General features: G+C 45.7%; 1 protein-coding gene across 4 annotated transcripts; it reads right to left on the bottom strand.

The window, feature by feature from the left end:
* Positions 1-32,646: 32,646 nt before the first annotated feature.
* On the bottom strand, positions 32,647-130,713 carry MVB12B (multivesicular body subunit 12B). Of its 4 annotated transcripts, none has more exons than XM_044992792.1 (10): positions 130,629-130,713; positions 115,979-116,101; positions 107,723-107,830; positions 104,442-104,538; positions 100,928-101,057; positions 100,488-100,610; positions 84,241-84,338; positions 47,293-47,348; positions 44,880-44,939; positions 32,647-34,951 (listed from the first exon to the last, which is right to left on the bottom strand). In XM_044992792.1, the coding sequence occupies exons 2-10, from the start codon at positions 116,087-116,089 to the stop codon at positions 34,865-34,867; spliced, it is 870 nt and encodes a 289-aa protein (XP_044848727.1). In that variant the 5' UTR covers positions 116,090-116,101; positions 130,629-130,713; the 3' UTR covers positions 32,647-34,864. The 4 variants fall into 4 exon arrangements, with proteins under 4 accessions (XP_044848727.1, XP_044848729.1, XP_044848725.1 ...); XM_044992794.1 differs by lacking the exon at positions 130,629-130,713 and adding an exon at positions 130,238-130,353; XM_044992790.1 differs by lacking the exon at positions 130,629-130,713 and adding an exon at positions 130,003-130,104.
* Between the last annotated feature and the right edge of the window lie 13,466 nt (positions 130,714-144,179).

Raw genomic sequence — 144,179 nt, 5'->3', positions numbered from 1 at the left:
AAATATGCATCCCTAGGGAGGAACTGTTAATTTCCTTAAGGCCTCACACATGTAATAGGTTTTTATTGCATGCAGGTGCTTTGTGAAATTGCATTGACTTGTAATAAATGTCCAGTAAAGAGCAGGTAGCACCTACAAGGGGGAAGTGTTTGTGCACCTGTCTGAAGAGAGACTTAACACACCCTAATCCTCCATGGGCTTCTTCTCAGCTCAGCATACGAACCTCATTGAGTCTCACCTTAAGGGTGTCTGCTGCACCTAGTCACAACAAGGTAAATGCTTGAATATTTATAATTATATTTAACCAGCTTAACAAGTGAATGCTTGATGAATTTAACATATCTTTAAATATACTTATAACCGTACAAGCTAAGTTATGGCATAAAATCCAATTATAAAATGCCTTAAAGCATTGGGAAAAATGCATGATTCTTTCCTCCTTATTACAAAATAAAAAATAAGTGTGAACTTATAAGAATGTTCATGGAATTAATGTATGTTTTATAAATAATTATTTTTCCTAACCTTAAATGTTTCCTATTCATTTATTCAATTAAGTTAAATTTAATAGACATAAATGTTAAAGTTTACTTTAAATAATGATCAGCCTCATAGTACAAACGACAGTTTTAAAGGCAGTAGATTTCTTTTAAAACTTCCTCATTTTGAAAGTTTTTGCTATATAGCAGAGTTTTGTAATTATTTATACAAAGAAGAACAATTCTGTATGGTTTTCTCTCAAAAGTTTGTTTTAAAAGGAGGTGCTCTCTGGCTCATCATTGTAATTGGAGGAATAAGAACACTGCATGTCAGTAGAATTCCAACCTAGAGACAGAATTAATTATATGTGCATATATTAAAACTCTCTCATTGTTGCTCCACAATCCCTTTATTGGTGTCTCCTTAATCTACTGCTACTGGAATGTTAACAATGTCAAGAAGCAGAGAATTATACCCACTAGGTATGGGAAAGTGGGAGATGTTTCCAGGGGGAAATGTTTCTAAAGATTAGCTAGTTAATATTAACCATTGCTGTCCAGCAAACCCTGAGGCAGACAAGTTAGTCTGCAAAATTAAATATTCTATATATTTTACCTGAACATGAAAGTCCAGCTGTTTGGGGACAGACAGTTGTAATGACAGTTCTATCATCAAGACTCATTCTTTTCCCCATGAATATTTGTTTACTAGGCTACACAAACTATGGACAAAAGGGCAGTGTTACAGGTGGAATTCAGATACAAGCCTGGGGATTTTTGGTAGCTCACACAGAAATTTTTCAAGAAGAGACCACATGAAATTCCTTCATCAAAAATCCATCAGCAGCCCATTTAGTATCCGGCACCAAATACAGTTTGTGAAAAGCAGGCAAATGAAGCAATTGGACGTGTCCTTCAATAAGACGTAGGCTAAATGTTTTAAAACGCACTGAGTCTTCGCAGCGTGTGCAGGGCATTGTGGAAAATTTTACCCAGATACAAAACAAGGACCGTAGAATGTTCTGATTGTTCCATGAAAAGTGACATAGGCTTCTTAATGAAAATTTCATTTGAAATCCCTCTGGCCATGTCTTGGTTGGACAGAAGGCGGCCTCGATTCAGGAAAGCATTTAGGCACGTTTAACTTTAAGGAGACACTTGAATTCTTTTGATGCTCTACTGAATTGGGCCAATATGTGGGATAGTGCAACATGAAGTTAAAAAGTCAACATTGCTGAAACTGAAAGCTTTGCAAAGAAAAGAAGAATAGCAAACAGACATACCAACAGATGCAGAGCTTCGGAAGAGCAGAAGCTGAATAATTAATCACTGATTAAATGGAAAAATATATTCAGTGCTATGGAGAAAACCACTCCCAAACTGAGAATAATGAAACAAGACAAATTTGAAGTCTTGCCTGAATAAATAACAAATGTTAGAGAAAAGATTGAACACCAGCCACTATGTGTCTGTGCAAAGAGCTGAGGCCAAGGGTAAGATGGAAAATAGGGAGAAGAATGCTGGATTCCTAAAGCAAACACCAACTGAAATGAGTAAAAGAGAAAATGAAAGGGAAACAATAGTTAACTTTAATGCTGTGCAAAGAATGGAAAAATAATTGTTAGGGTAAAGATAATTAAGTCTCCATTCCAGCAATACAACTAAGCACATGCTTTACTTGAGCTCATGATTAATCCTATTGAAGGCAAAAGGAATTAGGCACATGCTAAAGTGCTTTACTGAACCAGGGCCTAAGAGCCTGGGAGACTGTGGTAATTGGACTCACCTGTGGCATTCCACTCTCCTGGAATGAGACTAAGATGCATTGTCGTTTGCAAGGCATCTCTGAAGGACCAGCTGAAAAAGTTGCACAGGCCACCAGGATCAGGAAGAGGCTCAGAGTAGGAGTAGGAGCTAAGCTAGTTACATGAGATGATGAAGAACAGCAGCAGCCCAGAAAACAAATGGCCGAGATGTGACTATAATGAAGAGCGGTCCCAGGCAGTTGGGACATTGGTATTCACACGTATAAGGGGAAACGTGGAAGACAGCAGGCCTGCTGTCTGTGTTTTACAATAGCTTGAGTTCAGACAATAGGGACGACTTATGGTTAGTTGAAGTTCTGAAGAGGCAGGAAGCAATTCCTAATTCAAGGGTCACCTACACACAATGAATCAGGTTCTGGAGAAGGCTGCTTGGGATAACAGTGTGTTGGACAATGTAAAGCAGGGGCAATTGGCTTTGTGTAGCTATTTGGTGCCATAAGGACTCAGAGTGATATGAGCACCAATCACAGGAGGGCTATATCCACTGCCTGGTACATGTGAGTACTAAGTATATGTACTAGTGGTATGGAAACTGCCAGCACCTGACATCCAGAAGAACAAAAAGCAGCCACCCGTCCTGCCACCCTTTGAGCAGTCAGGATGGACACATGTGGAGCGGCAGAACCCAAAATAACCAAAAAGAGAGAGCGAGAGAGCGTGCTCCTCTCACTGCTTTATGACAGCTAATGCACTGAATAGGGTGATATTATTATGCCACTATGTGATGTCATCACATATTGATGTGACCCCAGGACGCAGCCATGGCAATCCAATTGCAGACACTTACACCATAATTATTTCTGGGGGGCCGTGAAACTCCTTGACAGCAGTTGAGCACTGCTGATAAAAGGCTTGGGGCGAAGAGGCGGTGGAAGTGATCTGGGGAAAGACAAAATGATGATAGTGGGTGGGAAGTTGTGTCTTCATGGACCATTCAAACCGGAGAAGTAGAAGGAAGAGAACATAGCATGAGGCTAGACTGAGGCCCTTGGACTAAAGAAATTATTACAAATAGCAAACGTCCTCGCTTCTCAGGGAGGACTCCATGCCCGATGGATACAGCTCCAGGGCAGCGCTCACAGGCCAATCAGGACATGAATCTTGGGCTTTTACCAGGGCCAAAGTAGATTGAAACAGGAAGGGGAACTCTCACTGCACCAGCCAACAAGGGAGGGGAGCTGCTTCTTCCTGCCGGGGGGCTGGGGAAATCTTCCTATGCTCTGAGTAGAGGCAGGCGAGATGCACTTCTCCTTGCTCCCTCTAACTTTAACACCTGGCCCCTACCAAAAAGCAAACAACAACAATGAAAAAACTGGAGCTGAAGGCTGGACAGCATTGCATGGCAAGTTAGCTACACGGCATCACAGGATAGACAACACCACAACATTCTTATAGGATATCAAAGTGCAATCATCTGCCCCTATGAGCAGCGGGGAATGACACTACTGCTGCAGTCATGTGATGCTCTAAGCATCAGTAATGTGATAACTCCATGGAATCACTGGTTCCAATATCAGTAGAGTCAGCTCAGCCCTGGTTCTTACCCAGAGCTCCATGTCGGTTGCCATGTGGAGGTCTTTCAGGTGAAACCTCAGAATCAGTCTGTTGCGTGAAGAGGACATTAGAAATCCCATGGATTTATTTATTTGCATGTGAGTCAATGTCAGAAGCCACTACAAATTGTAGAGCAAAAACATCACGTCAGGGCAAAAGACTCTGATGTTCTGTGGGATGAAAGATGTGACGGAAAAGTGAATGATCACCACAGTCACTGTGTACCATGTCCTCATGAAGACAGAGTTTGCAGTCAGTTAGGAATGTCTGATTCAGCCAGACCAAGGGAAGCAGCAACATGTGTAGCAATGCACTGAATCCCTCCAGGGTGGATTGAAGGTGATTTAAAACACCAATTTTAATCGTGATTTAAATCAGCAACAGGAAACCTTGATTTAAATGATGGATTTTAATCTTCTTTTGCATTTGTACTTTTTAGTTATTTTCCTAAAGAAAGGTAGATTCTCATTGCTTGGTAACCATTAAAACAGGTTATTTAGCAACTAGATACAGCCTTTCCACTACATTTGGTACTACTCTTTGGTAACCGGGAGGATATGTGATACCAGTGCACATTTATTTAAGCAGTTATGTACCATAACTTAAATTTATTCAGATTCTTAATTTTTACATTTGTAGTATGTTAGAAAATGGTGAATAATGCTTTTCTTATTTACTAGATGCTGATTAATTTTACTCATCATTTGTGTCAAGCTACATTTAGATAGAAATTGAAATTTAATTAAAAAGCAAAAAACCAGCATTCTAAAATTGTTTATTGGTTAAATAAAACTTCCTCAAATGTGCTGGATATAATAAAGGACAAAAGAAAGTTTATCAAAATATATTTTGCATTTAAAATTAACCAGCTTATTAACAAAGGAAGTAAATGTAAACTATGTAAATATAGTTAGAGAATTATTGTGATTGTTTCTGGTCACTGTATCCTTCAAAATTTTAGAAGTAATAGATCTCATCCTCACACCTCATTTTTACTCAGAGATTAGAAGAGGAAAACATGCTTTCCTGCTTTTTCAAATTCCTATCGGTTTCTCAACTCTGAATGAACTAGTCATTGAACTAAACTACTTGAATAAACTGAAATGAAAATATTATCTCTGAGCTACTGTTGTCAAAAGCTGGGTTAATTCTTGAACAAACTCTGGTTCCAGATGCCTACTCAAGGATTTCCAGCAGTTCAGTGGTCTTTCTTTCAAACTTGGGCAGCAAACATGTACTGCTTGGATATTGTTTTTAAAAAATAATTTAAATTACTTTAATAGATTATTGTAAGTTTAGGCCTTATATTAGTTGTCATTCTTTCAAACTTAATATTAAATAGTTTTATTGTTTTAAAAGGAAAACATCATTTAAATAGAAAAACAATTTAAACTATAAAATCTAATGTTTTTAATTAAAAAAATCCTTGATTTTTGTCCACCCTGGCCCCCTCTCAGAGGGAAGCTGGAGAATATAAACTGTGACAGGAGATATTCTTGCCTTTCCCAGATATTTCAGTAAAATCCATTCAATTTTTAGTTTGTCTCTAAATTGGATGAGATCTTGTTGGTGAGAAGTACTGTGAAATCATGAATCCACCATTAGGACTGGCTACTAGAAGAGGTGGGGATTATTTTAAACTTGTCAGTAAGCAGTAGCAGGTTGCTTTTTTCTTGGAAAACAGATAAATAGCCACAGGATTATTAATGTGTAAAACAGCCATTTCTCCAGATCCCAGCCAGGGCCCCTTTGCACCAGACACTGTACAGACCTGAAGTAAAGAGACAGTTCCTGCACCAAAGAGCTTACGGCCTTGGTAATGACAAGGTGCCACAGGCAGACGAGATTTCTCTCCTGCCCCTGGTGCAGCATAGTACGTGTTAGTGGTGGGGGGAAGGAATGGCTGCACGTACAAATGCACAGTCTGTCAGTGCTTCGGGATCCCAAATGGACAAAGCCCAGTCCCCGAGATCTCCATTCCTGCACGGAGATGCCACCAGAGCTGAATTTTACCCTAGCAAGAGAGTCAGGTGGTCTAAATAAAAGCCAAGATATAAACGACTGGTGATTTTCAATGTTCAACTTCAGACCCCTTAGAAGGGCCTGACTCTCAGAAAGTGCGGAGTGCCAGCACCTGAGAATCAGGCCCCTCGTAGGGGTTTCAGGGTAGACCCCAAAATCACCAGTCACTTTTGGAAATCTAGGCCAATAGTAATAATGGGCTGCCATTATTCGCAGTTTTCTGTCACATCTTACGGCGCAGACTCCTAGGAGTGCTGCTTCACTAGATGCAAGAAGGGTCTGCCTCAGCCTTGCCAGCAGGTAATTTTTCTCAAGATTTCTGAAAAATATTCACCCTGGAGCACATTCTATCTGCTACCAAGAGAAATGTTTGTTATGCCAAAGCGTACTCACCCTCCAGGGGAAAAGAAACATTAATTCCATTTTTGTTTTCCATGGAGGGACCAATCCTGCCAGTCCTCTATGTGCCGAATGCCTGCTAACACCAGTTAATAATTCTAGGGCCTGGAGGATCATGTCCAAACAGAGTAATTTGTATTTCCTGTCAGTTTAAGTCAGTAGCATTTTAAAGAGGTTAAATAGTAGGAATTATAATCTTCAAATAAAGGGAAGATATTAACAGTCTCTTTCAGGTTTCTGGAGCTGCCAGAAAGGAGAAAATCTTAAATAAACTCACTTATTGTATCTACGCATTAGCTTCATTTTCCACTGTTTTGTGGGCACTTGTGATTTCTGAATTATATTGACTGTTTTTCCAAATATTCTCTCAAAAAGGCCGGGCATGGTGTTTTTATGTTTCATGTTAAAAGACTTTTAGTAGAAGGGAAAAAATATTGAGACGGGAATCATAAAGGCAAATGTAATTAGGAAACATATGAGAAGATTCAAAAAAGTTCAAAAGAATATGAGAAAGGAAATGGATAAAAACTAAATAAAACACATTGTTTAAAAATGTTTCATATTAGACTTTTCCTATGAATGTTTTAGCTTTTTATTTTATAGATTTCATGCTATTCTAATCAAATTGATTTTTGTAACTTCACAACTGAAACTGCAAACCGTCCAGCCTGCTTTCACATTGCTGGGGTGGCCTGTCACGCTTTTATATCTCTCTTGCTGAGGAAAAATAAAGTCAGTGAAGTGAGCCAAAAAATTCTAATTCCAAATCTTTTATAGAAACTCAGGCACCACCTCATGGAAAGAGCATAACAATTGGGTCAGAACAATTCCAGCTCCCGGGCAAATCAAAGCCTGACTAGTTCACTCTTGTTCATGAAGAGTATGTAAACTTGTAAAAGGGAGTAATGAAAGTATAAACTCGTACTGAGGAAAAACAAATTGTTTCTGGAGAGGATTTGGGTATTAAAAATAAAGCAAACACTGTGTCAAAATAGTAGAATTAGAGTTGCCAGGGTAATCTAAAAAACAATTTAGAGATGCAAGGGTTTTGCTGGCCAGCCGTCATCTGGATGAAGGTCCAATATCATCTTTACAATCAAAGAGTTAACTGTGATGTCCCAGCACACAAGTAAGTAAATGTGGTATAATTAGGAAACAAATTCTGCAGACATCTTGAAAGGGGCTAAAGACCTTTGATCTTTATAGAAAAGAAAACATTACAATACAGGCTAGCTTTTGGGCTCTGTACACATTTTATACCAAGGCAGAGGATAGTATCTTTCTTAAAAATCAAGTAACACCTAATTCCATCATAGCCTAATTATCTTAACTGATTTCATATGTCTAAAGGTATTTTACCAAAAGATTAGAGTAGAAAGAGGGACTGACAAAATAATTAAATATGCAATTTGCCAACCTTGGGCAATATGGCTTTGAAATCACCTTTTCAGGAAGTTTTACAGCTTGTTCAGTGACATATATATTGCAGCCTTCAGATTCTTATTTAAGCTCTTTTGATTACTTTAATGGATTAATACCTGAGTACCATCAGCGTAAAGACTAATACTCAAGCCTGTTTCTAATTTGACAAAGACTGCACTAGCTCCCTTTTGGTGTTATGACAAAAACTATATATGGACTCCTGAATTTTTTTTAAAATCACAAAATTCCACTTTCCAGAATAGAACCTTGAATATAAAAACATGCCTCTATCTAGTGTTGTTTTCAGTTAGATGAAATGCTTTCATGCACTATAAGGTTTCCGTGACCTAACCAGCATGCACACAGCCAAATGCAATATGTGGCATGGTACGTTTTAACAGAATAGTGCAGAATTGCCACTTTAATCCTTCTGGATTTATTCTGGGTGGTGTCTTCTTAATGAATCCATAGCTTGAGTTTTGCAGCAAGTCACAGTTCTAAGGCGCATGCCAGTATGAAATTATACTGATTGTGCTGCAGTTTATCGATACTCTACTAAAAGAGAGAACGTGTCATCATATGGGAAATTGGTTCTGTTTTTGTCTGCAAAGGGACATCATTCAGACTTGGGTTACAAACAGGCTTATCTTTTGGGATTGAGGAGGCCAACCCACAGCTTCCCAAATCAGGCGTATTTTAATGTTTTGTATTAGGAAGTCTTTCCAAGTCTGTGTTTGCATTAGAGAAGGCTAGTCACAGTACACCCCTTGTATAGCTCAGAACAGTCCTGTGGGATGTACAGCCATATTTTGCCATGTGTTTTCAGTATATTCTGAGCTTTGGAACCTGAGAGATAAGTGGGAATGTGTAAAGTATCTTGGTTTCCTTGTCTGTGAGCTTCAGATGAGTGTTGCTCTGGAGATAGATGCTGCGATATGGCTATGGGTGCTTTGTGCCATATTAGCAGATTCTGGCCCTCAGCGGGTGTATACAGTTCTGAGATGATCACTTCAGTGTAACGGGGATCCTCCAGTGGCAAAGAACCATACACGGGCTCCTATGGTGTCCCCCACCCTGGTGCCAGCATAGCGGGCATGGCTGGAGGATGCTCCGATGTGCACCAAGCCCCTTGGGGCTGTTAGCCGCTGGTCTCAGTTAGATCAGCCTGAGGACTGCTCTAAACTGGCCGGGGGCTGGCCCTGTACACAACATATGCAGGACTGGGAGAGGGCACAGGGGAGCTACATGCCACCTTTCCACCCCAACATGCACTACACACGTCTCTGCTCTAGCCAAGGGTCTGGCACAAAGGTGCCTTCTGCCTCTTAGCTGTCTGGCAGAACCAGATTAAAAATAATAATTTCATTTTGTATAATGCATTCATTATATGAATAATATTTTGATAGTTCCTGTATTTGCATGCATGCTCCCTTTCCCTCCCACCACAAAATTATGTGCACGTTTCATTTATTCAATGTCCAGAAAACTGTTTTTTCCTGAAGGTTATATAACTATGTAAGAAAATGCTAAATGATAGAATCTGATAAGAGTGAATGTTTTCTTTTTTGTGAAAAGGATATTTAGAGATAAAGATGTTTTTATATTCTTTTAAAAATGAAACTAAAATATTTAGCTACTTATCCCCCCCCCACACACCATTTTTAGAGAGAATGAATTTGCCTGCATCCTTAGTTGTGACACTGCCAGGTTCCTCTCTAATGCTGAGCATCATCAGTTCCCACAAGCTGCCCAATTAGCCTGTCAGTTGTATGTGTGTGTAACTCCCAGGGATGTCCGAGGGGGCTGCACATGCACAACTGAGAGAATGAGGAGGCCCAAGGCATTTCCAGGTCCATTCCCCAGTCGAGCATAGAGAGAATGTCTGCAATGACAGGACATGGAGTTTCCCGAATATGTGGAAGCAGTAAGTGGTGGAAAAAACACTGCATTTCCGGTTTTTAAATTTTGTACCTTTTAATGGCACAACATTTGCAGAACAACAGCATCTTTCGCTCAAAGATCTCAAAGTGATTTGCTAACAGAAACTGCTCACACATCACAACACCTCTGTGAGGTGCAGCTGGTCAGTATTATTATTGCATAAAGGGCCACAGTTGGAGCTCATTTACCCAGGTGAAAATCAGGCCTAACTCTTCTGAAATTAACAGGGGACAACTAAGTGAGACTAAGCAAAACTCTCTACTGCACACACACTCTCCCCCCACCCCCCCAGGGAGATGATGAGAGACCAAACACGATACATGTGCTGGTCCCATCACTTAATGCATGACTACAGAATGCTCAGATACTACAGTGACAAGCCCAGTATAAGTAGAGCCCTGCGTGGATACAAAATTTGTATCCTCATCTAATCTGCAAACATGGGGCGTGGAGATAAAGCAGATTTGCAAGACTGTAGGTGTAAGAATCTCTACTGAATAGAATAGAATCATCCCTGTCCTGATCTCTACTGACATGAGAAGCCCCAAATGCTTTCACGCATCCCAGGACTGTTTTCTCAGGCAACTTACAAAGAAAAGAAAGAAAATGAAATCCTCTCCTCCCCTCACACGTCTCAGCCCCAGGAATGGCCAATGTCTGATTTAAACTTGTAAAAGGAAGGAAATGTGAAGGTAGGGCTGAACTGTAGCTCATCAGGTTGGGTTCCAGATGGAGCATTGGCTATCCAGATCCCAAGGAGCCATGCTATCTCAGGGAAAGCTGTGTGTTAGTGCTCAGTGCCAAATGATTTAACAAAGCAACCCCAAAGCTTCAGTGATATTTGTGGCAATGCATGTGGTGCCAGGAGCCGTACTGCTATGAGCACTGAACATCAGACACACTCAGAGAGAAACGGAATCTCTGTTCAACCTCTATTTTTGATCCTTTGCAGTTTTTCTTCTGATAAGCTGCCACTGAGCTGACAATGGCTCTCCTAGCACCATGAAAGATCCCTGGGGGACCTATACCCACCAGCCTTCAGCAGCACAGTACTTCACTAGTGATGGAGAACCTCAAGCAATCTAGAGGTTTGCCTGAAGTAAAGTATCCTGACTCTGTTAGATAAACCAGGCTGGACCTAAGGTACCACAGGGGTAAGCATGTTAGGAAAGCCATGGGTGGGTAGATCAGTAGCTCTTAAGGTCAGACTGCCACAGGGGTTTTGCAGTATGCCTTGCTTTCCATGCAGTGAGATTTCATGAGAGCCTCACTAGCTGTATTTCACTTTTTCTGCTTCCAGACCTGGCTGAAGCCAGAAGGGGCAGAGGCTGAGGAAACCGAGAAAAACAATGACACTTCTTAGAACTCTGACAAATATTTTGGGCTCTGTTTGGTTCTGAGTCACTAGGTACATTTAGTCAATGACACAGATTAGGATTAAAATGAAGGGCATGTCAGAAAGCCCTCTAGGAAGCAGCAATGAAGTAAATAAATTGCCGCCTTAAAAAATTACAAAACTAACACCCCACCCCCAAGTTATGGTGACACACAAACAGCCATTGCACCACTGCCCCAAGACCCAATCGTTTTACTCTTTAAAATCAGAAACAAACAATTCAGCTTAGGGTCAATTTATCACAAAATGCCCCCGCCTCACTGGTGCACACACAGACATATTTCTAGCAGTTACTACTTGTCAGCTGTTATAACTATAGCCATGCTCAAATACATCCACCCATGATTATACACCCAGGTGACACATGGCAGGAGGGAAGTGTTGCAGAGATGCTGGACTGCTGAATCCACAGCTAAATCCTTCTCATGGCCTTTGCTTAGGCTGCTGCCCTCCATTCCTCGGGGGGGGGGAGCTTTCGAATGGGTGCCTCTCTCCCCTGCCCAGCCTGTGCCAAGCTTAGTTCAGCTGGAGGCGGCTTTGGCTTTCCCTCTTTGAAAGTTGTGTAAGTGAGCGGGCAGGGAGAGCTGGGTAGTAAAACTTGCCCTCTGCGCACACCCCTTTCCCCTTGAATATTCCCCTTAAACTTTGTCTGGTCACATTTTGAGCATAAAGAACCAAACTTTACCAGGAAAGTTTTTCTCAGCTTACACTGGTTGGGTCTTGGATCTAAAAAACTCTTTTAATATTAACTGTAAAGCACTTAAAGAAATGCCCCACTGTCCTGTAGCGCTGCTACCTCTGCTCAAAATCTTACCTGTCATCCGTTTACTCTAATCGAACTGACAGTGCCTTCCAGTTTCTAAATATCCCTTCAACTGAAAGAACTAACCACATTCCACGCCCACGCTCCGGTGTGGTGGAATTTGAAGAATGGCTGTGTTCCTTCCCCTCCCCGCTCTTTATAGTAGGAGCAGGTTGCCAGCCAATCTCTAGGCATGGATGGGTCCCGACGTCAGGCTTGCCAGTGCGGCTGGAGCAAAGACAGAGAAGCGACCCAGGGACACTTTCTAACTTTCAAGGCCCCTTTATGGTGCCCACTTTTGCAAATTTTGGCTCCTGCCAGACTTGGAAAACACCTGAGGATGAAAGTATGTCAAATGGAGAATGAAAAACTGGGAGGGGGGGGGGAATAGGGTTCATTTTCACAATGTTAAAATAATGTTGGAAAGTGTTGAGATTCCTGGGAGCAGAGCTAATGCGAATCATCGTGAGATATATGGGTTTAAGGCTTAAAGAGACCATTTTGAATGAGTTTATTGTGAAGAGAAACCAAGTATTCAGCCGTTAGAAATGGCAGCAAATGCTTCAGAATTAGAGCTGCTGATTAAAGAACATTTTGCAACCTATAAACTTGGTGCAGTTTAAAAGATGTCTTTTAACCTTGGAGGTCTTATTTTCATTACTAAGAAGCTGGGAGACACCTTGCTTTCCACAGTCGGATCAGCTAATTAAGGAACTGACTATCTCAGGAGCTGCTGATACTCAATGCTTTTAATAGTAACATCTGCTTACTTCCTTCCGGCCCTTTTTAGAAGAAATTAGGTACAAGTTTGCATGCCAAGGAAACCAGGGATGTCATGAATCTGCACCCTGCTGGGAAATGCATACAGGCTGCAGAGCTATTTTTGCCAAGCACCACAGTTGTCTCTCATGAGAAGCCCTGGCAAGAGGAGGCAGATTTCATTCTAATACCTGTCTCCCCTTGTGAGGGAAACTAACCTGCAATCCCCATCCCTAAACAAACTCTTCATACTGTACTTGAAACAAAGTTTTGCATGTGTCCTACCAGTGATCTGGGGACCACAGAAAGATCCAGCAGGGGCTGGCCAGATGCTGTGAAGTTTTTCTACCATGTACTTTTTGGCTTTGGGCATTTGGCTTGTTGGTTGAGTGTCTGAGGGTGTTTTGTGGGCATGATAAACCAGTTCTAACCTACAGACATTATGGCCATCTCAGGCACCTTGTGTGCAGACAGTGACAGCCTAGCGCCCTCAGCTTCAGTGTATCTAGTACACAATCCAAGCATAGTGTTCCCGCAACATTGGGCCATGAAAAAGCACCTAGCACTCTGCTCTGAGACACGGACATTGTGACCTACTTAGTGAAGCCACCTGCACCAAAGGTGTCACAATTTAAGGTGAAAATGAAACTAACATGGGTGTATTTAGCCCCTCCTCCACCCCAAACTGATACAATTTAATTTGTCCAGTTCAGCAACAAAGGGAGTGTGTGGCCTGTGCCATACTGACTCCGATTATACTTTTGAAACAAAATGCTCTAACTGGCAGCTCCCAAGGAGCGCACAGCACCTCGCGTGCAAGGCACTAGTTAGCAGGGACACTGCTTGTGTGCCTGAGCAGGGTGTTGTGCACCTCTTGGAATGTCCTTGGTTGTTCCAGGGAGCAGCTGTCTGTGTGTTCATTGACCTTAACTAAGCTCCACACACACAAGTTAATTTTCCCACTGCTCTGTTGTCAGCCCCAGGCCTGCTCCCTCAGCCCAGGAAGCCCTGCCACCACACCCTGGCTCTGAGCAAGGCCCTTTGTCTCAGGGCCTCAGCTTTGTGTCTTCTGCATAAACCTGGTAACAAATCCTACATCAATCACCCCTGCCCCCAATCCAGGGTCTTCCCCAGGGGCCTATCTATGCCCTACAGCTCTCCACACTCCAGGCCCCCTGCCTGAGGGTCAGCCACAGACTCTGCTCTGCCCCCCACCCTGACCCAGGAGCTTCCTGGAAGCTCTTTTCCAATTCTCCTAGAGACCCTTTGCCTGGGAGTCACTCTGCTCCCAGCCCTGCCCCAGGCACAACTCCCCTTCCATCAAGCACCACTCTCCACCAGAACCCTTCCAGCCCCCAGCCCTGCTTGCTGGGTTTATAGCACCAGAGTCCTAGCTGATCTGCCTCAGCTGGGAGGCAGCTGATCCATCACAGGTGAGGCTGGGCTCAACTCCCTTAAAGGGCCAGCCACACGCTGACACCCATCTTTCACTCTTCAACCTGTGACATAGAATTTGAAAGGGGGAATTAATGAGTCATGTTGGATCTTTGGCTTTATTGCCCACACCCTGTGTGTATCTGACTCTGCTCGAAATGCGCACACACATTTTCCCACTGTAATTTCCAGCTCTTTCTCACATACAGTGAGTTGCTGAATGGTTTTTCATTGGCACCTATTACAATATTAGGGCCAGAATGTGCAAATATAATATGTCAGAGACTTGGCATGAAAAGTAGCAGATGTATGATGCATGCAGCAGAGGTTTTCTAGGGAGGAGACACAACAGCCATTAAATGTCATTGCCTGTCCTTCCCCTCAGTATTTCCCCTTTGGGGTTGTGCCAGTCCCTTAGGGATGTGAGTAAACCAGGTATATGTATGAAGTGCTCATTTCCAAAGGATACAGTACTGGGTTTCTAGACATACACACATTTGGTATTAAGCAGTAGAATTATGCTGCTTTTATTTGGCTACCATTGTTCTGAATTTTAACAAACACATGTAATGTAGCCTCCCCCACCAATATCATCTCATTCACCCTTGGAAGCGCTGGCTTCGCACATGTGCCTATGCCTAGGCAAACACAACTAGCTACCCCTAGCAAATGCATCAGGTGGCTACTGGACAGCCAGACTGAGCGCCATTGTCTGGCCAGGCATCTCCCCTTCAATTCTGGACCACAACTAAGTTAAAAAATAAAATATGAGCAAGTTGAGTAAGACCTTTTTTTATCAGTCTGCTATTCAATACTGAACCAGTAAGGCCTGTTTTCTTTCTTTCCTTTGTGCATGTGCGTTGATGTAATTTTCTCATGAAAAGTCCAGAACTCAGGCAGCCACAGAAAAGCGCAGGCCTCCTGCTGCAGAATCCAGAAGAAAATCCATTGGCAGCAGCATGATGGTCCCACAGTCCCCAGCAGGAAAGCTGCCAGCTCCACAAACTGCTACATCCCATTGCAATTAAAGACTTCAGTGGGAGAGGCTTATACGCCCACACAGAGAACTGCCTGCTTTCCTTAGCTTGTCTGATAGGACACTCTAGATGTCTAACGTGTAGACAGCAACAGGTTGTCCTTCACATAAGGTTCTGCACGAGCCATGGCCATTGTTTTGTGTGCAATAAATAGAACGTGTTGGAAACTAACTAACAATATGTTATTTTTTACAATTCAAGGTTTCTTTCTTTTTTCTTAAATCCTCTCTATGTTGTTAGTGGGCTCAGCAGTGCTTGCTGGAGACAGCATTCTGAAAGCCCAGAGACACTGGGATGGGTTAGTTTTAAACTTTAAATCACAGACAGTTGCTTTTAACAGTTGCTCTTACAGCCCACAACAGCAGGACTCAAATAAGTCTAGCAAAATAACGTTATAATATTCAAAATACCGTCTAAAGGCATTTCATCTTACCTAAGCCACACAGCAGCTCTTGCTTACACTGTGAGCTTTGACAAAGGTAAAGAGAAGATGACTCAAGAGTAAACAAAGCTGAAAATATAAAAGCTCAGTGTAATATGTGTAAGCAAAGCTCCAGGAAAGAGCAGAGCGCACAAGCAGTGACTCAGCCAGAACCCCTAGCACAGGACAATAACAGATACAGGAAAACATTGCCCCTTGCTTTTTGTGGCCTTCCTTTTTTTCAGGTTTTCATTTTTTAAATAAGAATCCCCCAAATAACTGAGGACAATGGAAATGTTTTCCTGAGAATTTCCAGTTAATCCAAAAGCCATTGTCTGTCAGAAACATGTCAGGGACTCCTTTGAGGGGCTGTAAGATCCTCTTGGGCAGGGCACAGAGGGTCACTGGATGAGGGAAATTCCACAGGCCTGACCTTTCTGAGCTTCCAGCTCATGATTTGCCCAGGTAGGAGGGATTTCTGTGAGGGGCTGGGAAGATGGGAATAGGGGAGTATGAAATGGAAGACTCCGGGCATCCACTGGGAAGGAGAGCTGCAGATCTGTCTTGGGTAACGCCTTCCTGAGCAGGACCTCTGGGCTTGTGGAAGTTGAAGTCCTAGTTATAACAGAGAGGGAGAGAAAAACTAAATAAGAAGGGTTTTGCATATGGGCTTATGTGCATCTTGTTACAGTCCCTTAATGACAATGGTAATTTCTAAGTGAGGTATTGTATCATCACTAACACACCATCAGTACAATCGCTTAGGCCTAATACCACATGCGCCAAAGTTATCTGGTACTACTTAATGTTAATGCAAGTTTCCCTGAAAGCCCTCTTTGCTTTCCCCTGATAACCGGACTGCTAATAGACATCAATAACTTTAGCTTCAGCTGCAGCAAAGCTGAAGCCTATAGATCACTTCATGGGTCCCAGCAAATCCTGTCTGATCTCTCACTGTTTAGAACCAAAGGAGGTCACATTAACAAACAGGTGGTCTACATAAAACGCATGTAGAGTGTGCTAGAAACAGGGAGCTTGTTTGTGAAATGGCCTATTAAGGGGCGGCTTTGTTTTAGTGAGAGTTTCCTGGGCTTATGGCGCTGAGCACCCACTCAGACCTTCCCACTAACAGCTCGAGCACCCTCTGCTCCCTGGACCAGGCTGCAAGAGCCTTTTGCAGAATTTCTGCTTGATGTATCATTGGGATTAATTAATCTGTCACAGTTCCATCATTTGCATTGCTACAGAGCGCATCAGCTGAGAAGTTTTACCCTTTTGTGCAACATAATGTTTTAAGTCTCTCCAAATGGTCATGATGGGGTTGGATTAAAATATGAGGGCCTGATCCAGAATCACATTAAAATCAATGGACATTGGATCAGGCCCCTGTAGTATAATCCTATAGTTCAAGGATATCAGCTTCACCCATTGCAGAACATCCAGCATTTAAAGTGGGCATGTCAAGAGAGTCATTAAAGAAAATTACCTTGGGTTTGTTTTTTAACCATCACTGCATCTCAGCAAAGTTTCCTGAGGAGGGAGAGAGGGAAATGGGAGAGTGTGTGTGTAACCTGCACCATGACCAGTTATTCAGCATGACAACAAGGACAACTACAATGCAGTGCAGACTCCACAGTGCAAGTTGCTGGGAAGTGTGTAAAATGACGTCTGGCAGAGCAGCTGGATGAATACTCATTTTAATTTAGATCCAACACTCATAAGTCAAACTACAAAGTGGTCCCATTTGGGGTATTCTCACAGTTTTTGGTTTAATCAAGCAAAATTCTAGAGGTCAAATTTCACCTTGGGAAGAAGTATGTCATTAGACTTCCAAGATTTCTGGTGGAAAAAAATATAACTTGAACCTGTGTTCTCTAGAGAATTACACCATGATTTGATTAGACTTTTTTCCCTGACATCTAGCCCATTTTATTAACTTCTGCTTTGCTTTTAAAGGAGGCATCTACTGTTATGCTTCTCTGAAGAAGCTCATCATGTTATAATTCAAGTGTCAGGACAGATTAGGTTAAACGTACTGTTTAATTCCCAAAGGAAAACAAGCTTCAAAACATACTCTATTTGCCTTGTAACATGTCATGGATTGCATTAGAGTTGAACGTGTAATTCTGTCGCCTAATGTGTTAAAGTTGGCATGGATTTTATTCTGTATGCAAGGTGAGAAATTACTTAGCTAACAAAACATTTCGTTTCCCCCTCTTTGCGTTCTTTCTTTATGAGATTCTGAATGTGACATTTTCACAAAAAAACCCTGCACTTATTTGTGAAAAATGTATATTAAAACCAAAACACATCAAATGGAAAGAAATCACAGATGGTTTTATTCACAACCAGTAGAATTAATGGCCTTCTCTACTCTTTATAAATATTGGAAGCAGATGAGTTCATTACTATTTCACTCTAATAAAGAAAACCTGCTTTATTTTGAAAAAGACATCTACTTATCTAGTGTTTCTATTAAATAATAAATCTATTTTCTTTGAAAAATAAGAGAAAGGCTGTGAATAAACAAAAATCTACCTGGATGATTTGTCAACTAAATTAAAAAAATTATCTTTGTTTCTGAAAATGGAATTCAAGGGATTTTGAAAATGTCACTAATTTTCAAAATAGAAAGTTTTGAAATGTTTACTTTGTGGTTGTCTTAAATTTTTACATCTTTCAACAAAGCAAGCAGAAAAGTGAAAACATCTGAAAAGGCTTTTGAAAAGAAAAGAGTCAGCAATAGCCGGATAAAGCTGTGGGCTCCTTTATCTTTAAGAAATCTGCACACATGGAGTAGAGTTTAAAAGTATTTTTTTTTTGTCTGTGCATTCAAACATTTCCGAGTTTTGAACACAAGTTATATTGAGTTTGTCAGACCTTCAAAGTAGTGTTGGCAGCCTCTCTTGCAATGGAATAAAACATCTTACCCTAGGGAGGCAAAAGCTGAGTCATTTGTAACCCCAAACAACATTCACTGATGTGGTCATCTTGTTAGTCATGGAAATCCTGTGTTATTTCTATTTATGCTTCTTTCAACACTTATTAACTGAGAAGTGAGAGGGTTTTATATTAAACTGCAAAAGATGTTTCCCTCTCCAGGGCCATGACAATCAGTTAGGTGGCTTATCAATCATTTCAGAGAGATGTGCTAAAAAGGCAAATATCTGAAAAAAATTCCCAATGCAAGTTAATTTTCAATACTGTAGGAAAAACAAACCATAGTGAAAACCAAAACCAACCAATCAAATCCCCAAAGTGTGTGTCCAGGCCTCCAGAGTCCTTCAGCTGGCTTTCTCTCTAACTCTCATGCATGTAGTTCCTTGTTTTTTACAAAACAAAGAGTGTTTGGGGGTTAAAATTTGGGCGGCAGTGACATTTTTTAAGACAAATTGCAGCTCTCAGTGGTTTGAGTATCAAACAGAGCAGAAGTCGGCCTTCAATGTTCAAATTCATTTATTCCATTTCCTTAGAAAACAAACCGCAGAACCAGAGACAAGTCTGACTTTGCTACACTTGCACCGGGTACAGGTCTGTGCAAGGAGACCGCAAACAAGTATTTGTAAATACTGGTGGTACGTGGAAGATAACTAGTTCATTTGAATGCAATCCTCAGTTCATTATCTCTATTGATTATAGAAACTCAGAGCATTTCAGTTTTGTGCCGTTAAGTGCATAGCAAGTTGTGGTATTTTGTATGCGTGCCTGGGTTTTTTTTTCCTGGCAGCTAGTATGAGGATTGCCAAGTTCCAGATCCATCAGGAGTGGAATGTGAACTGAGTTCAGCCAGCCATTTCCCTCCTGTCCAACCCCCTTAAGCAGCCACAGACTGAAATCTTCCCTGATAGTTCAGGGGGAAATCATGTCTCTGACCCAAGCAACTGAGCTCTGTATTCTGCTCCAATAAATCCCTCAGGGTGGAGGTTTAAAGTCTGTAGTTTGTCTCAGAAGGAAGGAATTGAGGAGGAGTAATTGAAACATCAAACAGAGAATAGCACTTCAGCTGAAGGGGAGAAGATGATTCAATGAGCAGAGGTTTATGGAGCAAACTGGCTTAGGTTTTTATAACAAAAGACAATTTCATTCAGAATTCTGTATGTTTGCTGCTGGCAGGGAGCAGCATGGCAGGCAGGGATCTGCAGCCCTTGCACTTGGTTTTATCATCTCCGGCAGGTTATGTTTTGCAGCAGACAGGAAAGTACCTTCCTTCCCCAAAATCCCATCACTATGGGAAGTGTGTGAGCTCATATCAGAACATGCCCAGTGAAAGCTTTTCTACCACCTCACTCTGCCAAGCAACGGACGAAGGTAGCACCATCCTCCCAAGGTGATCCGCTGAGGCAGTTAAAAGCCTAGAGGGTTTCTCCTGCTCCCACACAACAGATGTGCAGTTCCTAACCGTGGGGTGTTAATTTCCACTGTAGCTACCTGTCCCCCAGCGATGAACCTAGTGACAACAGTAATTTCAGAACAGAGCCTCGGGGCTGAAACTGTTTCAGGGGGAAGTATTGGGAATCAATTACTTGGGAAAGACAGACTGTTTTGGGTTGAAAAATACTTCCCTTTTTTGGACGTTTCAACAAAAATGGCTCTATTGGGAAATGAAAAGAGCAGAGGGAGACTAGGAGAAGCCAGGAGAACAGAGATTTTGGTAAAGTCTAGGGCAGGGGTGGCCAACCTGTGGCTCCTTGTATAGGCACCAACTCCAGGGCTGGAGCTACAGGCGCCAACTTTCCCATGTGCCCGGGGGTGCTCACTGCTCAACCCCTGGCTCTGCCACAGGCCCTGCCCCCCTCCACCCCTTCCCGCCCCCACCCCTGAACCTGCCATGCCCTCACTCCTCCCCCTCCCCCTGCCGAGCCTCCTGCATGCCACGAAACAGCTGATCAGGAGGTGTGGGGAGGTGCTGATTGGTGGGGCTGGAAGGGATGGGAGGCTCTGGGAGCGGAGGGGGTTGCTGATGCGGGGGCTGCTGACGTATTACTGTGGCTCTTTGGCAATGTGCACTGGTAAATTCTGGCTCCTTCTCAGGCTCAGGTTGGCCACCTCTGGTCTAGGGTATTGCATCCTGTACGTGTGTGTGTGCAAACACAAAGAAGACTTTGAATGAAAGCGACTTGCGCCCTGGCCTTTGGAGACGTTACTGCATGGTTCTGGTGAGAACATTGCACTTCTGTTGCCCAGAACTGCAGCACCTCACACTTTGACGGCAGTACAGCCTGGCCATGTAAAGTAGCGAGAGATGCAGTGACGTTCGCAGGCATTACCGGAGCACAGCACTCTTCCTGAGAAAGGGCTCGTGGTTAAATGCATCATACGGACAGTAGGAGAAGAACTCAATCATAGAAGTGTGGGGTGGGCTAATTCTGCTTTACATCCTACGCACCCACCTCCTCTCACTGGCCTGCCCATTCAGCAGGTGCTAGGGAGGCGCTCACAGCAATTCTAAGATGAAGTTTCTTATTTTTTGGTGCGGGAAATGGTGCTGATTTGAAAAAGGAGGTTCTAAAATAAAATGCCTGAAGAGAATCTCAGAGTCAGGCATTCATCTGATTGAATTCAAAGATGATGCTAAATATCTGAGTTACCAAGAGGGAGTGGGGTGAAAGAAGAAGCCAAAGGTCACAATTTACTGGGTTGGGTTGGGTACAATTTAGAAGTAAATCTCCAGCACGAAAGACAAACCTCTTCATTGGGCATGTCTTGAATTCTGGGGCTGCCTGTCTCTCCAGTCCCCCGCGGTTGGAGTTTTGCTGCTGTCCATACACAGACACATGTTCCTATTATGGCCAATATAACTGATACCCCTCAGGTGGGCTGTAGCTGTTGACAGGAGCGGGATTAAGCCTGTGATGCGCACTCAGTTAATCTCTGCTGTCAGCCTCCTGGCTGTTCACCTACTCTGCAGCGGGGGGCTGCAGTGGCAGCGCAAGCTGTAAACATTTACTTCAGCGTAGAGCCCAGATGGAAACGGGCGGCCATAGCTTGACACCGGCAGGTCACCCTGCACCCGGCGAAACAGCCCTGGCACATCACCTAGGCTGGGTTCTGGAGTTCCCCACCCGCACGGTGACACGGGGAAGGTTGCACTTGTTCTGAGGATCCTGAGGACATTCATTATCCACTCACACCACCAGTCCCAACTCCCGACAATGCCTCTGCGCTGTCCCAGTGCTGGGTGAAAGGACACTCTGGAGAGCGATATGCCGCTAATGAGGGAGATCTGCTCCCAGGCCAGCGTATGGCTGTTAGTCCTTGTAGTGCACAACGAGACGATGCCCAGGCAGTGTCCTGCGCATAAAGCCCTCCACCATACGCAACTGGGCCACTCCCAGCTCCGGGAGATGTAGATGCCACCTGCAATTTGCACTGCTGAGCTGCTGGCACCAGAAGCACCTGGGGAGAGACCCTCTGGGCAGAGACGAGAAATTCCCCTGGAGACCCTGAGTCCACTGCAGCACCAAACATTTTGCTTCGGACTCCGCCTCATGGCAAACCTCCACCCTCCTCCTTGCACATCTGCCGCAGGAGTCTCTGGCGTGACATGGGGCTCTCCCTCCCTCTGGGCACGTCGTCTCTGCAGAACTCCCAGTTCCTCAGTGCCAGGGACCAGGCTTAAGCACCAAGTGCTGGGCAGGTATTACCATAGCTACTGCCTGTGCCCTGGTACTCTCACACCGGGGCGCTGGGACCCCTCTGGGGACAGGCTCCAGTGGCACCTGGCTGTGATGTGCCGGCCACATCCCCGCATCGTTCCCAGCTGTTCAGTCCAAACATCATGTGACCCCACAGTCGCCTTCCAGAGGGAGGTCAGTCGGGACCTGAAGTTCCTTCTCCAGCCATGGGGGACACGTCAGGCAGTAAAGTTACACTTGCCAGGCAGCGCAGCTGAGGAGCAGCTTACTCCATTATGCTTCCTAGGGAAAAAATAGGATGAAATCTGATCATCCCAATTTGAGATAAAAGAGCCATGTTACCACCCCTCTCTCCCTCCCTGCCCAAGCAAGGCAGTGCTGTTCCATACCAGGGATTTCTTTCAAGGCTTTGTTCCAACCATGGCTCAGCAATGAGGCCTCTTCCCACTCCCTTTAGGAGCCAACCATCGAACAGATCTCACCTTAGGACATGCTTTCTCCTGCTCAGTCCCCGTCTCTCTTTGCTCAGTGCCAGCCCCAGCAATATCCCTCTGGTGCAACTCAAATATTTTTCACCAGGGAGTCAACAAGCAAAGTGCAGCCCAGCTCTGTGCAGCGGACGCAGTGAACTGGAAGAGCCGGGCAGTGCCCCAGAACTCAGAGCGGGGCTGTAGTTCAGAGTTAATTATAAAACTCTGCAGAATTCCAGTTTACAACATTTGTAAAAAGGTTTTGGAACTCTGAGCGGATTAGTGCAGCTCTTGGCGTGGAGAGAGCTCTCAAGTTCTGGCAGGGCCCAACCTGGAGCCACAGCAGCCTGGATTCACGGTGTCTGTCCAGTTTCAAATAGGAAATGCTGGAACGGAGAGTGGCTCTGTGGGTGGCCATTTGGGTGAAGAAAAGCCACAGTGCTGCCAAGTCACTATGTGCTGGGAGGAAGCGGTGACCAGGGAACTGGAGGGAGGTTGAAAGTTTGGACTTAGCGAATTCTTGTTGACTGAGCTTTCTGGAATGGTGACAAGCGAGCCCACCCCAAGATGCACAGAGTGCTCCCTAGTCCTGTAATTTATGTTCCTATTGCACACGCTCCATACTGAGCAGGCTGCATCGTGCCACTTCGGCCAACAGAAATCCTTGGCACTGTGAGGCCGGAGCTTCCCCAATGCGACACGTCACTGTGAACGGCATTAGTGCTAATCCTGGAGCTCTTGATACAGCAAAGGGTTTTCAGTACAGGACTGAGGGACGCATCACACACACACACACACACCCACACACACACCCACACACAGTGACAGAGACCTTACGCTATAGGATTGTTTCCATTGCAAAGCCAAGCCCTGAAATGTTGGGAAAAGCCAGATTTATGGTTGCCTGTGCAACCTTGATTTGGCCCCCTTTTGGGGATGCTTTGTAATACCATTTTTAATTACAAGGACTCTGAGGTCGCTAAACTTTGTAATGAAGAGACAATGGACTGGAAGTATTCACCCAACACAGTCACAGCTAAATACCACTGGCACATGCTCAATGACAGGAAATATGTAGATGATTCATGTGATTCACTGTTTTTCCACAGAATCCCTAAATTCTGACTTTTCCAGCTTTTGAGTGTTTGATTTTTCAACTTTAACAGTTTTTTGGGGTGCAATTTCTAAGGTTTTAAAAAAAGCAAACTGAAGAAAACCTAGAAATTCCATCCTGCAGAACCATACTGACCCCACATAGGTCGTCAACAGGGTAGGGACCTTTAGATCCACAGCACAAGCCTGACATTGAGCTCACAGAGTAACTGGTAGTAGTTGTAGGCTGTTATCAATGTAGATCAACCAAAAGGGAGATGAGAGACACATTTTGCCAGTGAATTTCATAAACGTTTGCTAGATGTTGAGACTCAGGAATCCTGGGTAATGTTCCAAATTTTGGAGGGGAGTGTAGCTAGTGGTTACAGGCTCTTCTGCCCCTGTCTCCTCTACTCCTGTCCAGGCCTGTCTCCCTTCTGCTGCTTATCCCTCTGTGCTGCCTGAGTGCATCCAGTGCACAGAAGAGCTGCAGATGTGCTGAAGTATCCAGCTGCATGCATTCTCCAGCATAATAGCCACATCTGCAACCAGCCCATCAATGGACCAATCATGGTAGAGTTTCCTGCTCTCAGCTCTGGTGCCCATCTGCACAGCGACTCCCAGCAGAAAGGAGGGGCAATTCATAGATTCTAGGACTGGAAGGGACCTCGAGAGGTCATCGAGTCCAGTCCCCTGCCCTCATGGCAGGACCAAATACTGTCTAGATCATCCCTGATAGACATTTTTCTAACCTACTCTTAAATATCTCCAGAGATGGAGATTCCACAACCTCCCTAGGCAATTTATTCCAGTGTTTAACCGCCTTGACAGTTAGGAACTTTTTCCTAATGTCCAACCTAAACCTCCCTTGCTGCAGTTTAAGCCCGTTGCTTCTTGTTCTATCCTTAGAGGCTAAGGTGAACAAGTTTTCTCCCTTCTCCTTATGACACCCTTTTAGATACCTGAAAACTGCTATCATGTCCCCTCTCAGCCTTCTCTTTTCCAAACTAAACAAACCCAGTTCTTTCAGCCTTCCTTCACAGGTCATGTTCTCTAGACCTTTAATCATTCTTGTTGCTCTTCTCTGGACCCTCTCCAATTTCTCCACATCTTTCCTGAAATGCGGTGCCCAGAACTGGACACAATACTGCAGTTGAGGCCTAACCAGCGCAGAGTAGAGTGGAAGAATGACTTCTCGTGTCTTGCTCACAACACACCTGTTAATGCATCCCAGAATCACGTTTGCTTTTTTTGCAACAGCATCACACTGTTGACTCATATTTAGCTTGTGGTCCACTATAACCCCTAGATCCCTTTCTGCAGTACTCCTTCCTAGACAGTCTCTTCCCATTTTGTATGTGTGAAACTGTTTGTTCCTGCAGCCCCACACTGGAGCATCCTCATGCCACCTGTGGGGTTAAGCGTACTCTATACAGATGGACTGTTTAGCGAATTTGCTGCCAGCCTCTAACAAGCCTCTAATGAGCATATGCAAATGACAATTGTCAGAAGCTTGTAACTCACAGGGACAGAAAAAGGCACTTCTCTAACACCAGGGTGACACCCACCATCAAATTTCAAATTCCCGTTTCACAGCCTGGAGATAAACAAAATGGTTGTAAGACTTTAACATTAGCAAAACAATCCATCTCCCCTACTCTGGTTCTTAGAATCGGCTGAATCATTTTAGATGAAACTTTTCAAAAATGTCCAGCTTACGGCAGACACCCAGCATGGAAAATTGCAGCCTGAAAGATTAAAGTTTGGCAAAATTACAGGCAACTGGAAAGAGGGTTTTATAATGAAAGTGCCAGGCAACCTTAAATAGAGGCATTTCTGCTAGTTTTGCTGATGTGCGCACACACAAAATATTTATTAACTGCTGGAAATATTTATTGTTTTCTTCAGTTCATGAGTCTGAAATACTTAGCAGCAGGAGGAAATGGACAAGATAGAGAAAGTCTGCCATTGTTAAGAAAACACCTTTAACACCAAGATGTTCCTTCAGTAGAAACATTTAGTGTGTGATTGAATGAACTTTGCTGCTTTTGGCCTGAGCGGGCCAAGGATTTGTCATGTGATAGGTTGTTTCTGAACTTGGTGTTGCTCTGTTCCTTGATGGGCTGGTTACAAATATGGTTCCCACACTGGACAGCGCGCACAGCTTCTGAAGATAGCTGTAGATTCGCTAAAATATCCAGCTGTCTGCTCAGCAATAACTACATTTTGCACTGTGCTGTTAAGTGGGCAATTGCTCTGAGAATACAACTCACAGTGAATTTAGGGAGGCCGAATACATGGACCAGGGCTGGAATTTAGATACATTCTGATCTTTTGTAATCAAGTGGTCAGGATCTTGATTGCATGCCTCGCTCAGAAGAAAGCACCTTTAACAGCACAGTTTCCCTTAAGAGAATGCATGGGCATCTGTTCAGCTGTGAGTCAGGGAGAACAATATCTTTTACAAGCCTTCAGCACAGATTCCTGGATTTCCCCATGAGGTCTCCCATCCCGTCTGTATGGCCCTATGCTCTTTATTCCCAGATGTATGACCTTACATTTGACCTCCCTGAAATGCATGATGTTTGATTGTACCCATCCAGCCAAACGAACCAGATCACTCGGTGTTAGTGGCCTGTCCTCATCATTTACCACTCCCCCAATCTTCGGGACATCTGTTACCGTGCCTTTGTGGGCCACAACCGAGGATGCCAAATTCAGGACAAACTGCTGAGAAATAGAGCAAACACCCCCCCAAACTGATGGATATTCTTCCGTAAGATATACCAAACCAGAAACAAAAGTAAATGCCTGTTTCACCACAGTGGCTAACAAGAAGTCATAAAAGCAGTTTCCTTAGGCATTCCAGTTCTTATATCACCACCAAAACCACTGGATTTAGAGATGTGTGGTTATTAAAACCAATTTCATCAAATAAAAGGTTCTTCTGATCCCAAAGGACCAGCCATACATCCAGGTCCATATATAACTTAGATCTTACCCAAAAGTCACGCTGATGCCAATCCTTTAATATCTAAAATCTAAAGGCTTATTCATAAAAAGAAAGAAAGGTGAGAGTTACAATTGGTGAACAGAACCAAATACACCAATAATTGCAAAGTTCTTGGTTCAGGCTTGTAGCAGTGATGGAATAAATTGCTGTCTTAAGCCAAGTCTCTGGTTTCCAAATCACTGAGAGGTCCTCAGTTCCTGGCTTAGAATCCTTCCATTCATGTAAGTTCATAGTGCAGCGGCTGGAGCAGAAAAGGGGCAAAATGGAGGGGTTTTCAGGGTCTTTTATAGCTTCAGCCATGTGGAGGGAATCCCATTGTTCTCACTGTGGAAACTTATAGCAACAAGTCACATGTCCAGGCATTTCGCCTAATTACAGCAGGAAATTCTGTTAAGTGTAGATAGGCGTCTCCCATGGTCCATTGTCAGTTAAATTTTCTTTTGATGGGCCACTCAATTTGAATAGTCCCTCCAAGATGTGCTGGCTGGCTACCTTGTGGGTGTTACCCCAGGAGCAAACATTTGAAATCCAGGTATAGAGCCAATACTTACAACTTCAAATACAAAAATGATACATGCATACAGATAGCATAATCATAACCAGCAAATCATAGCCTTTGCATAGACACCTCACTTGACAACCTTTGTACAAGATTTGCTGCAAATATATAACAGTGGTTGCAATGATATTAAAATATGACCATATAGATCCAGATAATGTCACAACATCTGCAAACTCTTTTGGAAATGATTTTATGTTTTCTTCCAGGTTATGGATAAAAATATTAAATAGCATAAGGCCAGGGACTGATCCCTGCTGAACCCCACTAGTAATACCTGCTTGATGATGACTTCCCATTGACAATGACATTTTGAGATCTATAAGCCTCATTTATAATTAGGGCTCTACCAAGTTCACAGTCTATGTTGGTCTAGGTCATGGTCACAGGCTTTTCAAAATCGTCAATGTCATGATTTCAGATATTTAAATCTGAAATTTCCCAGTGTTGTAACTGTAGGGGTCCTGACCCAAAATCTGTGTGTGTGTGTGTAGGGGGTTTGCAGGGTTATGGTAGGGAGATCGCAGTATTGCCACCCTTACTTCTGTGCTGCTGCCTTCAGAGCTGGGCCCTCGGCCAGCAGCCGTCACTCTCCGGTGCCCAGCTCTGAAGGCAGGAGCACAGTAGGGGTGGCAATACTGCGATCTCCCTACCATAACCTTTGCAACCCCCCTGCAGCACCCTTTTGAGTCGGGACCCAGAGTTTGAGAAACGCTGGTCTCCCCCGTGAAATCTGTATAGTATAGGGTAAAAGCACACAAAAGACAAGATTTCACAGGGGGAGACCAGATTTCACGGTCTGTGACGTGTTTTTCATGGCCATGAATTTGGTAGGGCTCTACTGATAACGTGCCCTGTTGATTTGGTATAGTTCTGGTTTATCAAAATGTTGTGTGGTGTCAATGCCTTACAGAAGTATTTTACATCGACATACTGCCTTTATCAACCTTACTTGTAATCTCATCAAGAAATGATAAAGGCAACTCCATGGAGCAGTGCCAAGGAATTTACACAGTGGTTCAGTTCAGAATAAGTGTAAATTCACCTCACTGCTCTCCTTGGTTTCTCTCAACTATTTTCAGAGCATTCAGATCTGGACTCTGATGTGAAGAGCGATGAGACCGATGGGGTGGAGGCGGAGAAGAGGTTTGGCACAACCTGTCCACCTTGATAGTTAGAAGCGGCCAACTGCCAGCAGCTGCAGCACTAGGAGCCTCTCAGTTTTAGAGGCTTCCGACGAAGTGGGTATTCACCCACGAAAGCTCATGGTCCAAAACGTCTGTTAGTCTATAAGGTGCCACAGGACTCTTTGCTGCTTTCTCAGTTTTAGGGCACTGGCCCAAATGAACACAAATCATTTGTGACCTAAAGTCTTTATTATCTGATGGCTTTTTGGGGATGGAAAGAGGAGCTAAGTTCAGTTCAGATGGCCTAAGATGTCCTCATCACTGAAACCAACACCACCACAGATGGTTCTGTGTCCTACCTCCGCAGCAGGCTGACGACCACTGGATCTTCATGGAACTTGATGATGCCTTCTCACTTTTCCAGGCCAGAGTCGTGCCACACACACCTCTGTTCCTAAGGGTGTGTTAAGTTTCTTAAAATTCATATTTTAGAGAGAAAAAAAATCAGGGAGAGTGAACCAGTTAAAACAAACTTTTATTTAGCAAATTATATTAAGAATACAGACGACGTTATCACACAATGAAACTTCCCTTTGTAAAATACAGGAGGGTGATCTAAAATAAATATAAAAAGTCAGAACATTCATCAGGTTAATGCACAGTAAATTCACTTCCAATAGCCCAACAAAAATGCAGCATCTTAAAAACATTTCACAACTGCATAAAAGGTTTTTCTTTTCCATTTCTATGACACAACATTTAAAACTGCTGCTGTTAGGAATTTGTTTCACAACAAACAACCCAGAAAGATTCAACCAGTTTGGTTTCCCTGTACCAAATGAACAGATGAAATTGAGCAGCAGCACACTTCCCCTATTGACAACCGTGTCCGACTTTTATGGCTCAGAATTACCAGTGTTGAAGTGTGTCCTGTTATCCTCTCTCTTCATTGCCACAGAGAGAGCTTTACCTTAAAGTGGTTCTTCAAGGCTCAAAGGCTGAGGTAATAGTTAATACAATGATATGCACCCCCCCTCTGCGATGGGCAGAATTCAGCCCTATGCAGAGGATCCAGAGAAGACTTAGGCATCACTTATGTCCCACTTAAGCTATTTGGAGGACATGTTGGCCTGCTGCTGGCCCTCAGCACAGGGCTGATGCTTCCCTATATGCATGATGTGAAACTCATAACGGGGACCATAAATCCTGGAGGAGTCAGTGTCGGGGACAAGGCCTCTCTCCTCCCGTGGAAAGCTGGAGTTATTTTGCTCAGCTCCATGGAGTGAGAATCCACCAGCAAAGCTCCTCTCACTCCAAGGCAGTTGCTCATTTTTTTTTTAAAGGGGTAAAGCCTAGTGCAGGAGGCAGCCATCTTATGGAGCTGTTTGCACTCAGCTCTTGGGAGCTCAGGGAAAGGGGCCACAAATCCAGTTCTATTAGATTCAACAATGGCTTTGAAGTTATTAAAAAAACCATTTTAAATACCAAACCTCAGTGTTGTTCTTCAGGCGGTTTAACGCCCCCGTAGAGCAGCTTGGAGCTCTGCTCCACGCCATCTCTATCCCTAGCTCCCATGCATTATGTCACTTTCCAGCAAGATGGCTGCCCTTGGCCCAAGCTGAGCTCGCCAGTCAGGACCTTGCCGCTGAATGCTGGTGAGATGCATGCCCCAGCACTGAGGCGAGCAGATATCTGGGATGGACAAACCAGGCCACAGCGTGGGATCAGCAGAACATCCAGTTCCTTAAGCAATCTGTACAGAAATTTAATTCGCAAGAAGTGGAGTGTGAAGATGCAGCCAGGTGAGGCCTGGGAAAAAAGGAAAGGTGAGGGGAGCGTGGGCCAGAGGGGAGGAAGGGCAGAGGAAGACAAAGGTTGCTTGGGGGAGAGTGGCTGAGAAATGGCTTTTGCCAGCCACACCCAATCCTACCTCTCTCAGGCTAAACACCCCTTTGGAGATACAGGGGTGGGGGCGGGTCACGGGGTCTCCGAGGCGCCGCCAACAAGCCTACAAACTGTGAAGTGCTGTGCCCGAGGCCACTGAGACCAGCTCAGCCTCTTCTGTCTTTGATAGTTTTAGTTTTGAGAAATTAGAAGACTGGTGAAAAACCCAAATAAACTCAGCACCACAGAATACTGATCTCTAACTAGCACGGCAGGGTCACAACAGACTGTCCCTACAAAGCACCTGCTCAGAGCGAACTCCTGGCAAGGGACGCAGCAATGGAAGGAGGGTTAGGAGCAGTCTCATCCCACATGAATATGGCTATGTGATGAGGGAATGTATCAGCTAATTAACCACACGCATTTATCACAATGTTCACAGGCTACATCACTCTGGGAATAAATCCGTCCCTCTCTATTACTACTACATGGGATTTCACAATCTAGTTCCCTGGCTGGCCCAGGAGCTATCCGCATACATTGCTGCAGTTCTGCCCTTTGCTAGGGGAGCATCACCCTGGGAAATCCCAGGGCAGTGCATCACTGTTAATAATTCATCTGACTGTAAGCAAGCCACCACTTCCCCAGCACTGTCTCCTCAGCAGTGTCAGGAGATTTCATGATTATTTGGCAAAGTAATTTCTTCTTTTTCCAAGTGGAAGCTGCACACTCCTTAGCTTGCTCTGGGGAAAGACGTGGGCTGACCAAGACATACTTGTTACAGGTAGGAGGAATCAGCCCTTCTGTTTTACATCCACTCACCCCCACACCTTCTGTCAAGGAGGCCCGGTCATGACCCCTCTGCAGCCACTCCTATCTCAATCTCAGGGCTAGTGCAGAGCAGCGGACACACTCCCTCCTCTGGGACTGCACGGGCCAATGCTGGAGAACTCACACCTTGGGTGGGGAGTAAGACACGTAATGGGAAATCCACTTGGCAGTGGAAGGCAGTAACCACTAGGAACCAGGGCCAGCCCGGCATGGAGTTATTTTGAAGAAGAAAATTACAGTTCAGTAATTAAAACCTGCCTATTGAAATACTGATGTGATGCCTGCAAAGACGGGGGGGGGGGAGCACCCCATAGCTAATGAGTTCCAAAGGAAATCACTTGCACTATCGTCAATCTGCTGCATTGCACTCTCAGCCCTCTTGCCTAAGGAAATACTCACAGCCATCCAAGCAGGCCTGAGAGTGCACGAGAAGTTCTGACCAAGCATCCATGGATCCTGACCCAACACACCCCATTTGCCCTACACTCTTGTGCAGGCCAAGCCTATGGCACAGAAAATCTCAGACATGTCACTGGCAAACTGCACAAGCACAAATGTAAAGGTCAAATGTTCATTTTCAGCCTTTCTTTGCAGAGAAACAGCTTTGAAACAGCTCTGCAAGGGCTGGGAGAGGGAGGGGAGGAGGAAGCCTCCATTGAACAAATCCTTGTCCCAGTTAGACACTCTGTGAACACCTGGAGCGATCCAGAGTTTGGCATGTGTCGTGTGTGTATCGTCTCTCAGAAGGTGCTGAGGACAAATGCACTGTCACTGTTGCTAAGCTGCTTATAGCATCAACTCAAGTTTCTGAGAGCGAAGAGCTACTGATGCACTTTAACCTACTCCCACAAACAGGATGGCAAAGCTCCAGATCGGTTTTAAAAAGCAGTCCCAACATTTCAGCTTCACCAAAGCTGGGTGGTTTCCACAGCTCAGTCTGCTGAATCAAATGCTGCAGCCTCTGACAGAAATTCCTAAGGGTGCCAAGAAAATGCTCTGTGGCCCCAAGTATCGATAGGCGTTTGATAATCACAGATATTGGCTTAGCTCTGATTTAGAGCAGGAGTACCCAAGCTTTGTCCAACCAACGGGGCCATTGGCCTGTTCTTAGCAGCCTCTGCTGCCCACTGAAACGTGTCTACAATGGAGCAGCTGGGTCTGGCCTGCCCTGGAATGAGAAGAAACTGTCCATTGGGATGACAGCTCCCACAGGAGACGCTCCACCTTCATCTGGTAGACCTATATGGCAGAACTCCGGACCACACTAGCTATCCTGCTGTTAAATCTGAAGCTCCTAATTCTCCAGCTTCAGCGTATAGGGAGGGGCAGCTCTGTGACACTAACTATCATCCTTAGGCTAGGACCAACATTGCAGAAAACCTTGACCTACCTGTTACTATGTCCACAAAAACAACAAGGAGTCTGGTGGCACCTTAAAGACTAACAGATTTATTTGGGCATAAACTTTTGAGGGTAAAAAACCCCACTTCCTCAGATGCATCTGAAGAAGTGAGGTTTTTTACCTACAAAAGCTTATGCCCAAATAAATCTGTTAGTCTTTAAGGTGCCACCAGACTCGTTGTTTTGGTGGATACAGTCTAACACGCCTACTCACTGATACATCCACAAAGCTGCCCTCAGCCAAGGAGGGAGCTACAAATTGATCTACAATGAACTACAGGACAAGTTACAGACAGCTGAAAGGTCGGAAACACAAGAGATGGATGGGATGGACAAACGACTGCAGTATGGAGTGAGTTTGAACTTCAAGTGAACCTGAGCAGAATGACCAGGCTGACTGCGCTAGCTTCCGTGATATGTTCATTGGTTGATGTCAGCACCATCAATCTAGCCTCTGTGAAGCTTGGCAGTAAAGGCTGGCTTTGCTTTCCTGCAGCAGAAAATAAGAACTAAAAGCCACTTTGGAACCCTAAAGGAAAGGAGCACCTTCTGGGAGTCACCCAGGCCTACACAGCTGATGCCAAATATTACAGGCCTTAAATCTTGTGCTCAGACCTGACCCTTTTATAACCATATACGCCCATTCTTCCAACAACAGAGCTGGTCTCTAAGAGGCAGTCAGTAAAAGAGAGACTGGTCTGGAGAGTCAAAGCAGAGAACCTGAATCGGGTTCTACCCAGAATGCTATGGTGTTTTGCACTTATTTCGCCCCAGAAACATGGTACAGTGCTTTGAAACCAGAAATGGATCATTTGACAAGAAATATTTTACATATGTACAAATACAAAATACACAAACCAACAGTACAAAACCTACTATTAGTCAACATTCCATTAGACTAGAGAACTCAGGAAAGTCAAAAGCAGTGCAAAGCGGGTCCGAATAACCCAAACCCAGAGCTACAATACCAGTATTTGTTACTATGGCAATTGCATTTTAATAGGGTTAGACAATCTGTCTTTTACAATACAAAAAGTTGCACACTTTAACACTTACTTTTAAAAAATGCCATTTCGCTGCTGTAACGTAGTTTTGTCCACAGCAGACTTGAAAAGCAGCACAGAGCTCAGATGAATGCTTCTAAAGAACTTATTACAGCAACAGACTTCACCAAGACATGCATTTGACTCAGGAGTGAGCCAGGGACACCACTTGTGAGCATGCTGAGGTCAGGGTTTAATGCATCAGACACTTGCCCAGTGGAATTATCTCAGCCTTGTCCAACATGATCAGGCTTTAGCATTTCCCTCCCCGAGTGCAGCAGTGTGCAGGGACAGGGCGCACAAATCTCTTTCCTTTTAGCAGCCAGCAGGGGCAAATGTTTGAAAACTGCCAAAGTAACTGGCAGGTTCCAATGCGCACTTTATGGGCAGGTGCCATGGCAAAGCTTCCGGGTGGCTGGGAGAAGTCAGGATGGCATTGCAGAGGTCTGGCAGGCTTGCTCTCCATAGGCCAGAGAGAGCTACGCAACATTTGCCACGATCCTCTACTTCCAGGCAATGGACACGCAGCCTTTGTGCCAGGGAGAGGCGCCACTGAGATCCCTGTGCTCTTCGAGCTACTCCATTTTGCCAGTGACTTGGGAGAGAGCCCTAAGTGGAACTGAGCGAGTGACCCTGGCTACGTGAGCTGAAAGTAACAAAAACCATTAAGGTCTCAGGTGTATCCTGGCCACGAGCGAGCTGTTGGGCAGTCGACTTGGAGAGGCAGATGAAGGGTTTACCATTACTCAGGGTTAGCTTGCTAATCTAAGGGCTTGAACGGGCCCCGGACCGCTGACCCTGCACAAACCAGAGAACCTGCTGTACTGAGAGGGGCAGCTGGGGCAGTTCCCAGTCTAAGCTGGTGCATTTTGTGAGTTGTGGACTAACTGGCTATATTTTTAGCCTCATTTCCCAAAACACTCTATCCTAGCAGGGCTCACTGCTGGGAATCTCTCCAGATTCCCACAAGCCGGGGCTCATGGCTTGCAGCATTTCTCTCCAGATCAGCAGGTGCTATAAAGCAGTAAGAACGGAGGAAGCCATCTGTCAAGCTCTGACTAAGGGACTCCTGACAAGGAATTGCCCCAGCAGGGCTAAGGGGTGAGGGCGCCTGGCAGAAAGGGTTAACACAGTCCAAATCTCAGAAACAACATGTACAAAATGATGGGGGAAAGCGCAGGAAGGAAGGCAAGTCGTTAGAAAAGTGTCCCTCTGCCGAGAAGGGTTCCAGTAACACTGCTCATCAGGGCTCGCCTGCCATCAGTAGTATCTGTGCGCACGCGCCGCGTCTCCAGGGAGCCGGCCTTCCCTCGCTCCTCAGGACTGTGGCATCTGCTGACATCTAGTGGGGCTGGGGGGCAGCCGGGCAGCCGCACTTTGCTCTGTCCTGAAGCTGTAGTCATACTAGAGAGCAGAACAGAAAGAGAGAGTGACAACGCTGCAAGGGAGTGGGCTAAAGCTGCGGCACTAGCACTACGCGGAGCTCTGGGCTCAGACCCACCCTTCTCGCCATCCGGTGCAGGGTAAAATGGGACATGCCCTGCTCCCTGGTGCGGCACCCAGAGCTGTTTACACAGAGCGACACATTGTACCTGGGTGAGCACTGTGCCTCTCGGCTCCATGCACGCGCCCAAGCCCCTCTGTGTTCTGCCCAGAGCTCTCCCCAGCCTGCCCACAGCCCTGCTCCCACCAGCGCTGCCCAGTGCACTGGTCAGAGGAGGCCACTACAGGATGCAGCAAAGGGTCACACTTGCTGCCTCTTCCACTACAAACCGGCCCTTTCAGTCTGTAGCATTGCTATCTGCTGCCAGCTCAATACTCGGCACAACATTCATTGAGGGAAAGCAGGGGTGTGTCCCAAGCCCTGCTGATTCTTTCGCTTTTCCTCCAACAACTCAGTTTTGTTAAAAGTGTAAGATTATAATCCAGACCTGTGCTAGAGAATAAATGGAAAAGCAATTCTCAGTTAGTGGGAACAAATGCTCTTTAGCATTTCCAAGCACTGGTCCATAGCCAAGCTCCCAGAGTGATGCTGGTGTGGCCAGTGGAACCAGCAGGAGCACTATCAGTGGGGATGCAGGGAATTCCTTCCTCCAGGTTAAGTAGCTCCTTGTGCTGAGATAAATTGGAACATATTATCTATCACGTAAAGCAGCTGGGAGAAATATTTCTCCTCTCAGGGAGTGGGTACACAAACTTGCCCCAGTTTAATTAAACTAGTTTAGTTAGATGGTGCAATCCCGCAAGTAGACGCTTTTATTTCACCCCGAGTGGGACTTATTTCAGTTGAGCTTAAACTGGTTCCTAATTGATTTAAAATAAACAGAAATAAACTGGGTTTAAGCCAGAACAAAAGAGTGTCCATGTGGAAAATCAAACCTCATATGAAGCTAGCGCACTTCTGTGCAGGGGGCCCCTGGAGAGCTTTGCCATTGATTTCCCCCGAGAACAGGACCGACCCTGGCTGGGTGCGGCAGAACTCAGGGTACCCTGCAAAAAGCCACTTTCTAACGTCAGCTCCCGAGGCCTTTTCTGGGCAGTGATTCGCTCTGACACCCAGCGTGACTTTCAGCAGGATTCCGCCTGGCCGGCTGGCTCGTGACCAGAGCATTTGTCTCCAGAGATGCCCTGCCTGCACAAACCAAAGGACACAGCGCTTCCCTGCCAGAAATCCATCTTCCAACAGCAATAACAGCCACAGCCCAGGGCTTTTCCTGAGGATTTATGGCTGGCTGGGATCCCCCAATGAACCTCTGGCCATCAGCTCCTCCCAGGCAGCATTAATCCCCAGGAAATGCCCTGTGCCTGACCATTAGTGCTTAGAGGTTTCACTGAGAAGAGCTGTAAGTGCAGGGTAACACTGCCATCGTGTGGCAAATCGTGGCTCACACACTTCCAATACCAATCAACTGAGCACGTGCTCTTTCATCGAGACTGAAATATTTTGCTCTTCTGCGGCATCTTTCAGCCCAGGATTGCCAGATAATTGCAATTAGTTAAGTGGCATAAGAACGATCACGCCAGCTGGACACATGGGAAAAACGCAGCACACAGCGAATACGTGACGTACCCTAGTGGCAGTTAGGACTAGAACCAGGAGTCCTGACTCCCCTTCCCCTGGCCCTGGCCCTAGCTCTGGTCACTAGGGTCGGTCACACCCTCTCCTCCAAAGTAACCAAATAAGCAGATGCTGAAGAAGCCATTCCGGACCTCCTAGTCCAGAGCAAACGCCCCCTTTGCCCCGGGCACCTAGTTACACAGCTCAAGCAGTCCCTCTACTGCGGCCAAGGAGGAAATACGGAATCATTGAAACTGACCCGTCACTATCACTGCTCAGTAAATAACCTCGGCCCTGACTAGCACGCGTGACTGCCACAGGCGAAGCACACAGCTAGGTCCCCAGCACAGCCGCGAAAGCCATTCGCCACGGCCAGTAACAGCCTGGGAGCAGAGCCGAGGGCACTGACATGGGCGATTGGGGTCTGACAATTAAAGCAGGTTTTCCCCACTCATTAAAGCCTTCTCCCTGCTGTGACACTGGTGGGTGAGCTCAGCTGAGAAAGCCCCCCAGCCCCTTCCCTGCCCCAGGAAGCGCAGGGATAATGGTCACTGAAACCACCAAACTGCAGCTCGATTCCTCACACCTGGCTCTGGGCTACGTTTCCGGGTGGATCGTGCCTTTCACGCCCCCAGCTCACGACAGCAGGGAGCCTGCATGAACGGCGGCTCCCCGTTCCCTGAGACAGCCCCTCTGAACGACTCTGGGACGGCTGCCCCGGCGGCACCCCCCCATGGTCTATGGGCTGCTGGCCTCGCCGGCCCTCCCTCTGGCAAACGCAGATGTGGAACCAATGTGGGACATGCTGCTGAGGTGATGGGGCCTGGAACACATGATGGGCACAGCTCCTCAGGCGAATGAACCAGCCTCGTGACAGGCAGGATGCGCAGCTGAGGGCAGGAGACTCACAGCATGGTCCAACAGAGGAGCTAACCTTGGGAAAGGCCCTAAACCTTCATCCCACAAACCCCACTTCTCCCAGGCGTCTGGCTGCCAGCAGCACTCAGCCAGTGACCCACGGCGCGTGGGGCGAGCCGAACGATTTAGGCTCTTTGGTCGCACACTGTCAGCCAGTTTATGCTCACATGGGAATTTCCCCTCAGCCCAGGTATTTGCCAGGCACTGTCTGAAGCTAGTTCTTAGTCTGTATCTCGCGTGTGCGCGGCTCCTCCCTATGACATGACAGTGTCTCTTACTATGTGTCTGTACAGCCCCGAGCACAGCTTGGCCCTGGCCATGCCGGTCCTATCATGAGAAAACCCAACCAGGCAGTGTAGGGCTGTTTCCACAGGCACTCGAGCCAATCGACTCCTTCACTGGGATATCTGGAGGAAGCCAGCACTGATATGAAGCAAATTGAAATGTGTGTGGAAGCAGCTGTGCCTGGAAGCTGTGTGGAGATAGCTGCCCAGTTCTAACTACGGCCCTGCATCTACGTCGCTGTGGTGTCTGTGCAGTGGAGCCACTCACATTTACACACCCAATGGGTCATTTGTGAACATGAAGGCAGCAGGACGGCTCCATTTGGAAAAGCACCTACGCACAGGTTTCGCTCTCGACTGTGCTCGCCGGTTCTTCCTGACTGGGCTCTGTGGTTTGTTTATTCCACGGGCTCAGAGCTCAGCCATGCTGCTTATTGCAGTGTTGGTGGGGGTGTTCCCGGGTTCGTACAACTGGGCATGCCCAGCGCTGGGGGACTGGCCCAGCTCTACTGAACCCTCTGCATCAATCCCACGGGATGGCTCCACGCCCCTTCCTCTTGACCCTGACTCACGGGTCATAAAGGCAGATCTGCAGCCTGCTCCTCTCGGCAGAGACCCCATTGATGAGGAGTGCTCAGAACTGGGGCAACAGGCCACAAGTACCCCCCTCTCCAAGCTGCTGGGTGGGAGACCCCTCCTGGAGACCCTGGGGGGCTGCTAAGGGGGTGAAGGGGCAGGGAGGATCCATAGGTACCCAGACTCATTTCTAGCTGTACTTGTTGGAGTGGTGGATGTTCCTAGCATGGGGCAAGGGATGGAACAGGTGGGGCTATGGCTCCTTCCATCCAGAGCTACCAGCAGATGCACAGGGCCTGGTGCTAAAAGGACACTAGTCATGGCCCAAAAGGCAAGGGATACTTAAATCTCCTCCCCTGCTTGTCCGTGGCCTGCCCAATCTATGCACCAGTATGGGCCTGTGCTGCTGGAGAGGGGAGTCGTTAACATCCCCTTGGCAACGATGCCATCACCGGACCTGCCAATGAGCTAGCAGCTGGGCCAGCTCCAGCCAAGGACCAACATGGGCGGAGAATGCCTATGCGCAGGAGCGCTGAAGCTCCTCGCTGGGCTCTAGGGTTAGGCCAAGCCCAGGGGCCCAGCGGGTTGGAGCCTGGGATGTATGGGCCCATACGCTGGGGAGTGAGTTCTGTTAACACCTGAGAGCACGCAGCACGCAGCATGCAGCACAGAGCTCGGGAGCACCCTGCGGCTCCACTGGCCTAGGACCGGTGCTGGAGGGGTCTGAGTGCAAACAGCCATCCCCATGCTAAACCCACCTCTGAAGGCAGAACAGAATCATAGCACTGGGAGGGACCTCGAGAGGTCGTCTAGTCCAGTCCTCTGCACTCATGGCCGGACTAAGTATTATCTAGACCATCTCTGACAGGTGTTTGTCTAACCTGTGCTTAAAAATCTCCAATGCCAGAGATTCCACAACCTCCCTAGGCAATTTATTCCTGTGCATAACCACCCTGAGAGTTAGGAAGTTTTCCTAATGTCCAGCCTAAACCTCCCTTTCTGCAATTCAAGCCCATTGCTTCTTTTCCGATCCTCAGAGGTTAAGAAAAACAATTTTTCTCCCTCCTTGTAACAACCTTTTGTGAACTTAAAAACTGTTATGTCCCCTCTCAGTCTACTCTTCTCCAGACTAAACAAACCCAATTTTTTCACTCTTTCCTCATAGGTCATGTTTTCTAGACCTTTAGTCATTTTTGTTGCTCTTTTCTGGATTTTCTCCAATTTGTCCACATCTTTCCTGAAATACACAATACTCCAGTTGAGGCCTAATCAGTGCGGAGTAGAGTGGCAGAATTACTTCTCGTGTCTTGCTTACGGCACTCCTGCTGATAGATCCCAGAATGATGTTACCTTTTTTTGCAACCGTGTTACAATGTTGACTCATATTTAGCTTGTGGTCCACTAAGGGTCCCCATACCCTTTCCGCAGTGCTCCTTCCTAGGCAGTCATTTCCCATTTTGTACGTGTGCAACTGATTGTTCCTTCCTAGGTGGAGTACTTTGCATTTGTCCTTACTGAATTTCATCCTATTTACTTCAGACCATTTCTCCAGTTTGTCCAGATCATTTTGAATTTTAATCCTATCCTCCAAATCTCTTGCAACCCCTCCCAGCTTGGTATCATCCACAAACTTTATAAGTGTACTCTCTATGCCATTATCTAAATCATTGACGATGATACTGAACAGAACCGGACCCAGAACTGATCCCTGCGGGACCCCACTCGTTATGCCCTTCCAGTATGACTGTGAACCACTAATAACTACTCTCTGGGAATGGTTTTCCAACCAGTTATGCACCCACCTAATTGTGGCTCCAGCTAGGTTGCATTCCCCTAGTTTGTTTATGAGACGGTCATGTGGGACAGTATCAGAAACCTACTAAAGTCAAGATATACCACATCTACCGCTTCCCCCCTATCCACGAGGCTTGTTACCCTGTGAAAGAAAGCTCTCAGGTTGGTTTGACAAATCCATGCTGACTGTTACTTATCACCTTATTATCTTCTAGGTGTTTGCAAATTGATTGCTTAAGACTGGTCTGTAATTCCCCGCATTGTCCTTATTCCCCTTTTTACAGATGGGCACTATATTAGCCATTTTCCAGCCCTCTGGAATCTCTCCCATGACTTTTCATGGAAGGCAGACCTGGCCCCACATTTCCTCAGCCTCCCCAAACAGGGCCGGGGCAGATTTACTAATCTGTGTGCTTGCCAGGGGAGAGGCTGGATTTGCACTGAGACATTGTTAACAGGCCAGTGTTATTCTGTACTCTAGAAACCCAATGTCTGGGCCCTGGCCACTTCTCCTGACATGCCACATGCCCTGGCTGAGTGTCTGAGAGGCCGGTTAAGGGAGAACTCTGCTGATAACATCACGCTGCTTACCTCTGACAAAGGCGCTTCTATCAGGGGATCTCGTAGCACTGAACATATGAGGGCAGTGTCATTATCCCCATTTTACAGACAGGAAACTGGGCACAGAAAGGGGACGTGACTGGCCCAGGCCAGGAACAAAGCCAGGACTAGAACCCAGGTCCCTGGACTCCCAGTCCAGTGCTCTGCCCACTAGATCACCCTGTTTCCCTGACACCTAAGGCCACACAGATGAAAACACATTTTTGCCACTATGACATCTAGAGTCTGATTCTGTACAGTGAGCTATTTTCATCTGGACTGTACGTTCTTCTAGGCAGGGGCTCTTCTTCTGGGTAGCACCTGGTGTCCTTTAGATAAAGAAATAACAATCATGTAGGCTTCAGGTAGGGATGGTCTCTTTCCTACGCTTGTATCGTATCCAGCACAATGGAGCTCCAGTTCCAACAGGAATTTTTGGGTGCCACCATATTATAAATATTTACTACTGATCAGAGAAGTGGCAAGCCAAGTTATTTTCTAGCCGCAATAAAATGTTACATCACTAGATGGTGCTACAAGACCACAAATTTCTTTGTGACAAAACCTGCTATTCTTTAAAGTTAACCTTTACAAAAGGCAGTTGAAAAAAAGAAAAGTGAATACATGTGATACAGGGCTAAGGAAATTTGCTGCCTAGGCAACTGAGAAATGGGTATTTAGATGCCAAAAACATAAGGAACTCCTGCCTTATTCACCTTATAAAGAAAATGATCTATGGCACACAGCTCCCATGTTCAAATGGAATCTGTACAAGGGAGGATGTGTCAAGAAGTCGTCTTCTCCACGAAAGCTTTTTAATTGGCAAACATGTCTTCATTAATTTTACCTCAATGTCGTGATGTCACAGCCAGCACTATCAGCCCCAAGCTAAATAAGCAATAAGCCTCATTTTTCAACACACAAACACATAAAGATGTCAGCTCAAACTGTTTACTAATTAACACTTAAAAAGACACAAATTAGATATGCGTGGCTAAGAGCAATTATAATCAAGACGAATTTCTCTAGTCATTTGGGAACAGAAAAAAATGTCTAATTGCTGGAACCAATGTTTTAAAAACTGAAATCATGCCAGTTAGCAAATATGTTCATTTAAAGAACATTTCATGTGACTACACTCTGGAGAATTGACTACAAACAGGAGAACAAGGAAAAATATTTCTGTATAAAATTAAGATTTTAAACTCTTGTAGATTTACAACTTCTTCATTAAAATGTTTGCAAAGAGCAGCCTATGAAAACCTGTAGCAATTAAGTGGTTAAATGAACTGCCTTCCTTGTCAATTTGAAGAGAATGATTAATATTAGATGTTCACTTTGCTAATTAGACTCTCACTAGACTTTTAGCTAAACGCCAAGTTAAAACTGAGTGGTGCATTCTGTCGAAAGCTTGCGCTGAAAAGAGCTGGGAGGCCAATGGTCATGCTTTATTGTTAACTATGTTACAGCATGGAGGTTTAAGGCAATATTGAGCTGTCTGATAAATTGCTCTCGACAGTCTGTGGAGTTCTGGGCATGAATGGGGCTGAGGGCCCTCTTCACTGGCCGTATGTGTCACTCTCACCTGATAGTTTAACTTGTTGAGACCATCACCTTCTGGGGATTCGTTACCAATGCATTATGACACAGGTCTCGCTATGCAGGGGCACATGCAGTGCATGACAAACAAGCACAAAATCCCTTCCTGGAGCTGAAGGCGGGAACAGCAGAATCTTTTCTGGATGTATAAATGTCCCCCCTCCCTCCCAAGAAGTGAACTGTGCTCTAGTGACCAGGACACTCTCCTGGATGTCAGGAGATTTGGATCCACTCCTGGCTTTGCCACTGACCTGCTGGCTGACCTTGGACAAGTTGCTTCTCCTCTCTTTGCCAAGCGACCCTTCCACCTTTTGGTTTGTCTTCTCTATTTAGAGTGTAAACTCCTTCTGGCAGGGACTGTCTCCACAATGCCCAGCACAACAGCACCCTCATCCAGATGGGAGTCTCTAGGTGCTCCCGCAACTACAACATTTCCCCCAAAGAGCTGAAAGTTTGATTTGTTCATGTAAAGGAGAAGGCTGTTATCACAGCCTGGAGAATGGCTGGTACAGTTGGCATATTCCACTATATAAAATGAATAATCATTCCTGGAATTCTTTGGGAATATTTCTGTGCGGCATGCAGCTCCAGGGAAAATGCTCTTACTGCGGTTGGAAATCCAGCAGGTTTGCTGTAATGGAGCTATTGCTTGCAAGGGAAATAAAGCTACACAGAAATTCACAATATTTATATGCACATCTCTCTGTATGCAGACAAGATGCTTCATCAAGGAATATGGGCTGCATAATTAAACTTTTCATTACTCTGAAACACATGCGGCCTGTGATGGGAGAAGGGGGTGTTGGGATGGATGGCTCCCTTTCATTGCAGCACAAAATGAGAGTGACACTCACGTTCCCTCACATAACCTGGCCGGGGGGTGGTACGCTGAAAAGGCTTTGTAATCTGTGACTCTTTGGAACAGTGCTTCCATGTCTGGAGGGCTCTCCCCCATCCAAGATCTTGCACATGGTGCTGGGCTTCAAACCTTGATGCTGAAATCTAACATCTTCTTAATCTCTCATGCTAGCAGGATGGACAAAACCTACCAACTAAAACACTGTTGCTGCTGATCTTAGCAACAGATGCTAACAGTTCAGGCTCACGTCGGGTGGGGCAGCAGCACCTGGCACTAGTCAGGCTTTGCATGGACCAAGCTGTTCTGCTTTTCACCCAGAGTAAAGTTCATCCCTGTGCACCAGGAATATCTCATGTATGCCCTCAAACAGGGAAACTACTCTATACCCTCACTCTGCCATTTCTCAGTAAGAAAAGGAAAATAAAAGTATTAACCTATTATCTTATATGCTATCTGCATGCAAGTGCCCCGGAGGAGCAGGTGACTGAGATGGTACAGAACAGCAAGGCTCTAGGATTTGAGCTGGCTTGTCACTGATACACATTTCCATGGGGGAGATGACGCATGGGATACTCTGAGATATTCCACAACCAGATCGCCTGGCTCTAAACCCTGCTATGTGTCAGGGCAAGGAATTATTCACAATCTGGATACACCTTAAACCTGAATACATTGTTCCTGAAGATTTGCTAGCTTATAAATAGAGTCTTCCTTATTATGGAAATAAACATGAGAATTCCTAACTTCCCATAAAAATACTTGAGTAATAAACCACTGCGTTTTGTTGTAAAGTAACCTATAATCTGCATGTGACACTCCTTCCATTTTTATGACATACTACAAATCAAAGATAAAAGGAGTAGTCAACTGTTTTTCTGCGTTGGCTATGACAGGTTCAGAAATTTTGCTGTGCCACATTGATTCACTTTGCCTTCATTCCAGCCATCCTTCAGTACAGGAACCTGTTAGCTGATAACATAAAAAGGGAATCCCAAAGGAACATGGTTCCACCAGCTCCATCTTTAAGACAAATATTCCTCTCAAAGGGAAGCTGCCTCTGACTGACTGCTTACCATCCTGCGGTACAGCGTATGCACACACTAAAACACTGCCTTAGGAAAACAGCAATTACACAAAGCTAGAGGTGGACAATACTCAGGTTTGATCCTCTCTCTCTTTTGGAAGGTTCACATTCTCTAAAATCTCAGCCTATTTGCTCCTGGTGACAAGTTATGTTCACCATCAAACTGAAAAATTATGAAGCAGTTTACCTGGCACTGCTTAATTGAGTTCAATTGCTTCCTGAAATGGAAGAGGCAACCTCACACAAACAGTGCCCTGTTTGGGAAAACACGTAGTTTGTTAATAAGCGAGAAAGAAAGGTTAAACAAGAGAGACATCTGGAATTAAATGGAGGGTGCAGATTTTGCTGTTAGATTCAATGCTTAAAGCTTCTTCTGGTGCAAATCAAAAAAGGCATTTGTAATTTTGAGCTTACTGTTTGGCTTAACTTAATGTTGACTTTATCCACCAGCAGTGACCTGGCAAAGCAAGCTAAACTCTTTCCATAAGGGAGGAAACCTTACAGCTATGTGAGCACAGATTTGGCTGTGCCTGTGCTCAGAGTCCCACAGGGCCACTTACCTCCTTTTCGATTTCTGCCAGGGATTTGATTGTGATGCCCAAGAGATCAACTTGCTGCATCTAAAAAAACCCCCAAAGACCCCAGAAACATGCTATTTAGTTTTTAGAATAATTCAGCAGATACATTCTCTGTCACTGGAGAGTCAGAGGCCCCAGCTATAAAAATCGATGTAACCCTTTTCCCCAATACACCACACCGACACAGAGGCAGGTGGACCATGGGCAGTGATTGCAATGCTTGCTTATAACTAACCAGGATTATTTACCATTCTTGACAGGGTAATTTAAAACTGGTAAATCCTTCGCTGTCTTCCTGACATAGAACAACTGCTATTGTACCACAGTGTGTAACACACCCTGGATTTTAGATGGCAGTGGGGCCATAAGCAGGAGAGGCATTAGCTGTGGAAAAGCCTGACCACACTGATCATCTGGTGGCAATGGTGTCACAGGAATTTAAGGAAGGATTAGCCTGGTCTAATGGCTCTCTGCATCTCTCTTAACTGCAGGGGGATTCCAGTTCTCTGGGAACGTGAGTGGAAGGGATGAACAACGCACAAACGATCCTTTTCAGACAGCAATGGCTGCAAAACCATCACATTTTATCTGGAGTTTCTATAATCGCGAAACAAAAAAGATGTAACAGCAGACACAGGACGTGAAGAACAAGACACAGAAGGCAGTTCCGTGTTTTCAGTAATAGTTTCTTGTACACCAATTTTTCAAGAGACATTGCTTGAGATAGTGGCTGGATTAGGGGAATGGTAATGGGATGTGGAGCTTTTCCGCTCTAGATTACAGTCTTAAATAAGTACCAGGTGAGCAGTACTCCAAAGTCTTTAAAAGGCACTTATTTGGGACTCTCTATGGAATCCATTCCTATGGACAGGTGTTCACAAAACACACCACCACATCAGGAACTAACCAGCACCCCCTGCTGCCCATCGCAGCAGATACATCCTGAACTGAACAGGACACGAGTCCTCTCCCTTCAGAAACAGACACAGATCTGAGTTCAGAAACCTCAGTGCAGGGTAGCGTGAGAAGCTTACACTGTCACCACCTGTGCCGAATCAGCAGGGCTGTCAATGCAGACCCTAAATTCATCACCAGCACTATGTCCACTTCAAAATTCAGTTGGCAGTATTCTGTACATGGAAACACAATCTCGCTTTGCTGCTGCACTTGATACACTTTGGCATATATAATCTCTCAAACCAGAGGGAAACATGAATACTAAAAACATTTTTCTAGCCACGTTTCTATTGCCTGGACCCCAGCGGAGGTCCAGCTGTTGTATCATTAGGACATAACAACCTCTTTAAACTTTCTAGACTGGAATTGGTAAACAGGACAGCACAGCCTCTCTCCACAGAAACTGGAATCCTGCCAGCATAGCCATGGCAACCAAGCTACCTTGGGTCAGCTAAAGTTACTTGCACTCCACGTGCAAAATCACAAGCATTTTTCAAGATTAAGCAGCTCCCAGAAAGATGTAAGTGATGCGTATTGTGTTTCATTAGAATGGAGGCACCGCCCAGGACTCTCAGCTGTAAGTGCAGTCCCAGAGCAACATTTTGATGACACCGCGACCAGCACATCAGGTACTGGGAAAGCCGGGCTGCCAGTTCTAACGAAGATGCAGACTGGGAACGATTTTACTTTGGCTCAGCAGCAACAGGCCAGACCCCCAATGGAATGTCCAGGGCTCCCACCAAAGAACTGAAAACCCCTAATTTTTAAACACAAATTACAGTACTGTGCTGGTTCGATCCAGTATTCATGGGCGATGGCAGCCCTGCCATCTTTGCTACTGGGGAGGGCTTGAAGGTGCCTTACCAGCCTTATACCACACTTGTGCAAGGTCTCACCGCAGCTTGGCACCGCTCTCTGTGGAGTTATGAAGAGCAGGGATGAAAAGAACCCTGCAATATCTCTAACTCTCAGTGAGTGTCTGCAGTAGTCACAGTGTCATTAGCATTGTACTCACCTTCTGGGATCTGAAAGAACAGGGCCACCCCTATGCAGGGAAGGGATAACAGATTTAACTTAGACTTGGAAAACCAGGTATTTGCTTCTTTTTTTTTTTTTTAAACATATACAGACAGTCTCAATGCAGCCAGGAATTTACTCATGATCACCTCAATCTTGACAGTGATCAAGGGTTCAGCTAATAGAGGAATTTACTTTTAGAAATGATCTGGTGAAACAATCTAAACAGCCAGCCACACGTCAAACAAAAGTGTTCTCAGGTGCATCTACAGTCACTATGGTGAAATTCACCCTCGTACAGGCGGCCAGCACCAGGACTATGCACCAATTATGTTCCACAAGCTTAACTGGTGCTTATGCCTTGTGAGTGCCCTCCACATGAGGGTGAGCTTTACCCTAGAGAATGATGACAGTAACTTACCCCTTCAGGAGCGCAGGCAAACTTATCTGAGATCATAAAAGGCACTCCATCCATGGCTGAAAAATACAGATGAACAGAGAGTTGAAATCTTACATCGATATTCTGATGTCCAATAACTTACTGCGTTTCCAGAAACATACCATGTATGAATCGCATCGACATTTGGCAATAACATACCAGGGTAAAAAATCAATCAGGGCAGACCAGTCTGTTGACTCTCCCAATTGTCCTGCCAGTTCAAAGCACAGGGGGGCAGTGAGGTATATCCATGATAACATCCAGTCTCATTCTGGCCATTGGCACAATTTCATACACTGTGTTCTATGAATTTGCTCCCATCTTGGTTGGACTCTCAAGAGGGGCAGCGTCTGGAGCCCAAAACAAATGCAGATGGCTTAAAAGGACAGACTTCCACTTGCCACCTACTGTGTAGTAACAGTTTGCATATAAACTGCTACATAAAAAAAGAGCCCTCGGGATGTAGCACTTTTTCTTAGTGAGAGAAAAATCAAATGTTTGGTTCAGAGGACAAGATGGGTTCTGTCCCCTAGAACACAAGGCGATAAGCATCCCACAGGCAGACTTACAGGGGGAGGTTTGGAAAAGAGACTTAGAAACTTGTTTGCAATCCTTTAAAAAACATTCTGACACTAGAGATGAAATGGAGCCTCCCAGACCATCAGGAGAAATGACCTTCCCTTGCCAGTCCACTACTGATGAAAACACTAGACAGGAAAAAACCAAATGCAAATATAATGCACTAAACACAGTCCACTGGAAGTGGATGCCAATGAAATCAGAGTATCCGAGACACCTCCGGTAGCAGCCTTGAGTCACACTGCCCTGGCACTCTTGGTTTGCAGCACGACCTTAGGAACAGGGAGTGGGTTTTGCATATGCTTTGGGTCGTCTCCTCTTTTAAACCACGATAAGGATCTGTGTTGTACTGTCACTTCCTTTGCAACCCTCAAAGAAAGCTCTGAAAGGCACTGTAGCCCAGGTGAGCTAGTTTATTTCTGGAACCTGCATCTCTCAGCAATTCCCATAAAATTCTGAAAAAGGCACGTGTCCAAACCAGCACACTGAGCCTCGAATAGGCTTTACAATTTATCCACACCGGTTATTTGCTTCGATCCTTTTAGCATCTTTCCATTTCAACTCTGAGAAAAAGACGACGTGACCATGTCCCCAAAACAAGTTTAATGCTTGCAGTGGCCTCTATCTTAACCCCAAACAGGTTTTCTTCCGGAAAGCATCGGACCCAAGGCAGTGTTTCTTGGGCTCTGATTTGAAATGGCCAGGATTCTTGCAACTCTTTGGTTTGTGTGCCTAACGTCAGCCAACATGGACGTTGGCTGTAGGAAGATTTTCATACATTTAACATTTGACATGCACTTTATATAAGTTTTCTTTGACAAACCAACTCAGATGGAGGCAAGGCGCTGTGTGGCAGCAACACACAGCCACAGTGTTACAACAAACAAAATATACAGATGAGAAACAGTGCCACAGAGCCAAGCAAGTTCTCAAACCTGGGAGACTAGCAGCACTTCTTACCCTGGCAGAGAGATGCTTTGGTCAGCCAGACAATGGATTTTGTTAAAGAAATTAAAGAAATAACCCAACACTCGTCTGTTTGTTCCTCTAACACAGCAAAATAGCCTCAGAAATGCATCACTAGGCTCCCTCAGTCTTTGAGACTGTAGTTAAAAAAACGCTGATACACAGTACAGAGAAACCCAGCAGATGAAAGTAAGGATGTGCCAAAGGCTCAGTAGCGCAATTAGCATTCTCCTAAACAAACGAGCTTCAACAGAGCTGTAATTAAGCAGGCCTGTAATTAAGTATATGCCCTTTATCATAACGATCATGCTTAAAAATGGCATGATGCATGGAAGTATGTTATTAATGCTGTAATCCCAAAGTGAAAGCAGCATACATAGGAATCAGCGTGTCAGGCCCGTCACTAGGCTGTTTGTAAAATACATTAAAGGGAAAAATCAGAAAACAATGAGCTCATTCAGCTGTTCTTTGTATAGGCAAGCCCTAGAAGTCGAGGATTTGAAATACTTACGGATTCAGGAGAGTTTGAACAAACAATGCACTAAGCTGTCATTGTCTGTCCCTCCACCAGACCGGTACTGGGGGCAAGGAAGGGGGAGAAAGTGAAGTGTTTTTTTCCTACCAGCCCCGTGCCTGTGTTTGATACAAGGGTCAGCTGTTTGGAGAGTGTGGGGCCAGTCTGCAGAATGCACATTGTGTGGAACAGAACTGGAGCCCAGCTGGAAGCAGGCTGCTCTCCAACCAATCTCCTAACAAAACAAAGGGGTTTCAGCTGGAATCTTTATCCTGACTTCACACCTGAACTATTCTGTTCCCTGACAAAGTAAATGTGCCCCTGGGTGTCACCACTGATCTGAAGAGTCCTGCACCTCGCCCCCACCTGTTGATTTCTGGAGATTTAACATCAATACACAAAGCGCAGGTGGGACCACAACTGTTCCAACATGAGACACCATGCGAGAGAGATTTAAAATGCTGGGTTTTTTATAAGTACTTTTTCCAAGCCCAGTTTTGTGAGCGTTTCTAGCAATTTTGGGGGCAAAAGCCCAAATTTCCTTGCAGGGATCTGAATCCAGATGGCTAACAGCATGTTTGATATTGGGATATTTGATCCCACCACAATATTGAGTTATGTTCAATTAATGCTCATATTTACATTTTGTGGGCAAGGATTTCCCCCAGCACACTCTGGGCAATACTACAGCCTAAATAATCATTAACAACAAAGCACAAGAGACTGCAGGGAGATGAGGAAGCCGCTGGGATGTGGGTGTGGGGCAGAATGGAGTCACTGAATGCAAGAGTCACCCCCACCTCCCTTTTCCCCAGCACAGCGCCCCCTAGTAACCCTCAGCTAGCCCAGCACACCAGCCAGTCTCCTAGAACTTGACAGCTGGGGTTGGTGGCTTCAGTCTTGTATCCATTGAACAGGCAATCAAGGCGTGGCACACTATCACCTTGGGACCCACTGCCATGTAGGGCCAGACTCTACCCCCATCACCCCGCGAGTAGCTACACGGACGTTAGTGGCGCTGCTTTGCACAATTAGATGTTAGTGCAAGTGTGGGTGGCAGAATCCAGCCCTCAAGTGTATTTTTTTCAAATCACCATTAGCACTGAAATGAAGTTTCTGGTAATTCACAAGGGAGGGTGAGGGTTTAATCACTTATCAGAGGGGTAGCCGTGTTAGTCTGGATCTGTAAAAGCAGCAAAGAGTCTTGTGGCACCTTATAGACTAACAGACGTATTGGAGCATGAGCTTTCGTGGGTGAATACCCACTTCGTTGGATGCATGTAGTGGAAATGCATGCATGTATCTGATGAAGTGGGTATTCACCCACGAAAGCTCATGCTCCAGTACGTCTGTTAGTCTATAAGGTGCCACAGGACTCTTTGCTGGTTTAATCAATGCGGATGTGAATTCCATATGAGGACGTCTTTGCTACACGATGAGTGAGCAGAACAAAGACAAGGAAACAATGACCAGAGCTGCAGCTACTATCTGCTTGGGAGGTGCTGCGTGTTGGTACTTGTCTATGGGTGCGATTCACTCAAAGGGCAGCGGGAGACGATGCTGAACTGCGATTTACTAGCAGCCAGTTAATTTCATAATGAAGTTAAATGAAATTGGAAGGCAGCTTTTAATTCTATGCCCCTGCTCCAACATTGCGCTGAAAATAATCATAATCCACAACCTTTGATTCTCTTTTCCTGGTGCTTTTCTAGAGCACGTGGCAGTCTGTGAGGGAACAGTGCCGAGCTAAGGGTCTGTATTCCAATGGCCACTTCCAAAAGTTGTTAGCAACTCCCAGGCCAAGCCCTGCAATGTTTGAGCTTTCGTTCTGCCAGAGGTTCAAATGTTCCTTATAGACCAACTGCGCTGCAATCGACTGTACCCAGCAACACCGTGAACAGAGAAAACAGAGGGATGCTGGAGGATGGGCAAGGCAATTCTTTTTCCAAAGCTAAAAGCTAGTGTTTCACCATAAAAAGGGGACCCCAGGCTGGATGGTGTAAGCATTACTCACAATGGCAGGGATACAGTTTAAAAACAAAGGAAACACCATGACCCTGCACATTGGTTAACGGCATTTAAATCACTCTAACAGGCAAAGCTTTTCAGAGACCTTGTTGCTCCTACATATTTTTCAGGGCTGCATTAAGCTGGGAATGGAACAGCTAAAAAGTCAAGTAATTAGAAAAATGAAGGTTCCCACAGCAACATAATCCCAGCCCCATTGCACACAGGATGTACAGCAGTTTTGCATATTGCTTCTTCCGTTAAAAGTTTGCTTAATATACAGTACATGCGCACGAGTGAAATTCTCCTCTAGGGCAAAAGACGGGGCTTCTGTGAGGCATAGGCCTTGGGTGAGTCTGAATCTCCCTCAAGGTATCCAAGTTAACAGTTGTCATGGGAACTTGACCTTTGGAATTTGAGTCCTGTTTTGTGTTGCACTGGTGCAGGTTTTAAAAATGTGCACAGGCAGCATTGCTACGGATGATCCTTCTTATTAGTAAAGTTCTTCAAAATTCTTGTTAAAAATTAATATTTTCCTTTGCTATATTTGTAGTCTTAGAGGGCACTGTCCATTCTGACAGGATTGACCCACGTCTTACATTCCTTCTTGGCTGGCTATTGTCAATGTTCCCTTAAAAGAATGTCAGATATCAGCTCCGGAGAGCCAGTTACCAGCCAGCCATCTACTGAAGGGTTCATTTTAACTCAAACAATAGAAGGGAAGATCTAAGAAATTATAAGTGAATTTGATAATTCTCAAAACCTTAAGAATGAATTAGCATCTAGGACTCTTGGATAATCAGAATACTTCCCATACAAGACAGACCTAAAATAGAGCTTATTCTTGTGCATTTCTACTTCTGCTTTCTTCACCCCCAAGACTAACAAGGAAAATCATCATCCCCTTGGAGATGGCATTGTACAAAGAAAGTATGGCTCCCTACAGCAGCCATTCTGGGGCAAATAAATACCAAGTAGACACAGAATCACAGGGTTGGAAGGGACCTCAGGAGGTCATCCAGTCCAACCCCCTGCTCAAAGCAGGACCAATCCCCAATTAAATCATCCCATCCAGGGCTTTGTAAACCTCTAAGGATGGAGATTCCACTACCTCCCTAGGTAACCAATTCCAGTGCTTCATCACCCTCCTAGTGAAATAGTGTTTCCTAATATCCACCCTAGATCTCTCCCACTGCAACTTGAGACCATTATTCCTTGTTCTGTCATCTGCCACCACTGAGAACAGCCGAGCTCCGTCCTCTTTGGAATCCCCCTTCAGATAGTTGAAGGCTGCTATCAAATCCCCCCTCACTCTTTTCTGCAGACTAAATGACCCCAGCTCCTTCAGCCTCTCCTCGTAAGTCATGTGCCCTAGCCCCCTAATTATTTTTGTTGCCCTCTGCTGGACTCTCTCCAATTTGTCCACATCCTTTCTGTAGTGGGGAGCCCAAAACTGGATGCAATACTCCAGATGTGGCCTCACCAGTGTTGAATACAGGGGAATAATCACTTTGCATGGGATTCTTCCATCCTAAGTGCAAGACTCTGCACTTGTCCTTACTGAACCTCATCAGATTTCTTTAGCCCAATTCTCCAATTTGTCTAGGTCACTCTGGACCCTATCCTTACCCTCCAGCGTATCTACCTCTCCCCCAGCTTAGTGTCATTGGGGCGGGGGTGATGACTCACTGGCACAGCGCCTCCTGCTGGTTGTCTCAGAAATTAGCTCTCCAACCCTCCGGAGCACCCTCTGCAGGCCGGTGTCACGCCTGCCGCTGGCCCCGTGTCCCTCCCGGACCCCAATGCCCCGCTATGTCAGGGTTCTGCCCTCCGCAGTAACCCACAATCTGGGTCTCCCCACCCTGGGGAACCCCCAACCCTCTATCCCCACCTTGCCTCAGTAGCTACTGCCAGTCACCATCTAGCCCCCGCTTCCTGGGGCAGACTGCAGTCTGTATGCCACTCATTGTCGGCAAGTGGGGTTTGGACCAGCCGCCTCTGCCTATTTCTGGGCTGCCCCTCTGCAGCCCTAGTACCCTTTTGTGGGCCCTTAGCTTGGCCTGCAGCCTGGGGCTTTGCTAGGCTGGAGCTCCCCAGCTCCCTCTGCCCTTCCCCAGCACTGCTCCACCCTAGATACCCTTCTCAGCTTCCCAGGCAGCCAGGTCCTTCTCTCTCTGAAAGCTAGAGAGAGAATCTCAGTCTCTGGCCCTCAGCCCTCTTATAGGACCAACTGTGGTCTGATTGGGTTGTGGCCCCACCTGTGGCTGCTTCCCCAAATCAGCCTAGCTTTTCCCCCCACTGCAGCCCTCTCCCAGGGCTGTTTTAAGCCCTTCAGGGCATGAGTGGGGTGACCACCCTGCTACAGTCATCCACAACTGATGACAAAGGCGAGTGAGAGACCATCCTATTATCTACGGTAAGTAAGTAGAAATAATAAAATAAATAATAATAATAATGAAAAAGACTCCTCATCAATAAAGTCTCCGCACTAAAACAAACCAAAATATCAATTAAAGTTATTAGCTGAGAGATTAAACATTAAGACCCAGATCCTGTATCTGGGTGGCTGAGAATAGTCCTCAAGGGAAAGAACTACAGAAAACAGGGTCTCCCTTGGCAGAATAAAACATTTCCCCACTTTTTTCAGGAGGTGCCAGCAGCTCTTTAACAAATGTGGTTCCAGGGCCTGTGCAGCCGGTTAATTCCATAACATTTTCTTTCCCTCGGGCTGGTTGCAGGAGAAACACAGAGACCTGAACTGTTCCCTCAGGGCATGGAACACATCTGGTGTTTGACACGGCCAAGGAGAAAGACTGCTCCCATATCCTAGGTGACATCTTTGAGAAACCAAGACAAACACTCACCCAGCGTACTCTGTCTTGAAAGACTAAATAATCAGTGACCGATCTATGGGAAGACTGAATAGGAGAAACAACGGAGCCAGAGTTCTCAGAAACCAAAACCAGAAACTTTTATTTCTACAGATGACGCCTGATGGTGTCATGCTCTCATCCTTACACTTCTCTCTTCCTCCTCCCATCACTGGATGCTAACTGCATGTGGAAAGCTCCCAAGGGAAGCTTCCAGACTCGTCCAAGGATCTAATAAATTCATACTAAGGCAGTGACTGACTCTGCAAACCTTCCGGGTTCAAGCAATTCTCAGCCTACACTTGTTGAGGAATCATGGCTTAGTTATGATTCCTGTCTCTTTTGGGAGAGGGCTACAGAATTTAAATAGGCAAGAAATCAATAGGGATCTGCTGAAAATCAATTCTAAAGACCTGCAAGATTTAACAGAGAATGGTGTTCTTTCTATCAGTTTTTAAAACTATCCTATAGAAAGCTACAGCAGGGATATATTTCCCCATTAAATACCTCAGAGTGATGCAGAAGTCCTACAGAAAGATTATCATTCTCTATTAAATTCTGTCGGGCTTTTCCATAAAGGTGTGAAGTTGATAGTAATCACGTAGATTTGAAATGTATTTTGAGATTGTATCGATTTCAGTATCTAAACAATAACCCTGCACAAACCCACATGTAAAGAAACTGGAATAGTCTCTTTTCATCCTCAAAAGAGCTCAGCATCAGATCCCAGCAGTTAGTACAACCTGCCACCCCAACACACTCCACCTCTGAGCGTGCCAGCACCAAGTTCACTCAGTGTCCCTGGACAATTCATGCCTTCCTATTTAAGCTGAAATCGTCACCATGCTGGGATGGCTATTTCACTGATGGCATATGGCTCCCCTGCACTAGAGACAGACCAACACTTTTCATATATGGCAGGTCTCCAAACAGTTGTGTAAAAGCAATGACTTGTGGTTATTACTGACCAGACATGGATTGGAACCAGAGAACAGGTTGGACAAACGCCTGTCAGGGATGGTCTAGGTTTACTTGTTGTTGCCTCAGTTCAGGGGGCTGGACTCAATGACTTCTCAAGGTGTCTTCCGGGCCTACATTTCTATGATTCTATGACCTAGAAGTGACACGTATTCTGCATCCAGACACCATTTCCCTGGGTTGCCTAGTCTTTGCCCAGGTAGATCTGAAAGGCATCAGTACAATATCTCTTCCTATGAGAAATGGACGGGAATAATCTAAGTCTAAGGGTTTTCCTTCTGAAACAAAAGTCACTAGGAACCCTAAAGCCAAGAAACTCAATTCTCTCCTCATAACAGTGCAAATCAGGAGCTACTCCATGTGTGAAACCAGGTTGAGAAAAGAAACAGTCTCATGGTATTGGAAAACCGAGAATTTGAAATGCAGGGAAGGAAAGAAAGGGTAGTTGTTTCCTTCCCTCTGCATAACTATGTCTACGGCATCTGTATCAGATTAGTGAGGTGCCTGCACCCTTCTCAGATTTACACTGAAAAAGCAAAAAGGAATTTCAGAAAATAAACAACAGTTGCCAACATTTTTCTATCTCCCAGATGCAGCTCCTCCCCAAGGGTCACATTCAATTAGCTCATTCACTGGAATTGGATACAGGAGGAACAGGGAGCCGGAAGTGAGAATCCCACTCATACAAAACACAAAATGTGATGGACCGAATTTCCCAGAGAATTCCCCCAAAAGGAAGCAGTAGATGACGGAAGCTAGGGCCAAAATGACAATCTCATTTGATGCAGAACTGCAGAATAGTGAATTCATTTTTAACTGATCTGATATGTCTCCAAGTGCAATTTGTTGTAAATTACTAAGATTTAATATTAACCTTTAAAGGGCATGTCACAAAACTATGTCCTATAAATACAACTTGTTAGTTCACTTAGAAACTCTCTCTTTAATATGAAAAAAAACAACCCTGTCACCCTTCTTTGCTTGCTTTACGATAGATGCTGCCTTCTTCCTAATGCTGTAGATTCCAACTAAATCTCAGTTGTCAAATTAGTAATTCATCTTCCTAGAATAACTATATTTTTAGCAAAGCTACCAGATTTAAATAATCAGATCTGCCAATGCTACCCTAATTTAACCACGATGACGAACTTTCATAGGCAGCATCAGCTAACATAATGAGTTTCTAGATGACAAAGAATTTAAACTGTAGTTCACTACACTACTCACTATAATAAGCACTTGTTCTTTTCTACAATGTGCACATACAAGAGGAATCTAAATAATAATTGCTGTGATTATCTTGAAAAATATGTGGCGATTAATAGTGATTATAGAAATCTGTATAATTGTTCCCTGAAACCTCCAATGATCAGATGCTTTCTTAAAATGGCCATTAAAAAAGAACTTTATAACAAAGAGCATCAAAACTCAAGCCAAGCTTTTGACCATTTAAAAAATGATGAAAATATGATTTCAAAAATGTTAAGTTTTAATTCTTTTTATGAACCCTTTGTGAAAGGTTCTGAGATACCCTCGATGTGATACATATGTTATTGTGGTTCACAGCACCAAGTTCAACCTGTTATTTATGCAAATAATTAATTACTCTTGTATCCATCTAGCAGTTTGTCATGACACATTAATGACTTGATAGACTTCTATGAACTAGTGAACACAGAACAGCAGAGCGCTTTTATCGTCATTTAATTTAAAAACGATCCTGTGTGAAATTATCTAGTCGTGAGTGATGGAAGCATAAAGAACAGACTCAGCAAAGCTTCTTTTGGATCATTGCTTTATTAATGGTAACGTCAGGGAAATGAAAAATGCTCACACTGTCCTATTTAGCTCCTGGGTATAGATGACTAGCTGCTTTAGTGCTTGGCGGGTTCCGTGTGCACACTGCAGTGAGCACTAATCCTTCACACCACTGTGGAGGGAGACGCAGCCACAGAAGAGTTTTACCTACCTAGAGTCCCAAGGAAATAACAGCCACTTCTGCACTGAAATTCTCACCCTAGGATTTGAGAGCTTTGAATTTCTTTTATTGCTTTCTTTTCACGTAAATTTTTCTACAGGAATTTTCAACTGCTGATATTAAAAACCTGCAAAAACATCCCTCCTGATTGTGTGAAAATTAACCATTAACCATTAAAACACTGAATATATTGCTGCCACTTTTAACATTTAAGTTTCCTTAGATTCTAAAACCAGCTTGCTGCAATAGTACAAAATTCTGTAAGCCTCTCTCCAGAACTGAAAGCACAGTGCAGTGTTTGTGTTTTACAGAGATGAGCATCTCAGAAGATAGCTTCAGTCCCATGAAAATGGCAAAGCTCACCTGGTTAAAGAAAACATCATTTTCAGCTGAACAACTACCAGAGGGACATAACGTCTTCATTGTTTCCCCCGAGAACCTGGGACTATGTGGGAACAAGTTAATGATCGGCACAGGACGCGGGCAACTCTAGAGTTCAAAGCTGGTAGCTCCTCACACAAAGGATCACTATCCATTGTGAAATTAAATCAATATACTAAAAAAAAGACATGATGCTTCATTTGTGGACACCAAGGACAAATGCTAAAAGAGACGGTATCACTAATATGAGATAGTAAATTCAATGGATTGCCCAAGTACTTTGGGGCAAGGACGTAATATGTTTGTGCAGTGCCCGCACAATGTGGTTCAGATTTTGGCTGGCGCCTCTTGGTGCTACTGCCATATAAATAATCAATCCTATTAATAAGGAGACCTGGCCATGAGTTGTCTGAGGCTTGGATTTTCAATGGACGCTAAGGGCACTTTGTACTCAAATCCCACTGCAATTCAAATGTGAGCCAGACACCTAACTCCCTGAGGCTCCTTTGCAAATCTCAATCTTGGTGTCTGTTCTATGGGCAACCAACAGCAACAGCGTAGGTGGGGTTTGCGCAGGATTCAGGGACAAGTGCCACCTCCTGATAAATCTGCTGTGATGGTGCAGACGTTTTTCCCTTTAGAAGATACATACTCTCTGTAATTCTGATTATTAATTATGGGGTAATGAGAATGGGCTCAGTGCTTTACAAGGAGCTCACAGTCGACAGGACAGAGCTGCTGGGGACACAGAGGAGGAGGAGAAGTGTTGTTTCCAGTGTAGAACAGGTCGGCTGCCCATAGACACACGTTAGGATCGAATTGTGTATGTGAAACCTCGCTTCTGCTAGAGGCAGAAGAGTCTGACAAGCAAGGATATGCCAAAGCCATGCCCGGAGTAATCCCTCCATCCGGGGCAGGCCATGCACTCTCTGCTAGTTTTCACACACACCCTTCCAGCAGTGGCGGTTACTGGAAGGAGACCAAATAATAACCTGTGTTACTAGCTGGAGCGGAAAGTGAAGTTAGCAGTGTGAATGCCAAAGGGGAGTTGGAGAAGGCAGGAGCTCTAAAGGGCCAAGTTCTGCTCTCAGATGAATGGCACAGACCCACTGTCTGGAAGTGATGTGCCTGGGGTGCTAGTGACCCTTATGAGCAGGCTTGGGGTAATAGGGCATCACAACACCTCCCATGCTCATGTTACTAAGGAAGCTGCACTGTATTCAGTGTGTCTTTCATCCTCTGCATTTCTGCTGCTTGATAATTATCCTTGGATAATTATGTTTCTATAAGGAACAGAAATGTCCTGTCCTTCCTCTCCAATACCCTCTGAATCTTTCAGGGTCATGAGTCCTCTCAACTGCAACTGGACTCCCTGGTGTTGGGGTCATTCAGTACCAGGTAGGATCGGACCAAAGCAATGTTTTAGCAGCTGTAAGAACAACAGGCTGCGCAGGGTGGAAGAAGGGGAGCAGGTTTCACTTACTCTGGCACTGCCACCCCATAGATTTGGCCATCACACACAATTTTAGAAAATGTTTTGTTTTTTTCTATTAGCATATGAGGTTTTCCAGTTGGTGGGAGGAAACCCCTCACAGCATGGATGGGGACACATGTGTACTTTATACTTTGGCTCGTTCTTACCCACTGCCCTGTGGCTTTTCACCATTTAAAAGGCTGCTGGACTCAGCAATATTGCTCCAGGTGAGTATTGTCTGTTGAGAAAGGCGTATGACAAGACTGATGGGAACGCTTTCCTTCTGCCGCGTTCCTGGAGAATGCAATAGGGACAAAGCCAATGGGGTTCTACAGAAATTACTTGGAGAACTATTAGAATTTAATGGAAAAGAATCTTCTCTGGATGATAAGCCCCTTGGGGCAGGGACCATCTCTCTGTCCTGTGGCTGTACAGCACCTGTGACAAACGGGTCCTGGTCCGTGACCTGGCTCCTATGCACGATGGTAACAAATACTAAGAGCTTTCTTTTCAAACCATCTGTGATCGACCCAGGCCAGTTGGGTACAGCAGAATAGCAGAAGGCAGATATACTGGTCACTGGATTAACAGTTTTCTGTTCCCTGACTGATGAGAACAGGGGCTGCTCCAGACTAATGAGAACACCTGACTCTAATTAACCTGTAACGAGTCAGGTGAGGCCATTCAGTTAATGTGACCACCTGACTCTAATTAAGGCCCTGCTGATACTATAAAAAGGGCTCACTCCAGTCAGGCAGGGGAGTCAGGGAGCCAGAGGAGAGGAAGTGCGGCTGAAGGGCTGGTTACTGAAGACACCCTCAAACCATCGTTAAAGGAGCCCTAAGGTAAGGGTGAAGAAGGGAGAAGCAGGAGAGCTGTGGGGAAGTGGCCCAGGGGAATGTAGCAGCTCTGGCAGTGAAAGGTTGGCTGCCAACAACTGCTACCATTAGGGTCCCTGGGCTGGAACCCGGAGTAGAGGGCGGGCCCAGGTTCCCCCCAACCCACCACTACAGGAACAGCTCCTGGGAGGGGAGGTCAGGCCCCTGTCAGGACAGGAGGCTGAACAGAGACTGTGGAAGTTCTCTCACCAACCTCCTTGCAGGCCTATGATGAAAAGGGCTCAGTAGACTGTAACCCTGGCCCTAGAGTGAGAAGGGCTACGTGGAGGGTCGCAGTGAGGCTAGCATAAACCGCCTAGAAGCGCAGGACCCATGGGAGCAAGGTCAGAGCTCTGCCACACCATCCTAGAAGATTCAATAGCAGAGACATGGTAATCTATTAAATCCCAAAGAATCACTTAAGAACCTAGAAATAAGTTAGAATTTCCACTGATTTCTATAAGACTTCTCTATAATCCTTGTCTTTTGGAACAAAGTGTTTTATTGCTAAGTGTGACACTTTTATTTAACTTCCAACATACCTAAAGCTTTGGTTCTCACCTGTGCATTTCTACCTCCTGCTCAGAATTTTTAGCAAAATTTTATCCTTTTTACTAACAGTGCTTTACTAAACACACGGGAGATTCTGCAGCGCACCAAGGTAAAAAATGAGCGAAATGTAATGTGATCTCTGTACAGAGGAAAATTATTCATAAATATGGAAAAACACTTTACACTACCCTGCAATGGATCGTGAAGATGACAGGAGTTTTTTGGAATGAGCCATATTCTCCATCCTGTACAGAGAAGCCCCCTACCTTTGCATTTCTGTCCATAGCAGTCTGAACATCAAGCCTGAAAAGTAACACGTGTGTGTTTTTCTGTGCTACAGTGCGCTTCGTCCCAGATGGAACAACACCAACACACATTTGCACATCACTAACAAGAGCAAAAGACCAGCAATCGCCACCAAAAACCTGGCCCAACCCTCTGCCATTAAATTTGCCTGTCATGGCAAGAGGCTGCGTTCGCTGATTGATGGGCTGACCCCTCCCCCCGCCTTCAGCTTTTTTTTTTAAACAAAGAAAATCCCCACGTTAAGAAACTGACCCGTTTATTGTGGCCTGTCTCCAGCTTCTCTCCCAGCCCACAGAGCAGACACACTGTAAATAATTCCTCAGACCAGGAGACAGGGGAAAGACAAAGTTACTCCCTAACCCAATAGGCTTCTACGACATGACAAATAAGCTGCAGCCTGACAGTGTCTCCAAGACATATTGTAGTTTACTTTGCCGTTCGGGCCGGCCATCTGTGCCATTCCAACAGAGGCTGCCTTCACAGGCTGCTAGAAGAGAACTAGCGAGAGTCCATCAGTCCCAGAACAGCTCAGTAGACTCCTCCAGTCATTAGTCAAATGGCCTAATGAGAGCAAGTGAAAGCAGCCCCCTACCACAAGCAGCATTTTGGGAGCGGAGGAGCCAGTGACCTGTACTAGGAGAACAAGGACAGCCCTGTGGTTCGCACGGTGAGGAGAGCAGGGGGTTCTGTTCAGATGGGGGTGCTGGCGAGCTGTGAAAGAGGGAATGTGGGGTTTGCTCCCAGGACACCTGGGTTCAGTTTTGTTCTGGAGGCTGAGTTACTTATGTCCTGGCCCCAGAGCTGTGCTGCAGAGAGCTGGTTGTTGGTCCTGTGGCCCCAGTGAAGGTAAGGGCAGCAGGGGCAATATCCTGGCACGAGGTTCATAATGGACAGGGAAGGATCAGGGGACTGAAGTGAGCTCCACCAATCCCTCTCCCGTCCTGCTTATGTCCCGCCTCTGGAGCTCCCCTGACCTGGCCTCCCTCCCTTTACACTGGGGTGGCACAGCCTTCCCTGGGCACAGAGCTTGCCCATGCAAGGGGAATTCCCCACTGGCCATTCCAAGGAGTTGTGCATGGCACAAAGTGGCCTTAGGAGACCAGACAGCCGGGCTCCAGAACGTGAGCGATAGAAAGAAGAGAGACGAGCATTCAGAAAGGGCTGGAGAACCTCTGCATCAGAGCACCAGCCTGCTCAGCTGAGGGGCAAGCTGAGATGGGGGAGAGGCATGAAATGAAGCAGTGTGCAGGCCCTTGGGAAGAAGAGGAGTGTTCTCAGAGAGTGTGTGTTGCATGCTCGGATCCCCCCTCACTAAAGACGGTGGCCAGGCCTCTCTTGTTAGAGCAACCTGGGCTGCGTACAACGATGGGAAAGACTCCAGGCACCCCACATGCACTTGCTTGTTCTCTCCTTTAACCTTACTACTGAATACACTCACAGGCCGCCTGCCCCAGGGCACTGCCGGGTAGGCTGCCCTTGTGCACCAGGCAGAGAGATCTGAAAGTTTAGCGCCGCGCTACTAAGCTCAGCCTGTTCATTCCCTTACTCCCACACTCGGCTATTTGATGTCCCTGGCATCACTTTTGCCTACACCATTCCAGATCCTGCTTAATGCACATACAAATTAAAGCTCTGAACCTTTATGCAAACCCCTCTCTGAGACAATTCTACCAGGGCACTCACTGCGCTCCAGAAGAACAATCTTGGACCAAGATTAGTGGCACTTTTAAAGGAATTCCCTTGAACTAACACCTCAGGAGGAGGTAGGGTGACCAGACAGCAAATATGAAAAATCGGGACAGAGTGTGGGGGGCTAATAGGTGCCCATATAAGAAAAAGCCCCGAATATCGGGGCTGTCCCTATAAAATCGAGACATCTGATCATCCTAGAAGGAGGAAAGAGAATCCTTATCTGCACATGAGATAGAAAGCATACTTTCTGTAATTTCTAATTCCGGAAGCCAGAAACCCATTTGTGCGTGTGTCCTTCACATTAGGAACAACAGAGAATATGAGCAGACAACTCCTGCAGTGACTAACAAGGGACAGCCACACCAGGGCTGAGGCCTACTTGGCAGGCTTTTGCCCAGTCAGAAGCAGTAAACTGGAGACATGTCAGATACAAGTGGATGTTGCTAGCTCACCCCACGCCCACACTAGTAACTGCGATGAATGGATGCCTTCACAATTTTGGAAAGAAGGCTGAGTATGGAGATAGCATTGGAAAATCTCTCTTTTACTTGGAACAACATTAATTAAAAGCAGAAGATGGGTGTTTTGGCCCTAGCTGACTGCATTATTATTAAAATTATTAAAAATCCTTTTGTTAATTTGAACTCAATGCTTAGAATTTCTCTACGTCTCTGCTGGGTTTTGTCACCAACTTGCTGCAACATAGGAAGTTCTGTGCTGACATCCAGCAAACAAAACATTTTTTAAAAATACTCCTGGTTTTGATTTTGTTAGAAAATAAAAATGTCAAGTGCAGAATGGGGACAGCTAGGCAGCCCCTCAGAGCTGTGGCTGCACCAGCATCCGCAGTAAGCAGAGAGCTTCAAATGTGCCCTTCAAGTTGCAAGTGTTTACAAATGAAGATATTGATTTTTTAATAAAACCTTCTTTAGAAGTCTTCCTCACATACTGAACTTCAATGATCTCACCTGGGGAAGTGCCACTTCCTGGCAACAACCCTTAATTAATGACACCAGAGCAGGTACAAAAGAGGCTAGTGGTATTGGACTCTTGCAGAGTCTGAGAGAGAAACGGTCTCCCAAAGTGGTATGAAGCTGTGTATTCAGGCTTTGAGCTGAAGAAGAGCATAGGCATTTTTCAGTTAACATCAGCTCTAAATTTAATGAGATAGAGACTCCTTGGAACTCATTAAACATGTAAATATCTGTCTGTATCGTAGGTAAATAGAGCTGCAGGCATGTACAACTTGGTCTGACACCTGAAAAACAATATCAAGCAGTGCCCAGCATAGCAGTAGTGTTTCATGACTTGAGGTGACAAACACCTCTCTTCTGATGAGCCTTTACCTTGATCAGTAACGGCTGCTTCCTTACAGAGCTCCTGGCTTTTGCATTTGAATTGTTTTCAGCCCCTAAGTTAGAACTTGGGCACATTTACGGAACATGCTGCATTGTGTACAGTATTGTGCCACGTGGGCTTGGCTTTTCCTTTGCTCTGACAGACATCATGTAGGGCTTTGCTCAATGTACTTCTTCCAGGGAGATGCTGTATGATCCAAAGCTCATACTGAAGTGCCTGGGACTTGCCTTTGAAGTGTCTCACGAAACAAAGGGACGACTTTGTATGATGAGACGAAACAAGACAAAGTATTAACAATGGCCACTGTTCTGTTCTATAGAGGGTCTTATACCAGGGCCGCCCAGAGGATTCAGGAGGCCTGGGGTCTTCGGTGGCGGGGGGCCCCCGCTTCGGTAGTAATTCGGCGGCGGGGGGTCCTTCCACTCCGGGACCCACTGCCGAAGTGCCCCGAAGACCCGCAGCGGGGGACCCCCGCCGCCAAATTACCGCCGAAGCGGGACCCGCTGCCGAAGTGCTGGGTCTTCGGCGGTAATTCGCAGGCGGGGGGGCCTTCCACCGCTGAAGACCCAGAGCGGAAGAAGCTCCGGGGGCCGGGCCCCGTGAGAGTTTTCCGGGGCCCCCGGAGCGAGTGAAGGACCCCGCTCCAGGGGCCCCAAAAAACTCTCATGGGGGCCCCTGCTGGGCCCGGGGCAAATTGCCTCACTCCCCCGCCCCGGGTGGCCCTGTCTTATACTATGCTCATCACCATAGTAGGAAAGCCCCTTCTAGCCATGCATTAAATGAAGTGACTTATGGCCATTACCTGTGGTTCATTCTCAGATCCTCTCCCCAGGGGAGAGCTGTGCGTTCAGGGTAGCGTTTTGTTTTGGTAGGGCTTTATTTTGGAGGATTTCATCTTCGAAAGTGTACATGCTGTTTGGTGTTTATGGTATAGCAGGCTGTTGGGAGAAAGTGTCATGCCACAGCGAGCCAGAGGTAGGCCTTCCGCAAACGTGAACAGGAGGAAAAGCCAAACCTGTTTCCCCCAGAGCAGCACTGAGGATTAAATGATCCCTTGGTGGGAAGCATCCTGCTAACAAGCGAGCTGGTCTGTGACCTGTCCAGAAACATTCCTGGGCTAGCACGGGCCTGAACTGCCATGCAGCCGGGAGACCCAGACCCTCTTCCCAGGAGAACAGGAGTTTTATTTATTTACATCTTGCCATCTGCCCCATCTTCAGCACTAAAGCCGCCTCTGTGTGGAGACAGGCAGAAAAGTTAAGGCGAATCAATTAAAAAGCGTGAAGCCAAAACTCAAAGCACGTCAACCCCCTCCCTGTGGACACTCTCATTCAGGAGTGGAGAGCCCTCAGATTGCTTTAACGTTATCCTCCCAAGAAGGATTATATTAGAGCAAACTAAGGATACTTCACTCGTGAACAAGAGCATTCACACCGGGGCTAATGAGCTTTCACTTACGCACACTGACTTTTCACCGTCAGCTGATTTGCCTTCGCTCTCCCGACTGTCCCTGTGTGCACAATTCAAATGCACGTGGGCTGTATTGGCCTCCCTCACCTCTCTCCCGCCTTGTGTGTGCAACCTCACTCATAGCATCCTATCCAAAATCTCACGGGAAGCCATTAATGGCGGGGACTTAGTATTTCTAATTACTCTGTAAGTGCCCAACACACTTACGGGTGCAGTAAAAATAACAACAAAGAGTCACGACAAGAATAGGCACACTCCAGCCATTAAACACACAGACTTTACCAGGGTGCAAGAGACATCCAATGAGGCTGACAAAGTGAGATGCCACAGCAAAAGTCTGTTGGGGTGGCCAGAATGGTGCCATTCCAACCCCTCCCTTATGCCAGGAAAGGAAAAGCCTGGGAGAAGAGAGCACCTGTCCTGCAGGTTCTGGGTTCCAATCAAGGTGCTGGGCCTGGCCCATATGATGGGGTTAGAGCCTGTATAATCTGAATGCAAAGAAATGTCGTAAAAGGCCTAGAGGCTAAAAGAGGAGACAGGTCAGACTCAGACAACCATGCTCACCTCAGACAGTTTTTTCCAGAGCCTGGAAATCCCATGCCCATGAAGCAGCTATGAACTGACAAAGCACTCCGGATAATAGACTTCAGAAGACCGACCCCACCCACCAAGCAGCTTCATTCATATTCAAATTTCTATAACCATTAAAAACAGTTTACAGCTACGAAGTGTCTCTGTGAATGTCTCCACTCTTCACATTTGGAAAGAACGACTATAAAAATATTCCCCACAAAAGTCTGCGTGTAAGTCCTGTCCCACCAGAGCCAAAGTGACAGTTGTGTGACTAAACAGCACTGCACAGGAAATGCAACCAGCATCTTTCACATTGACAGAGCAGGCATGGCCATAAGCACTGGACACCTGTGGCCAGGAGCGTGTGCATCAGTCCTGAGGGTAAAATGTACTCACTGGAGGAAAAACCTTGACAAGTGCCCAAAAGAACACAGCCTGCAGCTCAGGAGAGAGAGGAAGTCAGCAGGGTCCTGCCACATCTATAATGTACGAGGGGCTGCCGAGGGCTGTAGAGGCAGAGTGGCGGAGGAGGGGGCTGCGGGGACACATTACTTTGGAGGTAGGTGGGTGGATTTTCAAAGATCAGAGAAAATCAATGCTGGGAGCTACTCAGAGTTGGGTTGTGAACACAATGGCTTCCTGGCGGTGATGTCATCCTTCTCCATCATGGGCGCTCTGGCCCCACACAAGCACCCATGCCATCCAGTGCTAACACTTCCTCGCAGAGGGAGAGTCACCTAAAGTACCAGCAAACTGCAAATCAGAAGTTGGAGTTCTGAAAGTATTTTAATTTTTAAGTGTTCTGAGTCATTAGAAGGGCTACATATTTCTATCAGGTAAATTTCATTTGCATATGCAAATTATATCTAAATACTCCGCACCATTAATATGATTACTAATTACATAATAATAGTCACCAGTCTTCACACAGATCAAACTTACAGTTTCGTAGCTATTAGGGAAATTGTGCTTTGTAATTAAGATAATCCTCATTTCCAGATGCTAATTATCTATATAATAATTAGCCCCTTTTGCTAATGCAAATTAAGGATTTGCATCCTTATTGGTAAAGGAGTAGCTTATCACTTAAAGGAAAGACACCCTAGAAATCCTCCCCGCCTCACTAAAGGTGAAAAGGTAACTTCATTTTTATCAGTCTCATTTGTGAATGCAAATCAACCTTGATTAATCAAGTCAGAGATAAACGCGCCCGTCTCATAGTATGGATGGCTGCCTATTGCATCTTTCCTACCCTCAAAGGAAAAAGAACATTTACAGCCCATAGCCCACAAAAATATTTCAGACAGATGCAGCAATTCATCTCTCTGTTGCAAAAGCAACACTGATACCTAGTGGTGCTTTGCTAGAACATCTTCCAGAACCCCCTGGCATCAATGGCGAGTCTGAATAGAATTCTGCCTATTGCATTGTCGAAGAATTAAAGAACGAGCTACTGGCTAGATAGGAAGAACAGATTTTGAGAAAATGCTTAAAGAAAACAGGGACACCGCTGTTGCTTGTATTATTACGTTTTCTGTGCAGTAAGCTGGCACCCTCACATGGTGACTAATGAGCTCTACCTGCGTAAGAACAGAAGGGCTGACAGCCAGTAAAGCCTACTTGGCAGGATCCAACCTGGGCTGCGATACATTCATCATCCGCTAAACCAATCCACCAATTCCACACCACCATTTGTCATTAATTATGCTAATCAGCAAACCATTACTCTCTGATGACACCAGAGCACTTATTAGCTAGTTATGGCTTTTCAAATGCACAGCTTATTGTGTATGCAAGGGCTGTGCATACATTAGCCCACAGGGAAGAAATGTCCAATTATGAAAAGAAGAAATTTGCTATTATCTTCTTCTAACAAACCAATTTAGTAATTATAAAAGTCTCTGAACTCAGAAGGTTTTTTTTTAAATAGCAGAGTTTAGCAACTGAAACAAGAGAATTTTTTTTGCAATAACTCTCAGAGTTGGAAATAAAGTGACATTACTGAAATGAACAGATTTTGTTACTTATGCATAATCGTAATTTTTGCATCCAAACTTTAAATGACCAAAGGCTTAGAATTTTTTAGAAAATGGTCTGTGTTGGTCTATTTTTTAGAATACCTGATTTAGTTCTATAAATATACTCTTATTGCTATGAGCTGAACAAATGTGTGTAATGTTTTACAGTTCATTTACAGAAGGTCTAAGATATTCACAGAGGGAGGTGCGAAAGTGTGGTCCCCTATATGTCACATATGACTATATGAGAAACAATCATCTCTGCTAACCCCTAACATGTCTGGGAAATACAACGTATGATAAAAGAGGATCTGGATGACCTTGCCAAGGCCCTGTGTAACCTATATGATAGGAATACATGGAAATATACAGAAGCATATTTTAAAAAAGTGAGACCACTGCCAGACCCTGAAAGAGTTAAACAGATTCAAGAGAGTATTTGAGGAACCGATTACAAATAACCAACAAAAGCAACCTTCTTGGATTATCCAATCCATTTGCAGATTCTAAGTTGTTTTGTTCACTGTGAGAGTCATACCTCCAGTTTTAGAAGCTTAATATGTGTTAAGAGATCATTAATATCATCAGAGTAAATGGGCCTATTAAAACATCTTTAAGCAATATCTGCACATAAATCTCCCTAAACTATATTTAATGACTGTACTTAAGATACATTATATGCAAGTCTTAATGAGACATTAGATAGCATTTTAAAGATTAAAATTAGAGAATCCACATAAAGTCTGTCCACTCAATGTAGCCTTAAGCTATGCTGATGAAAAGCATTACTATCAAATTATTACTTCATTAGAACAAATATTTTCTAATCATTTCTGATTTATACCATTAATCCGATATATAATAGCTATATACAAAACAATTTTCCAGTTGCAGGAGAGACAAGTGAAATTTTAAGCCTTTTAATAGCTGAGTTAATTACTTGTCTTTTTTTTTAGTGAGTTAAAAATAAGCACTCTTTTAAAGACCATTTCCTGTATCCCTGATTCTCTAATTTAATTGGGAAATTAAATTCTATAAACTAAATTTTTTAAACATTTGCTGTTTTACTTTTCAAAGATTAGTAAGATTCATTAAATCCAACCATGAATATACCTTCAAGCCTTTTTATAAATGTCTAAAAGGTGACAGTTAAGGATTTTATGCCCAAATTTGGCCTGTATAATAAAAAGCAATGTTATTTTCAGACCACACAAAAAACCAATGCTGTTTGCTCCCACTGGTGGCCCATACCAGAAGTGAACGAGCAGACTGACTCAGAGCTGAGAGAACATTGCTTGATGTGGCTGTTTGTTTTGGTAGAAGGCACGATAATTAAAACAACACAAAAACAAAGAAACAACCATCCTAAAATTTGTCAAATGGAGAGAAAAACCAGCTACCGCCCACCAACGTCAATGCGATTCATATAAAACATGGTGATCAGAGCCACCAAAAAAAAAGGTTCATGTCCCGCTGGTGAGAGCGCAGGACAAATAATGAAAAGTAACAAGAAAGTTAAACAGACTCTGGCATTGTTCTCTGACAAACCTACTACAGCAGACAAGTGAGTACGAATGAGAACCATGCGCTTTGGAACAACTGCTGCGCTACTCTATACTTTAGACAGATGACAAGGCTGTAAAGGTAAACGGCACCTCCCTAGGTGCTGTCCAACTTCCACAGGGAGGGGACAGCCACCTGCATTACCAGCCGGCTGCGTGGGGGAAGCCTGCTGCCCTGCTTCCATCCCCCCTGATCCTGGAAGAGCTGGCCAAAGGGAAAGGCAGACCGGGGTGCCTAGGCAGCAATCCTGCTACATATGCCAGTATCACTGATTCTGAAGGGAAACCAGTGCCATGCTCTTCGTGATAATCTGACAGTTTAGTCAACAATCGAAATGAATCACAATAACCTTATTAGCACGGGGGGGTTTTGTGTGTAGTTTATTCTGTATAAACAGCATTCAATTAGATAAATGAAACCCAACAACCTTTATAAATGCTTTTCAATTATGAAATTATGCCATTGAGTGATCCGGATTACGTTAATCAGGGAAAACACCATCATTGACACCTCTCAGTAGGGCTCAGAGCATGCCACTCGGATGACTGCTTCTCCTAACAAAACCCCCACACAATTTAACTGCACCAGTCATTAAAAAAAAATCCTTCTTTATTAGGTGAAATCTGTAGCAACAAGGCTATTTTCATTTGTTCTGCCCGGATCTTCTACCCAAAAGAGAGAGAACATCTCCCTGTAATAATTTTGCATTTTTAACTGTGTGAATTATGCATTCTTCATAAACAACAGCCTGGTTCTCTACACTGGAACTCCTTTTTATTAGCAGCACAGTAACGAACAATGAGCAATGTGCTCTATTATTCTTTGTCAAATCACAAAATGCTCCATTAGAGTAACTGTGCTGGTCAATGTAATAGAGTAGATTAAATTCAACTTCTGTGCAAAAAACACTGTAAAACAGCATGATAAGAAGGCTATAAAAAATTTAATTTTACTCCAAACTCTATCACAAAAAAAAAATGGTGTGAAAAGTAATTTTGCATAATCAGTACACGCCATCTGGAACAATTAACTGATTTCTATAGAACTATGAGGATCAGTCATATCTGCTTATTAAAGATCAGAAATTATACAAGTAATAAATCCTTGAAAAAACTAAGCGTACTCCCGCCTGTCAACGCTATTTTAACTTCAAATACTGAAGAACGCCTGATAAGGCTGAAAAGAAGAGATTAATATATGCAAATTACATCCAGCATTTAAAATCCCCAACAACTGTCTCCGGTTTTCTGTCCCTTATTGCTGCCTTTATGTTTTATTCATACACCAACTCACCTGTCACTTCATAAGCTATAATATTATGGGGGTATTATTAAACAGCATAAAGCCGTGCTTTAATTGGAAAGCTTCATTGCATTTTCCAATTATTTGGAGTAAATTAAAAGCAGATGCACATAGTTTAATAAGGAGTCTAATATCAGTTCCGGGAAATCAAAATTCATTGTCATTACTATGCCGTGATAGTTTTGCAAACTGTACTCAATTTCAGAGGTTTTCTAAAGAAAATCTGTCTATGCAATCTGTTAATTGTCATTCGGTTAATAACTGTTTAAATATCCAAACTACACAGCAGCTTCCGATTAAAAAAAATTAAACTATGGTACTCATACAAGCAAAACAAATACACTGCAGCTCCTCTCGAAGGCGTCACTCCTCCAGCAACTCGTACAAGATGCAGCAGCCTGTCTGCATAGCAACATGAGTTGCAGTGAGCACATCACGCTGGTGCGCTGACTCCCCACTGACTGCAGAGTCCAGTTCAAGGTCTCTGTCCTAACAACCAGAGCCCTCCACGGGCTGGGTCCGAGTTGCCTCCATGGTCACCACCTGTGTCTCACTGTAACTATGATGCACTGGAAAAACTGCACTGTCAGTCAACAGAGGTAGGCTTATGCGAGTGCAGGAACTGGCGTTCGACTCCAGATACAAGAATGACCTCATCACCTTCGGAACTTCACCTTCGGAACTTAATGCAAAATGCCACCTTTCCAAGTTAGCTTTCCCTCAAACCAAACCTTATAAACCCGCAACCTTGGGAGGGACAGGGAGCTTATTATTATTTCCGTGTGTCAGTACTTATGAGGTGCTCAGAGACTGTCTAGGATGGTATCAAGATAAATCCCTGGACAAAGAGAGAGAAGCAGGCAATCCCTTGAAGACATTATAAATACTGGAAAAATGGATATGGACATTAGGAGTGTAGTTGTGCACTCACACCAAAGCTATGGCTTCATGCAGTAGCTGAGATGTAGCTACGGAGAGAAACATACAGGGAGCAGGGCTGTAGCGAAGGCTTTTACAGTTTTGCATAACTAAGCAAAAATGAACCTCCAAAGTGTAGCTGTTTGACATAAAAAACCCTTCCTTTTTCACTGATAATTAACCAGAAAATCTACATGTTTGAAAAATAATATTGTTAATAGTAGACCTTGGAGCTCCACCATTCACCAGCTGGTCACTGACCTGATTAGAGTGTTGCTTACTTTTTGTAAAAGGAGGACACAGAACATTACTGCACATCAGCAAGCAGATAGAAAACCATATGCAATAGGAGAACTGATTTTAGAAGGCCACTCTCTCTCTCTCTCTCATATTTCCTAGTAAATACATGTCTATACGTTGTCTAAATAAATGAGCGTTTACTTTTTGAAATATGCATGTGCAGCCTTTTACACAAGACCTCAGCCTCCCTCCACCAATTGTTGGCAATAAATGGAACCTTTTACACTCTTGAAGATTGTCCAGGACACTCTCTATCCAAATGGGTGGAAATTGAAATAGGGGAAAGGCAGAGGCTGACTTTAATCTTGGCCCCAGGGAGGTTTCAATGCAGAGCCCAAGCCATACTGCTAATGTCTTATTACTGACCTTCCTGGTTAAAATTCAGTGCCACAAATTTAAATTTGGTTCTGCTTCTCTTCTTGGAGAGATGCATTGAGTTCAAAAGCTGGGATGTCAAAATGCAGCACAGGGCCTCACCTCTAGAGAGCAGAGTGCACTCAAACACTTGAACATAAGAAGGTAATGCAAAACAACCAGAAACTATGTTCAAAGATGAAGATAAAAGCAATTCTTGTGCAGTGATCCAAAAAATAGCATCTTTCTTTTTTCAAAGTTACCTGTTTTAATACAGCAGACACACTGTGCCAAGTGAACCATTTAATTATCTGCAAAAATGATGAATCAAAACAATAGTTTGCAAAAATAAATGACTAACCTCTGATTAAAATGTCTGTCCTCACTATATGCAGATAAAAGATACAATACCGTAACCAAATGTATATCGAGGAGATGTGGCAGTACTGTGGCATGGATAACCTGACGTTTTATAAAAGGAAAAAAAAGCACAGGGTACTGAAATGTAATAAAATATTTAATTTTCCTCTCTTTCTAAATCTGGAAAACCAATTAAAAAGAAGGTTTTTTTCATATGGCGTATGCAGCGAGCTCCCGAATCCTCTGAGCCAATAGCAATTTCAAAGTGGGCACTGACAGAGAGCAAAGCAGTCACAGGCTGAACTGTTTGTAGGGATTTTATTCTACAAACCGGCCGCTCTGTGGCAATGGGTTGGCAAACCCTTCAGAGGGGTTTCAGGAAGAAAAGGCAGATGCCACACTCAGAGCAGTGTTACAGAGAATGGCTGTGGGAAGTCAAACTGTTCACAATGGATGAAGCATGTGGGAGCAGACTAGTGTGAGGAGCAGAATAAAACCTTTATTGTGCAGGGACTCCACACCTGTATGCCGCTAGACCGGTATGCTTTATTTCCATTCCAAATGCCCCCTGAAGAGAAAAGGAGGCAGCTGTCCATCCATCCATCCACGTTTTTCAAAGGCTGCCCATCACCGGGGTATCTGAGCAGTTTCACTCAAAGATCACTGGATTTAAAAAGTTTTGAACACTTAGAGCCAGACTGATTCCTGTGCTAAGGCCAAGGTTGTTCTTTCCTTCAGAGCATACGTTCCACCGATGCCTGAAGTGCTCCCAGAACCCGATAAACTGCAGCACACCTGGCAGAGGGAATTCATAGCTACCCATTGCCAGGATCTCCATTATCCAGCCAGGAAAGAACTTGGCATTTATTTCAGGAATCCATTTGCTTCGATGGTTCCCCAGATCATAAATAGAATGAGTTTCCAATGTCTGCTGTCTCCGGCACTTGCAGTTGTAGAGCTGTGTTGGGATTATCACGTATACCTAAATCTGACTGTATTCTCTTCCCTTCACAGCACTGAATCGAAGCTTCCAAACTTTTTCCCACTGCAAACACCCGGACGACACTGCCCAGATAACTGCAGCTCTTGCTCCGGAATCTGACTCTGGTTAGTGAGTGGGGTGTGGGCTTCTTTGTGGTGCCAAAGCGAGACCATCAGCCTGCCCCAGCTAAGGACAGCCTGAGAGAGACGGAGGCTGGAAGAGCTGGGATAGCGCTTCACTGGCTGCCCTCTACCCTCAGCAGAGCTGCGGGGGGGAGGCAATTCACAGCAAACAACTGGGCAAAGTTAGCCCCTTGGTCTGTTTCCAAACTAGCTATGAGCAGACTAAGGACCTGGTTCTCCTCTACAACTGAGTGCAGAGCCGGGGACAGCTGAAGGGAGCAAGCTGCAGCTCCCTGATTCAGGCCTGCTCAGCCTTGGCATACGCTAGGGCAGCAAGTGCCTCCTCTAACTCTCAGTGCTGGTGCAAAGTCCCTTATTCCAGCAGATGAACAGGCATAGCAGAGCTCAGCTCCCCACTGCCCCAGCCCCAGCAGCAAGGGTCTATGCTAACTCGACCAGTTCTCCAGCAGCACAGATTCCCCTTGTAATGAGGACTTGTCCCGTGTGGAATCTCTGGCTGCTTTAAGGCCGCCATGTGCTGTGCAAACAGGTCTTAGTAGACTGGAGACTCCAGCCCTACGAATTTCAATGCATTTGGCATTTGAAGTGACTTGGCGAATGCTTTATGTGAACATGTGTCACCCCATGGGCTGTTGGCCCGCGGTCTGCTGAGATGGCTGTTTAGACGATTTGCTCTCAGTAAGTTGCTAATTGTGCAAGGTGAGCAGTCACCTAAGCAGATACAGACAGAGTTGTTTCTGCTACGTGAATGGATGGCTTATTGGGCTACAATCATTCCCAGAGAGGGCCCACGTGGAACTATGAGGATTTTTTTTCAAACAAAAATGTCACTCACGATGGTCACGGAATGAGGAGGATGCTGGAGAGTGCAGGGAACTCCAGGCCCTTTTTGGAACTAAGATTTATGGGCATTTTTTGCAGACTTTGCTCTGCTCTCCTCCTCACCCACGAATGATGTCTCAAGAATTCAGATGATGCAGTAACCAAAGGCATCCCAGCACCAGAAGGACCAAAGCTAGCCATGAGGGGAGCGCCAATATCCCACCTCCTAGAGCTGCAGGGACTTGTCAGGCGTTTAGTGACCATCACTCGGACTTGCCAGTTGAATCTGGCGCTAGTGAGTGTTTACTGTCCTCTCACATGTTGTATTTTAGTCAGAGAAACTAGACATCGCACAAGTGATTGTGTGAGCACTACAGAAACCAGGCACAGCATAGACTGGAAACACCCCCGCGGCTCTATTACGTGGCTCCTTCCAAATGGGTCACCTACAGGTGATGCACGGGGCAAAAAATGGCAAGTGCAGCTGCTTCCTTCCAATTGTGAGTGTTGCTTTCTCGGGAGCTCGCTAGATCTCTGATGCTATAAAACAAGTCAGGCACGCAGAAAACCGTTCTCTGCCTAACAAAGGATTTCAGCTCTGCTAGAGCTTGTCTCATTCATTTTCTTATAGACAATTGTAAAACAAATCTGTAGAATAACGCGCCTCTTTTCAGGGATGTGACAGATCTATTCCATCTCAACGCTGATCTACAGCACAGCGTGTCTTTACAGTAAGCTGGTTGAGACCTTCATCTTCAGTTAACGGACCCTCCCCAGGCACCCCAAAAATCCCCAAACAAACAAAGAAAACATAAAACCTCTAAGTATTCAAGACCAGAAATGGGCATTTTTAGAAAACTGCAATTAGATCCAGGATTCCAGCCGGAAGGAAAGAAAAAGAGGGGATCAGAAAAAAATCAGGAAATAGTGTATATCTGACTGGTATTTAGTTGCAACCCACTTCACATGCAGGTATTGTGCTCTAACTGCATAAAACATTCTGAAGTGTGAGTTTTGATCTAGGCAACAAATAACTGGTATCAAGATTTGTTGTGAACTCCCAGCATGTCAGAACTCTGAAGGATCTAGTTATAAATCAAATTACTAAAAATAGCACGCTTACCAAATACTTTTAATGCTGGCTCCATGGATGTGGATTTCTAGGGGATCTGTAACTAAATCAAACCCTTCTGCAAATGTAACATTTAGCAATGGTGTCAATTTCTTATCCCTATTTTTTTTTTAAAAAGGTTTATTTAGTAATTTCTTCCCTTACTGCTACTGATGGCAGGCAATCCACTTCTGGATTGTGTGTGATGGACTAACACCATCACAGATACCGTCCACCTGGCTGCCACAATGACATCAACTTAATCTGTTTTAAAGGACATGCACTGAAATATTTTAATTGTTTAGGGCTGACAGCTGGCAAGTGCTCTTTAGAAATTATCTGACCAACAATGTATCAAAGTGCTCTTTGCCTTTTTCAGCTGCCTTTCCACAACCAGCAGTTCTCATATTTTATCCTTCAAGAGCATCAAACTCAGCTGTGTCCAAAGCGAATCATCATCAACATGGTACCTGAAGGTTTCTTCTAAACAAAAAATCTACAAGAGGAGCATTTCACTGAAACCAGAGTTTTGGCTGAGGTAAAAATCAGCTGCAGTGATCTCTATAAGTTTATGTCCTTCTCAAATTCACACAAAGGGACTTTGGCTACATGATATGCACATTCTGATGGCTCCTGTGCAAAGTGTCCACCACATTTTGCATAATACTGTCTTTATAGGGACACCATGATAGCAAGTGTTCAAACCCCAAAAGCTACAAGCATTGCTTAATGAAGATCCATCTGGTGTGTGCCATATATATATATATATATATATATAAATAAATTTCCATCTAGGTGCATGACACAGTGTTATGTACAAACTGAGCTTGTGTGAAATGTGATTCAGAAGTTGCATATTGAGGAATTTCACATAAAATATAAATTATAATCCTATGCAGTCATTTTCACCAGCGGTGACTTTGCCATGGCTGGATTAGCAGAGAGATCACTAGCTATGATTATGTGTCCTGTTGAACTGCCCAAATATACAGCAAATTGTTTCTCAGAAATCACAAATAATTGACAGAATGTGGCTTTGCCAGGTCAGCCATTGGCTAGTGGCACAATACACTGCCACTCTTCCATGCCAACCTCTGCTCCTCAGGGACTGAATGGTAGGAGTTTTTAAAAGCTGGTGCAATTTGGGCAGTGGGATGCCAAGCTCCTAAAACAGATAGCGCTGTGTGTCCTATGCATGGCTGACTCTAACCTGCCCCACCACAGGCCTCTCTTTGAGCAGGCAGATGTCTTCCATCTCTAATCAGAATTTGAAGAGGGCTTTCTGTGGAGTATCTTGTAATTCAAAAGGTTTATGTTTCAGTGGCACTTACACAGCAGAAAACTTATTGGAGGCAAGATCCCCAAGGGGCATCAGCATATTGGCCTGAAACACACTGTTTATTAACTTCACTGAGATAGCTACAGTGGTATTAAAGCACATCCAATTAGAGAAGACTGCAGGAATATTTGCACTCTTAAATCTCTTACTTTCTGAAAGGGTTAAAGCTTATTATTAGCATATAATTTACAGGTCCTTTCTCCCAGGAAAGAAATAATGCACAGTAAATGCCACATTCATTTTAATAATACATGTTACAGTCTGTGCCCAACATCTGCACAAAGGTAAAGCAGACAGATTTTTGTGACATGTCCCACTCTGCCATCCAAACATAGGCTCTTTGTTTCTTAAGTGACGGAAGGTTTAATCAAGAAAGCAGGCAATTCATCAATCGAAACAAGGCTGCTTGCACGGCCCTGACAGCACACACATGGTTTTATACAGAGAAAACCTGGCCACCTGTCAGCAGCACCTTTTACATCAGGATATACAAATACACTGGGCGATCAATCCTCCAGCCCTGCCCATTCATTTCTTAGTTTTCTTATTATATTTTTCTTTATGCTAGATGCTGTTCTCATTCTTTGCAGGGATAGATGGTGAGACACGGCGAGCTATGGCTGTTTGTACACTATCATACAAATTTATATACCCTTAAAGTGACTTATTTCCCCTCTATTTGAGCACCATTATTATAAATAATTTTTCACCTCATTCAGGAATTTTCCCTGTATGCTATTATCTGTGGCTGCATGAGAGGGCTCTCTCTCTCTGTCCTTGTGGCTTTGATAAGCCAAAGCAATATGCTCAGGGATGCTGAGCTCTGAAATGAAGGCAATATGTAGTCACAACAACATCTTAATTAAATTGAAGGCCATGAAAAAGGACTATGTTGTAAAATACTGAGCAGCATTTGTCGATGGGTCTGTCTGGAATGAGGCATTCCCTGTCCTAATGGGTGGCCATTTGAATACATCTAATAAAACTCGATCCGCTGTTTGGTGCCATGGTCTCAACAGCACATGAGACTCTTTGCAGATCCAGTCATAAATAATCCTGGCTATAAAAACGGGTGCGACATGGCGGGGAAAAAACATCTTCTGTGTGAAGAAAAAGAACAAAGTGACTCCAGACAGAGGCCCTGATCCTGCCCCAGAGCTATGTACAGGGAACCCCCCGAGCAGAATTACAGATAAGAACATAAGAACATAAGAAAGGCCGTACCGGGTCAGACCAGAGGTCCATCTAGCCTAGTATCTGTCTACCGACAGTGGCCAATGCCAGGTGCCCCTGAGGGAGTGAACCTAACAGGCAATGATCAAGTGATCTCTCTCCTGCCATCCATCTCCATCCTCTGACGAACAGAGGCTAGGGACACCATTCTTACCCATCCTGCCTAATAGCCATTTATGGACTTAGCCACCATGAATTTATCCAGTCCCCTTTTAAACATTGTTATAGTCCTAGCCTTCACAACCTCCTCAGGTAAGGAGTTCCACAAGTTGACTGTGCGCTGCGTGAAGAAGAACTTCCTTTTATTTGTTTTAAACCTGCTGCCTATTAATTTCATTTGGTGACCCCTAGTTCTTGTATTATGGGAATAAGTAAATAACTTTTCCTTATCCACTTTCTCAACATCACTCATGATTTTATATACCTCTATCATGTCCCCCCTTAGTCTTCTCTTTTCCAAACTGAAGAGTCCTAGCCTCTTTAATCTTTCCTCATGGGTCCATATTTTTCATATTTTTCATCTGAGTCCATAATCTTTCATCTGGGTCCATATTTTTCTATGTACAGCAAATCTTAAAGATTAACTTATTCATTGCTCTAACTTGCAATCAAGAATCTCTTTTTATTTTTTTCTGCCACCCAACATTTAATTGCTGAGAGTGAAAATGTCCAAAGATCAACCCACCAACCAACCAACCAACCAACTTTCAGCTCTATTTTCACCTCAATTACAGATCTGGAGTCATTTAATTATTACAGACACAATGGCCAGACCCAATGTTGTCATGCCAACTTACACCATCTGAGGGCAGGGCCTGGCTAGGTATGTTCAAAACATGCACCACATGTGCTCTTTTTTATCCTCCTTGGTGTAACATACACAGATTCCCTTCCATCCTCCTTTAAAAAGAATTGGTTGAAATTATCAATATGGATGACGAAGATAATTATACATATTATGAAATTGATTAACTGCCCATCTGCTATTTAAATGAGGACTAAATTAAAATTGCAATGGCAGGGAAGCAGATATTCCAAAATCATTAATTATTTGGAATTGCTTTTGCTTTCCTAGGATGATGTCAGAATTGTGTGAGAAGAACAACTCCCATTTCAGTGAGCCAGCATCTCTCCATCAGCAGCATTAGCCACCGATCGCTTCTGTACCACGGCTAACAGGAGCTTGCAGAAATCAGCAGTATCCCACGTAAGCTGGCCTCTGCAGGGGGCTGGAAAATGAAAGTACAGCCCAACACGCCGGCTCCATCCTCCTGGAGGATTTCTCTCTAGGCAATCTAACTTTCCCACAGCAGTTCCTAGCCAACTTTCTGGAGGCGCTGCTAATGCCACATGAACTGTAACTACCAAAGGCAGGAAAGGCCCACTGTACCACACAGGCTTTCACCTGAGCAACTGGTCATTACGAAAGATGCAGTAAGCAAGCTTTCAGAGATGCTAATGTCAAATTATTGGATAGGAACACAGGGACTGCAGACTGGCTCAGACCCAAGGGCCATCTGGCCCAGTACATGGTCTCCCACAGTGACCAGCAGTAGATGCTGCAAAGGAAGCCCTAGTGGTTAGAGACTGGTTTAACCTGTGAAAGAAGGATGTTGCATCTCCCTTCCACCACTCTGCTAGCTATCGTTATATATTTTAGGTCACAATCATGATGCAGCAGGCAAAGCCACACTTGGGAGGTGCTTAGTAAATCCCTAATCCTTTATAAACTAGGCATTTTTAAATAACTGCCTGCCTGGTAATGACAAATCATCAACACAATGTGTCACTCAGGGCTGCAAGAGAGAGAATGGGACAGAAAGGTAAAATCAGTCTGGGATTATGCTAAAGGAAAACCATGACACTGTGACAGAAAGCAAACCGACTTTCCTGGCTTTTAGTGGTGGTGTCTTTGCTCATTACAACTTTCTTGCAAGTGTTTTTTTTTTTAAATCCTTTATTTACTGATAATCATCCTGAATGAGGTTTTAGGTCTCGGAATATCACAGGCCAATGCCAGAACCCTGCACTGGGAGAATATGGAACATGGCTAATTCAGAATTTCCTTGGCTCTGTGGTTCAGGGGAAAGCCATGTTATTGTCCCTTTCACAAGGCATTTTTGAGCTAATAGGTAGTCAGAGAGGCAGCAGATTTCACAGATGCCTATCTGCTACTGTCCCATTGACTGTTTAGCAAACCAATATTTGGACCCACTAAATTGTCCAGATACTGTACTACATTTCTGCTAGTGCTAAGAGGCTTGAAAGAACAATGCTGCTACCTGTAAACAGTTACAGAATTACCTTTAACCAACTGAAAAGGAACAGGGAGTCAGGTTCACATCTGTGCAGGTCGGGAACGCTACAAAGTTAGCAACTGGTGAGGACTCAGACTCCCAGTGAAAGGTGTTGGACCTTCTCAAACACTGCAGCATACTGCTCTGCTCCTCAAGAGCACTGGGATCCAGGGAGAGCCTGGCACACAGCAGCTACCAGCACGTGGAAACAGCCCGAAGCAGGAGGCTGCATTTGCAGAACCCCAATAAGCAGTTGGGGACACAGTATTTCCTTCTAATCCAGCGCTGACTGGCCCAATAAAACATCCAGGCTCTGTAAGCTCCCTCCCAGGCCAGCCTTGATTTTCAGTCCATTTTGATTCCCACTCAACAGTTCTAGCCATTCTCCTTTGAAGGACTCTGCTTCATTGCCAGTATCTACTGCGGTCTCTCCTTAGACATGAGCTCTTAAACTGCAAGGAGCGAGAGCAAGACCTGCAGCATGTCACAATCAGTATCCTACCTGTGCAAATCTAGACCTCAGCAGAGGAATTAGGTGTGTACATTTGTAAGTTTCCTGTTACCATAGTCCTGTAGCAAGACACTAATGTTGTAATGTAGATAAAACCGACTGACTGCAAATTACATAGACAGAACAGGAAATTTCTGAATGGCTACCACTGTGTCCTGATGCTAAACGTACCTTTATAATGTAAAGCACACGGAGGGAATTGTCACAGACAGCACCTAATCAAGGCTGCTGAAAAAGCAGCAATGGTCAGAAGGCAAAGATTCCTGCCAATGCACAGGATGTTTCACATTACTAGACCTTTTCTATGGAAATGTTTCACAGCTGCAATAGCCATTACAACAGATGTAAGCACTGCAGCTTGTATTACAATATGCCTGGAGGAGGATTGGCAGTCTGAAAAAAAAGTTACATACTTCGATTGAAACTTGTGCAAACATTGAGGCCTATTGCTTTGCCTGGTTTTATAGGCTTGTTTTGCACTTTGCCTGTAAACATCTGGTGAAATATTCAGGGTCTGTATAAAATAGGTCATCTTTCCAAGCTCGTTCTGCTGCCGGAAGCAGCAGTCCCCAGGAATTCCTACTACCAAGGGGGCTCTCCAGCAGCTTTCAGGCAGAAATATTGCTTCTCTGCCTGCGTGCGCCTGTTGGGCTCATGAGGTGTCAGCAAGTGAGAACTCATGACCTTCCCTTCCTCCCCCTAGAACTGTGTGATATGAGCACAAGAACATGCTTTCCCTACATAGCCAAATCTATCAGGGCAGAAGAGTAATGAGAAAAACCAGTCCTGACATGAATTATGCCATTGTTATATTCCACATATTCAGGAATCTGAAGCTGCAATTTTAGCAAGTGATTACCTTTTAAATAACCGTTTGATTATGGTACATGAATTAATGCCATGTTCCTATGTTAGAAGTGTCATTCACCATTAACAGAAAGATCCTGTGGATGGCACAGGTTTGCCACTTTTTCCTCCCTTAGGATGTGCACGCACTACCTACTCTATCTTACACCCACTGACTTCATGGCTGGTTTTCCTGGGGTGCCAATCAGACCTGTAAATCCACCATAATCTAGTGAGGCAGCCAATTTCCTGGCCACATTTTGGCACAATAAATTTTAAAGCCAGATATTTTCCTCCTTTTGTGAAAGTGACACAACTAAGGGAACACTAAGGCTAATTAGCTTTTCACCAAGATTACCACAACAGTTTTAAAGGCCTGAAATTAGTCTAGGAAAAGCACTTTGAGAAAATAATTTAAGTCTGATATTATTCTGAACTGTAGCTGTTAGTGCAGGATATGATGTTATGTGTGTGTTTACACACACACAAACACACACACACACCCCTGTATGTAGACAGCTAACATAAAGAATGCCATCTTGGCACATAATACATAACATTATTCAGTAGTTTGTAGGACCCACTCCATTTATTATTGCTGTGGACTGCAAATGGCTTCCAGACTACACTACTCTTGGCTGCACAGTGACTGGCTCTGTGAGATTTTATATTTATAACAACTCCCCTCACAACTTCCTAGCGGCAGCCATGCAATTCCAGCCTGGTATTTGAGAGTCAAGCTGGGTTGCCAGGGAATGATGTGAAGGGCAAAAGTATAACTGGGCTCAAAAACCAATTAGATAATTTCATGGAGGATAGGCCCATCAATGGCTATCAGCCAAGATGGTCAGAGCTGCAACCCCATGCACTAGGTGTCTCTAAACCTCCAACTGCCAGAAGCTGGGACTGGATGACAGGGGCTGGATCACTTGCTGATTGCCTGTTCTGTTCGTTCCCTCTAAAGCATCTGGCACTGGCCACTGTCAGAAGACAGGATGCTGAGCTGGATGGACCAATGGTCTGACCCAATATGGCCGTTTTTGTGGGGGGGGGTTGGCTTAAACATCACCACAGAAATAAAGAATCTGTAGACAAAAGTTCTCCTGAAATGAGTGTGCATAGGTGTCAGCATAGGCCGAGCTTTAGGCCTAGTACTGAGACGGGTTGTGTGCAGGAACCAAGATATGCTGTGTTCGCTGGTTATTTTCATTTATAAACATGCACGGTCTCGTTCCTGCTCATGGTACTTACATATGTATTTTAATTGTTCTTTCATTAACATGCACACTAAAGATAGTGTGAGGAAAAAAATCAGGAAAAATATTCATTGACTTTTTTTCCACATTGAAATTTGGAGACTTTTGACTAGCTCTAGTATCTGTAGGCCTGCCCCAGATGGCAAATGGTGCCATTTTCTGACTAGAGAGTCAACATGTGCTCAACATTACATACAGGAATAGTGCCTGGGATTCTGGTGTGTCTGTCTCCTCCAATATCCAAGAAATCTGGGGAAAGATCGTGAAAGGCCCCAATGCTCCTGAAGAGAGTGAGATTAAGGCCACTCTGGAGTTTGCAGATAATGGAGGGAAATAGAATACGCAAAAAAAAAATGCTAGAGAAGTTCTAAAAGCAACAAAACCCTTAAAACCAAACAATGTCTAGTTTTTGATTTATCCCAGAGGTGGTGAGAAAATTCTATGCCATGCCCGCACACGACACACTGAGTCTGCAGGAGTTCAGTTATTTTATTTTTACTATGTATGTGGTGGGTTTGTTTCTTTTTTGGGTGGGGGTGGGAAGAAACAGGAGCACTGTCTATGCAGAAACTGGGCTTATCACACAGAGAGAAGTGTCCTGTAAATATGGAAAGAAGAGATGGGTTTTATGAGGTAAATAAGAGGAGGTAAGGTAAGGATCAGGGCAAAGGGGAGAGGAAGAAAGATAAGCAGAGGTGTTAGACTGACAAAAACTACCTAGAAATCCCACTCCTGGCACCCATACTCCCACCTGGCTCCATTGTTTCCAGTGAACAATGACACTCACTGTTAGTAACAGTTGTGCCTGAACGTCCTCTGGACTATTTCGCATCCCACATGTTTCTGAAGTTTGAGTGACAGAAATCTTGGAAGTCCAGTGCATTGATCCCACACCTCTTTCCTTTTTATGCAGCCAAGACTGCTTTATTTGGTTAAACTTTCTGACTAAACTGACAGAGCAGAGTACAAAAGAGTCATTACTGCATGCACTAGCTTACCTGATATGGCATATAAATTTGAGTGCTGGTGTTCAAAGTCGAGTCGGGAGTTGTTACTTTTGCCTCGAAAGCTCGCGGGAAGCGTCAGAGATATGTGCCTAGTGAAGAGAGGGGGGAATGGAGATGACATTATTACAGAGCAGGAGAAGGTGCTGCTATCACCCCATTCCTTAAACTGATGATGATTCCTGTGAGCTCAAGTAGTAAACAGCAACCGCAATGCTGCCTGCAAAAGGCAGAGTTTGGCCCAAATCACAGGGAAGTGACAGAACTGGTGACTCGGTCATTATTACCCGACTTGTTCAGCAGCTTAAGTGAAATGTGTTGGCATCTCAGTCCAGCTCCCAGTGGGCGAGGAGCCCAGCGCTGGCACATCCACGGGCAGCTGCAGCAAAGAGAGCAAGGTGTGACTCTGCTACGGAGACCCAGCCACCCACTCACCCCTGAGAGCAGCATGGCAGGGGCATGGGGCAGCTGTCAGTTTTTCATGAGCATCACCTTGACTTTACAGAAGTGTCCCCATGATGCAGTACTAACAGTCTGCAGGCAGGCACTGAAGGAGTTAAATGTGTATCTTTCAAGCAGTCAGTTGATGTCTATTATAACTGTGGGTCTGGATTTATCTGTAAGGTAAAGCACTGCAACCTTGCTGCATTCACAAACACACTCCCTGGGCAGATGTTTTTTAAACTTGACAGCCCACTGCATCCTCCCCTCAGCAGCTCAGGCTTGATTGCTCCAAACAGAACCCAAATGTACGAGGTGGTTTCCTCCAGCCCCACACTCAGAGAGGGGCAGCCACATTTTCCACCTCGCCCTTTCCATACTGCCCTTGAGAGACCAACGAAACCCTGCCCAGGAAAACGCTCCGCAGAGCTGCACATGGCCACCAGCAGCACAGGCCATGGCTGTAGGGGCAGCAACACCAGGCTCCTCCTTCTCCTCCTCCTCCCATTTTAAAAACTTTAGTTAAGCCTTAACTTCAGCACATGCTGTAAATAAAACAAGCCTGCAGAAATGAAGTCGGGGCCATTTCAATAGCTCAGCATTTATGAACTATTAAAAGAAAACTGCACATGCTGTAGGGACTGGCGTAGAGAGTGGGCTAGAGAATGCAGGCAAGCTTCCCAGAATCCCCATCTGCCACAGGCCAGGAGCTGGAAGTGATGCTCAGAGAGCCCCAGTACCAGTAGGTACCAGGGCCAGAAACACAAGCTCTGTCTTGTGGTCATTTGCAAGCAGTTGATTTTCAAAATCTGGAGTCTGGGTGTGTAACTATTCACCAGCTGTTTGGCAACAGGGAAAAAACCTAAACCTCAACCTGACAGCCACTAACTCACGAGGGTAAGTTTCTAGGTTCCATGCTCCTTGTGGCTCCTCGCACTCCCTGTTCAAGAAACCAGGCAGGGAATCATGGCCCTATGACATCTGCTTCATAATCCTGTGCTGGATCCTACTTACCATCCAGGCCTCCTCTATTAATGGCAAACTGACCAACTCTCCAATGCACTATCCTTGGGTGGAATATGAAAAGGTCAGTTTCACAACTTCTCCTGCCACCTGATACGTCTAAGTGAATGCAGAAGATGATTTTATTTTGTCCCCTAAACCAGTCTTCGTACTTGATTCAATTAATGTGGTCACTAAACTAAACTAGAGAGACAGCTTCATCCAAAGCCCTTCAGTTACAGAATACATTTCATTAGGAGATGATATTTGCTAGCTATAGATTTATATGCTTTGATGGGAGATTCAAGCTTTTCCTTTTTAATTTAAATCTATATTTTCTACTGCTGATTCTAGGTCTGTGTGAATTTTTATTAAATGTTATCATTAATCTTCTGGACCCAGTTGCCACATGTAATGAAGATGCTTCTCTCTTCACAGCAAAGACTTAGTCTAGCATGAAGGGAAGAGGCAGCAGCTGTCCATTTCATACATTTAAAAGCTACATAAACAAGGGAAGATACTTTGCGGTGGCCATTTGCCAGAAAACAAGGTAGTGCGTTCCCCATCACAAATGCCATATTTGGGGGGGGGGAAGCATCATGTACTTTCCAGCAGAGAATGTCTGGCCTGTTTTCCAGGCCAAGGAATTTTTATTTACTAAATATTTGTTGGAAAACAGCTACCTTTAAAAACAGGACACACTCCTACAAACCAGAGAAACAGCTTTAAAAACAACGATAATGGTTGCAAACCTCAGGGATAACATTGCTTTGAATTAGTGTGTACTTCCAAACCTATTTCCAAGTAAACATTAAAACAAATAACCAAAAAGGCCACGTGAAAACATTTTCAAATTTAGCCAACAGTTTTCTATTGAAAACTCTGCCCAGGTGGGGCTTTTTGCCAGTCCCAGCCCCAGCCCAGTTACACCACTTCTATGTGTTATGCACTTTTCCTTCCGCTTTTTATGAAACTGTCCAGGAATTTACTGATGAGTCATCCAGACAATTAACAGCGAGGGATGCCTGAATGTCTCTTGTTTACGTTGGGGTCTGTTCTCTTCTTCCACGTGCATAAACAGTAACCCCAATAGGAGATTCACAGGGAGAAAATAAGTCAGATATCCAAAGGGCACATCTCTGAGCAACACAATGTAAAGGCTTCCTGTAGCCTGATGAAATCAGGAGCACAGAGCATATGGAAGTCACCAGAGATTAACAACGTCTGTTGATGGAAATGCTGGATCTTCTCCATGGGGAGAGTACTTTTCAGCAAATGAAGACAGAGCCAGCCCACACTCCAGAGGCAGGACATGCATATCTTAGCAACCAACCGGGCTAAAAACGATGGGTCTATCAGAAGAAGAAGTGGGTATTCACCCACGAAAGCTCATGCTGCAAAACGTCTGTTAGTCTATAAGGTGCCACAGGATTCTTTGCTGCTTTTACAGATCCAGACTAACACGGCTATCCCTCTGATACGGGTCTATCAGAGTAATTCATAGTGTACATTGTGTAAGCAAATTATAAGTTGTTGAGACCGTGACCTTCCATATACCCAAGAGCCTTCAAATAAGAATTTCATTCAATCCTTGGGTTGGGACATACCCAATGAACAAAGTACCCGACTATCACCACAACTTCCTGGCAATTCACACCAAGCACCAGGTTTCATAAGTGCCATACGCTAAGATGGTGTATACCTTCCACCAGCGTCATTAAAATGAACTGCTCCGACTCAAACAGACTCAGCTCACGTACACTTGAGCGTGGCAGTAGAGAAGCACATATCCAGCTCTTGGCTCATATTTCAGCACCATCTCCAGTTTATTCTTAATCTTAAATACACCAAAGTTAAACTCTGAACCTAGAGCACTCAGCCACACCTATCATGAATAAATTATGAATATTAAAACTGAACCTACAATTTGAAACTTGCTTTTGGTGAGCATTCAAGCCTGTAACTTTCTTTTCACATGTCCATGTGTAGTGACGGCACCTCAAATGTTAGTGGGGTATTAATTTAATAATACTGAATCATGGGCACTGGCTAATAGGAGAAGGTTTTCAAATACATACAAATGTTTTTGGATTCTCTCTCCCTTGTTCACTCAGCTCTATTGTGAACATCCATTCTTTCTGATAGCCAAATGGGATTTCATCATTTAGAATAAAACTTGGGGCAGGGATTGGAGTATTAAGGGCCTCTCCAAGGAGGAAATGGAGTTTCAAGACTACAGCGCAGGAGATAGTGCCATTTCTAGTGCAAGATCAGAACTTTAAATTCTAATTTAAAAAAATGTGACACGGGGGGGGGGGGGGCAGGAGGGAAACACAGTCTAATTTATTTTAAATTAATGCAAACATTTGGCCAGGATCAATATAACTCATACCTACTAACTTGATTGCATAATGAATTTTCCTTATGGGTTGTGAAAGCCAAATCATTTTGCATTGTAGAAGGAAAAAAAATAGGCTGCCATTGAAAAAAGCAAGAAAATCCCAATTACAAACTCCCCAAGTTCCTAAACACATATCATGAAAGCATGTGCAGCTCTGTAGCATATGGCAAATCAATTACTAGTTTAAATTTTAAAACAAAAACATGGCAAATGTGTTGCAGAAATAATCAAGAACAACGGTTCGGTTTAGATTACAGTGGCCACTAGAGTTTTGAATACAATTAATCATCATTCCAGGCAATGGGAAGCCATATTGACACTTATTCCTCATTTGAATATTTAATTAGGGTGAAGTTCTTCATCAAATTATCACAGAACTGGGAGGAAAGCCTAGAAGATTTAAACCATTTAGACTTTAACCCATTAGCAGCTGCTCACCTGTGAGCTGAAGAACTTGCCCCCGACTCCCGGGAAGGACGAGCGTGTTCAGACAGCAAACAGGAACGAGGGATAATCTCTTTATTAGAAATACAAGAGGAAAGCTCGGTGGGCACTTACCATACTGTGGGTCCTATTTGGAGACGCCAGACTGAAGGAGGTTTCTTGAACTCCATTCATGTTAGTCAAGAGGGCTCGGACTTTTATTGAGATGTCGAGTTTCTTTCACGCAGAGCCTGACTAAAGACATGGGCTCCCTTGCAGTGCACAACTGCGGTCTGTGTTGCTATGATTGTTAAATACCCTTCAGCAAAGGGAGTGGGGATATCATGGCCCAGCTCCTCCAAGGTTTTTAGGCTTCTAACTTTCTTTGATTTGCCCAAGGTCTCTCACAAAGCCTGTGCTGGGCCAGGGAACTGAACCCTGGTCTCCCGAGTCCTAGGGCAGCCCCTGACCCTTTCATCCTTCATCTCAGTAGTTGTGCCTGGCAAAGGCGGGCTGGAGACGGGGCAGTGCAGTTCACCAGGCTGCTACTATCCAGTGCAGAGCCCTGGCTGCACTGCTGCGTGCGTCAGAGAGGGAGGCAGCAATGCTGGTGCTCAGCAGTGGTGCTGGCAGTTCTGCACTGTGTGGAGAACGCAGCCACAGGCTTACCAATGGAGCCAGCGCTGTGACTCACCCTCAGGGTAAGAATGCAGACTCAGCTGCACATTCCCGCGACAGGAGCACTGCTCTAGGACACGGGGAGGGACAGCCATTGTCAGCGCCAGCTGCTGCTGTGTAGCAAGCTCTACGCTGAAGTGTCAAACCGTGTCTGCTCTTGGCTCACCCTTCCTGACAGGGCTCAGAAGAGACATCTGCACTGCAGCTGGGCGGCGCGACTCCCAATGTGGGGAGACAAACCCGTGCTAGTGCTGCTCGAGCTAGCGCACTAGCAGCAGCAGTGTGGATGTTGCGGCACAGGCAGCGGCTTGGGCCAGCCACCTGAGCTCACACCTAGGGGGTCAGGTGAGCTTGGACTTGGGTGGCTAGCCCATGCCACCGACCTTGCCACAACCTGGCATTGCTAGCATGCTAGCTCCAACGGAGCTAGGGAGAGTCTGTGCTGGGAGCAGACAGACCAGACCCTAGGGCAGAAGTGGCGTGCCACGTCTTCAGTAATTTAAGGTTTCACATGCCAGTAATAAAATTTACATTTACAAGGGCCCTGACAGAACCCCAGACTGGCAGCGGGCTGAGCGGGGCTGGCAGCTGGGACCCCGGCTGGCAGGGACCGGTGGACGGAACCCCAGACCGGTAGCACGCTGAGCCACTCAGCCCACTGCCAGTCTGGGGTTCCGGCCACTGGCTCCTGCCTGTCAGCCCTGCTCAGCCCGCTGCCGGCCTAGGAGTCCGTTCACCCAGACAGGCAGCGGGCTGAGCAGGGCCAGCAGCCGGGACCCCGGCTGGCAGCAGTGTGCCAGTAAAAATCAGCTCGCGTGCTGCCTTTGGCACGCGTGCCGTAGGCTGCCGACCCCTGCCCTAGAGGGCTCAGCAGGGTGCAAATCATGCTTAGCCAGCAGAACCAGTGTCCCAAGGGAAGGACCTGGGATTCCTGAGTTAGGGACCCTTCATTGCCCTTGTTCTGTCTCCCTCCTCCCTATGTGGGGAGAGAGATCTCAGAGGCTTTCAAACCTGCTCTTCGCACCAGAGTCTCAGGGCTCCTTAGGCTAAGGCGGCAGTGCACGGCGCGCAGTCAGGGCTGCGGAGCCTGTACAACCTACGGCCTCCCTCTTTGCAGAAGCCAGCTCCTCTCTGGAATTCTGAAACTTTCCTTTGCATGTTACATTAATCCATATAAGAAAATCTCTTTTAATGAGGAGTGATATAGTTACTAACTCTCTAGAGCCACAATTAGAGCAAACTAATTGAACTTGTGTTTTGACACACTTTCCAAATTCACGGGTGCTGCATGACATATTCACAACAGTGTTGCCGCACAGCCATGGCGACAGCAAAATCATTAGGCTAATAACGCTTATTTGCATTCTTATCATGCCAGCAGCATGCCATTAAATACTGTTTCAACCATTGCTCGTTTACTCTGAAAGTTTCCACTGAAAGGTATTAACAGTAATTATTAGTACTTTAGTGGAAACTCTTATATTAAGGAACTGCAACTCACATTAACATACACGAATGCCAATTATTTTTCTTCAGCATCTCCACACACACACACACACTAAAAAAAGTCGCTCCTTCTCCATATTACTAAAGTGACAAGACGGACTTTGGAGAGTGAAGAATGCCTACTCCACTGAGACTGGGAATCAGGCTTTCAAAACAATTCTCTTGAATGTTGGCACATGAAACCAGATTGATTTAACATGGGCACTAAGATGCACAGATTCTGGAAAAACATTTTCTCAATTAAATATTGACAATTCCAGAACACTCCATGGTGGTATCAAACAACAAGAACAGTTCAGTGCAGGGTTGATTTAACCACTCTCTACTTCAGCTGCTCTTTTACTCATTAAACTCTTGGAATGATTCAACACACAGCAGCAACAAAAATGGCACGTGATAGGCAAAGTCGCCAGTGCCAGTCAAGAAAGAGGTGTGTGTAATGCACATATTATGGCCAGTTTTCAGGTGCGTATTTTAGAGGCACTCCCACAAACAGGCCAGGGGATGCCCAACAGTTCCAAACAACAATTATTAATGACAGTCTGCATGAAGGTGATGAATTGCTTCTGAAGTTAGGGAGCAAATACTTATAAAAAGTAACAAAGGATTGTAAGGGGAAATGCAAGAGAGCAAAGGAAGCTTCAAAATTCAATCCAAAATATCACAATGGACACCAGAGTAAACAGTGGTGACTTTAGCTTCCAATCAGATCAGGTGCAACATGGTATAGAAGTCAGTCAAGATACAGAACACTGACTCATGCTATTTAGTAAACTAAAACCATGTTGTATAACACTAACTAGAAGCAGTGCTGTGCTTTGGGGTGCTGTGTGCACTTCCATCATTTATTTGATACGCACATAAGAATTGTGATGCAAAATTTGTAGAGCCACACAGAAATACTGCCAAATAAAACTGCATCATCTTCCACATTCAATGACTGTTACCAAAAGTTCTCACCTCTTTCCCGGTGCAGGACACTGCCATTGCACACTAGGCTACAAAAGCTAAAAATCCACCCACAAGATAGTAGTTTCAAGCCCAGCATTTAGACCGGGAAAGAGTGTGTCCTTAAAAATACATGTGCATGCCACATGGCTAGAAGTCAAAGGAGTCCTTAAGCAAGTGCTTAAGTCTCAGGATACGTGTCTCAAGTTACAGTTTACAGAAAACACGAAAGCAGATTTCCACAATATCCAAAAATCACATCTACGATATTTATTCACAGCCCTTAATTTTTCTTGCATGTGAGCACTGCAATGCTACAACACCCACCTCACAGGCGAAAGCACTGCAGTGAGAAACAAAGACTGGAAGGCTGAGAATTACCTAGGGAACAGCCTTCATTCCAGACAATCTATTCTAATCATAGAAACCCAAATATTTAAATACTTTCTAAAACTTCACTGATCCTTTACCTAAAACAAGCAACATATGGGCCTGGTAAGTATTTCATCTCATTCCAAACTGCTAAAATATCCTATTTCTCAAAAAATCACTGAGCGTTGGGGGTACCATTCTCAGATTTAGAGCCGCCCCTCTGCATGAGAGCGCGGAGACGGGAGTGAGTGATTCTTTCCACTGAATTGTAGATTTACCCACCACTCTCTCACAGCTGGGCACGGGGGAGAGGCACACGCCCACAGCGGTGGCACAATGCACCTTTATTCAGCATGACCTCGCTTCTGCTCACACCCAGATGCTGAGTACACGGGACACTAGAGTCACGATTATTTTCCTCAAACTAAAATAATCACTTCTAAACAGGAGTAAATGGAACAAAAATAGAGAGTCATAACAGGGAGTGCCTGGTCTAGTGTACGAAAGCCCCAGTCCAAACTACAGGGCTCACTGCAGAGCGTAGCTCTTACTGCTTGCTCTATATGGAGGATTTGTTTATGATCAGATACATTTAAACAAGCAGAATATAACAGCTGCCAAACAGGGAGAAGAAAAAACAAATCCCACCAACTCTCTGAGTTTAATTTACCCAACTTGAAAGTCTGAGCTGGAGCCCATTCAAGTCTTGTAAGTTGAGGACTGCATGAAAGTGCTTAGACCTCAGCCTGTAAATATGAAGGGTTTATGAAGTTGTTGTGTTAGATGAACAGTCTGATGTCTCTGGAGGCTGCAATGGGAAGTGTGCGCAGCTTTCCACATCCTTCATCTCTAGAATTAGTAGTTTTCAGCTCTGCCGAAAATGAAACTGGGTTCGGGGGTGGGGGGCAGGAAGGAGCAAACCGCAGAAATACTCAAAAGATCACATGATGCACTGTAAGCTTCCATAGTGAAGATTTTAAATACTATCAAATCAGTCTTAAAATAACAAAGCCCAAATTCACAAGCCTCTCTCAGAATTAAACACTTCTGTGTGCAAAATACACCATGAGTCTGTTTGAAGAGGAGAATATGGTGCCTGATCCAAAGCCATTGAAGTCAATGCAAAGACTTCCACTGCTTCAATGGGCATTGTAGGATCAGGCCCCAAATCACTAGAAACAGCAGTCTCACTACCACGAAGCCGTTTAAACAAATGCTCAACATTTATATGGCCATTTCCCCAAGAAATCACACACAGGCACCTCCAGAAAGAGCACTGCCAGGCCTTTAAATAGTAACTAATGAGAGTCTAAAACCAATAAACTCTAGAAATGTTTTGGAGAAAAGTAAAAATGGTGAAAGTGATTGATGGAAACAGCTACTCCCTGAACATACTCTCACATACTTCAGGGTGAAAGCACAATTAGATCCACAGTGGCAGAGATTATATTAACTAGCAGACACCACTGCAGTTTTAGAAACAAACTCCCAATTCCCCAAAAGGGCTTATTTAACAACTAAGCACACAGCTACTTTGCATGAATACCAGAAGCCGTATTCAGTGATCCCAAATGACGCCACAGTGGCAGAGTGCCTTTAGGAAGAGCGTTCTCTAAAGAAAAACAATACTGAGAAGACTGAAGCATCTTCAGTCTGCGTACTCCCTAATATTTCTCTCTCCACCCTCAAAACGAGCTGACTAAATCAAACTTCTCTTAACTGTAGATAGTGTCTTTCTCAGCTGCTTTGGGGATTCTCAGGCTAGGAACTGTTCAGACAGTTTCAACATTTCTTCCTAATCACCAGCTACCACTAAAACACACTGGACTTTAACCCATTTTTTGCCATCTGCATGTGGCAGAGCCGGATGCAAGTCGTGCATGGTTAGTGCAAGTTTCATAACAAGCCTTTAACGGGAAACAATCCCTAAATGGCCATATGTAAACTTGCTTTCCCATCCTCTGCTCATGCAAACTGTTCTCTGCATATTTCTTATGCAATGGGGGGTACACTGATCACAGATGTACTTTTTTACAATGCACTTCCTACTGTGCCACCAAGTGGGGCTGTGGAAAATGCTTCCTCCTGGAAGTGTTCAGTCTCTCGCGTTCTCATCTCTTCAACCCCGCAGGTCTTCGTCTTCCAACAAATCCCAACTGAGCACACCTGCTCTCTGAGTCTTGGCCCCACCCTCAACTTGACATGTTTTTAGAATAAGCTGGTTAATAAAAGAATGAGTATATTCCCCCGTATTGTGACAATAAATGTGATTTGAACCTTTAGCTCAAAGAATACATGAGCTCATGTTTGATAAGCTAGATAAGCTCAGAAAATGGGTTTGAAGTGCATGAAAGAGAATTAGATATTGTTACCTCTAAATAATGTGTGTTGATACTTTTTTAAAAAAAAGATTAGGAACAGTTCAAGTCTTTCCTCTTCCATTCAATTCACCTTCGTGCGGGAGAGACTGGCTCAGTATTACACTGAATTTAGTTCTCCAATTCACCACATCCACTGGTAGCACATTATTGACTCCCATCCCTGTATATTATAATTTACCTACAGAAAGCCAAATATTAATCACCTTTCAAGCTACATGCCACAGTTCAAACGCCATCAATAAAACAAATCAATTAAAAATCAACAGACCCCTCTGCCGGAAACCCTAGTCACAAACTCAGTTATGTGCAGGGGAATATGAACAAAACGTACTTTTGCTATGAGGAAGCAACTCAACTATTCAAAATAAAATCAGTAGCAAGGGAGGAAAATTCACACATGCTGCTCCTATTCCAAGAATTTACATTAAATACTTGCCACTCTCTTACCAAAACCAGACAGAGCTCTCCTGGCAGAACATCCACACCAGCTCTGTATTTCATTACAACGTGAAGCATTCAGTGGCACAGACTGTGTCTGTATTCCAAGCAAAGAGGAAAAGGCACGCAGGCTGGAAGAGGCTACAAACCCACTGCTAGGAAGTTACAACGTTCATTTAATCGGCATTGCTACAGGTCTCTGATTAATGAGCTGTAACAATAGCTTGCGTTCTGGCATTCCAGCCCACTCACCCCCTACAACACCACCAGGATTTTCCCAGTGAACTTGCATACTCACCATTCACTGGTGAGAGCGGCCCCATGGACTGAAGTCCTTTATTGGCAGAACAGGAACTGCAGGTTAACAGCAGTGCATACTCCCCTTCCTCTCCCCCCGTTGCCCTTCCACTGTGCTGCACACCCCACCCCAAGAAGAAAATTCAGCCTTCACAACCCAGTTGATCCGTGGCCTCTCAGCTGAAGCTGCCTACACAGGGGACCTCTGCTGGTGGTTTCTGTAATCCATCCACCAGGGACCAGACTGAGGCCCCCTGCTAACAAACTTCTGCCACGGAGTGACTGGGCTAAATTTGCACCAGGGACCTAGAAGCGAAAGGCTCCATGTCTCCACACCAGTCCCTCGCTCGTTTTTAATTCAAGCGGAGACGAAACAAGTGTTCCAGATACTGCAGCCCAAACTGCCTGGAAGGTGGAGCGGGCAAGCTCTGAAGGTGGACGGAGGGGTCGGAGCCTTTTTGGCCTCAATGCTCTGTGAGCCAGGCCGTGGTGAAGCGTGATCTGAATACAAGATGATTGCAGCACGATTCTCCTTTCCCCTAGTAAGCCATTAACCTTTCAGATGACAGCCCTGCAATCGGAATGACTGAACGATTCTCAGGGTCAGCGCGGATCTACGTTCTCAAAACCTGACAGCAACATGCAAAAGTTGTGACTGAATCGCGGTCTCGCTGAGAGTAAGATTAAACGCGTGTGACACATCTTTTGCAATCAAAGTGTTCCATTTCCCAAAGTATCTGCCACAGATTGATAACATCCACGCAAAAAGTTAAGGGCAATTATGTCTGTCATTGTAAAACACACTTCAGCAGCACTGAGTGACATCTTGCTGGAAGCTGACAAATTGTTAGAAGATTGTTTGAATGAGTGTGGTGGAGGCTCCTCCAGCAGCACCTTGGGAAGGAACTCGGAAGGCACTTGCTAACCAAGAAACCACACAAACGCAGGGAACATAACGGCTATGACAGCAGCCGATACGCAGGCCTCAGCAAGCAAGATGGCTTTTGGGGAGCTCTGCCTGTGCTGGCAGGAAGTCAGAGTTCCCCCCAGAAAAGCTGAGGTTAGATTTATGGAGAGCACAAGAGCCAAGTAGAAAGCTGAACTCATACACAATTGCTAGGCAGAACTGCAGGCTGGGGCGAACTTGTAATGAAGCTTTCGCTAGTGCTTATTCCCTAAACACCAAACATGTGACCCTGACACTCTCCGGCACACGTGGGCAGTGGTCCCCATGCCGTTCACACACAGCAACTAAGCTGATGTCCGCAAAAGGCAAGGCTGAAATATTTATCATTAGCACCTGCTTTTGGGAAACCCTCGCCCCGAAGGGCCCTAAGGTGCAGCAATCACTGTGCTGCGTTAGCACCAACTTATACAAGAGACGTTACTCACACCGACCCTCTCAACAAAGCTGCATTAATTACTGACTGCCCAGCAGTGCCCAGCAAACACACCTAGGAAAGCAGTGTAAAGCTCCATGTCCAACATTCCTGCTACACGCGGCTCAAGTCACTGGAATGGATCTTTCAACACTCGCCCCTCAGATGAGAAACGGCAGGTGTATTTCTCCACGCTGCCCACAGCACAAAATACAGGGAGAAAAACCCTAGGGTGACTTGCCACTGCGTCATCCTACAATGCACAATGGCAGCTCATCAGGTTGCACTCCACAGCGCAACGTCTCAGCCTCGGTCCAGGACACCAGAAGCCCAGACGCTTGTAACAGGGAATACCAAGGACAAGAGAGAGCCAAAGCGACGTGAACATCCCCGCAACAGGAAACAAGCAATCCTTCCCCCTCCGTGCTGGCAGGAGGATTGTGCTCAGCCCTTTGCCTCTTTCTGCTCCGCAGTTCTGAACGGATGCTCCATTGAAATCAATGGTGTATTACCCCATAGTCGGAAGAGGGGTGTATCCTGGACGTAGCAAGCATGCTAGCGAACAGGGATGTCCTTACAAAAGAGCACATAGGTTTGTTTCCACTGCAGGCATCACTTTTTGAGAAACCCAGGATGCTGCCAGGCATTAAATACAAGCACATGAGAAGACAGAGATTTCTGAACCGTCTTTCATGAGACTGACACTAATGTACTTTGGTACAGATTTCTTCTCTCTCTCTCTCTCAAAAGGGCAGGCACAAACATAGTGTGAAGCCCACACACTCGAGCCACTGGCCAACTCTACCTAAGGACATTCGAAGGCAGACGATTTAGCAAAAGCTTTTGTTCATTAGATATCGGTACAGAACTTGCAATGGAGTTCCAAGTTCCCAACAAACGAGCAAACCCTAGTGCAACCCTCTTCCACTTTAACAGGAGGGGACAGGGAAGTCCCAATGCTGGGACTAAGCAGAGCCCAGAGTGCGAATGACCTGAACAGAACCTCAGATGGACGAAGCAGCAATGCTGACACACAGTAAGGTGCTGAGTCGAGTCTCTTGCAGAGCGGCAAAGCATGTGTGATGGAACTCTGACACGCCAGCATCACGAGAATCAATAATTAATGTGTCTGCTGAACCTGCCCGGCACAGAAACGAAAACCGATGTATTAAGAAGCTCTGCAGTAACACACTGAGGTGTTCTGTTGTCTATCTGTACGTACTACAGCGTTAGCAAGCATTCCGAAGCACTGAGGATACACTGCATATTGTCCTGATTTCAAAGGTATTTTATAAAAAGTCAGAAACTGAAGAGAATCCCTTCAAATATCTGACCAACCTAACAGCTAAATAGCACTAGTTGTGTAATGTGCTGTTCAGTGATTCTGTCTTGGCATTCGCGGTCATTCAGAACAGACTTTTGCAGCTACTGTTGGAATATATCCACATGGAATAAAATGGCAAACTGGCTGCAAGTGTGTTCTCTTATCTCTATGGTCATGTTAAAATAAAAAGTTACTTGTGACTACAATCTTCCATGGACATTAAGCTTGAATAAATTACTACCCTGTTGATAAAGTGTTAAAACAGCTTTTCAAGTAACATATGTTTCCTCTAATAAGAAATGTTTGCAAGGAGCATCTTTCTATACATTTCTATTTCTAAAAAATATATTGGATAATAAATAATCAATGTAAAAAAACCCAGACATGAATAGATGCCTTGAATGATTGGGCTGTTTTTATTCCGGTGTAAAAGTTACCTGTAAATCATATATGGTGCATGAGGGTAGAGCCAGCTACAGACAGGTGGTTTTTACTAGGAGGCATTAATGTAACATTCAATTATTCCACTGCATACTGGCTGTTTTAACTCAGCCAAATTAGAATACATTTTATATTGACTATTTTGACATTTGTTTTATTTGGCGAGTAAAACAAAACTGATCCAATTTCCTTGCAGCCATTGTAAACCATAAACTGTACAACAAGAGGTTATAAAATATATAAGCCTTGTAAACACTTCTTTTCAGACTGTCGCTGATGCTCTGAGCTCCAATTCTGGCCCCGTTCCCAACAGCTCTGGAGCCATTCTGCAGCCCTCCCTGCTCAGTCATAAAGTGACCCTTCCACACTTCGCGATTCAGGACAGCCACTGACATTCTCTTGCTAAGATAATTTTTCTCTTTACCATGGAAATTTGCCTGCATGTTTCTCACGGACAGAAAATGAAGACATCTACCGTAAAGACAAGACGTCTCGCTTTGATCTCGCAGGGTCTTTGTTATTTATGCAGCTTGTGCCTAGTGCAATTGTGAAACAATCCAATGGCTCCAGATAAAATAATCCGAGAACTCCAGCAGGACTCCTGTTTCTTATCTCATTTCTAATATCCCGCTATGAGGCTCTGACGGCTCTGAATGGTGCAAGCTGGGATCTGCAGCAAGGACCCCTCCCAGACAGCACAAGAGACGAGATCTAGCACAACTTTCAGTGAAGTGACTTGTCAAAAATAAACCACAGAAGATGGTTGAGAAGTCACCACAATACACTAGGTTATAAGTACACTTAAGGGCATGGGAGCATGCCCCTACCCAGATACTGGCCTTCACCAGGATAAAGTTACCACATAGCCCCGTTAAAAGCCTTTGTCAAGCAATTTTAAGACTGCCACTCTTTAAAATGCACAGAAAAGCAAAATAACCAAGGATATGGGTAGCATCTTCTAGCCAGACAATACACTGAACTTTGGACAATTTACAGTCTCCATGGAATTCCCATCTGCCAATCTCCTTAGAAATATAAATCCCAAGCATTTCCTTTCATACGCTAGATGTATTTGCAATACACTGAATGTGCTAACAAAACACTGACACTCCAAAATATGTAAAAACCCACCGAGAACACGTTTCCCAATTGGGGTTGCCCGGGCTATGAGTTCAGAGCAACTCTCTCACCATTGCATGCAATGCTGCATTTTCATCTCAAATGCCAATAATATAAATCGTTCAATTCATTCTCTGCGTGCGGGGTTGTTTAAAAACACCCCCACCACTGGGCTTTGTGTAGGAAAATGTGGTAAATAATTGTAATTGATAATTATACTCCTGTTCCTCTGACATATAAAATACACACACACACTTGACACACACACACACACACACTATAAGAGCAAAGCCATGACGTTCGCAGCGGCTCTACGGCCCTGCTGTTGCAGTTCCTTGTGTGATGGTGGGTGGCTGGGTCTGCGCACAACGAACGGCGGCAGCAGCGGGGCCTAAAGTCACAGGTTCGGACACGACAAAGAAAAGCAAACCTCAGGCTTCAGTTCTGGGGATTAGGAAAAAATTGTTCCCCACTCTTATATAACAAGCCTGCACAATCCTCCAAGGGTATGAATGCTCCCCCCTCCCCTTGCCCCACTTTCCCTGGGGGGTGGGGGGAGGATGGTGAAGATAGCAGTCTAGATAGACCACTGGCCTGCCTGCCCCAGGAAGGAGAATCCTAGGCACTCACGTGAGACCAAAGATGCTTTATAGTCAGTGAAAAACAAAGATATGGGGCAACTGTGAGAAGCTCTGTGATACCGTTGTTGTTTGCTGGGTGCTCTTTGGTATACAGGACACAAAAGACAGGCGGTTTCATGCTCGGAATTGTTTACACTCTGACCCAGGCCGGCAGGCTAAACAGGACCACCGGGCAGCCCTCAGTGAATGCATTTTTGTTGTTGTTCTGTTAACTTTGCTACCTTCTCATCCCCATTCCATCCATGTGCCATCTATGCATGACATCAGCACAGCTTTCTGGGGACTAGCATATATTTCCCCATCATATCAGGGTGGACCGTGTAATAATTTATACTGGGACAGTGCCCACTGGTCACAGTCCCACCGGCTTAAGCATTCAGCTAAAATACGCAGAATGGCATGCCCAACAGGAGAGAACCACAGAAAACACTGACAAGTGGCAGAACCTACCTCGGAAGGTTAGGAGCTGGTGTTGAAGCTGGTACTTGGGAAGAAGGTGTCCCGGGTTGTGAGGAGTCATGGTTTCGTGGAACCCTGCCCATTCGGTACCAAATACCCATATTGTTAAGTTCCCTTTGTAAGTAACAGAGAAATCATTAATGCTATTAGTAAATGCAGCATGCACACATGATATCAAACATCGGCAAGTTTCACCAAGAAACATCTTGTGTAATAAGAACCAGGCTAATTACCACAGAGGATCAATTAATTCTCACACCAAGCAGAATAATACTTTGCACTTATATAGCACATTCCCTTCAGTGATCTCAGAACTTTTTCACAAACATTAACACTTGCAAACTCCCACTTAATTCCTGTAGGAAATTACAGTGCCTGGGTTTGGTATATGCTGAGGCATGGGAACATCCTCTGCATTAAGGGCTGCTTACCCTATGAACGTGTACTGTGGAGGGGCCTGCTTAGATCTGCCCAGGATTCGGATATCACAAATAGCAGCCTCTGTAGAATCTCGAGGGATGAATTTGATGCAGAGCCTCTTCTTTCTGAAAGCTATTTCTTCTGTGAAAGGAAACCAGGATTAGAGGCTGGTTTTTATGCATGACCAGGGTATAAAAGTTATTTATTGCATCTTCAGCTCTTATGCAGATAGTTATGGCAGGAATAGGAGGTGGACAGCAAATAAGTGTGCAAAGCCATGCACTTGACTGAATTTTCTAACACTAGTCCTCTGGTGTGGCATGCAAGATTTGTTATTTACCAGTACTTCTCTCCACACTATCATCTACAGAGAAGATTAGGTACTACAGACCACAAAGAATTACAGCCTCTGTAATAGAATTTGTCAGGCTGTTGTTTCCACGTCCTATAGCTCTGATATCATTTACTTCACTTCTCTCGCAGTAGCATTCACCACAGCAGCCTGGAGAGCAATCACTGTGTTTGGTAACACATATGAAAGTCACCAGCATCATTGGTCAACCCAGGATCAAGATTTTTTCACATGGCCATTCGTGCATGGCAGCATATTAAATTCTAGTAAGTGCCCCCGACAGCTAGGCTCAAATTGGGAGCATTCAGCAAAATGCTGCCACTTGGTGAGACTAGGGAGGTGGAGATGGAAGAGACTGGACCCCAGAGGGTGGCACAGAAGAGGTGCACGCACTCAGATTCAGATCTCCTCAGGAACACCTCACCCAAACGCATCCGAGACCCTGTCTACGCTGGGCTCTTTGCACCAGTGTAATTCTTGTAATGGTGCAACCGCCCAATGTAGATATGCTGCAATCGTACAATTTACCCCAGGAAGTTACCAAGGTAAATTGTCCTGACATAAACCCCATTTTGCATTCATGCAGTGTATCTGTAATGGAAATTTGCCTAGTGTGGCTACACCAGTGTATATTTCCCTAGTCTAACCAAGCTCTAAGGTCTAATTGTACCAGAAGCTTCAATCTTAAAGAATTGAGTTTATGGAAATGCATGCTCACTCTCCCAGCTGTGGTTCATTTTGCTACCATATGCTGGCCCTACTAATCTCTGGAGGTCCCTGTACATTTCTCTGCCCTTGCTGTTGTTTATAACTCCTTCCACTTCAGTATAATCTCTGAATCTCATTAACCGCTTTAGCCCTATTCTAGCCTAGCAAAATATTTAATAAAACAGGATTTCACAGGCCTGCAGCACTCCTAGCCAAACCCATCTCAAGCCACTTCCTTCCTAGTGTTTGGCCATTGGAAGCACCATACAAACCTGCGTCCCAGAGCTGTACAGACAATACAGGCTGTGACCCTAGAGGGTATAAGGCACACCATTCAATACAGCACAGCCAGCATCAGCTTAGCCTGATTTAAGTGGCCACAGCTCCCAGTTAAGTCAGGTGGATTTGTGGGTCCTCAGCTACTCTGGAAATCAGGCCACTTTCATTAGGTGCCTAAAGGTGGATTTTAGAAGCCTGGCTTTTGACTCCCACATTTCTGCACTTTGCTGAGATGGCTAGGGAGCAGTATGTTTAGTGCGTTGTGTTATTAGCCCAGAAACTACAAATGGAAACACATAGCCACAAATTTTACTTTGAACCAAATGAGAGGCCCTTGTTACTTTACTTACAGACTATCACAATGCTTGTTTTACTGGCTTATCTGCCAGGCTCTTTCACACTTTGCTAAATTCCTCCATCTGTGGCAAACTCAGCGAGGGAACTAGAACCGCTAATTACATGTGCTCATGGAGGCAGGGAAAATGCACCACTTTATTTATACAAACAGAGCATGGAGGGCAGCAGAATACACTGTACATGAATCACGCAGTCCTCTCCCCATCAGCCACAGGTTACGTGACTGTGATTTAATTTAAAGTTATTCTCCATCCACAACCCCGTGGTGTTTCCTTGATAAGCGATTGGCTCTACCCTTGCTCCACATGTGCTCCGTAGCTCTCGGGGGCAGTGGCACTGGGAAGTCAGTCATGGGTTACAGAATCTTTTCCTTCTTGGTCACTCATACAAATCAACCCCCAGGCTGGCAGTGACTGACCAACCATCCCCATGTGCTGCAGATGCAGGTGAATTATTATCTGTGAAGAAGATTCAGTGAGCCTCTCCCTTTCCATTTACAAACTGGTCTGCATTTCATTACTGGCAAAAAGGACCTGCAAGTATGTGCACTGGCAGAGTGACTGCAGCTCCTTCCCACAAGCCCCAGCCACTGGCCTGAGAGTGGTTTGTAGAGCCAGTGCACAGACCCCTTCTGTAGCATGCAGGGGGTGCAGCACTCGGGCTTAATTGGTACAGAGGGCTTGGGGCTGAGTGGAGTTTTCTCCCCCAGATTAGGTATTTATCTGGAAAGCTGCTTTTCCCTTGCAGGAATGAAGGGGAGGATTTTCTGGGCATTCTCCTTCCAATTCATCTTGGCAATGATGAGAGAGGCTCATGTGCACCCCAGCTCCCCAGTGCACGGGCACCAATTTGCTCATATCTGAGGGCTATAAAGTCATACGTGTATAAGCACCACACACAGAGCTCAATACCACACTTATCAGCAGAAAAAGGTTAACTGCTCCCAGAGAACCCTCCCCTTCAAAGCACTAGGGGGAACAAGAGCTGATAAGAGAGGTGGGGCCGCGGCACACTAGCCATTTGGATACCTGGTGTCATCCCTTGAGTATCTAGGAGATCTAACACCTTAGGTATAGTTAATGAAAGCGAGTGAGATAAGGACTATTACACAGCTGCATGCCCCAGGACACATGCCAGGGAATAATTCAAGGAGCCCTTTTTAAGTGCCTAATCCAGCTTTTGATGTTTAAGTTTGACTCATCACAAAAGGTTCCTTTACAACACTCCTCAGAAGAGACTCATCTTTTCCCAGAAGCTGAGCTTGTTTAACAGGTAACCAAAAGTGAGGTTCTGCCAGGTCTTTAAAAGCAGCTCTATCTTGCCAGAGTGCCTGTGGGTCATCTGACTCGATCGCATTGACCTGCCAGGGAAGTCTGCCGCAGGGTCTGGTGCTCTGCCCCAGGTGAAATCATCTATTCCAGCTTCACTGGGGTCACCAGGTGGAGACGTGGGGCAGGGAGGCTGGGAGCCTGCTGAGCACCCAGCTCATGACCAACATGACCACACTGCCTTTGGCAGACACAAGATGCCTTTTGGGCCTCACCTGCCCATGCAAAGGGAAGGAGCAAGATCCACGGCTGCTGAAAGGTGCAATGCTCCTGTGGGCAGTCATGGTAGCTCCACTGAAAAGCCTTCAGTGCATTTCTGCACAGTACAGCATGGGCCCAGGCTCAATCTCACACGGGAACAAAACGCCATTTATTCCTAATCTGGCACCATCCAGAAACATGCGCATGCAACAATGCTGCCTGCTGGAGCTGTGCATGAGGTGTGCGGGAGCACGGAGCTTGCCGCTCACAAAACCCAGCATTGTGAAAAAACACACTTACGTGTATCGACTGTCTCCTGGATGGGGATGAAGCCCACAGGAAGCGTGTCCTTGATATCAATTAGTTTCATGTCGACCAGGACGTTGCCTAAATGGCTCTTTAGAGAGAGGAGAAAAACAGGTGAGTGTGACTCTTAATAATTCAGGTTCTTCTTCTCTTGCTGATTTGACTTGAAGCTCCCTGTTAAGCAGAGTATTTTAGCAGAGAGGGCGACTGAAGAATGAGGAGCAGGTACCAGGCTAACAACTCAGACCTACGGCTACGGTTTTGTCAGAGAGGTGATAGAAACCGTGAATTTGAATCTCGGAAATGGCTGTCAAACCACATGTGATCAGGCCCCCAAACTGAGTCATGGTGCCACCTAGCTCACGGGGTCACAGCACCACTCAGGTCTGGCCTGTTCACCAGTCTCTGTCGACAGAGGTGAGGCTGGGCCAAAGCTGAGTGGTGCTGTGACTCCACGTCACAGCGCCGAGAGCGGGGAGCCGGGCTCAGCCCTGCAGGACAGGAGCCGCCCACTGCATGCAGAGTGGGCTTGCTCTCCAACCGCGCCCTCCTTCCTGTGACTTAGCAACTTCTTCCCAACCTCTGTCATGAAATGTCTGCGCCAAAATTGTAGCTTTACTCCTGGTTGCACACTTACAGCACATACACAGCCCCCAAAGGGTCATCAGCTAAGAGATTACAGGCATCTTTGTTTATACAGGGTCTTCTGTCACACCCATCACTGTAATCCCTTAGCACCTTGGAAACAGAGACCACACTAGTCTCCTGGAAAGTCCCTGGGCCCTACCCAGTGAGTTAAAGAAGAATCACCATCGTCTAGTGAACTGTAAGCCTACAAGCCCTATGCATGGTCCAGCTGCGAAAGCCACAGGATGTTTATATGGTCACAGTGGTGGGAAATGCTAAGGAAAGACTCTAATGTAGACACAGCCAAAGTTATTACATGCTTCTGCTAATTAATATTGAATACATACGGTGCTAGCTCCAAAAGCTCACGCCATTTGGAATGATAAATTTCATTTGGAATCCATATGAATTCTGAACCAGTGCCTTGTCCTATTAATCAAGGTTTGAAGAGCTAAAAAACAATTTAGTATGACAGCCTCCACAATTGTTTAGAGACTTCATTTCCTTTGCAGTTCCCATTAAAGCCAATATTCTGCCAATATTCTGGATCACACGTGGAAGAAAAACAAACCCTCTTTCGTTGTCACGTGGCTTTTATGAACAGAAATGCAAAAAGCAATTAAAATGTCATTCTAAGCTATGAGACCCCGCCAGTGTATTTTATCATTACTTCCTGCAAAGTGCCAGGCACAATTTTTATCTGGGCAAGCAAAATATTTCAGAAAAACCACTGCTGTCTGATTACTGTGTGTCTATGAATTGGGGGGCTTTGAAATAAAGCAGGTTGATTAGGGGCTTCGTACCTTCTGAACAGTGGGGTTTTTTTAACTTTACAGTTCCATAGCAATACCGTGCAATCTAAACACTACACAGTGGTGATGCTGAAAGTGAGCAGTGCTGATTTTCTAAAATCTGAACGTGTCAGTTAACATTTTGTCTAGGCACAGTGACTGGTAGATAAAATGGTCTTTACTAATGCATGTTTCATGTTGTATTATTCCTACTGTCTGTCTGTTTTACACTAACATTCAACGTCAGTTAAACTGATGATTCCTCTACCACATCAATACCAGATAGGCAGAAGAAAAAAACCACACTAAGTTTATTAACTATTGAAATGGCTGGAGTCAGTGCTGATCCAATGGAGTGTATATATGAGAGTGCAGCAACAATTTACTCAGGTAAAAGTGTTAAAGAACCCACTGTCCCCAACACTTAAACACCAACACATGGAAAACGTCAACATGTTGGGAAATTAGAATTCCTCTCAAAGATTCTTTACACAGTTGAGAATGATGCTCCCAATAAATGACATCACAAATTAGCCCTACAGTGAAACTCAGAGACTTAACTAGGTTTGTTCTGTTAACTAAACCCGGGACAAAGTGGGTGAGGTAATATCTTCTATCAGACCAACTTGCGTTGGTGAGAGAGGCAAGCTTTCGAACTCAAAAGTTTGTTTCTCTCCTCAACAGAAGTTGGTCCAACAAAAGATATTACCTCACTCACCTTGTGCCTCTAATATCCTGAGACCAACATGGCTACAACACTGCACCCAACTAAACCAGTGTCATTCGTGTCAAAATAACATGGCTATGGTTACACTAGAGAGCTTACAGCAAGGCCGGGGGCTGGAGGTTGGTGGATCCTTTGGTTTTCAAGTCAAGATCCATGATCAGCTGCCTATTATTAATTATTATTATTTATTTGTATGACAGCAGCTCGGAGTCTAAGTTATGGACCAGGATCCCACTGTGCTACTGGGGGCTGCCTTTCTCTATCTCTGTTATTAGCAAAAACACTGAAAACTGAATCCATATTGACATTCAAAACATGGAGAGCAGAAGTAGTACCTCCTATATAGAGGCTCTCACTGCACTTGGAAAGCAAAATCAAATATTTTTCTCTAGAAAATATGAAGTTTTTAGATTATACTCATCTGACAAATATAAACAGTCAGTAAAGGCATCAGCTCATGGGCTTTCCCAGCCTAACAGCTCCTTACCCAAGTGAGTCTAGAGCACAACCAACCAAGACTGGCTGGATGTAGTTGCCCGCTGTCCACTGCAGAGGCACACCAGACAGCTGTTGCCTGCACACTGTGAACAAAGTCTGACTATCCATGTTGGAAGATGTGATTCCAGGGCAGACACACACACAGCTACTGAAAACCCTGGGTGAGTGCTAAAGAACTGTAGTAGGACAGAGAAGGGTGAGGAAGTGAGTCCCCCAAGGAAAACGGGGATGATGCTCTGGACCAGGAGAGTGCTCAGGCTTGTGGGATTCAATTTTTACACTTGCTTTCCTTATGTTGTCAATGTAGGAAAGTCACCTGCATTGCTAGCACGGGCTGCCCCATTGCGTGTGTGCTAGATGCTAGTGCAAGAGCAGGGATGAAACAAACTTTCCTGGGATTTTTTTTTTCATTTTGTTGATTGCAAATCTTTCAGAGAGCTGCTTTCCCCAGGAACAAACAGCTGATTAAGAGAACAAACACACAGCAAAGATCCCATCAGTGTAGCTTGGCTACAGACTCACCTGGACTTGCTGAAAAACCTGCTGGAATTATCCTGGCTCCCCAAACTGAATCAGTTTAGGAACAAGAACGTGTCAAGCAAATTGTTCAGTCACTCGGCAAATGGACTTACATTTTCTTTCGAAAACGATCTTGTGAAGCACAGGTATCTTGTGACCTTGGATTTAAATAAGCCATCTTTCCAGAGGTCAGCATCCAAGCCATCTGCTGTTTGTGCAACCTGGAAAGATGAGACAGAGGGAGAGATGGGACATCTGAGCCAAGATACAGTTAATGCATGTGCAGTACATCTTCCTCTTACCTATTCTCATTAAAGCTGGCCCGAATTCTCTCAGCATCTCATTAGTTCGTTTCACAAGGTAAAGTGGAGGGATAAAAAAAGCCCCAACTTCTAAGAATATTGTCTCGAGGGAGCCAGTTGATTAAAGAATCCCTGACAAAAACTATTCTAATAAGGAAACGGCAGCTTTGGAAAGTCAGCACATTACGACACTCGGTACCATTCCAGCACAAGGGGCACAGCATCTGCAAACACGGAAAGAGGGCTACATTTCAGGGATGCAGGAAATTGCCCTCCAAAAGGTGCCCCAGCTCCAGTAGTTGGGCAGGAGCCTGCCTGAATGGTACGCTCACACGCCCAGCAAGCGGGGCCGGGTGGAACCAGTGAACAGTTGTGCAAATGTTTTTCACCAAGTTCAAAAAGCACCTTATGCCCAGAACATCAGTTCCAAAGAGCACTGCAAGTTGTGGTAGTTCACAAAGGTGACAGTCACCTTTCTCCAACAGAAAAACTCACTGCAATAGTATCAGAATCGCTGCGCTTGGTTCACACACTCAGAAGAGTTAACCAGAGACTTAGCTGTGCCTGTCTGAGAGTGAAATTCCCCCTTTCCCTTCAAAGTCTCTTCACTCCAGCTGCAGAGATGGCTGTGTATGCGGAAGTAGCCCCAGTGTCCCTAGAGCTAATGCACTGGGTATGTCTCCTGTCTCCTCTGAGCAGCTCAGAGGAGTTCTCAGCACCCCCCTAATCCAGGGTCTACTCCATGTTCCCAGGCCTCTTAGGGCAGGAACTGTTGTAATGCAGCAGGCCAGACTTCACTGACTCACAATACAGAACCCAGGATGTAAATCAGCGCAGGATTCAACCTGTCCTATCCAATGTCAATGCATCTGAACGCAGAATCTCTGAAAAAATTAAAGTTTCCAATAGTGAAAGACACAAATATCTTCACAGTTTAATTTCTGTTCACAGCAGAAGCCCCACCTCTTACTACGTAAGAGAAGAGCCCAGGATTTCTCTGCAACCAGGCATGGAGAGCCACCTCTTCAGAGAACATTTTTTGGACCATCCTTAGGAGGGTTCAGGAGAAAGACAGAGAAGCAATCATTCAGATCCTGAGAGGACTATCAGTGACAGGCCTGGTAACAGGCAGAGGTGCCATTGGAACGGCCCTGATCTTTACTGGAGAGCACTGTATCAAAGTCACTGTGTTGAACTTGGGTGTCCCTAATCAGTTGACTGCCACAAGCTGGGACTGGACAACAGGGGATGGATCATTTGACAAACTGCCCTGTTCTGTTCATTCCCTCTGATGCATGTGGCATTGGCCACTGTCGGCAGACAGGATACTGGGCTAGATGGACCATTGGTCTGACTCAGTCTGGCCGTTCTTATGTCCTTATGAACTTCAGATAGATACGGCCAGTTGTGTCCTGCAAGCAGAATAGGGATCAGTCCACATAAATGGCTCATTCTAATGTGCGAGGTGTTTGCTAGGCATGATAGAGCTTGGGGATATTGATGCAGGTGAGCAACATAACAGGCTGAATGCACCTAGGGGCTTTAAGACAAATGGAAAAGTTGCCACTTCCCAGAATGCAGAATTCCTGTGATGCTTGAGGCAGCGTCTGACTGACACTGTTCCATTCGTTCTATACTTTAGATCAACCCTTTCTAAGCCACTGAGTATCACATCGGTTTTTTCTTATTCTTAAAAAATCCACACAATACAATATACCAACCCTGCCATCTGCAGGTCATTTCGTTGTGATGTTGCTGGTCAGAGTTAAGACTCCTCGTGCCTGGACAAAGCAGTGAACATTCAGCAGTGTCAGGACAGCAGCCAAAGAAGCAGCTATTGCAGAATAATTCTGGAAGTTGTATTTCACAGAACCTTTGATGAAAGTTAACCACACAACTGATATGACACTGAAAGCTAAGCACTGCTTCCTGGCTCAGCGTGAACCGTGCTAAGAATTCAGGGCCAACTTTCCCCTGGTTCCTCTCTATGTGAAGGAATAACCTCACTGGAATATTTATTTATTCCAGGTGACAGGTAAGCGGTCATCTCCTGGACTATTCCACAGAAACAGGGTACCTCCCAAGGGTCACCTGCCATGACTTTGAGGCTGTCGGGTGTGGCCTGTTGCACTCCACATCTGCTCCCTGCGTAACAAACACGTCTCTCTGAAAAACGCTGCAGGGCCTTCGTAGCAGCCCTGAGAGGACATGGGAGGTGTGTGGTCTGAGCAGCCCACTGGTTTGATAGGACAAGCTCACATGGAGATGGAAGGGGTCAATTCCTAGCATTGTGGTCCAGCGGGCTCCTGTCAAGCTAAGTTTGTGACTTCTGACCTACTGCCGCATGCCTCTCTCCAGGCAACTGGGGTATCTTGTGTCTTTCTTTAAAACCAGAATATCAGCTGCAGAACTTGCTTAGCTCCTGTGCACATGCTCTTTCCTGGAGGCCCCAATGCATATTCATTGTCACTTTCTCTATGCAAGCAGCAGCACCCCAGGATCACAGCAGCACTAAGGTCTGATCTACACTGAAAAATTAAATCCACACCCCTAGCTGATGTAGTAAGCCGACATAACCACCAGTGCAGACACAGTTACGTCCCTGGAAGATTTCAGAGTAGCAGCCGTGTTAGTCTGTATCCGCAAAAAAAACAGGAGTACTTGTGGCACCTTAAAGACTAACAAATTTATTGTAGCATGAGCTTTCGTGAGCTAAAGCTCACTTCTTCGGATGCATCCGAAGAAGTGAGCTTTAGCTCACGAAAGCTCATGCTACAATAAATTTGTTAGTCTTTAAGGTGCCACAAGTACTCCTGTTTTTTTTGTCCCTGGAAGAGGGATTCCACTGACACAGCTTTGTTCAGTGAGCAGGTATCCCTTCACCAGCCGACAAACGTCGTCAGTGTAGACGCATCTACACTATGGGGCTATGCTGACGTTGCTATGCTGGTATAGTCCCCAGGGTGCAGACATCCCCTAACTGAACTTGGCTGCAGGTGCCAGAGCCCGTCATGCCACAGATCTCAGGAGATCTTGGCCACCAGTCATGGTGTGTCTCAGACCTAGGCAGCTACCAATCTGCCCACCACTTGGGGCAGGAGAAGGGAGAGCAGGAGACCAGAAAAGAAGTGCAGCAGAGAGCCAGAGGCAGAGGCCCTTACGGTGGCCTGATTCTGCAGAAGCTGTTGAGACAGGAGATGTGGAAGGTTTGAAAGGGAACAGGAAAGAAGGCAGGATTTCCCTCCTGCGGCCTTGGGAAGCAATGAGCAGGACAGAACAAAACAAAAAAGAAAAGGCAAAGGAATGAATGCAAAGACAAAGAAAATGTAAGATGTCCTCCCATTCCCCCATGGAAAATGCCCTCCAGGATCAAACCCCAAAGCCTCCTCTTAAATCACGGCTGGTCCCAGCAATAATTTGCTTCATCCAACAACCATCCCTGAGGTTAAACTCTACACTTGGAGAGAGAATTTTTAGTCTCTTTTGCTATTTTGAATTCACAAGAATTAAAGCGAAGTCATTTTCCTGAGCTGTCAGACTCTGCAGTTGTAGGAGGACTCACGACAAGCAGGTGGCTAGAGTTTCCTTCCACAGACCCACAGGGAAAAGGGAACCCCTGGGGGAATCATGTTCTTTTAAAATGCATGAGATTGAAATAGAGAGCATGCCTGAGGGAAATCCAAACGACAGAGCCAGAATCAACAGCTGCACATTTCTCTGTCCAGGCAGGACTTCCCAGTGAGGACAGCCGGGCAGGGGCCATCGCATGTGCAACCACCATGGAGTGATTTCAGAGCAAAGGACAGACAGGGGAATCATTTGCTGCTTGTTCTATGTCACCTATTTAGCACAAGTCTAGACAAGGCCTCTGTTTTTAGTAGTTCTCATTTTGGAGGAGGAAGAGGAATTTGTTGTGGTTGATTTTAATTGAATTTTTAGGCATAACATTTAGCTTGTTTGGGGACTTCATTCCCAGGCCTTTAAAAATTACCTGTGAGCTGCACAGATAATGTTAAAATCTGTTAACATCCGGGTCCCTGGGGGGCAGCAAATACACCAAGGATCTTTGGTGCAGGTCAATTTTAACAGCTTTAAGTCTCCCTCAACAGTAGATCCCAAGAGGGAAAATTAGTTTGTTTCTTCCTCTCAGCTGTCTAAAGGAGTTTAGAGAGTTAACGTTGCTGTAAGTCGATAACATGAAGGAATGTCTGTAACACGTTTGCGTCTTACGCAGATAAGGAATGTAATCAAAAAGGGTCAGGAAACTAAATTCCAAGGAAAAGAATCTGTCCGAGTCAATGGCAGAAAGGAATGTATTGCAGTCGCTGGCTGCGCACTGCTCAGCTTGAGATACATGCGATAGCCAAGACGGAAAATGGCCTGTCAGGGTTCTGCATTCAGGAACAAACTTGGGAGCTGAAGTTTATGAAGTTGCCCCATCTGGCCATGTCTCTCTGAGAGCCCCATCAGCTGAGCAGGAGCAGCTCCAGTGAAAGGCAGTTCTCAAAACACACACATTAAACCTCCCAGCATCTTCCCAGGAAATCCCATTTATTCTCCCCCCACCCTGCACGCCCCAGCCCATGCTGAGTCACGAGGGAGCATCCCACATGTCTGGTGAAAAGGGGGTAAGCACTAAAAGGAGAGGACCCCAGCGCTGTTTTTTCTGGTCAATGTGCCCCACAGCCTGCCCTGAATCACACTCACATGACAGACGCCCCCTCCTGGGGGGTCCCAGAGCTGGGGCTTCAGCCCGGGCCCTAGTGTCTACGCCCATTTGCAGCCCCACGGCCCGAGCCTCGCAAGACGAGTTAGCTGAGCTGGGCCAGCCAGGATGTTTAATTGCACTGTAGACCTACCCGAACATGTCTCTCTGCCGCACATGGCAACGCTCGGCGCGCACGTGAGAAACGCAGGGCGTCCTAGAGCCCAGCACGGCACCCGCAGCAGGGCAAGGAGAGTGATCTGCTGTAGGCGACGGATGGAGATTTTGTGCGTTTGGGAGCAGCTCACCTCTGACAGGGTGCTTAAAACCAGCTGCAGGCCAAGACCCAGGGTATGTGCCAGGAGAGTCTTGTTCACTCCTGTCCAAGGGGAGCACCTGAGCTCCCAGATCACTGCCTCAGTTCCCTTGCACAAGCCAGGCCTCGTCACCCCGCCACCCTCACCTTCCCCCCTCTCTCCACTCTCCCGTAGCACCCACAAACCCACTCACCAACACTGGGAAGCTCATTCCAAAGCAGAGCAGGGGCAGGCCCATTCCCCCAGCGCACATGTTTGCTAGTGGGGTGGCTGTGTCGTCACCTGGCAAGAGGAGGGGGCAGACTCCTGTGGGATCTATTCCTGGCTCGGCCACTTACCAGGAGCCTGATCCAAGGCCCACTGAAGTCGATGGAAAAGCTCCCACAGGTTTCCTGGAGCGTTGTGTGGCCTTGAACAGAGACTTCACTGATTTGGGCCATGATCGGTCTCATGCTCACCGCAGTCCCAGGGCGTGTGGGAAGCTTAATTAGGGCTGGGCTAGACAATTAGGTCAGTGAGAAATCCACCCCCCTGAGCGGGTAGTTAAGCCAACCTAAGTCCCCATGGAGACAGTGCTAGCGCCAGTGACAGGAGGATTCTGCCGTCCACCTAGCTACCACCTCTCAGAGAGGGATTACCAGCAGAGAGCCCTTCCCTTCGGTGTAGGCAGCGTTTACACCAGGGGTAGACAACCTATGGCACATGTGCCGAAGGTGGCACGCGAGCTGATTTTCAGTGGCACTCACACTGCCCGGGTTCTGGCAACCGGACCGGGGGGGAAGGGTGGGCTCTGCATTTTAATTTAATTTTAAATGAAGCTTCTTAAACATTTTTTAAAACCTTATTTACTTTACATATAACAATGGTTTAGTTATGTATTATAGACTTATAGAAAGAGACCTTCTAAAAACATTAAAATGTATGACTGGGACGCGAAATCATACATTAGAGTGAATAAATGAAGACTCGGCACAGCACTTCTGAAAGGTTGCTGACCCCTGGTCTACGCTGACATGCTGCAGCTGCACAGCTAGGCTGCTGCAGCATTTTACGTGTGGACAAGCCCTTGGTTAGTGTGATTTGCAGATCCCCAGATCCAGGCACTGTGCAGAGCAAGAGGCAGCTGGGGTTAACATGCCATTGACTGAAATGCTGAGCGGAAACGCCCAAGCACTATCACCAGCAATTAATCTCTAATGCTGCAGCACCAGATTAGCCTTTAAGAGCCCCTTTCAAGCCCGAAGAATGTGAGCCTGCGTTCACTTGTCAGGAAACCCGTGGCGGAAAGAAACAGACTAATGTAAACAGGAAACTTCATACATCATCTGCAGGGCTCCGTCCTCATGGACCTTCCGGCACTGCACTGGGATCAGAGACGCCCAAGCCAGCACTGCCTTGCAATGGGAACTGCCTCTTCCACGGGAGCACCAAATGGATGTTCGCCCTGACACAGGGCGAAGGGAGGAGCCTGCTCCCTGCAGGAAGGACACCGAGCCGTAGTGTCCAAGCACAAACTCAAACAAGTTACAAGGAAAAGCGTACGCTGGAAGAGACTATTTGGCCCCACTCCACCCCCCCCCCACGGCTATCCTCGCTCCAGGTGATCTTTAATTCTGATATCCTGGGAGCTCTGGAAGGCGGTGCAGATAACTCACTCACCTGCCATCGGGATGGGCACACAAGGGCTCCTGCTGGGCGGGCTGAAAGGGTATTTGCCTCTGGTTCAGAAAGGGGATGCTGTCACAGAGCGGGAGCATGATACATTATGCACCACGCAGCAGAAGTTGCAAAGCCCTGCTTAGCCCACCCATCGGATCAGCCAGACACTGAGGGAGATGCCACTCAAGGCCCTGGTGAGGGGCTGCAAGCAAAGAAATACAGACCAAATATTCCCCAAGACCTCCCGGGCCCCTCTGCTGCAGAGGGGCTCTGTCTCCTTGCATTTTACCCTTTAGTCGGCTCATCAGTTACATCTGCTGTTTCAAGTCCGTTAACCTGTCAGCTGCAGCAAGTGTGCTGTGAGGCTCATTGGTGCCCAGTTACTGTACTTTGGTGTAAATTACACTGGAACTGGAGGAGAAGCTCATACGGCTGGATTCACTTGGCTCTGGGAAAACAACTTTGCCCTGAGCCTTTTCCTTCCCTTTTACATTGTATTTGCCCCCACCCAGTGCTTTAAAAGGAGTGAGTGGGGCTAGGCAGTTAACTGGCCACTGCTGGGGGCTGATGATCGGTTGGCGTGCTGCACTGTGGAAAGAGCAGGAGGAGGGGAACAGATGGACGATTGGTCTGCCTGGACGAGGTAGCTACGTTTGCAATTTACAGCTATACACGTTTAATGTTAGAATCTTTCACTGGTTGGGTCACTGGCCTTAGGAAAAATTCTTGTTCTGGTTCCAAAGCAATTTGACCAATCGACCTAAGGGCTAAGCAGCTGCTAAGCACTCACATCTGTCTATCCATGCAGATACTTCTGTGGCCTCAACACTACAGTAGCCAAGTACCTCTCCCAGCTGCCCAGCTTCCTACCAGAGTCCAGTTTGCAGGGTCGCATTCTGCTGGCTAAGTTCTCCCTGCAGTTTCAGCTGGATGTAGAATTCTTTGCTTTCCAGCCTGAAGTGTTGCAACGTGCTGAGGTGTGATGTTAAACAGCTGATACGGGATTCATTTATACGTAGATATAATCTGTGCCGTGCTTTGGAACCCTTCAAGATGGGTGTTACTAGGATTACTACATTTGCATGCTATACTGGCCAGCTGTTTCTAGAAAGCCCTCCCACAGGTAATTACAGAAGTCTTGTGCTTCACATGACATGCCAGTAGCGGGGAGGAGATGCACTAACATGACTGCACATGGAAAGTATTGCTAAAATACTTCCAAAGCCAAGACCTGGAGGAGGGTGGCTGGTAAAAAAAATGAACCCCAGAACACGTTCTTCAAGGTGAGCACACAAACAGCTGGCCCGTTCTTTGGAGGAGACACTGCTCTCTGCAAAGCAAAGGACAAACTAACAATATTGCCAAGGCATTATCAGCTCTACTTACTACGTCGTAACCTGTAGGTGCCCGGTTCCGAGATGCAACCACCCCAACGCCTGTGATAGGATCCATTGGCACGTCTGGCAAGGCATCTGAAAGGTCTCGGACTTCAGGCATTATGGACTGTGCCTGAAACAGGGAGTCAGAGTTAGAGAGCTACACAGCAGACAGCCCCTTAGAGAGAAAACCTAGCACACGCATCCAGAGCACTGTGTGTGTGCTGGCGCAGCCCACCACTATGGCCACACACACCTTCCGCATTTTAAAGCGCTCAAGCTTTCAAGCATTTTTAAAAAGGCATTTGCTTTTGATAAGAACTTACATTTGTGCCCTCTCTGATAGGTCAGGAATTCAGGCCAACAGCCTCTTCTGAGATTAACTTGATTGTTTCCAGAATGTTTAGCCTGGGCTGGTCCCCATCGAGTGCCCGGAAGAAAACCTGAGCCCATCACCCAATGAAAGGCAAACTGACCCCTGTGATTCAACCAGGCCCAGGTGGTCCTGCCGCTCCTGGAGGGAAGGAAGCTACTTTGAATGGCTCTGTTCTAAGGCTTCCCCTTGCAGCTCAGTATCAGACAAGCTGAGGATTGCACTGTGAGCCTGCCTCCCTTCTGGCACCTGGTTCATCACGTACCTGGCACTGTACAGCAGCTGGGACAGCGAATGACATGCCTGTCCCACACAGCTGAGACAGCAGGGAGGCGCAAACAGGCCCAGGCTGTGCGATGGGCCAGGCCTGGAGACTTTTGCACGCACAGCGTAGCTGGGTTTGGAGTGACTTTGAGGGGAGGGGGTGGAGTGTGCCAAGCATCGCGGGGGAGTGGGCCCGAGAGCCTGAGGGTGCAGTCAGGGGAGACGCGTGCGCCGGACAGGTCCCAGGAGTAGGTGGGAGGGCTGTGACAGAATTCTAGCCGGGGTGGAGGAGAAGGAGAGGGAGCAGAGTCCAGGCAAGGCTGGGGGAACGGAGCCATTGCCTGAGCATGTGGCGTCCTGCCAAGAAAGCCAATTCAGGCATGTCCTCTCTTGCTTCCAGGTAAGAATGCGCCAGGAAACCACCCCGATGCCAAGAGATGAAAAGGCAGCACTGAGTGTAAAAGAGCGTCGCTGCTGGGAAGCCAGACAAGCTGTGCAAAAAGCTACCTTATTCAGTGGCTTTTTCACAGCAATTAAACCCCAACCTCTTCAGGGCTGGTTATTTATTGCTTCTAAACCAGGCAGAGGTGAGTGCTGGTGTGTACACTTCATACTGCCGAGTTGAGCAAACATCATGCTGCAGGCAATAAAAGGTGACTCTGGTGTCCTACATAACAGTGCTACATGTAGAGTCAGCATATCTGTAGTACCCGCACCCGGCAAAACCCCAAGAGTCAGCGTCCGCCTACGATGTCAATGAAGCAATTGGTGTCAGGAAGAGTTCTGCTTCATCGCCTGGACCAATTTCTTGAAAATGCAAAGAAACGGAGATGCAGCTTCCTTCATTTTCTAGACAACTCAAGCTTCTAGCAATCTGGAGATAGGAATTTGCATTTTGAATCCTGGTGTTTTCCCCTTCTATTTTGCATACAGACTCCTCAGCTTCACACAGTCAGCTCAGGAGAATGAAGGCAGCCCTTAGAATAGAGAGACTGCAGCCCACCCACAGCCGCCAACTTCCAGCAAACATGGTTCTCATGTTTAGTTATATACAACAACCAACCCAAAACCCAATGCTGTTGCTTGCAGTTCAAAACACTGCAACCTACCAACTTCCCAAAATGCTTTGCAATTAACAATTCCTAACGGAAGGCATAAACCGTGCAGTGCTGACACCGCATAGTGTGAATTAAAATACAGAATATGTAATCTGCATAGAGATGTGTAGATATGTTTACTGATAAACACATTTCCAAGTTGCTCGCAATAGCTTAGTGACCTACTGATGCCCATCAATTTCTTTTGATATGTAACAAATATTGATGTTAACGGCTCTTAGGTGAATCCACACTGTCCTTAAAAGAAATAATGATATTCCCTAGGTCATGACGGAAAAGATACCCTCAGCAGATTTCAGAATGGTGACTGCTATCTAAGCAAAGGGGCAGGGTGTCTATTCCACTCAAGTGTTTCCATATCACCAGCTACTGCTGCATTCAGACGCGACAACAAAGGCTGGTACCGACGTGGCAGTGCTGACTGGCAGTAGGCGAACACAGGCTGAGCCCTCAGGTCTCGTGCCAGGACTTGACATGCTAGAATGCTGGGATGAAAAAGTCTTTGCTTCCTTCCATTTGTGGCAAACATCATCCCAACTCCCTCCTAAGCAGCTACCCCGAATGGGATCGGACATCACTACAGGCACTCCTCTCCTGAAAGGCTCAGAATGGAGCTGACAATACCTTGCCTTTGAAAACACCCACAAACCAGCAAAGCCACAAATTTTCATAAGTGACTGGTGATATGGGGAGGCCTCATTTCCAGTGAGCGCTGAGCAATCACCCTTTGAAATGGGCACCCATCCCTTTGGGGCGACTCACATTGGATGTCCAAAAATCACTAGCAGCCTTTGAAAATTTTGCCCCAAGCCATTTCCTCTAGGCAGCTAACAAACCAACTGCTTGTTTGTGCATGTGATTTGCCTGAAGCAGCTTCTCCTCCTCAGCCTCTCTAACAAGCCAACCCAAGAGTCACTCTGCTGCAAACTATGCCACAGCCCCATCCCGCCTCCTAAGACCCGCTGGCCCCGAGGAGGGGAGCTGGCATGCAATCCTGCGCTACAGAGCTGGGGAAAGCCTGCCCGGTCACACTGCACAGGGACAGCACGAGCAATTTAAGCTCAGATGGACTTTCCCAAAATGGACAGTTTTGCATAAAAACTTCATTTCTTTTGAAACTTTCTCGCTTTTCAATGAAAAAACCAGAACATTTCTGTGAACCTTTCTGAAAACGTTTGCTAGTGTCCAGCCAGCGCTAGTCCAGAACGAAAGAGTTCAGCCACATCACCACTGCATCCCCTCGTCTCCCCGCAAGCTGGCACAACATTTAGCTTGAGATTTTAAATGCACAGAAGTCAGGAGATGCAGAATGCAGTTTGTCATCAGAATCCTCCACACCAATGAGTTACGCTGGCTCATTTCACTCAGCCCTCGTCTCAGTGCCCCTTTTAGAGCAGGGCCGGAAGGGTCACCACTTCCCCCCATCCCAGACGGCTCTTCCTTTCTTTCTATGTCTAGCGGAGTTCCTCAGCATTGTCTAACTGGCTCACACAGAAATGTAGCTCAAGCCGCCTGCAGCTCTTTAACCTCAAGAATTACAGGGAGATGCTGGCCCCGGACGCTGTTTATCCCTGCAACTGCAGTTTTGGGTTCCCACGGAACTAAGGGCTTAGTGAGAAGCAGCTGCACGGACGGAAGACTGCTGTAGTCTATGAGAGTTAGTGAAAATCATTAACAGAATTTTTTTAAAATTGAAAATAAGCCCCTCGTGAGCTGTGAGCATCTAAGGAGAAGCAAACTTCCCATGCAATTCCAGAATTACCGGGGCTCCTTGTAACCATGGTTTCTGGTGGAGCTGAACTTTTCTGGTGTGAATCATGAACAATTTGTGTAGTCTCCCTAGTCTTCACTCTCAGTCACTGGCTGAAAATACTTCTTGCTTTATTGCACCCAGGATCAAAAATACACTTCTTCTCATTAGTAGCCCTCAAGTCTCCCCACATCGAGTTATTTTGCTATGGACATTGCCAGCAGCTGTTGGACTCTGAGGAGATCACGGTTTCAGAGAAAACATGAAGTTCCAGCTTCCTGCACATGTAAAGGAGGGATCACTTCCTCAAAGGCACATGTAGCGCTGCTGTGTGGTTTCGGTATTGCAGGATGCTTGCCAGGCATGAGGCTCAGCAGTGGGAGCAGAGTAAAGGAGGGTACAGAGAGCTCAGTATGAAGGCGAACGGCTGCAGTCCCACAGCCCAAACCTGACTAGCCAAAGCTATTAAGCCCCTGCACTGTGTAGCTGGTCTTGGAATCCAACAATTCCCAAATGGGATTGGATGTGATGGGATCTAGGCACCAACTCTCCCAATGTCATTCTGCTGAGAACCTGGCCTGCGGCTCCACGCCTCATTGGGAAGGGACAGTTTAAGCATCTGCCTTTGCGGCCGGCCACAGGAGCTGGGTCCCCAGCAGAGGAAAAAACATTGCGGCAGCTGAGCAGCAGAGAACAGGACTTTGAGCTCACTCACTCTTGGGACAGCACAGGCTGGGTGCTCTGTGGAGCCCCCTTGATAACCCCAGAAATGGCCTTCATCGGCTTCGTGAAAGTCCCATCCAACGCCCTCTGCCTGGGAGCACGGTGGCTCAATGGCAAGGCTGCTGCTTATCTGACTGCTTGGACTGGCCCCATCAGAGAATCCAAGTGTCTCCCAAGAGAAAAATAACAACAGCATCAAAGGCCCCTGTCCCTCCTCTACCACCAGAGCACCGGGGAATGGTGCACGGCTCAGAGGACTCCGCAGGGGAAATAATTCTGGGGAACCATCCAGATGCCTGGGAGAACTTTGCATAGTGGGAAAGATGCCCAGAGATTCTAAACACCAGTATTTCTCTGGCCTTGTCTCCACTGGGACGTTGGCAGTGTTGCAGCCGCACTGGTATGGACCATGCTGCACTGAACAGAGACTTGCCAGAGCATCCGCTTGAGTTTTCCTTCAAGACCTGTCACCCTAGAAGTTAGCAGCCCGTTGTCTGACTCAAGTGCCAGCCCAGGGGGCTGTCTGCAACCCTTAGAACAAGTCTCAGATCCTGGAGGGAGCCACATACACAAGCAGGAGCTTCTGGACGTACCCTGGGGCGTAGCTCAATACAAATGCACTTCTCATTCCATTAAGGCTGACACAAATCCGCCCTCAATCTAGGGGGGGAAAGGTGCTTTTGTCAATGAGGTGCCGTGTAGCAAAAGCACAAAGCTGTTTTGTGGGTGTCTGACTCACAGCATGGCGGGGGGGGGCAGGAAACTACATCAATCCTTACTTTGTCACCGCTCAGACAAAGCCCTTTTGTACTGGTAACAGCAGAGGTTAAGAGCTAAAGAAACAGGCCTTTCTCCTTTGAGATGGCAGGAGCTGGATGCTGCTGGGCTGAGTCACAGATGTGACAGTCTCCAGGGGCGAGGGAGACGTGTGCACGCACCCAAAGGAAGGCCAGAGCTTGGCTCTTATTCCTGGCTGAGCAGCACAGCGTGGCCAGCACGACACATTCCATCCTAGCCCAGTTCCCCTGCGACACAGCCAGTGAGGACACGGCACTGTAACCTGGCAAACAGGCTCCAAGTTATCGGCGGGAAGCATACCCAGACCGGGCTAGACCTGTGCATAACAATACGGGCCCAATGGAGCAGGACTGCACAGACTCGGGCCCTGGCTCCTCGAGCCAACAGGAACTAGACGTGCATTTGGTCACAAACAGGGCTCCATTGTGCAAGGTGCTGTAGAACCAGAGGGATGTGTTGGCTTCACATGAGGCTGAGGGGATCACCTCGGGGAAGGCAGTGACCTTAGAGCTTCCCATGCCTTTGTGCGGTCTTTCACAGCACCCACCGGCCAATCAGTGTGCGTTAAACTCCCAGCATTCCCTCCATCGCAAGCCTCCTGAAGACCCAGCTGCTCTGGGAAGCATTCCAGCTCTGCAGCCCTCACCCCATCGAGGGCTTGGGCCGCGCCCTCAGACGGCTAGTGCTCTGGGGTGGGGTTCGGCTATCACACACTGCGCCATGGACATACGTACGACGCCTAGCGCCACTCTTACAGCTCTGCTGCCAAACCCCGGCTCACACGGAGCGGGAGCCTTTCCCTTGCCCAGGGGCCCAGCACGTGCACTCTGATCAGTCCTGCACTTTGCTACCAGGGCCGCGTCGCTACAGCGCCATGTCACAGAAGCACTAGGATTATTTAGCCAGCTCTGCTGGGCTGCAGGTTGCCTATTTAGGGCAATTTCTCATCTTGGGGATGGTCCTGGGATGCACCTGCAATGGGTATGGAGGATGTCCACTGGGAATGCAGATAAATATTTTTGTGAACTTTACACAGGTCACAGAGGAGACCCTGGCTGGGCAAACACAATTGGTTACACTTCATTCCTCCCTGGAGGACATGAATTAAGTTTGCTTGCTTTACCGTCATGTGTCTGAACTCATTGTGATTTTTTCCTTAACAATAAAAGAATGGATTAAATGAAGATGGAGGATTACGCAAACATTTCTATTAGACGGCTCGTTATCACAGCAAGCTTCTCTTTAAACAATGCAAGGCTGACCTGTACTCCTGGCTAGACGCACTGCAGCTGAGAACTGCATTTTATAATCCCATTTGCTACCCTCAGTGTTTGTATAATTCTGTATGGAAAGGCCCCCCACCCCCGCTCCATCCTGAGCAGGGTCGCTTTGGGAACAGATCGAATCAATTAAGAGATCGTTTTCCCATTAGCGGGAAGCACTCTCTCTTTAGGTCAGTCCAAATGCCCTGTGCACATCCAGTCCGTGTTGGCTGAGAGACCGAAGATGCCGAGCTCTAGGAGGATAGATTCAAATCGCTGCTCGTTAGGGGAGAGGGAATTTGCCTGCCAAAGAGCTCACTCACCATCTCTTGCACTCCAGTAGCACCCGCACTCTAGGCTGCCCACATGCACAGGGGGACTGGTCCCTGCCTGGAAACCTCAAAATCTATATCGACAAGCAACAGGCCAAGGCTGGGAGAATACACTTTTGATGGACATTGTTCATAGTGCTGATTTTATTATTAAGTCAGTCCAGAACAACCATCCCCAACTGGCCTTCAAGCTGACTATTATTTGCTAGCCAGTCTCTTGTCGGCATCACAACAGAGAGGGGCCTGGAGGAGGGATCTGGAGGAGGAGAGGATATTCCACATGCAAAGGAGAGCGTGGAGGGAGGCACGTAGATGGCTGGGGAGAAGTAGACAAGTTCTTCCCTGAGATCTCCACATCACTATTTGCATCAGCAGCTCACCCTGAGCAGGGTCACACATCGTTATAATTAAGCCAACTCTTCATTTTCCTTGTGGTAACCGCGGCACAGAGGAGTCAGGCTCCCACACTGCGGAGCAGACGCAGCACGGGTGAACGCCTGCATTCACCTAGGAAATGCAAGCACTGCCATCCTGATCCATCACTATAATAAGGAGCCCCGGCTGCTTCTTGCTGGTTGGTTAGTGGGAGCTCTCTCCCCACAGGGTTCAACACATCAGAGTCAGCCTGACCATCCCTTCACTTGAAACATTCTCTTACCACTGCCCTGTGGAGAGTTCTCCAGTAATCCTGAGGGGCAGCTGATGGGGAGAACATGACCGCAGTGACCCAGACAGTACATCACGTTCTGAGAGCTCCTCAAAGCTACAGGGGGTGGAAGAGGAAGAGCCTGATCCTCTAGGAGAGACTCACAATAACCTCTGAAAACCTGATCGTTCCCCCACGCTACCCTTTGTCACTGCTAGAGGACACTAACCAGTGTCTCAACTCCATCCCACTGCAGATAGCTCGCCTGGCAGGGCTCTATAGGGGCCATGCAGCAGAGATCAACCTTCCATACCGCAAACCCGCCAAGAGTCAAGATGTCTGAGACTTTACCTGTGGACAAGACATTAATCAGCTGGGCCGGACTTCCTGCCGCACCGGGCTCTGAGCCAATAGACTGCTGGCCTTTGAAAAGAGAACGGACCCAGCGGCGCACAGCCTGATCCTGGTGTAGCCCATTCTAGAGAGATCTTCAGCCTTAAGAGTGGCCAACACGACAGTGACGAGAGGGAGGCAGGGGGCCAATAGCAGAAGGTTTATCAGGACAGATTATTTCAAAAGGATGAATATCAAACAAGCATTCAGTGGCAAAGGTCACCCAAACTGAAATAGGATCCCCAGTCGGAGGATCTTTTGACCCCTTTCTACAAACACACACACAATATTTAGGGGTTTTTAGCTCTGGGCCCAGCTTTGGAGAGAACACTGCTGATCACCTGGGCTGAGGAGCACACAGTCAGGGAGACACTGATTCTATTCATGGGACCTGTGGACTTTAACTGAGAGCCTTTATTTGCCTACACAAATATTCCTCATTTGGAAGAAGCAGAGTGCTCTCAGGTAACATGCTCTAGTGGCTTAGATCCCTTCAAAAGAGTCCTCTGAGTTTCTGGGAAAACCCAGGATCCTTGAGGGGGTTGCTAACAGTGCTCATTACTGAAACAAGTTACATTGTCCAACTAGATCAAAGCTGAGTCTAGTTCTTTTTATCCTAGCTTCTCCCATAAGACTTCATTTTACAGCCTTTGCTAACTTCCCTTAGGTCACAGATCAACAGATATACAGAGCTCCCCTTCTGACTGGTATCCTAATCACCTGTGTTTATATCTTTATAAACACACTCTTTCCCTTTCTCCTTCCCTACCTTTCTCTCCCACCTTATTTTCATAGTATGTCATCTTCATTTGTATTGGTTTACTCTACACGTATATTTATAATAGCTTTATTGTCCATTTCCAGTATTTCATTAGTACGCCCTGATCACAGGCACAGGAACACTAGAGCACAGGACAAACATACTTGCATACTCTAAGGGTGAATTTTTGTTAGTTTAAAGAATGGAACACTAAGGTAAACTACAAAACAAAGTTTTACAAATTCAAAAACAAATAACTTAAAGAACAAATTGTGTGAGAGTGGAGCAGATCCGATAATCTACTTGGTGGATACACAACATGTCACGAGAAACCAGCACAGTCCTAACGCTGAATGGCAGGGAGAACAATTTTCTTATCATTTCCTCCTTCAACCACATGCGCCACACTTTTGACACTAACTTGTTACCACAAAGGCAGAATGGCATTTAGCAAAGATTAAACTGAAAAATTAAAACCTCTTAGTAACTTCCTGTACCAAAGGAGAAATAAAGCTACAAAGTCTATGGCGAGAGACATTACTGCAGCCTTAATTCAAATACCATTGGAAGATTGTTTGCAAGTTCATTCTAAAAAGCTGTAGCTATTGATAGCACTCTTACATTTACATACCAACTCTCAGCACAAAGTGGATTGCAAGCACTACAAACTGAGACACATACATGATCCCTTCGCCCACCACCAAAACGCAGCCACATCTGGGGTGTGAAGTACCAGCTGCTTAATAGCTCACAGCCAGTTTTACCACAGCGGAGAATTTTAGGCAGACAATTAGATTTTGGCCAGGATACTGGGTTCCAACGCCATGGAAGCTTTGATGGTCACAGGCAGCCACATCTTCGGTTTCAATCGTCATCCATGAAGCAAGCTATCGTTTTGCATTAGGTCCTCGCTACACTTGAGCTAAGGAAGGGCCCCACTTTCAGTGCAGCTGCCACCTGCTCAGCACAGTTACAGTCTGCAGCACCGATGGAAACTTGGGCTGGTCTAACCAGAAACAGGAACTGAAATAACTAAATTAGCCGTCACTTAAACCTGTAGTTATGTCAGTGCAAGTCCCTTTGTGGACACTTGTTCTGGATTACCAGTGCCCTATTTCAATTTCTCTTAAATCATTAAAAAAAAAAATCGACAAAGGAAATTGAAATAGGACACTCAGTCCAAATAAAGTGTCCACACAGGGACGACTTGCACTGAAATAACCTAAGGTTTGAATTCCATCCGACCTAGTTCCATCTGAGTTATTTCGGTTCCAGGGTCGTTAGACAAGCGCCTTCGTGTCACGGGAAGAGAGCTAAAGCCTTAGATTTGGTGTTGGAGACAGCTGTGCATAATGGACAAGAACCGACGCATTATGGTCAGTGCCATGACCCCATCAACTACATCAGATTAAGCTTTAAATATCCTATTGTACCCAGAGGAAAGTAGATGGGTAAGGCCCAGTCTTGGCTAGGATTTAAGGATGCATCGTTAGATGATGTTAGTGTGTGTTAGATTGAGTGAGCTAACATTCCAGTCAAGACAAGGCCAAACTTTAGCACAGTGGCTCTCAATCTCTCCAGACAACTGTACCCCTTCCAGGGCTCTGATTTGTCTTGCGTACCCCCCAAGTTTCACCTCACTTAAAAATTCTTGCTTACAAAATCAGACATTAAAATACAAAAGTGTCACTGCACACTGTTACACATTTTTACCATATAATTATAAATCAATTTGAATATTGTACTTACATGTCAGTGTACAGTATATAGAGCAGTATGAACAAGTCATTGTATGAAATTTTAGCTTGTACTGACTTTGCTAGTGATTTTTATGTAGCCTGTTGTAAGACTAGGCAAATATCTAGGTGAGTTGATGTATTGCCTGGAAGACCGCTGTGTACCAGGCACGCATACCGCTGGTTGAAAACCACTGCTTTGGCACATGCTAACTTGGTTGAGTTGAAACCTAGTGGGGAATCTAAGCTTTACCTTGACTACTTTGGCACCCGCTGACGTACAATTTGCCTTGTCTTGACAAGAGTGTTAGGCCTTATGTACATTCAGAGGGTTTTGCGGGTATTGTTAGGCCAATACAGCTAAACAGGCAAAGCTGCCCCATGGTGGACATGGTTATACTGGTATAACTGTGTTTATACTGGTTCAGGGAATTGGCATTAGCTATATGGGTGTGAGAACAGTTGTACATAATTATACTGGCATAACTACATCCATGCTAAGGCTTATACCAGCAAAGCTGTGTTAATAAAAAGAAATCACACCCCTGATCGACAGAGCTTTACAGGTTTAACTGAAGGATAGACCTGGCCTTTAGAAAGTGTAAATTAGCTCATGTTCACTGGCCTGACCTAACACCACATCTTTAAACCCTAGTCTAGACAGAGCCTAACACATGATAAGGTTGAATGGAGCTGAGTAAACCTTCCCAAACGCCAGAGCAAAAATACACAAGTCCCAGTGATGTAAGTTGGAGGTGAATAAATAATGCTGCAGGTCACCAATGCCATTGCCTGGCCAGTGCTCCAGGAGGAGGAAATGCACGTTATCACCTTGGCGGGGGGTGAGGGGGGTCAGAAATCAAGAAATACAAACGTGTAAGCGCCTGCAGCAAAACACTTCACACTTCTCAGCACAGCTTGCACCTCACATGCTGCTCGCTCACCACAAAGTCCAGTAACTTCCAATGGACTAATCAGCAGGCCAAGGTCGCTAGGACTCTATATCATCTTGCAGATTACTGGAGCTACTATTGCAACTGACCCAGCAGACCAAATAACTTAGTTTATCTACACATGTGGTTGGGTGCTGCACTGCCAAGGTCTCCTCCAGAACACAATGCTAACACACGCCCAGCGACAATGAATCCTGTTGCCAACACCACAGAGCTCCCAGTCCAAGCTGAGAAATTCACCGTGACTTTGGTCTCCCTTGATGCACGTGGTCCCTCAGAAGGCCAGAAATAAGACCATGGGACAACTCACATATCTAATTAAGCATGTGCATAAGTGTTTGCAGAAGCCAGGATTGTACCACAAGGCTTCATGGACTGCAACTTCCTGACTTCAGTCACCAGCAGCTTACAGGTGAGCAAGGGGTGGATGGGCCTCTTCCCAATCCTCAGCCAGAAAAATGGTGGCCAGGACAGGGGCAACCTGGGAAATCATTAAAAACAACGAGGAGTCCTTGTGGCACCTCAGAGACTAAGAAATTTATTTAGGCATAAGCTTTCATGGGCTAGAATCCATCAGATGCATGAAAATACAGGAGCAGGTATAAATACATAAAAGGATGGGGGTGCTTTACCACGTGTGAGGTCAGTCTAATGAGATAAATCAATTAATAGCAGGATACCAAGGGAGGAAACATAACTTTTGAAGTGGTACAAGAGTGGCCCATTACAGCCAGTTGACAAGAAGGTGTGAGTAACAGTAGGGAGAAATCAGTATTGGGGAAATTAAGTTTAAGTTTTGTAATGACCCAACCACTCCCAGTCTTTATTCAAGCCTAATCTGATGGTATCCAGTTTGCAAATTAATTCCAGTCCTGCAGCTTCACATTTGAGTCTGGTTTTGAAGATTTTTTGCTGACTAATTGCCACTTTTACGTCTGTTATTGAGTGACCAGATTGAAGTGTTCTTCTACTGGTTTTTGAATGTTATGATTTCTGATGTCAGATTTGTGTCCATTTATTCTTTTGTGTAGAGATTTGGCCAATGTACATGGCAGAGGGGCACTGCTGGCACATGATGGCATATATCACATTGGTGGATGTGCAGGTGAACGAGCCCCAGATGGTGTGGCTGATGTGATTAGGTCCTACAATGGTGTCCCTTGAATAGATATGTGGACAGAGTTGGCACCAGGGTTTGTAGCAGCGTTTGGTTCCTGGGTTGGTGTTCTTGCTGTGTGGTGTGTAGTTGCTGGTGAGTATTTGCTTCAGGTTGGAGGGCTGTCTGTAGGCGAGGACTGGCCTGTCTCCCAAGGTCTGTGAGAGTGAGGGATCGTCCTTCAGGATAGGTTGTAGATCCATAATGATGCACTGGAGAGGTTTTAGTTGGGAGCTGTAGGTGTTGGCTAGTGGCATTCTCTTACTTTCTTTGTTGGGCCTGTCTTGTAATAGGTAACTTCTCAGTACCCTTCTGGCTCTGTCAATCTGTTTCTTCACTTCAGCAGGTAGGCACTGCAGTTTTAAGAATGCTTGATAGGGATCTTGTAGGTGTTTGTCTCTGTCTGAGGGATCGGAGCAAATGCAGTTGTATCTTAGAGCTTGGCTGTAGACAATGGATTGTGTGATGTGGTCTGGATGGAAGCTGGAGGCATGTAGGTAAGTATAGCAGTCAGTAGGTTTCCGGTATAGGGTGGTGTTTATGTGACCATCACTTATTAGCACTGTAGTGTCTAGGAAGTGGACCTCTTGTGTGGACTAATCCAGACTGAGGTTGATGGTAGGGTGGAAATCATTGAAATCTTGGTCAAGTTCCTCAAGGGCCTCCTTGCCATGGGTCCAGATGATGAAGATGTCATCAGTGTAGCGCGAGTAGGGGCATAAGGGGACGAGAGCTGAGGAAGCGTTGCTCTAAGTCAGCCATAAAAATGTTGGCATACTGTGGGGCCATGCGGGTACCCATAGCAGGCCTGCTGACTTGAAAGTATAAATTGTCCCCAGATCTGAAATAGTTGTGGGTGAGGACAAAGTCACAAAGTTTAGCCACGAGGTTTGCCGTGATGGAAAGTAACAGAACGCCACTAGCCATCGCCTTTATTTTTCCTCCCTTGGTATCCTGCTGTTACTTGATTTATCTCATTAGACTGACCTCACACTTGGTAAAGCAACCCCCATCCTTTCATGTATTTCTACCTGTTCCTGTATTTTTCACTTCATGCATCTGATGAAGTGGGTTCTAGCCCATGAAAGCTTATGCCTAAAGACATGTGTTAGTCTCTAAGGTGCCACAAGGACTCCTCGTTGTTTTTGCTGATACAGACTAACACGGCTAACCCTCTGAAACCTGGGAAATCACTGTCGCTCTTTGGGGTGCAGGCAGAAAGGCACAGTCAAGGTAGGCAACCTCCCCCCGCCCCATGCCCATGCCATTTCTGGCCGTGACTGAGCGTACACAAAGGCAGAGGTGAACATAAAAGCTGGAAGGTGCCTTGGAAAGTATTTGTTGCTAATTAACCCTGTAAGGCTTCTGTGCCTTGTCCGGGAGCCTTTCTTCACTCCATTGTGTTCCAGAGCAGATGACTTCGTGCTACAGCTTTGGGATGGAGGGGGTGTGTTTTGGTTTAAGGGAGAGGCCAAAGCCAGGCTGCAGCAGCAGCCTCCCCCGGCCCCCCTCAGCTCCGCAGTGCACAGCCTGGGGGAGACACGGGGGGCCCGGCCCTGGCGCCCCGCGGAGGCTGCCCCCGCCGGGGAAGGCCAGGGGCGGCGGCCCCCGGAACCCGCCCGGCCGAAGCAGCCCCGTGCCGATGCGATGGGCTGGCCCCGGGACCCGCCCGAGCAGACGCCCCAACCCGCCCGCACCCTCCCCGGGCAGCGCCCCCCGGCCGGGCGAAGCGGGGCGGGGGACGCGGGGCCCGGGCCGGGGACACTTAACTGTTGCCCGAGCGGCGGGCGGCGGCTGGTCCCGTCTGCCCCGTCTCAGGCAGAAGCAGCTTCTCATCGCCCGCCCCGGCCCGGCCCGGCGGGAGGAGCGGAGCGGAGCGGAGCAGAGGCAGCGGCGGGGAGCAGCGGCCTGCGGGGCCCGGCGGAGCGGAGCGCGGCGCGGCGGAGCGGGGCGGCGCGGGGCGGGGAGGAGGCGGCCGGGCCGGAGCCCAGCGCCGAGGCCTTACCCGGCGGGAGCGCGGCTCTCCGGCCCCTGTGCCCGGAGCCCACCGGCGGGAGCTGCGGCCGGCGGCGCGGCCCACGGGCTCTGGGGGCGGCGGGAGCCGGCGCGGCTGACAGGCTCCGGAGCCGCCGCGCTGCAGAGCCCCCCCTGCCTCCCGGAGCCCGCACTGCGCCCGGCCCCGCCGGCCTCGCCCCCTGCCCCGGCTCCCCCGGGCCGAGCCGAGCCGGGCCGGGCCGGGCCGGGCCGGGCGGGGCAGCGAGGGGCGCCCAGAGCTCGGCCCGCAGCTGGTTCGGACTCAGCAGCGAGAGAGACCCCGGTGCGGCTCCCTGTGCTGGGGGGTCTCTGCCCCCTTCCGCTGCTGGGAGTGCCAGGGCCGGGGCCACACTGAAACTTACAGACAACGGTGAAAGTGGCTGGGCTGTTGGCACCAGCCAAAGTGCATCACCTGCAAAGAGCAGGAAGGATGAGAAGGGAACAGGTTCTGGCAATCAGCCCTGCGTGTAATAGGTGGCGGTGCTGGAAGCAGAGCAGTATTTTTAAATGACATATAAACCCAATATCCTTTAAATAACAGCTACCTGCAAGAAAGGTAAAGCTCCCTTCTCTGAAGCATGGCTTGTTTACTGCTAGTGGAAGCAGGAGAGTAGACGTGAAGGATGCTGCATAGCAAATCCAAAGTGCAGCATCTTCCAAGGCCAACATGCTGCAAAGATTTCAGCACATACCGAACTGTACAGATGTGTGCAGTCCGGCTGACCCACCTCATGGAAATGGACCCCACTCCTGCTCCACTACTGAACTTGGTACTGTGGCTACAGGAAGCTGCAGGTCCATCCAGGCAGACTTGGCCTCAGTCAATTTTAGGAGGAAGATGCCCTCAGTGGGAAGCCACCATCTCCCCTTACAAGGCCAAGAAACACTGACGGTCTGGGCGGGTATATCATTACATTGTGCTGCTTCCCTATTGTTACAGGGTGGTCCTCTGTATCTGATAGTCTAGTCTTAATTACATTGCTAACTATCAAATCATCCTCATTCCCCCCTCTGATTTATTTTGCTCATAATGTGTCTGCTCCAACTCACCCTGGCAGGTGGCCCTTCGTATTCTGATCTTTTCTCACCTAGATAGCTAGTTCCGGTTTTTTAAATCCTTTTTAGTTACTCCTCTTCATACAGATCTGTGACCCCTCTTTCTGGGCAGGTCTACACTGGGGGGGGGGGAATCGATCTAAGATGCGCAACTTCAGCTACGTGAATAGCGTAGCTGAAGTCGAAGTACCTTAGATCGAATTACTTACCGTCCTCACGGCGCGGGATCGACGTCCGCGGCTTCCCATGTCGACTCCGCTACCGCCGTTCGCGTTGGTGGAGTTCCGGAGTCGACAGGAGCGCGTTTGGGGATCGATATATCGCGTCTGGATGAGACGCGATATATCGATCCCCGAGAAATCGATTGCTACCCGCCGATCCGGCCGGTAGTGAAGACGTACCCTCAGTCTAACCTGCCTTGTGAGCAGCTGAGGGTACGTCTTCACTACCGGCCGGATCGGCGGATAGCAATCGATTTCTCGGGGATCGATATATCGCGTCTCATCCAGACGCGATATATCGATCCCCGAACGCGCTCCTGTCGACTCCGGAACTCCATCAACGCGAACGGCGGTAGCGGAGTCGACATGGGGAGCCGCGGACGTCGATCCCGCGCCGTGAGGACGGGTAAGTAATTCGATCTAAGGTACTTCGACTTCAGCTACGCTATTCACGTAGCTGAAGTTGCGTATCTTAGATCGATCCCCCCACCCCAGTATAGACCTGCCCTCAGTAACCCTCTGCTTTTCGCTGATAAGAGTTCTGCGGCCTCACTTTTGCAGCTGATTGGTTTCTGTTACCGATAGGCATACAGCTCAGCCAATCAACAGCTCCTGATAGCCCAAAATGTAGTTTAGGGGTGTTGACGTTAACAACTGACCTGCTCCAAATGTGCCGCAGTCTGGTGCTGAGAGCAGGGAGTCAGGAGAGATCCTGGGTTCTGCTCTCACCTCTGTGACTGCTGTATGACCATGTCTAAGTCCGTTCTCGCTCTTTAACACAGCTATGATAATATCGCCTTGCGGAGGTCCTGTGAGGTTTAATTAATTCGTGTGTGTAAAGTATTTGAGATCCTTGGATGAAAGCTGCTATAGAAATGACAACTGTGATTGTTATGTTCCTGTGAACAGTATAAACACAATATACTACAAGAGCAACTAATGGTCATGGTCTTCTGATTACCACATGGCTCAGCTCTGTTGCATTGGGACCAGTCCTTTGTGCTACCTGTGTTACTACCTTTGTGGTTGTTAACCAGTGACAAAGCACAATAGACTGGCAGTGACTGAACAATGGTAATACCAAGGTATTTTTTAAAATTTTTGTATGGGTCACAGGATCTGGTCCAAGAGGTGATTATAGTGGAACCTCTAGGCAATAGTGACCATAATATAATGAAATTTAACAGCCCTGTGGGGGGAAGGGTCAGAAACACCACTGCAGCCCACCATGTAGCATTAAGTTTCAGAAAGGGGAACTACACAAAAATAAGGAAGTTAGTTAAACAGAAATTAAAAGGTACTGCACCAAATGTGAAATCCTTGCAAGCTGCATGGATGCTTTTTAAAGACACCATAATAGAGGCTCAACTTAAATATATACCCCCCAATTAAAAACATAGTAAGAAAACCAAAAAAGTTCCACCGTGGCTAAACTACAAAGTAAAAGAAGCAGTGAGAGTAAAAAAGGCATCCTCTAAAAAGTGAACGTTAAATCTTATTGAGAAAAATAGAAAGGAGCATAAACTCTGGCAAGTGAAGTGTAAAAATATACTTAGGAAAGCCAAAAAAGAATTTGAAGAACAGCTAGCCAAAGACTCTAAAAGTATTAGCAATTTTTTTAAGTACATCAGAAGCAGTAAGCATGCTAAACAACCAGTGGGGTTATTGGACAATCGAGATGCTAAAGGAGCACTCAAGGACAACAAGGCCATTGCGGAGAAGCTAAATGAATCCTTTGTATCATTCTTCATGGCTGAGGATGTGAGGGAGATTCCCACACCTCAACCATTCTTTTTAGGTGACAGATCTGAGGAACTGTCCCAGACTGAGGTGTCGTTAGCAGAGGTTTTAGAACAAATTGATAAACTAAACAGTAATAAGTTACCAGGACCAGATGGTATTCACCGAAGAGTTCTGAAGGAACTCAAATGTGAAATTGCAGCATTACTAACTGTAGCTTGCAACCTATCATTTACATTAGCTTCTGTACCAAATGACTGGAGAATAGCTAATGTGATGCCAATTTTTAAAAAAGGCTCCAGAGGTGATCCCAGCAATTATAGGCCAGTAAGCCTGACTTCAGTACCAGGAAACTCATTGAAACTATAGTAAAGAACAGAATTATCATACACATATATGAACATGATTTGTTGGGGAAGAGTCAACATGGTTTTTGTAAAGGAAGATCATGCCTCACCAATCTCCTAGAATTCTTGAGGGGGTCAACAAGCAAGTGGACAAGTGGGATTCAGTGGATAGAGTGTACTTAGATTTTCAGAAAGCCTTTGACAAGGTCCCTCACCAAAGGCTCTTAAGCAACGTAAGCTGTCATGAGATAAGGGGGAAGGTCCTATCATGGATCAGTAACTGGTTAAAAGATAGGAAACAAAGGGTAGGAATAAATGGTCAGTTTTCAGAACGAAGAGAGGTGTCCCCAGGGGTCTGTATTGGGCCCAGTCCTATTCAACATATTCATAAATGATCTGGAAAAAGGGGTAAACAGTGAGGTGGCCAAATTTGCAGATGATACAAAACTGCTCAAGATAGTTAAGTCCCAGGCAGACTGCAAAGATCTCACAAAACTGGAAAACAAAATGGTAGATGAATTCAATGTTGATAAATACAAAGTAATGCACACTGGAAAACATAATCCCAACTATACATATAAAATGATGGGGTCTAAATTAGCTGTTACCGCTCAAGAAAGAGATCTTGGAGTCATTATGGATAGTTCTCTGAAAACATTCACTTAGTGTGCAGCAGCAGTCAAAAAAAGCGAACAGAATGTTGGGAATCATTCAGAAAGGGATAGATAAGACAAAGTATCATATTGCTTCTATATAAATCCATGGTACGCCCACATCTTGAATACTGTATGCAGATGTGGTCACCCCATCTCAAAAAAGATATATTGGAATTGGAAAAGGTACAGAAAATCGCAACAAAAATGATTAGGGGTATGGAATGGCTTCCGTATGAGGAGAGATTAATAAAACTGGGACTTTTCAGCTTGGAAAAGAGATGACTAAGGGGGGATATGATAGAGGTCTATAAAATCATGATGTGGAGAAAGTAAATAAGGAAGTGTTATTTACTCCTCATAACACAAGAACTAGGGGTCATCAAATGAAATTAACAGGCAGCAGGTTTAAAACAAACAAAAGGAAGTATTTCTTCACACAACACACAGTCAACCTGTGGAACTCCTTGCCAAAAGATGTGGTGAAGGCCAAAACTATTACAGGGTTCCAAACAGAACTAAATTCATGGAGGATAGGTCCATCAATGGCTATTATCCAGGATGGGCAGGGATGGTGTCCCTAGCCTCTGTTTGCCAGAAGTTGGGAATAGGTGATGGAATGGATCACTTGATGATTATCACCGGTCCTGTTCATTCCCTCTGGGGCACCTGGCACTGGCCTCTGTCAGAAGACAGGATACTGGGCTAGATGGACCTTTGGTCTGACCTAGTATGGCCGTTCTTCTGTTCTTTCCCTAGTTCTCTCTCTCTTTAAATACTGCATCTCCTCTTCTCTGATATCATTATTCCAAACAGATACAGCAACAATCTTCCTTGTATGCATTCCAGCCACGGCACACTCCCCTCTCAACAAGACTCTTAAATCTTACTGGCTATATACATTTCTAATTGTTATTGGTATTTGATGCAGTGAAGCCTTAGGCTCCATATTTACTCAGTATGTTAGTAGGACCTTTTCTTCCAGTGTCTATAACAAAAAGCAGAGACAAAATTTCTTGATACTTTAAATGACTGCTTCTTGTAGCAGCTGGTATGGGAACCCACAAGGGGGAGGCAACTCTCAATTTAGTCCTGAATGGAGCGCAGGAGCTGGTCCAAGAGGCAACTATAACAGGGCCGCTTGGAAATAGTGACTATAATATAATAACATTTAACATCCCTGTGGTAGGAAGAACATCTCAACAGCCCAAAACTGTGGCACTTAATTTAAAAAAGGGGAACTATGCAAAAATGAGGGGGTTAGTTAAACAGAAATTAAAAGGTACAGTGACTAAAGTGAAATCCCTGCAAGCTGCATGGATGCTTTTTAAAGACACCATAATAGAGGCCCAACTTAAATGTATATCCCAAATTAAGAAACACAGTAAAAGAACTAAAAAGGAGCCACCGTGGCTTAACAACCATGTAAAAGAAGCAGTAGGAGATAAAAAGGCATCTTTTAAAAAGTGGAAGTCAAATCCTAGTGAGGTAAATAGAAAGGAGCATTAACACTGCCAAATTAAGTGTAAAAATGTAATAAGAAAAGCCAAAGAGGAGTTTGAAGAACGGCTAGCCAAAAACTCCAAAGGTAATAACAAAATGTTTTTTAAGTACATCAGAAGCAGGAAGCCTGCTAAACAACCAGTGAGGCCCCTGGATGATCGAGATACAAAAGGAGCACTTAAAGACGATAAAGTCATTGTGGAGAAACTAAATGGATTCTTTGCTTCAGTCTTCATGGCTGAGGATGTTAGGGAGATTCCCAAACCTGAGCCAGCCTTTGTAGGTGACAAATCTGAGGAACTATCACAGATTGAGGTGTCACTAGAGGAGTTTTTGGAATTAATTGATAAACTTAACAGTAACAAGTCACCAGGACCAGATGGCATTCACCTGAGAGTTCTGAAAGAACTCAAATGTGAAGTTGCAGAACTATTAACTATGGTTTGTAACCTGTTCTTTAAATTGGCTTCTGTACCCAGCGACTGGAAGATAGCTAATATAATGCCAATATTTAAAAAGGGCACTAGAGGTGATCCTGGCAATTACAGACTGGTAAGTCTAACGTCAGTACTGGGCAAATTAGTTGAAACAATAGTAAAGAATAAAATTGTCAGACACATAGAAGAACATAAATTGTTGGGCAAAAGTCAATATGGGTTCTGTAAAAGGAAATAATGTCTTACTAATCTATTAGAGTTCTTTGAAGGGGTCAACAAACATGTGGACGAGGGGGATCCAGTGCACATAGTATACTTAGATTTCCAGAAAGCCTTTGACAAGGTCCCTCACCAAAGGCTCTTACGTAAATTAAGCTGTCATGGGATAAAAGGGAAGGTCCTTTCATGGATTGAGAACTGGTTAAAAGACAGGGAACAAAGGGTAGGAATAAATGGTAAATTCTCAGAATGGAGAGGGGTAACTAGTGGTGTTCCCCAAGGGTCAGTCCTAGGACCAATCCTATTCAACTTATTCATAAATGATCTGGAGAAAGGGGTAAACAGTGAGGTGGCAAAGTTTGTAGATGATACTAAACTGCTCAAGATAGTTAAGACCAAAGCAGACTGTGAAGAACTTCAAAAAGCTCTCACAAAACTAAGTGATTGGGCAACAAAATGGCAAATGAAATTTAATGTGGATAAATGTAAAGTAATGCACATTGGAAAAAATAACCCCAACTATACATACAATATGATGGGGGTTAATTTAGCTACAACAAAAAATAGGAAAAATATCTTGGAGTTATCATGGATAGTTCTCTGAAGACGTCCACGCAGTGTGCAGAGGCAGTCAAAAAAACAAACAGGATGTTAGGAATCATTAAAAAGGGGATAGAGAATAAGACAGAAAATATATTATTGCCCTTATATTAATTGATGGTCCACCCACATTTTGAATACTGCGTACAGATGTGGTCTTCTCATCTCAAAAAAGATACACTGGCACTAGAAAAGGTTCAGAGAAGGGCAACTAAAATGATTAGGGGTTTGGAACAGGTCCCATATGAGGAGAGAGTACAGAGGCTAGGACTTTTCAGCTTGGAAAAGAGGAGACTAAGGGGGGATATGATAGAGGTATATAAAATCATGAGTGATGTGGAGAAAGTATATAAGGAAAAATTATTTACTTATTCCCATTATACAAGAACTAGGGGCCACCAAATGAAATTAATGGGCAGCAGGTTTAAAACAAATAAAAGGAAGTTCTTCTTCACATAACACACAGTCAACCTGTGGAACTCCTTGCCTGAGGAGGTTGTGAAGGCTAGGACTATAACAGCGTTTAAAAGAGAACTGGATAAATTCATGGAGGTTAAGTCCATTAATGGCTATTAGCCAGGATGGGTAAGGAATGGTGTCCCTAGCTTCTGTCTGTCAGAGGATGGAGATGGATGGCAGGAGAGAGATCACTTGATCATTACCTGTTAGGTTCACTCATTCTGGGGCACCTGGCATTGGCCACGGTCAGTAGACAGGATATTGGGCTGGATGGACCTTTGGTCTGACGCAGTACGGCCGTTCTTATGTTCTTATGTTCTTATGACTCAAACAACTTTGTTACTACAATAGGCTCACTGTATACTTTTGTACAAGTGCCAGAAAAGTGACTTAAATGAGAGCAGCCATTAAGTAAATCCACTGTCGGAAGACAGGGGACTGGGCTAAATGGACCTTTGGCCATTCTTATGTTCTTATATTCTCTTTGTCCAACCAATGCCTTTTTTGTTTCCTCTGAGTGCATCACTGATGGCTGGTACTGGCAGCTGTATGTAAAGATTAAAGAAGATTATTTTGAGTGGTGAGGAGTAGAATGCATTTTTTGGTTTGGAGAGTAATTTAGAGAGAGAGAGATGATGCCTGGTGGAAATGAGAAATATATGCTCCATACATAATATATGCCCCAAATGCCCTATTACAAATACAGAAAGATTTCCTGAACTGGAGAAGTTGGTACACATTACAGTGTGTTAATGCTTCCCTAAGGAGATGCTGATACTGAGAAAGTCTTTAGTGTAATAATATTAAAAAACTCAGCGTTTCAATAAGACCCTACCCTAGCAGTGTGAAATCAATTGATTCCAAAGGAAGAGGCTAATTGCTGCTTAGTATCCAGAAAATCTTCCAAGATGTATTCGGGTGTATGTTTCTACATGACCTGCAATAACACTTTTCCAAGGGGACTAGGTGGTGGTCATGAGCCTGTAGCAGAACACAAGAACAACTTAGTTCCTTCCTCTCTGGCATTATACTCAAGGAAACAGTAAGCTCTGTAGTGTAGCCATTGCCTGAAGAGAATATGGCAAGGCCAAGAAAAGCAACTGTTTCTGCTGCAGCATATGGAGCCCTGAGCCGGTGGTGACAAGGAGCGCCCAAGAACACCCGCACGGCTGGAGACCTTTAATCTGTTGTAGATTATTAGGGTTATGGAGAAGGCGCTACAGTGCCCTTTCATGCTGCACAGTCCCAGGCCCTAACTCTGCAAACACTTGCACATCTGAGTAATTTTAGGCACATGAGCAGTCCCATGGAGTTCAATGAAACGACTTGTGCGTAAAGTTACTCATGTGCGTAAGTGTATGCAGGTAGCATACATATTATGTTTCCATTGTACATTTTACATAATCCCTTTTCTAAGTACATTTACTTATTTCCTTTTACTTAAACCACATCTGTGCAACACACCAGTGCTGCAGTCAACTGGATTTTATCAAATTTGTGTGCAGGGTACCAGTGTCTTATCTCCTGGGAATTTTTCATGAAAACACATTGGCTTGGAGAATTTCTGGTCCTTCTTGGCTGTGATGCTGGGATTTGTGGCTGAGTGAGACTGGTTTCCTCTCCACCTGAGTTGAAGGGCATCTAGATTTTAAACTTTCAGAAGAATTCTCCAAAGCAATGACTGTACTAATTGTGTGTCCAGGCTGCTGTTTATGGGAAAGGGGCATGCCAGTCACTGGTCCTACAGCTCCTACTCCTTAGACTGTGCAGCACATTCTGCAGTATCGTGTGTGCTATTTTCATCATTTGAACCAGTAAAACACGTCCAGACATAAAAAGGCAGCAGCTGTGCTTCAGGACGAGGTGAGCATCTCAGGGCACGGCAGAACAAGGCAGGTGACAAAAAAAATGACCCACAGGCTGGCCCTTTGAGGAGAGGAGGCTGTGCCAATCGGAGTCTGCAGCCAGGGCAGGCCACCCACAGACATGCTGTGCAAATACAATAGGGTTTGGTTACCGACAAAGGGTGAAACATTCTAAAATAAATAAATAGTCTCAACCTGTGACAATGTCTTTACAAGCCAATGAATCCAGCAGAATCCCTAGCAGAATCCCCTCTTTGATCGCGCTCAAAGAGGAGGGTGACCTTGTCTCTGTTGGGGCTATCCAGCCTGCAGCGTCCTGGGCAAAGGGAGGGTTTCTGTTAAAATCATGGTACTAGGGTTTCCCTGAGGAGACATGCAGGAAAGAACAGGTTACACCTGGGCCTTTCCAGCTGGGGTCAGTGCTGCTAGTGAGACCCCGCTGAACAGGGAGGAAGGAAGGTCAGTCTCTGGAGACTGGTCTTGTAGCCATTGCTGGGTAGGAAATGGGGGGTGGGGAGCATGGCGAATCCACATAGATGTGGGTACAGATGATAGGGGGCCCTGTGCTGTGGTTGTGTTGGGCAAGTGGCTGCCCTGTGCGCAAATGCACGTGCTTGAGAATCCACAGGAAGGTGGAGTGCACAGCATACGTCCCATACAGCCCCTGAGAGGCTCTCCTGGTCCTCCCAGAGCAGGGCCAGGGCTGTGGGCTGTATACGTGTCCTTACCCTGACCTTGCCATGGGAGCTCCATGCCCCAGCCTCTGGCTCTCCTTGGCAGGTTATTCCCGTTCCTTGCCAGAAGAGTGGCTGTGCCAAGGGCCATTGCATGCAGAATAGGAGTTCACAGTAGCATGGCTTTGACAGCACATGCAGCATGTGCCTCCGCCTGGGGAGCAGTTCCACAAAGGGGCGAAATAGCTGGCAGGGTGGAGTAACATCCAGGACAGGAAACACGCCCCTGGTGACAATGAGCCGCCATGTTTACATTTCAGGCAGTTTCTAAAAATAAAATGTTGGTCTGTCTGTTCTCAGGAAACACCTGGAGAGCCCCCAGAGCAAGAGCTGTGAAAATTGCAGGTTCCTATAGTTTCAGCCAAGAATGAATGAAATACGATGAGTCTATTTATTATAAATAAGAGCTGTGCTGAACCTCAATGTGTGACTCACAACACTCAGGCTGCCACTGTGCGGGATGAGGTCATTTGTAGCTCTGGCCCATTAGATAAATACCAAGGTAGGTAGATACCGTACTGGCCAGTGGGAGGGCAGTTTGCCGGCAGCTGCTCCAAGTACACTGAGTCTCTGTGACTCCTAGGGGGACGCAGCACCCATCTGGCCATAGCAGGTGAAAATCCTGAGATTCAGCTTCACAAATGAGCCCAGTTTGTGGGGGAAATATTGTAACAAGCTGGTACCAAAAAAAAAATCAAATTAGTGTCTGGTTTGAAGCGGGAACTGCTGCAGGTTGAGCTTCAGGTGCTGTCCTGTGTTTAAACTGTCTTTAGCACATGCTTAACCTGCTATTATTTAGCTTTGCATAGAATAGTGTCTCCTTTCAAGCTGCCATTTTCCTTATATGTTTCTACTTTCAATTGTGCTTCTGAAAGACAGATGAAATGGTCCATTTGCATCCGCTGCACAGACTCTGACTTTAGGCACTGCTAACAGTGACAATGGCATTGCTTTTAATGACATATACACACATTTCCCTCAGTTATTCCTTATGGGAAGACAGAAGCCAATGGGTAGAGTCAAGTGGCATCTTGGCATCCTGGGTTTCAGTCAATTTAATGTTGTTTCATACTGTGTGGTCTAGTGGTTAGAATACATGGCTGATATCTTGGGCCCCTGTGTTTCACTCTCAGCACAGCCATCAAGTAGTGTAATTGCAAATCTCTTCCACACCCCAAACCTCAGTTTCCCCATTGGTAACAGGTATGACAACATCTACTCAGAGGGAAGCCGTGGAGTTTCATTAATGTGGTAACTGGGCTATGTCTACACTACAGCTTACATCAGTAGAACTTATGTCGCTCCGAGGTGTGAATAAGCCACTTCCCAAGTGACGTAAGTTACACTGACCTAAGCGGCAGGGCGGACAGCGCTATGTTGGCGGGAGAGCGTCTCCCACTGGCGTAGCTGCCACCGCTCATTGGAGGTGGATTAATTAAATCGGCGGGAGAGCTCTCTCCCCGGGGCTTAGAGTGGCTCCACTCGGGAGCTTAGAGCGGTGCAGCTGCACCTCTGTAGACTGGCTAGTGCAGCCATGGCCGTAGCCGGTGTGCTGTGAGATCCTCGGCTGGGAAGAGAGAAGCGCAGAGCGTCACTGCTATTGCACTACTCGAGGGTTTGCAAGGCACAGGCCTTCACTTAAAACACAAAGACAGAGTGGCAGCACACGGCCCACTATTTATATATTATGGATCATAATATTTAAGTGGCCTGGCTATAACCTGTAACTAGTTTTCCCTGACAGATACTGCTCAGCACATCCTAACAGCTGTCTGTAAAACACATTTATGAATTGTTCATAAATTTCCTGACAGTTGTAAACAGTGCGCTCGGGGCCCCAGTGATTGCTTCCCTGAAATCTTCATACTCCTTGGGACCTCTTTTGGAGGCTTTCCCCCCTTGTTATAGGAGGTGATGCTAACGAGGCTCCCCGAGGGGGTGAAGTCAGGCTGGCTCTAAAGAGATCCAGACACTTGCAAGATTACTGCAAGAGGTACATTAAATCAGGATTAAGTGTCATGATAGTGATTTGAGCTGACACAGTTTTCACCCTATCCATTTACTGGAGAATATATAACTGGAGTAGACTGGGCCTGTCATATTTCACCTTAGAAATATGGAACTTCCTGTAGCGGTGTGCAATGGTGTTAGGGGTCATGTGTCAGGCCTCAGAGGGGCCTTCGCCAGGCAGCAGAGGATAGAAGTAAATAAGGTGAGAGGTGTGTAAACATGCCACTTAATCTAGCTGATAATTGCTTTCAACCATGAGCAATATGTTAACTTTTTTTTAGAGCAGAATATACTGAACTGTGAACAAACTGAAGACAAGGTCTGGGGAAAGCACAAGGACAAAAATGGAAGCATTATATCATAATCTTTATGTATTATGGATCACAATACCGCAGTGGCCTGGCTGTAACTAGTTTTCCCTGACAGAATCAGTATTGCTCAGCACATGCTAACAGCTGTCTGTAAAACACATTTATGAACTGTTCATATATCTCCTGACAGTGGCAAATGCTGTGCCTGGGGCTGCATCTTGCAGTGAGGTGTCCCTTCTCAAGGACTGGTACATGTTAAAAGAGGGTCTTTGAGACATATGGCCTAATCTAAGGGCCATCACCATTAGGGGATCCCTGCAAGATGCAGCATTGTGTGCAGAGAAATGTTTTGGCCTCGGAACCTAATCCAGACAGAGAAAAGCAGCAAGAACATTTTGTTTGTCATGCAAGTGTGGGACAGGGTGGGGAGATGGCTCGAGGGATGGAGTGCAAAGACTGAATAGTTCCATTTGCGGCAATAACTTGCCTGTTTCTTGGATTTATTTTCTGTGCAGTTTCCTGCCCTGTCAGGTAAAGAAGATGCCCCATGAACTAGACGCATCACCTAGAGTAGTTGTCATGTGCCTCTGCCTCCTGTGCTCAGTGTGTGGTACCAGCCCACAGTGCCAGGTGAACCTGGGGACGCCTACAGCAGCTGTCACAGAAGCCTTGAGAACAAAACAGTTTATGATGCTTACTGGGAACGACTCCCCTTCATCCCATGAGTCAGCAAAGAACATGCTAAACTCTAAGCATGTGCCTGAGTGCTTTGGTGAATCAGGTGTCAAGCCTCAGGCTCTGAGCCCCTTCCATTGAAATCAATAGCAAACCTCCCGATAGCTCCAGTGGAAACAGGACTGGGCCCATGTCCCATCCCTTCTTACTGCGGTGAAACAGTCTGAGCACAAAAGCAAACGATCTCCGGAACTGTCCCTGCTCTGGAGTTTAGGGCCCTTTTCTCTCTCACCATCACTCCTGCTTGTATGCTCATCCTCCCGGCAGGGAGACAGAGTGCTTTACTTGTCTTCTACTGGCTCCCTGGCCTAGTCCAGGTGTGCCATTGCCTTAGGTGCGTCTTTATTTAGCTGATAGGCTGGGTCCGCTCCGGGCAGCGGAAGTGGATTAAGCGAACTCAGAAAAAGGCACAATTTCCTGAATTTATTTTTGATGCAGACTCCTGCTCTATAGCTATTCTGGTAAGTTTCCAAGTGTAGCCAAGTTCCTACATTTGCTTTGTTATTGTACAGTGAGTTTGATACTTGCTATTGCAGAATTATTATTTATTAACTATTTGCAGTGTGTTGTAGCCCTGTTGGTCCCAGGATATCAGATAGACAAGATGGGTGAAGTAATATCTTTTATTGGACCAACTTCTCTTGGTAAAAAGACAAGCTGCCTGCCTCAAGACAGTGAACAACTCTCTGATATCCACCCCAAACACATCAGCAAGTTCATCCATTTCATCCTCACCCATAAGAGTTTTACATTCAACAACAAACACTTTGTCCAAACCATGGGAAAAGCCCTGGGTTCTAGGATGGATCCCCACTATGCCAATCTTTTCCTGGCCCACATTAAGGAAGAAGTTTGGGACAAATGCACCACAAAACCAATGATATACTTGAGATACATCAGTGATACTTTCATCTTCGACCTAAATTCCCTCATGGATTTCCACCACAACTTCAACAACCACCATCGGTCCATCAAACTCCCTCTAGAACACTTCTGTACCAGCATCAACTTCCTGGACACCAT

Source organism: Mauremys mutica, chromosome 18 (assembly GCF_020497125.1).
Source record: "Mauremys mutica isolate MM-2020 ecotype Southern chromosome 18, ASM2049712v1, whole genome shotgun sequence".
Lineage (NCBI taxonomy): Eukaryota > Metazoa > Chordata > Testudines > Geoemydidae > Mauremys > Mauremys mutica.
This window is presented reverse-complemented; position numbering and strand designations above follow the sequence as displayed.

What these genes read in the sequence shown, in the direction of transcription:
- MVB12B (XM_044992790.1), bottom strand. Translation starts at nt 130,068, where the DNA reads ATGAGAAGCTGCTTCTGCCTGAGACGGGGCAGACGGGACCAGCCGCCG. An exon ending in GATCGTTTTCGAAAGAAAAT is followed by an intron (nt 104,539 to 107,722) that starts GTAAGTCCATTT and finishes CTCTCTCTAAAG; the next exon opens with AGCCATTTAGGCAACGTCCT. An exon ending in TTGCCTGCGCTCCTGAAGGG is followed by an intron (nt 44,940 to 47,292) that starts GTAAGTTACTGT and finishes GGGTTTTTTTAG; the next exon opens with ATGCAGCAAGTTGATCTCTT.